A 121,896-nucleotide genomic window follows, 5' to 3' on the forward strand; every position below is an offset into this window, starting at 1 on the left:
GGCTGGGACTGTTTTCCCTGGAGGGCCGGAGGCTGAGGGGTGACCTTATACAGGTTTGCAAAATTATGAGGGGCATGGATAGGATAAATAGACAAAGTCTTTTCCCTGGGGTCGGGGAGTCCAGAAATAGAGGGCATAGGTTTAGGGTGAGAGGGGAAAGATATAAAAGAGACCTAAGGGGCAACCTTTTTTACGCAGAGGGTGGTACGTGTATGGAATGAGCTGCCAGAGGATGTGGTGGAGGCTGGTACAATTGCAACATTTAAGAGGCATTTGGATGGGTATATGAATAGGAAGGGTTTGGAGGGATATGGGCCGGGTGCTGGCAGGTGGGACTAGATTTGGTTGGGATATCTAGTCGGCATGGACAGGTTGGACTGAAGGGTCTGTTTCCATGCTGTACATCTCTATGACTCTATGACTCTATCTCATGATTCACCTATTTTAAGACCCTGAGATGGTCCCAAAGATTTGTCAGCCTATAGCTCAGTCAGTTTACCTAGTATGACTTTTCTTGTGATTATGATTTCACTGAATTCCTCTACCCTTACTATCTCCTGATTTATAGTTATTATGAAATGGGCTTTATATTCTCTATGGTTTAGACAAAAGCAAAATATTCAATTAACTGAATTTTGGATTTATTCAGTTCATCCAGTTACTAGTGGTGTACCGCAAGAGTCGGTGTTGGGTCCACTGCTGTTCGTCATTTTTATAAACGACCTGGATGAGGGCATAGAAGGGTGGGTTAGTAAATTTGCAGATGACACTCAGGTCGGTGGAGTTGTGGATAGTGATGAAGGAGTTACAGAGAGACATAGATAAGCTGTAGAGCTGGGCTGAGAGATGGCAAATGGAGTTTAATGTGGTGATTCACTTTGGGCAGAGTAACCAGAATGCAAACTACTGGCTAATGGTAAGATTCTTGGTAGTGTAGATGAGTAGAGAGATCTCAGTGTCCATGTACACAGATCCTTGAAAGTTGCCACCCAGGTTGACAGGGTTGTTAAGAAGGTATACAGTGTTTGAGCTTTTATTAATAGATGGATCGCATTCCAGAACCATGAGGTTATGCTGCAGCTGTACAAAACTCTGGTGCGGCCACAATTGGAGTATTGTGCACAGTTCTGGTCACAGCATTATAAGAAGGATGTGGAAGCTTTGGAAAGGGTGCAAAGGAGATTTACTAGGATGTTGCCTGGTATGGAGGGAAGGTCTTGCGAGGAAAGGCTGAGGGACTTGAGGCTGTTTTCATTAGAGAGAAGAAGGTTGAGAGGTGACTTAATAGAGACATTTAAGATAATCAGAGGGTTAGATAAGGTGGACAGGGAGAGTCTTTTTCCAAGTATGGTGACGGCGAGCACGAGGGGGCATAGCTTTAAATTGAGGGGTGATAGATATAGGACAGATGTCAGAGGTAGTTTCTTTACTCAGAGAGTAGTAAGGGTATGGAATGCTTTGCCTGCAACGGTAGTAGATTCGCCAACTTTAAGTACATTTAAGTCATCATTGGGCAAGCATATGGACGTACATGGAATAGCGTAGGTTAGATGGGCTTCAGATTGGTATGACAGGTCGGCGCAACATCGAGGGCCGAAGGGCCTGTACTGCACTGTATTGTTCTAAGTTCTATGTTCTATCCGTTCTACCTTAATACAAACTATCAATTTCCCGTTATCACTCTCTAAAGGACCAATACTTGCCTCAATTTCTCTTTCCTTATCAAATACTTGTAAAGTATCTTGTTATCCATCTATCCTAGCTAGCTTCTGCTCATATTCTAACCTCTTTTTTCCAATTAATCTTTTAGTCATTTCCTCTCGTACTTCATACTCTGACTTATCTATCATGTGATCTTCCACTCATCTTGCACAATTGTATGCCTTTCCCCTTAAGTTTGATGCTTGTTTTAATTTCCTTAGTTTACCACAGGTGGTGGACCCTCGCATTAGAATTGTTCTTTATCGTAGGGATATAATTATTCTGAGTATTCTGAAATATCCCTTGAGATATCGACTACTGTGTCTATATTAATCTATGCCCTAGTCTAGTATGCCAGTTAACTTCAACTAGCTCAGTTTTCATCCCTAAATCATTACCCATTTTTAGTATTAAAACACTGGTCTTAGATCCAATCTTCTCCCTTTCAAACTGAATGTAAAATTCAATAATGTTGTGGTCATTGGTACCTAGAGGTGGCTTAACTCTTAAATTGTTTATTAATCATGTCATGTTACACAATAGCACGTCTAATGTAATCTGTCTTCTGATCATGTTGTAAATTTCAAGCATATCTTACATTCCATGCTTAATTATTCCAACACACCCCCCTCCCATGCCACCATCACTCATTAGTCTATTCACAACCCCTTGTTCAAGCAGATAGAATATGATATATTTGTAAGGATATTTTAAGTCAACTCACTCAACATCTTGCTAACATAAGATGATAGAAGATAAATTCACCTAACACTGCTCACAATAGGAAGCTGTCCTTGGAGGACTCTGTAATATTCTGGTGTCTAATAACTTGTAGTTGGAGTGGAATATTACTATCCATCCTCTTTCCTATGCTGGCCTAAGGAGATGTTCAGTAGTCAGTGGTGGAAGCGGGATCATGAGTCAGAAGAGGAAATCTGCCTCAGGTTAGAAGAAATAGTTCATTATATGAAGTAACTATGCACAGGTTACATTAAGTCTTGGACATATTAACTATGACCAAAAAATTACAATCTCCAACTGATTCAGCACCTAGAGGCTATGTGGCATCATCAGAATTTGTGGAGTTCAACATTGCTCAAATATGACCTCTTCGCAAACCATTAAAGAGAATCAGTTATCTAGTTTGATAGCCCTATCTCCAACATGCACTTATCAAATGTGGCTGCAGGTCTTTTGGATCAATTTACTTTTTTATTTTTATAAGGGGTCAACCTAGGCTCAATGGTAACATTCTCAACACTGAGTAAAACACTCATGAATTGAAGTCACACTGCAGAGACTCAAACATTTAATCCACTTCCGTGCAGTACTACAATGGGTGCTGCAGCATTTGATGTGTTGCTTTTCAAATGAGATGTTAAATTATTGCACCATCTGCCCTCTTACTGTATGTAATAGGTCTATTTTGTACAGTCATTGCCTTGGTGTCCAAGCCATCATTTATCCTGTTACCAACAAATTAAGCAAGACTTCATTGCTGTTGAGTGAAGCATGCTGGACACAATTCGCGGTGTTTCCTACATTGCAAAACTTTAAAGGTACTTGATTGGGTGTAAAGTGCCTTGATATGTCATCACATCATGACAAGTGATATTTTTCCTTGATTGGTATGTCAAATTTTGAACAAAAGGGAATAGCTGTATTTCAACTATGTTCACCACTTGTTTTCTATCAATATAACAGTATACATGTGCAGCAAGTCCAATGTGAAGTGTTGCTTCTTGTCCCTTGCATTTTGTTATTACCGTAAAACAACCCAACTTGCCACCTGTTTGTAGTCATAGCATTCTTGCCCATGGCATCCTGGTAATGAAGCCCTATATGCACCAAGATTGCTTGTCAATTTTATCGGTTGAAATTGTGTGGATCCAGAGATTTGAAAATGCCTGCACCACACTCACAGTTTAATGTTTAATTAAGGGTTTGCATTACGTTCAGTATCAAGAACTTAAAATAAAACAAACTAGAGCACAGAACAAAATTAATCATGGTTTTGGGTACCAGATGGTAGGCACTTCTGCAGTCCATCCAGGTAAAGAATTCAATAATTGACCAGTTCTCACCTCTACCACCAATTTTTAATGTCAGATATAAGCTGAAATATGGTGTGTAGATTTGTAGCTCCTTGATGATATTAGTCTGATTATAAGTGGGAAAGGATGCCCATATAATACCTTTGACAGGAGATATATGTGAACTTGAAGAACAATGAATAGGTTTATTACATAGCAAGCTTTGAGAAGATTTGTAGCTCAGGTTGAGATTCTGGATGTAGGTTTGCTCGCTGAGCTTTGAGATTCATTTCCAGATGTTACTAGGTAACATCTTCGCCTCCAGGCGAAACACTACTGATGATTCCTGCTTTCTATTAATATGTTTGGGTTTCTTTGGGGTTGGTGATATCATTTCCTGTTGTAAAGTCATTTCCTGTTCTTTTTCTCAGAAAGTGGTAGCTGGGGTCTAACTCCATGTGTTTGTTGATAGAATTCTGGTTGGAATGTCATGCTTCCAGGAATTCTTGTGCATGTCTCTGTTTGACGTGTCCTAGGATGAATGTGTTGTCACAGTCGAAGTGGTGTCCTTCCTTGTCTGCATGTAAAGATACTAGTGAGGGAGGGTCATGTTGTTTTGTGGCTAGTTGATGGTCAAGTATCCTGGTGGCTAGTTTTCTGCCTGTTTGTCCAATGTAGTGTTTGTTACAGTTCTTGCACAGTATTTTGTAAATGACATTAGTTCTGCTCGCTGTCTGTATAGGGTTTTTCAAGTTCATTAGCTGATGTTTTGAGCTAAAAGAAACTCTATACAGACAACAAGCAAAACTAATGTTATTTACAAAATACCGTGCAAGAACTGTAACAAACACTGCATTGAGCAAACAGACAGAAAACTAGCCACCAGGATACATGTACATCAATTAGCCACAAAATGACATGACCCTCTCTCACTAGTATCCTTACATATAGGTAAGGAAGGATACCACTTCGACTGGGACAACACATTCATCCTAGGACAAGCGAAACAGAGACATGCACGAGAATTCCTAGAAGCATGGCATTCCAACTGGAACTCTATCAGCAACCACATCGAGTTAGACCCCATCTATCACCACCGGAGAAAAAGAACAGGAAATGACATCACCACAGGAAATGACATCACCAATCCAAAGAAACCCAAACATATAAATAGAAAGCAGGAATCATCAGTAGTGCTTCGCCAAGAGTTCCACTGAAGATATTACCTAGTAGGGTGATGAAACGTCTGGAAATGAACTTTCCAGCTCAGTGAACAAACCTACATCCAGGTTTATTACATATTACGTAATAGATTGTTAGAGATCTCAGAGCCTTATTTGTTGTTTATTCATGGAATTCAAATAACATATAATTGAGCTAAAACATAGTTACTTGTGAGACATCAGTTTCAACATTAAGGGTAAGTTCATATTATAGGTACTAAAACATTGCTACTCAGCATTTATAACAAGCAGGAGACCATGAGGTCCGCAGATTCTGGAGATCAGAGTTGAGAGTGTGTTGCTGGAAAAGCACAGCAGCACCTGAGGAGCAGGGGAATCGACATTTTGGGCTGGGAGCCTCGGGGATGGAGAGGTAAATAGGTGGGGTGGGGGGTGGGGGGTGGGCCTGGGGAGAAGGTAGTTGAGAGTGCAATGGGTAATAAGCACACAATCAGAAATAGGACTGGTTAGCTCCTCCCAAGATCAGTTCTTTATATTCCAATAGGTGAAGCTTCTCTTGTGATGCCAGATAGCACTTTCCGGTCCCAACTGCTTTATACAACAGAAAGCTCATCAGGGATATCACATTAATTTCAACCTATTGTGAACATTAAAGGGCAGTTTAACAGCACCCCTGCAGTTTCAGTTTAATTATGTTATTTGAATTCCAAAAATGAACAATAAGCAAGGATCAGGGTTCTGACAAAAACTGAAAGGAGAAAGAAGTGGTTTGCTTTTAACAAAAAATAATTCTACAAAGAGCAGATTAAATACTAGGGGAGCACAAACCTTTATCTAATTATCAAGCAGTGTTCTAATTAAAAGTCAAACCCAGAAATCTGTAGGTTCAACTTTGACCATGAGAAAAGAAGGTCATGATGAGGCAACTTATGGATCTTTAGGACATGACCCCAATCTTGAGATCATGGATTCCCAATCCTCAACCTGAAAAACCAAATAGCAGACAACAACTTAAAACCCAATGAACACATTAGGCCCAACTATAATTCTCAGCAAGTGGAAAGGTTTTGAATTCATTAAAATCTAAACCATTTTACATAATATTTTAAAATTCTGACCCACTACCATGTCCTTGTGGAAATGGTGCATGTGGGTACAATTACAATGTTTAAAAACCAACTGGATAAATACATGAATAGGAAAAGTTTGGAGGAATATAGACTGGGAGCAAGCAGGTGGGACTAGTCTTGTTTGAGATTATGTTTGGCAAGGACTGGTTGGACCAAAGCGTCTGTTTCCAAGCTGTATCACTCTATGACTCTATGTAACAGTATTCATGGAATTTAATTTTGTTTGTCATTGATAATTTTATGTACCTAAGACAAAAGTGCCACATAAGACCCATTTTAAGCCTTTGAGCTTTCACTGTAAGAAAATCTAAAATGACTGTAGTTGATAACGGCAAGAAAATTAAATTTATGCCACTTTTGCAAATACCATTATATGACCAAATGTTTATAAATTTCTACTCACATCTCAAATTGCAGGATATTCTCCAATAATATTTTTAAAATCTTTTTAACATGAAGTTGAAGTAGTTTAAGTACAGCATAGAGATAGAAAACGCCTTGAGCATTGTTTTCATTATGGTATTACAAATCAAATGTAATAATGATGTCATAGCAAATTTTTATCGTTTTTAAGTTTGGATTAAAATGATAAAGAGGAAGAAGAGATGGTGCTGCTGTACATCCTATGGGTGTACTTTGTAAACTATTTCTATTACTGTTATAAGTACAAACAGCCATTAATTCAGTTGCTTCCCTGTTAGGTTGGTCAGCATTTTAGGAAAATTAATAGTTAAATGCCTTCTTTTCTGTTATCCAACTGATATTTTTCTACTTTTTTAAAATTTTATTTCTGAGAATGTGATACAATATGACTCTGGCTCAAATTGAGCACTTTAAAAATATCTTACCAGCTAATTTTCTTTCAGGTTAAGAGTCAAATAAATCATTTATTTATAGGTATGCACATTAAATTACATACTTGGGTAGATCAATGAAGCACAACTATGTAGTCTATTCCTACATGAAATATAGTTAACTAAGCTACTGCCTTGCTATCGAATTAATATGCTAATTTTTCATATTACATTTCAACTAATCTAACTGCCATCATTTTAAAGTGTTTTATTAATTAACGCAACAATGTAAAACTGGCATTTTGTTTTTTTTAAGTTAATTCACAGGATGAGGGCATCATTAGGCCGGTATTTGTTGCCATCCCTAATTGCACAGAAGGCAGTTAAGAGTCAACCATATTGGGTCTGGAGTCACATATAGGCCAGACCAGGTAAGAATGGCAGTTTCCTTCCCTAAAGGACAGTAGTGAATCAGATGGGATTTCCCCCCAAAGATTGAGAATGGTTTCACGGTCAGCAGCGATGGGATTCAAACCCACGAGCCTAGAACATTATCTGGGTCTCTGAATTAACAGGCTAGGGACAATACCGACATTCCTGAAGAAGTGCTTATGCCCAAAACGTCGATTCTCCTGCTCCTCGGATGCTGCCTGGCCTGCTGTGTTTTTCCAGCACCACATTTTTCAACTCTGGTACTCCAGCATCTGCAGTCCTCACTTTTTCCTAGGGGCAATACCAGTATGCCATTACCTCCCATATGACATATAACTTACATTTTCCAGAATTGTCCATTTATTTCAAGTATTTTCGAAGTTAACTTGTTTACTTTTAACTGATTAATTCAGTGATCATAATTTTATTTTCACGATTCAGAATTTGTTTTAATATCAAGACTTTGTTTCTGGAAATTATTCCTGAGTTATCATCATTGCTCCCTCAGTGTATCTAATATATAGCTCTACACTATTACATACATGCTGTGTATGTGTGGTTGTAAACTCTACAGGGAGGTGTATTTCTGCTGTCTTCCTAAAAGTATGGTGTGACAAATAGTGCATTTGACCACTGCACCTAAGCCAATGGTTACAAAGTCTTTTGTAATCTTCTTTCGTATAATTATGAGACAAATTAATCTGTGCCATATGTCAGCTGACATGACCCTTGCACAGCTTTATAACATAACTGCTAATTGGTTTGTGGACATTGTAAATTGATTACCACCTTCAGAAAATGCATTTGAAAGTAAATTAAAATTTACTGTGAATCTCATTCTTAGAGGAAATCAATAAGAAGGATACACAAAAGGAAGCAGTTTGTGTTTGGGGTTAATCCTAACTTTGAGCAATTATGTAAAATGATCACTAATGAATCACCAATCTGTTTACAATCCTTGCTATCTTTATTTCCATTCACTTCCACAGAAATAATAGCCAGAACAGTAATAAGGCAAGCTAGAGATTTGCTAACATTCACATTCTATATTCATACAAAGTCTAAACCTACCCAATGACCGAAGACTGCTAGATGCAGCATTCTGAACAAGTCTCAGCGCAGTTACTCAGTAATAAGTCAACCACTGTGCAGATCCAAGACACAGGTTTGATGGAAAGGTTTTGCTTTCCAATTTCCCATACACTTAACAATGTGGTGTGTGCCTTAAACAACCTCTTAGTATATACCCATCACAATAAACATTTGATCCGTCACTACACTGTGGTGAAGTGGAAAGAACCTACTGTGATTACATTGTAAATAGTGGTGACTATGTTACTATTCCCTATTAATCTTGGACTAGTGATTCTAGTTTATCCTGAATCATATGGAAGGTTTCATTACTTTTGAAAACAAGTAGTTAGTAGCAAAAACTACTAACAATCTATACTTTCTACACTGCAAAAACAAAAGAAGGAAGAATCTCAGGACAAATTTATGAATATATGAGATAAAATGGATATAATACTTCTTTATTTGTGAGAAGTTGAGTTGGTTCAGCTATACATGCTTGTCTGATCGATATGTTTGTGGATGTGATTGTGCCAGATAACAGGCTTGAGCATAAGCAGTCTCACTTGGGTCCTCCTTAATGCAATGCCTTCACTGTCACAGTGATGGATGCTCTCGTTCGAATATGCTGATTCAATCTCGCCTCTGTGCCATTTTCACATAACCTAGGCCCTAATAATAGCTTCATCTTCTACTACCAATTAAAGCAGTTACAGTTATGAATTTCAAAATTCAGTTAAATATCCTCTGTTAATTCTGAGAAAATTACATTTGAAATGATAATGTGCTTCATTTTGAGAAACCCAGACATGACAAACAAAAACATGCTGCTAAACAGATTAATCAACTGTATCAAAGAAAGATTCAATTAACTAAGGCTGACCAACCGTTTAATCTCCCATGACAGAAGCTTCATAATGACAATATGGAGCAGCACTAAAATATATAAAAGATTTTAAATTTTAGAACATTACAGCAAAATGTTATTTATCTTTTTTATTTGTATCAAGGTTTATAGTTGAACTGTTGAGTTTCAGTTTAAATGGCTTCCTTTAACACTGAAGCCTTCTCGGCTCTGTCAAAAATAGCTGTCACAAGTTATTAATCTGTAATGTAATGCAATCCACACTGGAGGCCTGCAGAATGTGCTTAGAAATCAGATGAATGTGTGTGCATTAAAGTAACATCTGCCATTCAAAGTTGACAAGCTAAATATTCAAATAGTCCTAAACACATTCAGGGCTATTTTACATTCAATGGAAAGGGAAAACAAACAGCCCAGTAACTTTTCATGACACCTTAATAATTGCTTTTTGGAAATCCAAATACACTTCATTGACTGTTCCCCCGTGTCATTTTTTGTTTATAGAGTCATAAAGATGTACAGCATAGAAACAAACCCTTCAGTCCAACTTGTTCATGCCAATCAGATATTCTAAATTAATCTACTTCTTCTTTGCCCACCCTGCTTGATGCATCCTCAAAGAACTCTAAAATAATTATCAAATACAATTACAATTTAATTGTATACAGTATCTAATTTTCAAATTGATACCATCCTTAACCTTTTCAATTAGCGATAAACGGAGCATCCACCTCATATAGTCTTTTTTTCTCAATGAAATGTACTTTTACTGAAGGTTTGAAATATCTCCTTAAAGGTCTGCCACCGTGGGCGGCACGGTGGCACAGTGGTTAGCACTGCTGCCTCACAGCGCCTGAGACCCGGGTTCAATTCCTGCCTCAGGCGACTGACTGTGTGGAGTTTGCACGTTCTCCCCGTGTCTGCGTGGGTTTCCTCCGGGTGCTCCGGTTTCCTCCCACAGTCCAAAGATGTGCAGGTCAGGTGAATTGGCCATGCTAAATTGCCCGTAGTGTTAGGTAAGGAGTAAATGTAGGGGTATGGGTGGGTTGCGCTTCGGCGGGGCAGTGTGGACTTGTTGGGCCGAAGGGCCTGTTTCCACACTGTAATGTAATGTAATCTATTTGTCACCGGTCTTATCTTTTAACCACCATTTTCCAGTCCACTATAGTTAACAATTTCTGTACCTTTATACTTGACTTTATTTAAGTTTGAGCTCTGAATTTCAGATCCAGTTTCTCACTTCTCATTAAACTCCTTTCACCAACAATTTGCCAGAACAGACAAGCCAACACAGTTTAAGTGAAGGCTATCCCAAGAGTACAGAACAATACCGGTGCCAGTGTCCCATGAATGAAAGTCCATTTCTCCTACATTAATCTTTGAGCTCACATTCAACTCTCTGTACTTGTGTACTTTATGACAATTTGGCTTTGGTTCACACTGTAATCCAGAGATTATTATTTTTGCAGTTCTGATCTTTAATTTAGTTGCTGGCTGTACATACTGCCTTAGCAGAACCACTTTATTAGTTCTACTAATGTTGTTGATGCTTTGTGGACTATAATAACTGGATTTTTCTCCTCCCACTCTAAAGTTCCTCTTTAGTCATGAAGAGATAACCTTAACTCTGTCACCAGGCATCAACACAGCCTTGGAGATTCATGCTATCAACTATGGAGAACAATATCTATTGCCCTACTACTATCTCCTGCTATTGTAACATTCCTTTTTACTCTTACACTTGAATTATCCCTGTACCAAGGTGCTGTAGCTAATTTCTGCATTGCTGTGGGCAAGTCACCACAAGTTACCTTTAATTCAGTTATTTACAAAGAAATCTCGTAGAAAATCAAGTACTAAAACAATGTTTTAAACTTTACTGCATATAACAACCAAAATAAGACGCCTCAAGTAAGCAAATTAAGCCTCACAGTCCAATTTGGCTATCACCCGATTAATGGTGGAATCTGTCCAGAATTTCACCAACAGTGGTCTGTTTCTGGAAGTGTCCACGGTTCGATCCTTGTGCATTGTAATTCTTTGAAGTTCTGCTTCTGACTTGTTCCGGTTTGAGATTCCTTTACAATTTTCTCTCCTTCAAGCTTGTGGTATGACAGTATTGATGATTCAATAGATTCTTTCATCCAAATTACTACGTCTGAAGCTTGCTTTCTTATCAGAAGTAGCTTCTTTGTTCCTTGTTTCATTCGACCTTAACTGAGTGTTCGAAGACACAGCTTTCCTGTAGTTAACTCTTTAAATTCTTTTGTAGGGCAAACAGTTGTCCATCATGGCATAAAGCATCCAGGTTATCCTGCAGGCATCAAAGCAGTTTTGTCTATGTAATCCTGACTCCCACCTTTCCAAAACATGGCTAGTTGTTTTCATTTCCTACTTAAGTTTGTCCTTGTCCTTTAATAGTTGGTCCACATTATTATTATGAGTTATTATTCATTATTTCCACGTGGAACAGTTCATCTTTGTTGATTCACTCAATCCATGAACAGTTATTAAAGTTCTGAAGTCTACAATATCCCAGCATCTCCCCACAGTTCTGCTTTAATCTACACAATTCCTGGATGGTTACAGATGTTGGACAAGTGCACAACGTGAGTCACCTTCAGCGTTACTTTCTAAAGCCTCATGCCAGCCTCACCTGTGGTCACACCCTCATATCACTGACCATGGACCAAATCTGATATACTTAATCTAAAGGGTGTGACTACCCCGGAACAAAATGTTAGAGGGACTTCCTGCCCCCCCGATGCATTTCATGGTCCAAAGCTCAGATTACTGTTCATCAACTCTAAGCCAAAGTTCCTCAAATTGGAAACACTGATTGCAATTATGATTGCTATGGGTCACATTGGTAGATACCAGCTGTCATACGCTCCAGTTGCAATACCTCACCCGCTTGCCACCTTTGTTGTAATTTATTTAACTCATTAGGTTTCAAGCATAGAAATATCATTTTATAATTATTTGTAGTTTAGTCAATCACTGAACTAGTTAAAGTATAAGTTTAAATGAGTACCTATATCTTCCTGTACTTTTAAAAATTACTGCCCTTGTTCATTTAGAACATTTTTGCATCCCTTCCCTCATTGTTCCACTGTTGGCAGTAGTGTAGTTAGATGGTTAGCTTCCAGGCTTTGGAATTCCATCCCCAGACCCCTCTACATATCCATCAGTTTCTGAAAGTGCCTCTTTCAAACTTTCTCTTCAACTATGTCCTCCTGATCACTTTGTTTACTAAGTTTTAATTTGTATTAATTGTGTATTAGTAATGTACGGCATGGTGGCTCAGTAGTTAGGATTGCTGCCTCTCAGCGCCAGGGACCCAAGTTCGATTCCACCCTCAGGCAATTGTCAATGTGGAGTTTGCACAATGTCGCTGTGTCTGTGTCTGTGTGGGCTTCCTCCAGGTGCTCCAGTTTCCTCCTACAGTCCAAAGATGTGCAGGTTAGGTGGATTGGCCATGGTAAATGGAGGGTCACAGGGATAGGGTAGGGGTGGATCCATTTGGGATGCTGTTTGGAGGCTCAGTGCAGACTCGATCGGCTGAATGGCCTGCTTCCACACTGAAGGAATTCTATGAAGTCTCTGTGAAATAACTTTAGGATTCCTTTGTCATTAAAAGCACTGTATAAATGCAAGCTGTTCTTTATAAATAATTAGATACAAAGTGAAAGAGAAACAACTTAGCGTTCTAAGTAACATTAGTATTCACCACTTTCAGAAACAGTAGATGAAATTAGATCTTTCTGCAATCAAAATTTTAAGTACAAGATCCATTTAGGACTCAAGAAATAAATGTTTCAGAAACTATATGTGGGCAAAGTATTCTGTTCATTACAATGCTTGCAGAGAGGAATTTCTGAAATATAATACATTATTAAAATGGCTTCTTTCTTTTCACATTTCTGTTAAAATTGAATAGGAGATTGAGCAAAAACATTTTAGTTAAAGCTTTCCATAACATCCAAAATTTGATCAAGTGGCTTGAAACCTACTTTCAGTGCAAAGTTAGAATAATAATACATTTATCAAGAGCTATACTTTTGATAAACTGTAAAAGCATTATAATTATGAAGGAGAACTTAACACAGAGGAATGACTTGTCTTTATATCTCTAAACATTTCCTCATTTATTTTTGTTTTGTAAATTTGGAATTGAATACTTGGTTGCCTTTTTCCTTACCTTAATATTTTGTTAACATAAAATAATTTTCCTTCTAAGATAATTTTATGCAATGTACTGTTAAAACAATTTGTATTAATTGTGTATTAGTAATGTACGGCATGGTGGCTCAGTAGTTAGGATTGCTGCCTCTCAGCGCCAGGGACCCAAGTTCGATTCCACCCTCAGGCAATTGTCAATGTGGAGTTGGATTTAGAATGCTACTGAGTAAATTACTCTTCTGCATCCTGTTTGCATTGGTATCAGTTCAACTGTTCAGTAAGTAACAAGCTTACCGAGCAGTTAGAAGGTTGTGGCTTCATCTTCCATGCCAGAAACTTGAACAGAAAATCCAGGTTGACACAGCAAGACCATGCTAAGAAAGTGCTGCACTGATGATGGCATTGTCTGTCAGGTGAGAGATTAAAATGTGACCCCAGTTACCTTCACAGATAAAAAAAAAACAGTGGCTCCCTTCAAAGAAAGATAAAAGAGTTCTTTCTGGTATGATGGTTAAAATTTATCCCTCAAACTACATCAGTAAAACAGATTATCTTGGCTTTAACACTTTGATATTTCTGAGGCCTTGCTATGCACAAATTGACTGACACATTTCTAGCAATACAACAGTGCCTACGTTTCAAAAGTATTGCATTTGTTGCAAAAATGGTTAGATAACCAGAATGTTTTTATACAAATAATTTTTTTTTTATTTCTTGGGCTTACTTCAGAATGAAGAGTATGAAATTATTTTAAAGAAAACCAGATGGGGAATAATCCCACATCCAATTTGTTTAGTTAGTTTTAATTATGGTCCCTGCTGGAGTACTTAAATTGTCTAGGGTTCGGCATAGATTGGAAATCTCAATTAGAAAATTCATAAATATGGTGCAAAAAAATATAAAAATGTCCATAAGATCATAAGACACAGGAGCAGAAATTAGGCCATTCAGCCTATTGAGTCTGCTCCACTATTCAATCATGGCTAATAAGTTTCTCAACCCCATTCTCCTGCTTTCTCCCCATAACCCTTGATCCCCTTGATAATCAGGAATCTATCTAACTCTGTGTTAAATACACTCAATGACCTGGCCTCCACAGCCTTCTGTGGCAGTGAATTCCATAGATTCACCACTCTCTGGCTGAAGATGTTTCTCCTTATCTCCATTCTAAAACGTCTGCCCTTAATCCTAAGGCTGTGCCCTCGGGTCCTTGGGTCAATATTAAAATAGAGTGCATTTTTTTCAAAATCAACGTAGGTACAATTTGAGGAACAATTAAGAAGTCTTCCTTCTTTATTTGATCCTGCTATAACTGATTGCCATGTTTGATGCTAAGTTTGGCTACCAACATCAAATAGTGTTTTTTATATGGAATATTTAATACAGTAAGATATTTCATGATGCTTTATACAACAATTATTAAATATAGCCTGATAACAAGCCACATAAGATGATTTTAGGACCGGTGATCAAAAACCCTGTCAAAGAGGTAGTCTATAACAAGTGGCATTAAGGAGGGAAGAGAGGTAGATATGCAAAGAGGCTTAGGTAGAAGTCTTAGTCTTATCCATGATGGAATGAGTAAAATCGAGGATGCTCAAAAGGCCAGCTTCAGAAGAGTACAGATATCTTGAAAGGTCTTATGGCTGGAAGACTGATGGGTGAACATAGCTTCAGTTAGGACACAAAAAGAAATTGTGGAGGGTATAACCTAGGAGGCTCAGTAGAATTGGAAAAGTCAAACGCAAAGATAATAGAAGAAGATGAGGTGGCAAGGGTGGGGAGGAGATTTGCATGGGGGGGGGGGGGGGGGAATGCGGTGTGTGCAGAAGGAAAGAGGTGTGGGGTGGGGGGTTTGCTGGATCCAGAGATGTTATAGATCTGGAAAAAACCAGTCCAAGTAATAACGAAGATACATGTTTGAAAATTCTTCTCTGGTTCAAAGTCAGGTGTAGCCTCAGACAGTTATCAAGGAGAAGGATGGTGTTAGAGGTGAAGGAGCAGAACTTGTGGAGGCAAATAAAGACAATGGTTTCAGAATTTCCAATATTTCAATGTAGGAAATTTCTGCTCATCTGTCACTTGATGTCAGACAAGTAGTCTGACAATTTAGTGATTATGGGGGAATCAAAAGTGCTGGCGCTGAGGTGAAACTGTTTATCACAAACAAACCAGTGGAATCTGTTGTTATGCTCTTGTATGATGTCGGCTAAGGATATCATGGAGATGTGAAATAGCAGAGTGCTAAAGACAGACACTTAAGTAACATCAGAGTTACAACTGTGGGTTTGAGAAGAGATTATAGAGCTCTCAAATGCTGAGGCATCTATATGTTCTAAAACATAAATTGCAAATGGTTAGTGTGCCAATAGAGCAAACTGCAGGAAAGCTGCAGATACAGGAAAGCTAATGAATGTTATAATTTATTGTGAGAGGAATTGAAAAATAGAAAGGGTATGCTTCAGTTATACAGGGCATTGGTGAAACCAATAATTTAGATTAATGTGTACAGCTTTGGTCTCCTTATTTAAGGGAGAATGTATATGCATTAGAAGTTGTTCAGAAAAGATTAACGAGAATGATATATGATTTTTTTTCCTCTCCAGTGGTCATGATTCTTTGGAAATGTCTTTCTCAAAAGATGGTCGATTCAGAATCTTTAAATATTTTTAAGGCAGAGGTAGATAGATTCTTGATAAACAAGGGGTGGAAAGGTACTTTTGGGTAGTTGGGAATGTGGAGCTGTGGTTACAGTCAGACCAGCCATAACCTTATTGAACGGCACAGCAGGCTCAAGGGGCTGAGTGGCCCATTCCTGCTCCTAATTCACGTGTTCATTTCAATTTCAGGCATTTCTTTGACTAAACCTAAACAGAAAAGGATGGAACAGGGTGTTATCACCTCAATAGTAGTGGAGAGGCCTTAGAAGAGGATGATATGGTCAACTCTATCAAAAGGCTGCAGATAGATGGAGAAGGGCAATTTTACCTTTGTATTGAATGTCATTTGTAACAGACAAAGGTAAAATTGGGGTGAATTTAAATTACGACTGCAGTTTCCATTCTTAAGACTGAGACAGCAAGGTATTGTTCGATTTAATCCTGTTCTTTACTGAGGTAATGATGAAGGGCTTTTGCCTGAAACATCGATTTTCCTGCTCCTCAAATATTGCCTGACCTGCTGTGCTTTTCCAGCACCCACTCTGATCTAAATTCTGGTTTCCAGCATCTGCAGTCCTCACTTTTGCCTTACTGAGGTAGGCTGTTTCCAAACTTCCGTGTTCAGATTCTGATTTCTGAAATAAACCCACACATAAGCTCTGAGAAATTAAGGAAGTCAGAATGGGAAAGGAGATAGGTAATAAATTGCAGGTTTTTTAAATAAATTCAGAGGCATTAAAAATAGTTCAAGTGCATTTAAACTTCCTAATGTCCATGATAATTTCCTAGGTGAGGTAGATCCAATAGTTTTTTTTCTTCTTGCAATTAAAGTAGACTTGTCTTCAGCCAGAGATTTGAAAATAGAGATGGAGGGTCCGAGACTGACTGCTAACACAGTCTGGGGTCCTGCTTTCTCTCTGGAGGTCAAACAGCAATGTAGACTCCCAAAGTTGTGTGCTTAGCAAATCAATAAGCCCAGATTTGTCATAAGACAAGGACATATTTTAGGTGCTGAGGTCTCAAGACAGTGAGCTGGTTGGAAGGTTGCTCAGCTAAAAGAATGGCTTAACCTTTCCCATTCAGGTTTCCATTGTGAGGTGTCAGCTATCTGTAAAACCAATCACACTTGTTTTAGCACAATTTGTCTTGATGGTTTCTTCTATCAGGAGCTGGCTGGAACAGACAACTCATCGCCTTGTTAAAAAAACTGAAATAATTGCTGGTGCTGGATATCACCAACAAAAATATAAATTGTTGGAAAGCTGGGCAGCATCTATGGAGCGAAAGCAGAGTTCATGTTCCTCAGAACAGAAGGATCATTTGACCGGAAGTGTTCACTCTGACTTCTCTCCACAGTTGCTGCCAGCTTTTCCAGCAATTTCTGCTTTTGTTTCATCTCCATACCGTTCGGCTTTGTGTCTTTAGCTGGAATAGGAATATGATGCAGGGGATTCAAAAGCTTCTGGAAATATGATCATGTGATCAGCCTCAACCATTTTATGAATCTAGCAAGAGTGTCCTTTCTGTTAAGAAGAAAACGAATATAAATATAAAAATACAGAAGAAAATGTAGTTTTCTTTGGCATTTTTCTTCATGCCCTCAGGCCATGAGACACTTATGACCTTGAAGAGAGCCAATACAGTGCTGTGACAGGAGTGGAAATATAATTTGAGGAATTCAAACAGAGATCTCAGAAAAATGGACCCAGTTTGAGAGGTGACAACATGATTTAGCAAAACTAGCAAAGTACTCCGAACTTGACCATCGACATTTTTCGTCTTATTCATCATCAAGAACAACTTGCATTTACAGTATACAGTTCATTCAAGGTGGTAAACCATATCAAAAACATTTGATAAATTCTATCAAAAATATTTTCAGGTTTTTTTGACACCAAGGCACAGAAGGAAGACCATGACAGGTGACCAAGCATTTGATGAAAGAGCTAAATTTTAAGAAGCAATTTAAAAAAGTAGGAAGTGGCGCAGATATGGAGAAGGCAGCAATTCCACAGCTTAGGGTCAAGATAGTGAAAAGCATAGTGGTCAGTGGAGAAGTGATTAAAATCTGAGATGCGAAAAGGGCAGAATTGAAAGCAGATATTTCAAAGCTGTAGAGACTGATGGTGGCAACACAGATAGGAGGAGACACAGGCATAACAGGATTTGAAAGTGAAGGTTATGAAGAACCTTTCTTTTTGTTAAGCAGTCTTTGTACTGAAAGCAAGCATTCTGTTAAAAATAGCAATATTGTAAGTTTCAGGAGTACAGAGATTTCCTAGAGTAACTGGGTAGCAATAATCAATTCTGCTCTGTGATAGAAACATAGATTACTGCTAGAGTTTCAATAGGTCACTCAGAACAGCTGAGGACTAGTTGAAAAGTACTTCCAGAGTCACAGATAGTTGGAGAAGGAGATGGAGACAGGAGCAAACTCCATGTTAGGACAGCTAATTTTAAATGTTCTGCAGCAAAGAGATCAAGAGCTGTTGCATTGATCTGTCCCGTCAGAACAAACTGAGGGAGAGTTTCTGGGCATAAGTAAACAGCTAGGAGTTGGAGTCAGGACGCAGAAGCAGTTCTGTGGAGTTGAGAAAATGAGACGGTTTCTGTCTCTGATTTGGGATATTGAGGGGTTGGGAAGAAACGTGGGAGCACAAATTCTTTAGTGAAACTGAAGGTAAGGGTTGCAGGGCCATAAACACTGCTTGTTTCTGGCAACTGAGTAAGGGTAAGCCCATAGACATATTTAGCTTGGTGGAGCTGGATGTCAGCGAAAAGCTGAAGTTATTCTTTTCAGTGAGGGCGGATTTATTGTGGGAGGGAGTGTGGAAGTAGGTCAGCTGCATGATTGACCAGGACAGGAGCAACCTTAGAGTTGTGCTGGAAAAGCACAGTGGGTCAGGCAGCATCCTAGAAGCAGGAAAATCGACATTTAGGGCAAAAGACCATCATCAGGGACAATGAAGGGCGTTTGTCTGAAACATCAATTTTCCTGCTCCTTGGATGCTGCCTGACCTACTGTGCTTTTCCAGCATAACTCTAATATCAAACCTACAGCTCAGTGAGCAAACCTACACCCTAAACCTCAACCTGAGCTACAAACCTTCACAAACCTTGCAAAAACCTATGGGCGCAACACGCTACAACTTGCCCAAAGATGGGAAAGGAATGCCATCCGAGAGAGTTCCACCCGCGAACAACTGTATTTCCTGCATGAATGTTTGAGAAATCAGCTACTGCCAAAATGTCTTCAATACAAACCGCCAATTAAAACACCTCAAGCCAGAAGTTTAACAGAACGAAATGGCCGCAGAATGCTCCGAGAACTAATCAATGACGCCCACCACAGACTTCGAAAATACAACCAGGAAATTGCGCGCCAAAAACCGTTATTCAAACAAGCAACAAATCAAGAATGGACAGATGCGGTAGAACGAGTCATAAACACCAAACAACGACAAACACAGAAAAAGAAAAATCGGGACCTGAAGAAAAAACTTGACAAACTCCCAAACAAAGACAAAACCGATAACACAGGGGCATTGATAAAGAACTTCTCAGACCGAACCCTATCAGATACAGAAAAATTGGGAACTAGTTAAAGGACTAAATTTCAATTACCGAGACGCTGACAAGAAGGGTTTCCTAGCGGCATTAGAAACCACATTGAAGGACAACAACCTCACGGAAGAAACACAACAAACGATCAGATAGACAGTTGCACCTACTCTGAGCTGAAAGAGGGAAGGAAACAAACTGAACACACAAGAAAAGAAAGCCCTAGAAAACCTCAAAGACAAAAACATCGTTATATTACCTGCAGACAAAGGTCGGCTCACAGTCATCCTGAACAGAAGGGACTACATAGAGAAAGCCAATGCACTACTCGCATACACCAACACCTACCAACAGGTGACGCTAGACCTGACCCCACAACTAGGAAACAAAATTACATATCTCCTAAGAAAATTACACAATTCCGGACAATTAAATAAGACGGAATTCCAAAAAATGAAACCAGACGGGACCAACACCCCACGATTCTATGGATTACCAAAAATCCATAAACCAGGAGCCCCCCCTCAGACCCATAGTCTCACTACCCAGAACACCAACTTACAGACTGGCCAAAGAACTACACGCAAGACTGAAATACCGAGTAGAAAAGTCACAGCACTCCATCCACTCCACCCAAGAATTCCTAAAAATCATCAAAAACACCAAAATAGCGGAAGACGAAACAATGATCTCATTCAACGTAACAGCACTGTTCACCTCCATCAACATCGACCTGGCAAAGGAAACACTTACCACACGTTTAGAAGAGACCATCACACACACCCCAACCACCATCAATCACATTACCAACGAAAACATCATGAAGCTAGTGGACCTGTGCCTCACCACCCACTTCACCTTCAACAACATAATCTACAAACAAACCAACGGCACACCCATGGGATCTCCGCTATCAGGATTCATAGCAGAAGCAGTAATACAAAGACTAGAACAAACAGCCCTACCAACCATCAAACCAAAAATCTGGGTCCGCTACGTAGATGACACCTTTGTCATCACAAAACGAAACAAGATAGAAGAGACATTTAACATCATCAACAACACCCTCACAGGCAAAAAAGTTCCCCAAGAAGGAAGAAACCGACAACAAACTCGCATTCCTGGACGTCACAGTCGAAAAAACGGACTATGGAGAACTACAAACCTGCGTATAGAGAAAACCGACAAACACTGACCAAATACTTAACTACACCAGCAACCATCCCAACACACACAAACGAACTGTATCAGAACACTATTCCAACGAGCCACCTCACACTGCAGCACAGACGAACTTCGGAAAACCGAGGAGAACCACCTGTACAACGTATTCAAGAAGAATGGATACTCAAAAAATACAGTCCGCAGATTCCTCAAGAACAAATCACGACAAGCAGACCAAATACAGCCAGAAACCCTAACCACCTTACCATACATCAAAGGACTTTCAGAAATGACAGCCAGACTACTAAGATCCCTCGGAATCCTAGTAGCACACAAACCCACCAACACTCTCAAACAAAAACTAACAAACTTAAAAGACCCAGTACAACCCATGGACAAAACCAATGTCGCCTACAAAATTCCATGCAAGGACTGCCACAAACACTACGTAGGGCAAACAGGAAGAAAGTTAGCCACCAGAATACATGAACACCAGCTAGCCACAAAAAGACACGACCCTCTCTCCCTCGTAGCCCTACACACGGAGGGAAAAAAACAACTATTTCGACTGGGACAACACATCTATCCTAGGACAGGCTAAGCAAAGACATGCCAGAGAATTCCTAGAGGCCTGGCACTCCAACCACAATGCCATAAACAAACACATAGATCGAGATACCATCTATCAACCCCTCAGAAAACGAACAGGAAATGACATCACCACAAACCCCAGGAACCCCATCCAGGACAAACATATAAATAGAAAGCAGGAGACAACAGCTTCGCTTCACTTGGAGGTCGCCATTGATGATGTTACCTCGCCAGGCAATGAAATGTCTGGATATCAAACCTACAGCTCAGCGAGCAAACCTACACCCCTACAACTCTAATCTTGACTGCTCTCCAGCATCTGCAGTCCTCACTTTCACCTAGAACAGGAGCAGATATTGAGGTAATTCATGAGAGGATACCAATTGAGGGAGTTTCAAGGTCATAATTATAGGTCCGAAACGTTAACTCTGAATTCTCTCCACAGATGCTGCCAGACCTGCTGAGCTTTTCCAACAATTTCTGTTTTTGTTTCTTATTGCCAGCATCTACAGTTCTTTTGGTATTTACTTTCTAACATTAAAAACAGCTACTTTTAAACTGTGGCGAGGGCAGAAACCTAATTTAGAGGAATTCAAAAATGGCATTTGGGAAAGATGAACTCAGATTTCAAATATAAGAACTAGAAACAAGAGTATGCAATTCAGCCCATCTTGAGCCTGCTCTGCAATTTGATATGACAGTGGCTGATTTCACCTCAGCCTCAATTCCACTTTTCTGCTCACTCTCCATAACTCTTCAATCCATTACTAATTTAAAAACCATCTATCTCCTCCTTACAGTTACTCAGTGTTCTGGCATCCATTGCAGTCCAGTGTAGTAAATTCCCCAGATTCACAACCTTTTGAGAGAAGTAATCCCTCCTCATCTCTGTTTTAAATCTGCCACCTCTTAGCCTAAAACTATGACCTTTCATTCTAGATTGCCCCACAATGGGAAACATCCACACTATGTCTATTTTGTCAATCCCTTTTAATTTTTTATAAACCTCGTTTACAGCTTCTCCATTCTTCCCAACTCTAGGCAGTATAAGTGTAAACTGCTCAATCTATCTTCATCAGACAAATCCCTCATTGTGGAATCAATCTGATGAACCTCCTCTGAACTACCCCAATGCAAACAACCCTCCTCAAGTAAGGGGACCTAGCCTATATACAATGCTCCAGATGTGGGCTCACAAATGACTTGCATAGTTTTAGTAATATTCCTTTAGCCAGATTTTGCAAAGGACAATACATTCAAGGACTTCAGAGAGAAAAGAGAGTTTCAAAATAAGATGATAGTTTGCAGGTACAGAGGGGTATAGGAAAGGAACTGATTACATAAGATTTGAAAGGGAAGAGCAGAGAGAAAAAGTGGAGGGAAGCACTAACAATATAAGATAACAAGTTGGCCACTTAAAGAAAACTCTATCCTCTCAAAGAGATTCTGAATTAAATTATATTTTTTCTTCACTTAAATGCTTGGCTCGCAATCATTTTAAAATTTTGCCAAATAATGCTTACTTTAGGGAGTCAACATTCATGTGAGTGACAAGAATGCTAGCTTAAGACTCACATAACCTCAGCAAGTCAAGATGGTCTGGGCCTGGGGCTCCCAGCTCATCAAAATTATTAATTAGTGTGTCAGCTGCGGTCCCTGCTCTCACGGATGTTCTTAAATCTAGTTTGCTCAATTCTGGTTTGCCTAGAAGCTGAGAAAAATACAATTTACACCTTTCCATTAAATTCCCTCTGACACATACCAAACAACAATGAGCAGATTGTTTGCCTGATGTACAAACAAATCTCTCAAATTAATGGGGATTAAAATCTCTCCCAAGTGCATGCTTCCTTATGTAGATTCTGCTGCTCTCCTGGTAGATCTATATCCAATTTGTTTGACAGACTGGCCAATTCTTCCTCCTATTCACAGATAAAGCTGTTGGCTGATATATTTCAGTTACAAGTTCAGAACCTTTATTGAAAACAAGCAGCTAAAATGTTATTATGTTTTGTGACTGTACAAGCAGGTAAGAAAGATCACATTATACGTCATTAAAAAGCCAGTATTCTGTTTAATTTGCCATTTTTAAACACACTAAGGTAGCCAAGTTAGTGGCACTGATTTAAATCAGTTTCTAGTTTCTTTTCCATTAAAGTAAGACAAATGAAAACACCAAGCCAGAAACATGAAGACCACATTTCGAGAGTTAAAAAGAAAGGTTTAATAAAAACCTCAGCAAGCATGGAGGAGATATGCACAACACTTGTGTTTCACCCTGAGAATTCTGAAGGACTAAGAGAGACCAGAAAACATAAACAGTGAAAACGTACTGTACAGGACAGAATGACAGCTAATAGGGAATTGGACCTAGTATGTGTATTATATAAAGTAAAAGAGTTTTACTCAACCTTTGTAACCATATACTCAACATACAACGTGAAGATTATACACTGGGAAAATTTTCACAAAAGGAAATGGATGAATTTAGTGTCATAGAGAGTTGAGGGGGAGATAAAATAAAAATAGAGAGGAGGGGCTAAATTGGTTGGTGTCACTCAATGTTAACCAGACACCCAGACCAAATTGGATGCATCTCTCGTTGCTGAAGGAAGCAAGGGTGGAGATAGCAGAAGCTCTGGTCACAATCTTTAAATCTTTCTTAGATATGAGAGCAGTGCCAAAGCATTGGAGAACTGCAAATGTAACACCCCTGTTCAGTAAAAGGGTGAGGAATATACATAGTAACTTCATACCCATCAGTTAATGCCAGTGGTGGAAAATAAACAGAAATCATTGTCAAGAACAAAATTAGTTCTTACTGAGGGAAATATAAGATAACACTCAACAGTCAACAAAAATTTGTTAAGGGCAAACCATCTGACTATCCTGATTGAGTTATTTGATGCACTAACTGTACATGGACTTTCAAAGTGTACATATCTTACAGCAGACTTACTGGTAAACAGAAGCACATGATATTAAAGGGATATGGTATATTAAGGTATATGGTTAGTTAGTGAATGGGAAACAGAAAATAGTGGTATAAATAGCTTATTCTTTGTCAGGTTAAAAGTAGGCAATGCGATTCCCAGGAGTCCATGTTAGGACTATTGCTTATTTTATCAGCATACGACTTGGCAATGTCGTAAACAGTGAGCAGCATAATAACAGATTTTGGAGGAATTAGACTGCCTGCTGAAATGGACAGATGCAACTGAATGTTGATAAGGATAGAGTGATACATTTTAGAAACAATATGAAAAGGACAAAAAAAGGGACCTTTTCAAGGGGTGCAAATACCAAATTACCTGATGGTACATATTCACATATCCTCGTAATGGAAGGACAAGTTGATAAGACAGTTAAGTAAGCATAAGGATTTATGGGTAGGTTTGGCTTTTTAGATAGCGTTTGCTTTTTGTTGTGATGGTTCATGTGCTTTGGGGAGAAACATTTATTTTATGTTGAAGTAGTGGGTCATTTTAGAACTAGGTTTCCCTCAGATATGATTAATTGTCAAACGAAACGCTTACATCCAATAACTGATTCTGCAAACAACTTGTCAGGGAGATAAACATTAGTTCAGAAAATGTTAAGCAAGAAATTAATTACTGGGGGACATTGATCTCTGCAGGTGGTTTTATTTTCAAGCAATTCAGTTTTGAACAAGCTGGGCACAATATGGCTGTTCCAAATAATCCAGGTGAAAATCTGTATTGGGTAAAAGGGTTTTAAATTCCTTGATAGCTGCAGGACTTTTTTTTTATAGACATTTTTATTAGAAATTTAACATTTTTACAAGTTTACAAAAATAAACAAAACTCTCAGATATAAACATTGATGTACAATTAGCTCAAATATACAATAGCCAAAATTTGACAAAAAAAAACAAAACAACAACAAAAAAAAACCGAAAAGAAAAAAAAAACAAACAAACAAAACTCAACTATCTACTAATCTAACCTACAACTAACCAGGGTGTATATTTAAGTCTCTTACATGCTCGGGATGTGTTAACATCAGATATGATAAAACCCGTATTCGTGCGGGATTCCTCCCCCGAGGGGCCGCGGACCAGCCAGGTCTGTAGTCTCAATTAAATAAAAGCCCTTGTTAGGATAGCCGAAATATCTGTATTTATGTAATTCAAAAAGGGCTGCCATATTTCATAAAATAATTTCGGTGCACCATATTTGTAAGGAAGTCAAGGGGAATACATTCCATAATTAGTCTGTGCCAATTTGAAAGTCCAGGGGGGCCCTCCGCCACCCAGTTCATCAAAATATTTTTCCTTGCACAGAAAGAAAGAATAGAAAATAGTCTCTTCCCGTACGTGTCCAGGGAGGGAAAGTTCGAAAAGCCCAAGAGGAGAGATACGGGGTCCACTTTTATTTCCGTTCCTAAAATTTCTGTCAGGGTACTTGCTACTTTAGTCCAATATCTACGGATCTTATGACAGGTCCATAAGCAATGTACAAGAGTGCCCACCTCTATTTTGCATTTAGGACACATTGGAGATGCTCCTGCCTTAAATTTTGCCAATCGAACCGGTGCTATATGGGCCCTATGAAGTATCTTCAGCTGGATAGCCTGGGTTCTGTTACAAATAGTAATTCTTCTAGCATTTTCCCAGATATCATTCCACGTTTCTGTGGAGATTTCTAGTCCCAGATCCTGATCCCATGTTTTAAGCAGATTATCCATATCTCCCGATACTTCATCATGTAGCAAATGATAAATATTACTGACGGAAGATACCCCCACTGGTCGTAGGACACTACATTCTCTATCGGATTTATAAAGACTATCTAATAACGTAGTCTTCTTCTGTATAAAATCTCGAATTTGGAAGTATCGAAAGAGGTCTCCATTGGGTAATCCGAATTTCTGACGCAGCTGTCCGAAAGACATCAGGACCCCATCTTTAAATAAATCCCCGAGACATGAGATACCCCTGGATCTCCAGAGTTTAAAAGTGGCATCTGTTAACCCCGGTTGGAATCCCCATGCTCCCACTATCGGTGCATAGGGGGATGTTTTATGTGAATTACCCTCATTTTGCCGCATTATATTCCAAGCCTTGATTGTATTCAGTATGATAGGGTTTTTACAGTGATCTGTAATGATTTTCCTCTTGTCTGAGAATAAAAGGTTAATAAGTGGGTATTTTACTTGAGAAGCCTCGATGTCCAACCAGATTGATTGTGGATCAGACAGGACCCAATCAGCTATATAACTTAATAGGGAACTTAATTGATATTTCCTAAAATCTGGGAAGTCCAATCCACCCCTTGCCTGTGGAAGCTGTAGCTTCTTCAGCTTAATGAGGGGCCGCCTATGGTTCCAGATAAAGGAACTCAGCCAGCCGTATAATTTACATAAAGCTGTCCTCGGCAGCATCACCGGAAGCATTCTCATAGGATATAGGAGACGGGGCAGGATATTCATTTTGATTAATGCTATTCTACACAACCAGGAAATTGGCAGGTCTCCCCATCGCTGGAGGTCCTGCCTTATCCTTTCCAATAAATACACAAAATTAGTCTTATACAACTGACCAAATACTGGAGTAATAAAAATGCCTAAATATAAGAAACCCTCCAGGGACCAGCGAAAGGGAAAAAGGGAACCGTCCGCTAAGCGGGGTATCACAGCAAGGCCACCCATTGGCATAGTCTCCGATTTTGAAAAATTAATTTTATAGCCTGAGAATGCACTAAATGTATTAATAACTTGGATTAAGCGAGGTATGGACATCAAAGGGTTACTGAGGAATAGAAGAACATCATCTGCATAAAGGGTAATTTTATGTTTACCTGTACCAATCCTTGGGGCCACTATATTAGGATCAGCTCGTATAGCTTCTGCTAGTGGTTCAATTATTAGCGTGAATAACAATGGCGAGAGGGGACATCCCTGACGGCAGCCCCTACCCACACTGAAGTTATCCGAGCCTAATCCATTGGTAACCACAACTGCTTTGGGATCACAATACAATGTTGAGATCCATTTGGTAAACACCTGTCCAACACCAAACCTCTCCAATGTGTAAGACAAATATGACCATTCGACCCTATCAAATGCCTTTTCCGCGTCTAATGAAACCACTACACCTGGTATCTTTCCCTGATGACAAGCTTGAATCATATTCAGAGCCCTTCTAACATTATTGGATGATCTACGGCCCTTAATAAACCCCGTCTGATCCTCCTTTATAATATGTGGCAGTATCCTTTCTAGTCTCAGTGCTAACGTTTTAGAGAGGATTTTAAAATCTACATTTAGCAAGGATATTGGTCTGTATGATGTACAATCTTCTGGGTCCTTTCCTTTTTTAAGGATAAGAGAGATATTTGCCTCTCTTTCAGCGAAGGCGGGAGACAGCCCTGACTATATGCATAGTTATACATGTCCATAAGTGGACCAACCAGTATTTCTGTAAATTCTTTATAGAATTCAGCTTGAAAGCCATCTGGGCCCGGCGCCTTACCATTTTGAAGGTGCCTAATTGCATCAACTATTTCTTGGGGTGTAAGAGGAGCATTTAGGACCGATACTTGTTCCGGAGTTAGGTCTGGAAAAGTCAAATTTTTAAAAAATGACTGCATCCTCTTCGTCCTATCTTCACAATCCTGTGATTTATATAACTCAGAATAGAATTTTCTAAAGGTCGCATTAATCTTTTTATAATCATGAGTCAAAATACCCGTACTTTCCTTGATAGACATAATAGTCTGAGGGGCCTTTTTTTTCTTTGCAAGAAATGCTAAGTATCTACCCGGTTTGTCGCCATATTCATATAACCTTTGCTTTGCAAATAATATTTCCCTCTTAGCCGTTTGAGTAAGTGTAGTATTTAGAGCTGTCCTAAGAGCTGTAATCCTTTGCAATTTAATAATAGAGGGTCTATCAGTGTATGCTGTTTCAGCCGCTTTTAAGCGGGCTTCAAGCAGACGCTGTTGTTCTCCCTTTAATTTCTTCTGGGTCGCTGAGTAGGAGATGATCAAGCCTCGCGTGTAAGCTTTGATGGTCTCCCACATCATTGACGGGTTGCTAGCTGTACCTGAATTAATTTCTAAAAAAGTTTTAAATTCTTGAGAGAAGTACTTTACAAATTTACTATCTTTCATTAAGAAGGGGTCCATACGCCAATGCCGAGGGGATGTCCCACTGTTCCTCGCCTTAGTTTCCATATATACAGCAGCGTGGTCAGAAATTGCTATATTACCTATTTTACAGGATGATATGGAATTTAAAAAAATTGAGGGGGCAAAAAACATATCAATTCTGGTATGACATTTATGTGGATTAGAGTAGAAAGAAAAATCTCTACCCTGTGGATGAAGACATCTCCATACATCTACTAATCCTAATTCTTTGTTCAGATCCATCAATTGTCTAGATCTGGGAGATACTCCTGCAGTACTCTTGGGAATCCTGTCTATTTCCGGATCCATAATACAATTAAAGTCTCCCCCTATAATTATATGACGGGCATCAAAAGCCATCAATTTTGAAAAGGCTTCCGTTATAAATTTAAAGGGGTGTGCCGGGGGGCAGTACAAATTTAAAATCCCATATTCCTCTCCATTTATGAGAGCTTTAATCAAGATATATCGTCCAGATTCGTCTTTTATCTGCTTTAGGATTTTGAAAGGGAAATTCTTCCGAACAAGAATAACAACTCCCCTGCTTTTTGAGCTAAAAGAAGAAAAAAAGGCCTGATCAAATCCGCCCTGTCGTAATTTCAAGTGTTCTTTATCTGACAGGTGTGTCTCCTGTAGGAGAGCTATATCAACTCTTTCCTTCTTAAGATTTGATAATATTTTCTTCCTTTTAAGTGGCGAATTACTCCCCTTGACATTCCAGGTGCACCACTTAACCGATTGATCAACCATAATCCTCTGGGCCAATCCGAGACCCCTCGGGAGGGGGAACCCTATCCAGAACATCCCGAGCATGGAACATGTAAAATTTACAAAAATAAACCCTCTTTAATACACCCACAACAATACAGTAAAAAACTATTTCTAAATAAAAAAAATATAAAACGTATCTAAGTGGAGACTTTCCCCCTTGTTCCCAGGGGGCATCACTTCCTCTCCAAAAATCCCTCATATCCTCTCCCAACCAATGCCCCACCCTTGACCCAGGCACTCCTCAATAAAATGAGGAAAATTCAAATATAATACAAAGCTAGAGTTAACAGTGAGCACCCCACCCCCACCCCTACCAACACCTGGGTATATTTGGTAATGTTAATACCATATATAAACATATAACTATAAAATTACCAGTTCAACAAATAATAATTAAATATGATAATACAAAATAACGAAGGGAAAAACAACCCCGCTCCTAAAGACAGAGGTAAAATCGAATAAGGTAACCACCTCCCCCCACCAACATTAACCAAATCCCCCAGCTTATATATACATATATATACATACACATACATATATATATATATACATACATACACACACACACATATACATACACCCCTCATATATACATAAAATAATAACAGAAAACAACTCCAAGGGGGGGGGGGGGAGAAAATCAAATCCCTCTCCCCACCCCCCATAATAATATTAAGCAATAAGGTAAGAAAAAAAAAGGGAGGGGACATAAACCAAAACGGGGGGGGGGGGAAGGCAGACCAACATCCATTATGTCCTACAGTTTATCTAAGAGAGTCCAAGAATTCCTTAGCCTTTTCTGGTGATCCAAAGTTATATACAGATCCTTCATGGTTAAAGCGTAACATCGCTGGGTAGCGTAAGGAGTACTGTACATTTAAGTCCCTCAAACGCTTCTTCGCCTCGTCGAATGCCTTCCTCTTTCGAACCAGAGCCGGGGAAAAGTCCTGAAATAGCATGTTCTTGGATCCTTTGTAGATCATAGCTTGGGGGTCTTTTCCGAGATTTCTAGAGGCTTCTAGGAGTATCTGCCTCTCCTTGTAGCTCTGCAGCCGGAACAGGACCGGGCGTGGGCGCTGGTTCGAGCCGGGCCCACGTATTGCTACCCGGTAGGCCCATTCCACCCTTACCTGGCCTGATCCAGCTTGCAGATTTAAAAGTTGTGGCAGCCACTGCTCCAGGAATGCTGTAAGCTGGCCTTCCTCTTCCTGTTCGGGAAGGCCCAGCAAACGAATATTTTTTCGACGACCTTGATTATCGAGGTCGTCAATATGATTTTCCAAGGTCCGGACTCGCTGCTCGAGAGTCCGGACCTGATCCACGGCCGATTGAGCGGTTATCTCCGAGGTCGCGGCCTTTAGCTCCGCCCCTCCGACTCGGCGTTGAATTTCTTCAATTTCACGGTCGTGCTTCTGCAGCGCGGCCGAGAGCGACTCCCAGCGATTCCTGGATTCAACGATAAAGGCATTGATCTTCGAGTCAAGCTTGGAAAGCATTTCTGCAAGACTTGCTACTGTTGGTAAGTCCCCCGGGGCGGCTGTGGACGCCTCTGCTGCAGCTGGAGAGTGTGGGGGAGGGGTTCCTGCTTGCTGAGAGCTGCGGGCTCCCTTCCCTTTAGTCATTTTAACTTAGGATAAAGTTGCTTAAATGTAATATTACACAACTAATTGAGTTACTAAACTATTATAAATGATTTATAAATGATTTGGTGAGCTTGGTAGGAGGTAGGTGACCCACTGTGCCCAAGTCTTGGGAGGAGCACTATAGACTCAGTCTTACTGGGTCGCCGCCATCTTGGATCCCCCCGCTGCAGGACTTTTCTAACAATGAGTTGAACTTCTGGGATAGCCAAGCTAAGAAGAAAGACAGTTCCTAAATGTGAGGCATCAGAGTTGCAGAACATTAAAACCAGAAGAGTTCGATGACTACACTTAAAAAAACCAGCAATACAAAGATTGAATTGGGAATCAACAATCATGGGGTTGTTAGATATCAAAGGCTCAAGAAATCTCAACCCTAATATAAATTTTTGGCACAGTATTCAGACCAATGGTTCACCTTCCTACTTCTGTTAATTATGTGACTTAAGGTTTTGGGTGAAGTAAGTCAAATGGTGTAGATGAAAATTTGAGATAAGAAATTTGATTTAGCTGTGTTCCTTGTACTGTAAAATAACTATTAGAGTGCAGTTAGTAATATTCATTTTGATTGAATTTTGTTGAGTAAAGTTCTTTTATTTTAAACAGTGAACTTTGTGGTTTCAATCTGTTGGTAAATTCTTGGATTTTCACACTTTCAAATAAAAAAGAAAATTGCTGGTCTCCACTAAGATCATAACATCAAAGGTATTCTTTCTGCATATGGACAGGTCCAATTGTCTTGAGTTAGATTGTCAGTGATCAAGAGGGATGAATGTCTAATACAAAGACAAAACAGAAATTGCTGGAAAAACTCAGCAGGTCTGTCTGTAACTGTGGAGAGAGCAGTTTAACATTTTTGTTCAGCGACCCTTCTTCAGAATGATGGCTGTTTGGGTGTACAAAACATTCCCTCCACTGTAACTTCAGAAGTGAGAATGATTGCTGATGATTTCACAATATTCAACACCATTCATGATACCTCAGATACTGAAGGAGTCCATGCACAAATGCAGCAAAACCTGGAATATATTGAGTATTCAAATGATAAATGCTAAGTAATGTTTGGCACCACACAAGTGCCAGGCAATGACTATTTCCAAGAAGAAAGTCTAGCCATTGGTCCTTGACATTCAATGGAATATTATTGCTGGATCTCCCAAAAACAAAATCTTGGCGGTTACCATTGACCAGAAACCAAACTAGATTAGCAATACATATACTATGGCTACAACAGTAGGTCAGAGGCTGGGAATTCTGCAGAATAATCTGAGTCACTGATCTTCTGACTCCTCAAAGCCAGTCCTCCATTTACAAGGCACAAGTCAGGAATGTGATAGAATGCTTCCTACTTGCAGCTTTGGAAACACCCAAGAAGTTCCTCACTATCCAGGACAAAGTAGCCCACTTGATTGGCATCACATCCACATAGTTCATTCATTTCACTATTACAGTACAGCAGCAGCAGTGTGTACCATCTATTAGATGTACTGCAATCACTCACTAAGGCTCCTTAGACAGCAACATTCAAATTCATAAACACACCCATCGAAGATGACAGGGCAAAAGATACATGGGATGACAATCTACAATCTACTCACTATCCTTCACTGTCACTGGTTCAAAATCCTGAAACTCTGTCCCTATACTCTGGCCCAACAGTGAAGTCCACATCTTGTAAATGAATATATTTTTTTAAAATGGTTCAATTAATGTTTATCCTCTGCAAGAATTACTTATTGATTGATAGCATTATCTAGAGCACAGCTGAAAGAATTGCAAACAGTAAAAATATCATGAGTACCATGAGGAACATTTGCGAACAAATCGCTTCCATTCCATGTGACTCCAACATGATACCACATCAAACAATATTTGTCTCTTCGCAATACATTTAGGCACAAAACCTAGGAATACTCACAAATGCAACCTCCAGCCATGTTTCATTAACTTCAGAATTTCTTTATTAGTTGCAAAATGATCACCTCCTTTCAGTGCAATGGAAGATCTGACATAGGACATCAAATAGCATTCTAGTTCTAGAATTATCAATGACATTTATAATCCAATCTTTCTGTTGTGACTTATTCCAGGTTGTCATTTAGTGGACTTTGAGAAAACAGGAGTTCAGCTAGTTTTATGTGGTACTGGGAAATATCTGGCTGTATTCTCATTGAGGGTGGGTTGTTGTGTCAAGTGCCTGTGAATGGTGAGAAATTTTCCCAGCAGAAAAGCTACAAATCAATCTTAAAGTTTCATGTCACAGACATATTTTAGATTGGTATGAAAACAGAATAGGCCTTCATCTAACTAGTTTATCCTATGATGAATGCCTTAAATATTGGAAAAGAAAAACTTATCAACATTAAATCTCGCTTTCAGCTGAGAAGACTATAGACAGTAAATTCTACTTTACTCGAGAACTTTTATTAGATTGGAGTGGTTGTTACAATCCCTAGGTTCTTACAATTGTAAATGCTTCTGCTACTGAGCTGCTGGTAAGCTGATTCAGCTGTTTCTCCCTTAGCTTCATTTATGTATTTTAACAGTATTATATTGTGGAACGAGCCTGTGGGCAGAGTCTGTTCAAGCTTCATCTATGGCACTCTTCAGTAAGTTACTGAAAGTTCAATCTTGCAGTACCACTGCAGTTGTATTCGTGCTTAGAATGTGTCAGATAAATATTAATTACAGTGCAAGTAATGGATTTAGGAAATAATTAATGACAAGTTTAGAAAATACAGAATGTTTCATTTGGTACATATAGATATACACTTGCGATGCCAAGGCATACAAGGCTATGGGCCAAGTGCTGGAAAATGGGTTTAGAACAGTGATGTGGTTATTTTTAACTGGTATAGATACAATGGAACAAATGGCTTTTTCTGTGATTTAGATCTCTATGACACTATGAGATAGGAAATATTTCATGTTGATTTTATTTAATAAGTTGTATTTCACTTACCAACAATTTATTTGATCTCTGACTGTGTAAGCAAATGTTAAAATAGGTGCATTCATTTTTATGAATGCCTTTTATTGCGCAGTATCATCAATGTTAGCATGTGCTAATCAGCGGTTGAAGATTGGATAGAGGACACAGTGAATTATAAAAATGTCTTTTCCTTCAATAGAAAGTGAAATCAGGTGGAGTGTCTAAGTTGTCACCCTTCTGGAGTTGAATTCCATCCAAAAAGGTTAAATTTTAATTCGAATTGCTTGGAATAATCAGGACAATAGCAATCCAAAAATAGCCATAAGTTTCCCCATCACCATATTCTCTCATTAGAGAGAGACAACAAGTGGTGACTTAACCTGCAAGCTAAGTTGAAGGGAGAGATGAGGAGAGAGATTGAGAAGGAGAGTCTCTCTCAGGCAGCAGAGGGATTGAATCCATGCTATTGGTATCATGCTACTTTGTAAGCCAACCATTCAGCCAATTGAGCTAAGATTGGTTGACTAAATCACTCATCTGTTTAAAGTATGAAGCACCTTGTTTCTAATGGAGATAGTATGTCATACAACAGAGAGTTTATTTTACCATTATAAGACATATCTGTGCTCATTCCATTAAGTTTTTTTTCTTGGAGATCAAGTTAGAGAGACCATCAAAGTAAATTACTGATTGATTTCGTGCTGTCAGGAGATCAGGAGTGCTTCCCTTCTGAGAAGAATTTGGAAAGGTGATATTCAGAGATGCTAATCCAGAGGGAGCAGAAATGGAGTTTTAAGAATAAAAATTGGGAACATTATCATCGAGCTACACAGTAAATTAAGGAGCTGTTTTATTTTTGAAAACAATTACAAAACAGGCAAGAATGTAAGTAGATACATTACTTTAATTAGGTAAATATATGCAATACGCTGTGGATCCTAAACTGGGCAATCCAAATGAATAATTTAGAATTAAAAGTGAATGTTGAAGATTGCACCTTACAAACCTGTGATTTTCCTTCAACGGTACCTTCCAAGCCTTATCTCCTTTGACAGCATATTCCAAATTCATTTACTACCTTAAAGAACAAAGGCAGCAAATGTATGGGAACACCAACACCTTCGTATTGCCCTCCAAGCGACTCACTAGCCTGATTTAAAACTATATCTGTATTTCTTCATAGTGTTACGAAGATGTGGGTGTAGTGTACCTTTAAGAGAGTTCAAACCTAGCAGAACTACCTGACACAGCAAGAAGCATTCTGAATAAGGTAACATTTGGTTGAACAGCTAGATTAGCTGGGTTGCCTGGAAATGACAAAACAAATTCAAATTTGGCCAATCAGTTTAAATTATACCCCAAAAATACCAAACTCCAATCAAGTTTGAATTTAATATATTGACAACGTTAAAAGCCAATGACACAATCCAATGCTTTGGGGGTATAAGACCAGAAAAACCTGAACAGTTGAGAGAGAACTGCCAAGCCACCAGCATGTACAGACTGCCCAAAACAAAGTTCTCTTAAAGATATATTTATCTATCAGCAACCTGTGAAAGAGAAGTCCTAAGAAGACAACTTGCAGACGAAGATACAAAGAGAAGATTCGACTGCTGCCTAGTTTTGAAATTTGAATTTTTGGTAAATCTTAATTGAGGGTTTCATCGGACTCATATCATAGAAGGGAAAGTAGAAGATAGGTTAGAGGAAGGAGTTGTAAATAGCTGTTAGTTAATTATTCTCTGTTATACTTTAAGAAATAAAGTTGTTACTTTTTACTTTAATTAGATCTTGGACTCTTGAATTTTCACAGATTACTGTACGGGATAAATCTTTTCTGTGTTACTGGTTTAAAATTAACAGAGGGTGTTTACCCCATATCATAACAATTGTCATGGTGGGAAAATCCTGGAATTCCTTTCCTAATAGCAAACCAACAAATGCAGCAGCTCAAGAAGGTGTTCACCACAACAATTTCAAGGACAATTTAGGGATGGGCAATAAAGGCACACACCTCTTGAAAGAATAAAAGTTACATATATTAAACATCGTAACAATGTAACATTTTCCATGATGCTTCATCAGAGCAATACAAAGCAAATTTTGACTTTGATTACTCAAGACACTATTAAGAGCATATGGCCAAAATTACAGACGTAGTGACGGACAAGGCCATGGAGGGATTTTGAAATAAGGATCATAATTTTAAAAGTAAGACATTACTTGTCTGGGAGGCAATTTAAGTCAGCAAGCACCGGAGTGATTGATGAATTTCAGTAAGGAAATGTACAAAATAAATTTAGATATCATCAGGTTTGTACAGGGTAAAATGTAGGTAACTGTCTGGGACTACATTGTTACCTCAAGAATTGATTATTCCAAAGGCAAACATGAAGACTTCAGCAGCAGATGAGCTGAAGCAGGAATTAGGTTGAGTGATATTACAGAGTTGGAAATTGATGCTCTTGATGCAGATGTGTGTTTAGAAGTTCATTACTGGTTCAAATATGCTTCCTGGATTGATTTGGTGGCTAGGAAAAGGACTTACAGCAGAGAACAAAGTTTTACGATATTTAATTGGAAGAAGTCTGTTATTGTTCCTGGTCTTGCTCTGGTTTGGTGAGCTGGGTGATGAGTTATCGATATTCTTACATATAACAAAGGGGAACAAATGTTTGGTTACTTTATTCCAGAATCCAAGCACATCATATTTAGGGGAGGCAATGATTTATTGGTATTAACCCAGAAACTCAGCTAATGTTTTGGGAATCCAGGTTCAAATCTTGCCATCACAGATGGTGGAATTGTCGATTATTGGAAAAAGAAAACTCATCTGGTTCACTAATTGCCCTTTGTAGAAGGATATCTGTCTTCCTTCCATGGTCTGGCCTACATGTGACTCCAGACCCACAGCAATGTAGTTCACTCTTAACTCCCTTCTGGGCAATTAGGGATGAGTAATAAATGCTGGCCTAGTCATAGCTGTCCACATCTCATAATTGAATTTTAAAAAAAAAGGAGAAACAGTATACAAGCTATAAACAACATAGAGGGAAGCATTGAAGGAGAGTGAGAATGACATCATAGCAGCCAGTATACAAACAAGGAGTTTCATTGCTACAATTCATGGGTCACACAATCACATTTCCCAGTTACTAAATTGTTAGTCGTTAAAGACTGTCATTATTAGGGGGTGTGCTGTTTTTATAAATTCAAAATGTCTACAGCATTAAGCTGCTGGATTTGACACCACTTTTCTCCTAATGGAGTTTCACATGCATTAGAACTAGGAATACTTTTACAACCCAATATCAAATTAAAAATGATCATAATGGATTCCCCAAAGGGCATACAATTTTGCATATTGCTACTTGAATTCTGTCCTTTTAGGTTGACTGAAAAGTATCCTCATGAACAAGTCTGACTCTGAAAAAACAAACTGGTATATTTCAAATGAAATATGAATGAATTGAATAATGTCACAGCACCTACATCTTCTGTCCAACTAAGCCCCTGCCAGGTGTAATGAAAACCCATTGCCAGCATCAAGATGCAAATTACTCTTTGATGTGCTCATCGACTTCACATTGTCTCAAAGCTGATGCATTATTCAGATGTAAGCTGTTTATGATGGCTGAAATGGCTGGCCCATTCGGTATTCCATCCTGTAGCCAATTTAAGCATTTTAAAAAGCTTCTGTATCCCTAGTTGTTAACCCTTCGTAAGTTGAAATCTAACCAAATAGTGTAAATTTTAGTTAAGTTGCTCTGATATTGCTAAATTAAGCAGGTAACATGCAGACAGTTACAGTAAGTTAGTAGTCACTTTTTGTCCACTTCATTTCCAGATACTCCTGCCTCTTGAAGGCAGGTTTGGAAATGGGCAGTCAGGAAAATAGCAGAAAACTTCATTCTGACACTTTCCTGCCTCCAGGAAAGACTGTTTCCCAGGCACAGACTGTTGTACGGGAGGGCTAAATGATGTCCAGTACACGTCTACCATATTGTATAAGCCATTAAACTAAGTGTGCACCTCACAGTGGGGTAGATATGCTTCTACAGTTGGGGTCTATTTGGTCTAGTATGTAGAGGAAAATTTGTCCAACAAGAAGAAACGTCTGTATTGGACAGTTTATCACTTGTTAGCAACTAATCACAAGCTACTTGTTCCAGAGACTAGATGAAGGATTGCATGTTAGGCTTTACTCTTTCAAGATTCTAAGCTGTTCGCCCATACTTATCTAATGTCATGAGGTACTCCTCTATAAAACCTTTTGATACCCTTGTACCCTTATAACGTACAAGCTGCCATACAATTTGGCATTTATCATCATGGAAACAGGCAGCTAATCACCACAATTAGGACTTCTCTTAAAGCATCTCATTGTTGGAGCTTTCCAGTCATCGGATGCCACCCTCCCATATCTTGGTTACAGAAACTTCTGTAGCCTTTACAGAATGATTATTTTGAGGAGCCCTCACCTTGTGTCTCAGCAATGCTCATCTCTCCTTTTAGAAGGTAGTTTGGCCCTTAGGTCCTGCTGGTTTTCTTGCATCCTATTCCTTTGGCCATCCCACACAGATCACACTATGGAAACTGCCAATTTCAAGTCAGACATGATAGATATACTGCTAAGGTTCACTGGCTCCAGAGCCACAAATGACTGTAGGAAAAATCAGCTCCACATTTTTCAGTTCACAACTTAAAATCTGCTAGCACCGAGTTTCGATTTTAACTAATCAAATTTACGCTAATATATTCCCAATATTTTACATTTGTTACTGTATTCAAATGATTTGAACAAATTTCCAAGCATTAAACTCCTACTTTGCTTAATTCAAATTATTATATAGCTCAGATTTTAGAAATTAAAAGATGAACTTGGTGAATGCAAACAATAGCTTCAAAATAAGAAAAATCCTTAAAATAAATAAATTTCATTATTGCTAAAAGTTCTTCCTAAATTGTTATTTTGAATGTTTGTTTGAATACAGATTAGCAACTGAAATTATAATTAATCTCAGCCTAGCAGTAGACAGCAGAGGATACGGCCATGAGATATAACATTTAATATCGATTTCACATTGTGTGGTAATTTTATTCCTGATTTCAGCAGCCTCTTGTGGTTGTACTCAGACTGTTCTTGGCATGTAAATCTAGAAAGTGGGGCTGTTGGACCGTCAGGGAGCTTTTCAACCCAGTGGACTACAATTAACATGTTTATAAAGCAGGGATACTAGCATTGTTGGATGATTGCCCAATACAAAGAGAACTCTCTTCGGCAGCAAAGTTAATGTTCTAACCAAGAGGAACTCAGCAACACAAACATTATTCTGTCTGGCTGAAATCTGAACTGCAGCTGAAGTTCTGAAGAAGGTTGATTGTATCCGAAACGGTAACTTTGTTTCCACAGATGTTGCCAGACTGCTCAGTTTTTCCAGCAACTTCTGTTTGTGTTTCAGAACTGCAACTGCCTTTGTCAAACCAACAGCTATACTAAAAAGGTGCACCCTCACACTTGCCATGCTAATAAGATATTTATGCAGCCTGCAAACTACACAGGGGTGGCAGAGAGATAAATAAATGGTCATAGAATAAGAAGTCTCATTGAGAGTTAACATTAAAAATATTATCTGTTACATTGTTCTTTATTAGGACATCAAGAAAAGTTACATTTACACAGTCTCCATACACAAATTAAGTTAGCTTACATTAAGTTAATAGCGCCTCAAATATAAAACAAAAACACATGATTTATTCTTTACCCCTTAGGAAGATGCTCTCTGCAGTACAAGTTGTCTTTAATATACAACTATATGGAACAACAAGCACAAACAATGCTGTTTCATATTTTAATGACAATATTTTACTTCTGGCTTATTTGCCTAGAGACTCTTTCAAATGAAAGAAAATAATGCGCGACAATCACCTTTCAACCTCTGGCATTCACTAAAGGATTGATTTTTTTACAATTAAAAGCTGAGGCTCTATCACAGCTTTTTATGAAACTTACTGACTTTCAGTACCATTGCCTTATTCAAAAGATAATTAGGAAACAAACATGCTTTCTTTCCTCTTTTGTTCGGAATTGCATCTTATTGCAAGAAATGCTCCTATCAATTTTTGCCTCCTCTTTCCTGAAGTAACCTATTTTTTTGGAAACTTCAGCCATAGCATATCACTTTAGTTTTTATTTGGTATAGCTCAGATAAACAGCTACATCTTTACTGAAGAAATGAATGCAACATTAAGGCCAAAACACAATAATTATCATTTAGAAATGGAGTGGAGATAACCTAATATAAGCACACTCGAATGTTCACAGCCTATACTTAAGTAAAACAATTCAATCTTGCTGCACAAAATATCACGGTTCACTGATGTTCAAAACATAAAAGATTTCAATGTAATTCCATCCATCATATGATCATATTGCTTTATGAATAGCAAGCAGAAAAGTCTGAACTGCTCATAAATCAAGAGTTGTATACATCTTAATTTTGATAAACACATGCATATATTTACATATCTTGTTCAAATTAATTTCCAAATATGCAAATAAACTGTAATTAGTGTAGCTGATGATTCTTTAGTTGCTGCCAGTTGTCTGCTCAGGTTGCAATATTGAGCAAAGCACTAATTACACATTTTGGAGGAGTATTGTTTTGCATTTGGTCGCCTTGATTGCTGCCATTAAGACAGTTCAAAAGTTGAAACTAAATAAATATTAAATAATAATGTAGAAAAAAATGTAATTTCCTCGTTTTAGCAAAATCTCTGCAATCCTTCCACACAGTCAGGTTGATATAAAGTTTGGTTATGACAGCTGTTTTAACAACATTGATTAAAGTGGAAGGAGCTCTGGCAGATCTTCTCCATAACAATATTTTGCAGCAGGATCTCTGTAGTTATTCTCATGTTGAACACTCTGTAGAGAGGGAAGAAAATGCACAACAGTTGGGAAAATATACTCAAAGAGGAATGCCTGAAACAGGATATCATCAAGGTGTCTACTTAAGCAATAATGTTTGGAAACATTAATCTTGTGACACTAAGTAGTGTTGCTTCAGATACCTCCATAAAAATGAACTGATTCTTTGAATCTGTTAATAGCTTCAAAGTAAAACATAAATGAACAGCTTCTACATTCTCAAATGGCATTGTCACATTCATTCAACCAGGAAGAGAATGCTGCTGAAACTCAGTAAGTCTGACAGCATCTATGGAGAGAGAAACAGTGTTTATGCTTCAAGTCTCGTGTGAACAATGATATTCAGCCAGGTTGAGTTTGGGTATGTTACTATAGAAAACCATCCAATACAAATAACTGAGTCACAAAAGATTCAAGAGTCCAGAAGTCACTTTTTCAATACAAATCTTTCTACAAAAGAAACCTCTATCAATGGATAATCAAGAAAATTAGAAATTACTTGGCATATTTGATTTCTTAAAATTGAACACAACTTTTGTAAAAGATAATTAGATAACAACGTCAAAGTGCACCTGGCTTTTCAAACATTAGATATGATAAAGTAGAACTGTCGTAAGTCTAGAAAGGTTGTAAAATAAATTGCTCAAATAATGGCTTTATTCTGACTAACTCTGCAGTCATTTGAAATTACTTCAATACAAACCTGAGATGATGTTCTGCATTTTGCCAGGCAAAGCTCAAAGTGATCTTCGATTGCTGTAAACAGATTCTGGAAGGCTTCTGCAGCCCTGTTTAGGAAACGCTCCAATAGAGGTTGCTGAAAAGTAGGAATCACAGATTTTAAAAGCAACCAGCAATGCAATATTTTAAATATTATCCAAAATAAAGTCAATTTATTTCTTCAAAACATTACCCTTTGGTGGGACATTGGTGTGCACATTTTGGCTGTCCTCTTTCATTACCATAGTGATTATCTTCAAAAAGTACTTAATTGAATGTACAGCACTTTGGGTCATGTGAAATGCTCTGTAAATGCAAATCTTTTTTTTCAATGTTAATTTAATCTTGAGAAATTATTTGGTGGTATTAGGCTTTGCAAAGAGTAACGTTCAGGTCAATTGTTGCAAAGCAATATGAATCTCTTCCTGGATTAAGTATTAACTGTTCAGCTGGAAGCAAGATGCATAATTTATCATGTTTGAGCACTACTGATATTTTTTAATCCACCTGCTAAGAGATATTCTTCCACACCTCTGGAGCAGGTGGGACCTGAACACAGATCTTCTGACATTTTTTTCTTTGGTTTCTTTCTATCTAGAGATGCTCTTATATACTTCTTCACATTTTTTAACCACCACCAAATCACCCTTGTTTCTAATTGAATGAACAATTTAGAAGCACAGCCATCAAGTGAGTACAATGACAATAAGTGAGGAAAAAGGTAGGGAGGGGCTTAAACTGGAGTCAGAGAGTCACAGGTGGAAAATAAGGTACTCCACCCACTGCAGTGTCCACCTCTCTCTAAAGCCATGGAGTTTGTGGTCAACATCATGTGGTCTCTCGCCAAGCACACCCATGTGTGAATGTAGCTGCAGAAGAGAAGAAGGGAATCAAAATCTCTGCCCCCAACAGTGTACCAGATGTCCAGAGATCAGCAGCGTGGGGTTGAAGCGCAACCAAAAGAACAAAACACTTCTTAAAATAATCAAGTAGGGGGTGCAACCAACTAAAACCAACACATACGTGGTCCACAAACTCCAAAGCACTACAAAATAAACAGTTGGGCTGAGAGTCTGTGATACAACACAACCCATTGTTGCACAGGACAGCTACATGCAACACCCCATGTCCCCAATGGCAAATAGGATTCTCACTGCCTGATGGTAAAACAGGTTTGTCTGGACAGCAGATAAAGGAGTAGAAGTGAATGGAATGCAGTCGCAGCACAGACAGGAAACTCTTCTCTGACAGATGAGCAACATAACCATTAGATGGCTCGGGTGCGGGGCCTTAAGGTGGTTCTGGAACAGACGGCCGACGTAGAATTCCATATAAGCAGAGATACACCCAGACAGAGACACCACATGCTTGCACACACTCCCACTGGTATACCACATTTCAGGTGATGGATGTCATCTGGACATGTAAGATCGACATTCTTGCAGAAATATCCAGCCCAGTCTTCAATCTGTCAGCATGTCCCTGCATCTGGCCATGGGCCTGACTTCTGCAAAACACTCAAACTCAAGATGAAGGTGGTGCAGATTTCTGAGCAGCGGCTATCTAACAATAGCCACTACTCTGCAAGATACAGCAGGAATCACCTGCATTCATGACATTGATGGGTCCTAGTAAAAGAGAGGGAGCATCCTGAGGAATTCCCCATGCTATATAAACATGAACTGTGTGTAGTAATTGAGGTCACGTACCCAGTGAAATAAATATGTCGCCAAGGCACATCATCAGATTCTATTTATCAGTTTAGACTTAGTCAAAAGATTCTGGGTAATCCAAGACAGAGGACTGCAAAACATTGTGGCTGGAAGAGCTGCTCCTTTTTTAAGGTATTGTAGATATTGGAGGCGATTTCTTCGAATTCCAGGAGCATTAATTACTATTTTTCAGCTGTTGCATTGTTTTGGAACTTTGGGGGAAAACAGATCAAAACAATGGCACTTTAAAAAGGAGGAAGAGAACAAAGGCAGAAACAGAGGAGAAAGAAACCGACACTGCTGTCTGACATAGTGAATCTGCACACCTACTGCCTTTGCTGTTTGCGTTCAAGTATTTCAGGACACTGGAGGGCGTCTAAGAAAAATGAACAAACAGCGAAATTCACAGCTGACCTTGGAGGAACCTGTGTGGGGGAGCTCACAGTACAGGAGCAGATAAGTGCATGTTTTTTAAGTGTAACCTTGCTGTCTTTTTTTGCTTAAAAATGAATAGAGAGGGATTTTTTTGGTTATATGTTTTATTGAAATCTGTCTCTTGATTAAAATTCAAAAATATAAAAACATCGGTATTAAGTTAGCCTGGAGCAGTGCTTTTTTAAGAGATGTAGGACGATGCTATTTTCTGCAGATTGTTAAGGTGCAAATATGGCCTTTAGTAGAATGAGGTGCTCTTCCTGTTGGATGTGTGAGATTAGGGAGAATTCCCACATTACTGATAATTATGTCTGCTCTAAGTGTGTTTGGTTGCAAACCCTATCAGATTGTATGGATCAGTTGGAGCAGCAGTTAGAGGCAACGAGGGATTTATAGGAGCTAGGGGGTGTGATGGATGAGTTACAGGAAGGGAGAAAAACAGCACATACAGTCAGGTAGATGGGTTACCGCCAAGAAAAGTAAGACAGGGAAGCAGGTAGTGCAGGAGTCTCCTGTTACTATCTTCATTTAAAACAAGTCGTTTTGGAAAATGTAAGAGGTAATGGACTCTGAAAGGAATGTAGCACCAATAGCCAAGTTTCAGGTTCTTAGACTGGCTCTAAAGTAATGAGGGGTACATCAGATTCCAAGCGATCAAATGTGATAGGGGATTCTCTAGTCAGATGCACACTGACATTCCTGCAGCCAACAGCAAGAAATCAGAATGACGTGTTACCTCCCAGGTGCCAGGATCAAGGATATCTCAGTGAGTGCAGAATTTATCAAAGGGGAGTGGGACAAGCAGGAGGTCATTGTACACTAATGACATAGGAAGGAAAAAGGATATGATTCTGATGGGAAAATATAGGAAGTTAGGTGAAATTTAAAAAGGGAGGTCCGAGGATAGTAATATCTGGCTTACTCCCGGTGCTACAAGCGAGTGAAAGTAGGAATAGGAGAATAGAGCAGATGAATGCGTGACTAAGGAGCTAGTGTAGGGCAGAGGGTTCACATTTTTGGATCATTGGAATCTGCTCTGGAATAGAATTGACCTGTATAAGAAGGATAATTGCACCTAAATTGGTAGGGGACTAATATACTGGCAGGAAGATTTGCTACAGCTGCTTGGGAGGACTTAAGCTCGTAAGGTTGGCGGGGGGGTGGAAGATGCAAGTGAGATAGTGAGGAAAGAGATCAGTCTGAGACTGGTACAGTTAGGGAAAGGAGCAAGTCAAACAGTCAGGACAGGCAGGAAAAAAAAAGAGAGAATGAGGTAAATTAAACTGCATTTATTTCATTGCAAGAGGCCTAACAGGGAAGGCAGATGAACTCAAGGCATGGTTAGGAACATGGGACTGAAATAGTTACAGAGACGTGGCTCAGAGACGGACAGGACTGGCAGCTTAATGTTCCAGGATACAAATGCTACAGGAAGGATGGAAAGGGGAACTAGAAAGGAGGGGGAGTAGTGTTTTTAACAAGGGATAACATTACAGCTGTATTTAGGGAGGATATTTCTGGGAATTCAACCAGGGAAGTTATTTGGGCGAAACTAAGAAATAAGAAAGGGATGATCACCTTATTGGGATTGTACAATAGATGCGCCCAACAGTTAGTGTGAAGTTGAGAAACAAATTTGTAAGGAGATTTCAGTTATCTGTAAGAATAATAATGTGGTCATGGTAGGGGGATATTAACTTTCCAACACAGACTGGGACTGCCATAGTGTTAAGGGTTTAAATGGACAGGAATTTGTTAAGTGTGTACAAAAAAAAATTCTGACTCAGAATGTGGATGTACCTACTAGAGGAGATGCAAAACCTGACTTACTTTTGGGAAATAAGGCAGGGCAACTGACTAAGGTATCAGTGGGGGAGCACTTTGGGGTCAGCAATGATAAATCTATTAGTTTTTAAATAGAGATGGAAAAGGATAGACAGCACCTAAACGTTAAAGTTCTAAATTGGAGAAAGGCCAATTTAACTGTATTAGACAAAAACTTTCAAAAGTTGTTTGGGTGCAGATGTTTGCAGGTAAAGGGACGGTTACAAAATGGGAAGCCGTCAAAGATGAGATAACGAGAGTCCAGAGACTCTCCAGTTAGAGTTCCAGTTAGGGTGAAAGGCAAGACTTGTAGGTGTCGGGAATGCTGGACGATTAGAGAAATTGAGGTTTTGGTCAAGAAAAAAAAGGAAGCATATGTCAGGTATAGAGGGTAGAGATGGAGTGAATCATTAGAAGAGTACAAAGGCTGTAGGAGTATACTTAAGAGAGAAATCAGGAAAGCAAAAAGGGGACATGAGATAGCTTTAGCAAATAGGGTTAAGGAGAATCCAAAGGGATTTTATAAATACATAAAGGACAAGAGGATAACTCGCAAGAGAATAGGATTCCTCAAAGGTCAGCAAGGCAGCCTATGTATGAACAGTAGGAGATGGGGGAGAGACTAAACGAGTATTTTGCATCAGTGGAGAAAGATGTGGAAGATACAGAACATGGGGGAATGGATGGTGACATGTTGAAAATTGCCCATATTACAGGGGGTCATGGTGCCGGATGTCTTGAATTGCATAAAAGGTGGATAAATCTCCAGGACCTGATAGGTGTACCCTAGAACTCTGTGGGAAGCTAGGGAAATGGATGCTGGGCCTCTTGCTGACATATTGGGATCATCGATAGTTGCAGGTGAGGTGCTGGAAGACTGGAGGTTGGCTATCCTGGTGCCACTATTTAAGAAAAGGGCTAAGGAAAAGCCAGGGAACTACAGACCGGTGAGCCGGACATCGGTGGTGGGCAAGTTGTCGGAGGAAATCCTGAAGGACAATCATCCCAACACCCACAAACGGAGTTGCATCAGGACATTTAAATGGGCCACAACACACTGCAGCACCCAGGAACTACATGCAGAAGAAAAATAGCTATATAGCGTATTCAAGAAGTACGCGATAAACACAGTCCACCGATTCTTAAACAACATACCCAAACAAGCAGACACAATACACACAGAAACTCTAGCCATGTTACCATACATCAAAGACATCTCGGAGATGCCTACTGGACTACTCCGATCCCTTGGCATCATATAGCCCTAGCAACAAATTTAATCAGCTACTGGTGAACCTAAAGGATCCTACACTAATAACCAGCAAATTGAATGTTATTTTCAAAATACCATGCAAGGATTGTAACAAACACTACATCGGTCAGACAGGCAGAAAATTAGCCACCAGGATACATGAGCACCAACTAGCCACCATAATGCACTATCACTAGTATCCTTACATTCGGACAAAGGAGGATACCACTTCGACTGGGACAACACATCCATCCTAGGACAGGATGAACAGATACTCACAGGAATTCTTAGAGGCCTGACATTCAAATTGGAACTCCATCAATAAACACATTAATTTGGACCCCATGTACCAACCTCTGGGAAAAAGAACTGGAAATGATATTACCCACCTAACAGACCTAGACACAAGTAGAAAGCTGGTCAGAACACCAGCACCTCACTGGAGGCTCACCAATGATGTTACCTAGCATGGTGATGAATCACCTGAAAACAAACCTGCCAGCTCAGCGAGCAAACTTACAAGCTTAGAGGGATATGGACCAAGTGCTGGCAAATGGGATTAGATTAATTTAGGATATCTGGTCAGCATGGACAAGTTGGACCAAAGAGTCTATATCCGTGCTGTACATCTTTATGACCCACTGCCTCTAAAAGCAGTTTTAAATGACTAGCTCTCCTGGTTCAGACATAGGGACATTACTGCTGCAATATGTAATAATTTAAAAATAATTGTTCATAGCTGACCAAAATATTACTTAGTTAATAAGCCAGGAGACGAGGCTTCAAGTCCCATCTGGTCCAGAGGTGTATAATAACACCTTGGCATAGTTTGATTAGAAAACATTTTATATCACATTACTGGGGCTGTTGTGGTACAGTGATAGTGTCCCTGCCACTGGTGTGTAATAACATCTCTGAACAGGATGGCATAGAAAATATCAATATCATATTACCACCACAGAACAGCCATTCAACCCAACAAGTCTATACCAGTGTTTGTGTTGTACACTAGCCTCCTCCCACTCTGCTATATTTAAGACTTAAAGTTGAATTGGTTGCATTATTAATTTTGAATCCTGACATACCATAAGGTTTGCTCTCGTTTTGAATTGCTAGACACAATAAACTGTATTAACAACTAGATTTTTTGTAATCCACACCTCATTCAGTCAAAACCCAAATGCTTATATCATGCAAAATAGGATGCAATTTCTCACCTTGTTTGGCTGTAGGCAACAGGAGACACAGTATTCATACACAGTGCAGCAGTCATTGGGCAAACAAGTATCACATGCATACAACTTTGTGCTAGGTGTATTTACACTGCAGCAGCCATTCACAAGCAGGTCTTTCCTTTCACATACATAGCCTGCAATAAAATAGAAGAGAAAGAGATGCCATCACAAAATAGAAGAGAAAGAGATGCCATGCAAGTCTTGCACACATTGTAAGAGTTGTGTATATTATTTCAAATGGGAAAAAAGGTCTTTATGACAAAGAATAAAAGTTATTTAGAAGAAAATTGACTCATTAAAAACACAAGTCCAACAATAAATAACAGCCTGGTGCAAGACAATGAGAAAGTGGAAATGCTAAGCAGATGGAAACTAGGTAATGTCATATTCCTCACCCTGTTCATCTGTAATGAGCAGTTTACCCTGGATGGAGTTTCGACACTGTGTATATGGCCTGCTGCTGTTACCAAGGTTGAAACGCACCTTTAACACAATTCGTCTCTCGGAACCTCGAAGTTGCATCAAGTTTCTGTCAAGTACAGTTTTTTCCTCCTGAATGTAACCAGGAAAAGGAAAATTGCTTAGTTGATACAAAAATTTTGTGGGAGTAAGTATCATTATCAGTAACTGAGATTAAAATAATCTAAGGCACAAGAGTTAAGCATTCGATACAAGTAAAGTTGCACCTGAACTGAAATGCTTTAAAAATAATGTTAATTTATACAGTACCTTTCAAACACTCAAGATGCACTGAGTCATTGAGAGATACTATATAAACGGATTCAGAGAGCACTTCAAAGCTAATGAAACATTGTAATTTTGAAGGGTGGCCACTATGTCAATGGCAATAGGTGTAGCAACTAACTGGCTTGTGGCAAAGTTTACCAAACAACAAGAGAAAAACTGTGAAGCTGTTTTAGTGATGCTATTTGAGGAACAAATGTTGACCAGAACACTGGGAGAACTAATCTTGTATTCTCCAAATAGTATCCAGTTGGAAGTTTAATCTAAAACAATGTAGCTCTGATAGTACAGCACTGAGATGTCAGTGAAATTACATGTTTAAGGGCTGAAGACATCCTGACTCAGAGGCAACAGTTTCACAATTGAGTCAAGGCTGACATGTTTAACAATTTGATCTGAGGATTGTATATCCTTATACTATGGTCACAGATTATACTTCATCCCACTGTTATCCAGCTCTGAATTATCGCTCTAAAATAATTAAGATGTGGAAGGCCAAAATCTGTAATCACTTAAGAGTATATTATCTTAACGATGAGAGTTTGTCGAGGTCTGACATATAGCAGCGATCAGTGTCCTACTACATGAACTGTAAAATGTCAGTGTGCAGGTACAGCAAGTAATTAGACCATAAGACATAGGAGCAGAAGAAAGTAATTCAGCCTATCGCGTCTGTACCATCATTCAATGAGATCATCACTGATCTATGATACGGTAAAACTGTCTCTCCATGGCTGGTATCAGTCTAATATACCTTCTATGGACTGCTTTGAATGTCAGTATGTCTTTCCTTAGATTAAGGGTCCAAAACTGTTCAGAGTATTCCAAATGAGGTCTGACTAGTGACTTGTATAGTTTTATCAAACTCCCCCTACTCTTCTACTCCATTTTGAAATAACAGCCAACATTTAATTTGCCTTCCTTGCTACCCAATGAACTTGCATGCTACCTTTTTTTGGGATTTATGGACAAGAACTCCAAGTTTCTCTGTTCTGTAGTTTTCTGCCATCTTTTTCCATTTCAACAATATTCAGCTCTTCTATTCTTCCTGCCGAAGTGCATAACCTCATGTTTCCTCACATTACATTCCATCAATCAAGTTTTTGCCCACTCGCTTAATCTGTCTATATCCCTCTGCAGACTTCTTGTGTCACCCTATCACTTGCTTTCCCACCTGTTTTTGTGTCATCTGCAAACTTGACTATTCTACATTCACAATCCTCACCCCAGTTCTTAACATATTGTAAATAACTGTGGCTCAAGCACTAACTCCTGTGGGATTCCACTACTTATAAAGAAACATAAAAAACAGGAGAGCTGGAGTAGGCCCTTCAGCTCTTTGAGAATGACCCACCATTTGCTATGATCAAACAACTCAACAGCCAGTTTCTGCTTTCCACCCCGCTCCCACAACCGCCCCTTATCCTTTGATTCCTTTATCCCCGAGTGCTACATCTAATTCCTTCTTGAAATCATACAATGTTTTGACATCGACTGCTTTCTAGTCGTAAATTCCACACCACTCTCTCTGGATGATGGAATTCCCCCACATGTCAGTGCTGAATGGTTTGCAGTGTATCCTTAGGCTATAATTCCGGATTCTGGACTCCACCATCATCAGGCACACCCTTCCTCATTTAACCTTTTCAGGATTCTAATTCTGATAGAATTCTATAGGTTTCTTTGAGATTACCCCCTTATTTTTCAGAACTCCAACAAATATAATCCTAACCTATTCAACCTTGCCTCATAAGTCAGTCCTGTCATCTTAGGCATCAATCTGGTAAACCTTTGCTGCATTCCCTCCATGTTTTCTTATGAGGAATGGTTGGACAAGCTAGGCTTGTATCAGTTGGAGCTGGAAAAGTAAGAGGCAACTTGATTTAAACATAGATTTTAAAGGGACGAAGCTAGAATTAAGGGTCAAAAGAAAGGGACGGTCCATTTAAAACAGTGAAGATAAGAATCATTTTCTCACAAAGGGTCACGAGTCTTTGAAACTCCTTTCCACAAAGGCTGCTTTTGCTGACACCTACCAATGTGGGCTATGTGCCACTTCAAATTTATGCATGGAAATTTAACGAGGTCCAGGTAGATTGGGTCAGATACCCAAGATGAAGGGAGAGCAATGGGGTGCAATACCACAGAGCCTAATGCTAATCCAGGAAACAAGAGTGGGAACAGTGTGATAATCAGAAAGCTGGGAGAGCAGGCTTTGCTTATGATGTCACGTGTACAATTGTTTGCGATGAAGTATTGGTCTCGAATTGTGTGCACAAGCATTAATGAATTAGTACACATATGCAGTTCTCCACATTGTGGGTGTCAGCAAATACTGCCTTCATCAAAAAGCAGTGGAATATTTATAAAGCAGAGGTGAATGACTCGAGGTAGGCAATATGGTGAAAGATTACTTTGGGTAGTTGTGGGGGCGGGGGGGGGGTGGCGGGGAATGAATGTGGAGTCATCAGTTCAGCAATACCCTTACAGAATGGTGGAGCAAGCTCACGAATGGCCTCCTCTTGCTCCAATGCAAATCTTTCTTTGATTGTATCCCTGGATTCTTACATAATGCCACTATCACACCTAGGCATAATCTTAGTCATAAAATTTTAATTATAATAAATCAAAGCTAAGTTGAAATATTTTGTCTAATTTAGTACTATTTTACTTTAACAATGAAATGTGCTGCATAAACAGAAAACAACGTAGCATTTAAACAAGAAAGTTAAGTGGTTCTATGATAGCACAGTGATGGTGGTGTATCAAGTCAACTAATTTTTTGGACAGAATGTAAAATTTTACATATACAACAGATTATAAAAATGCCAGTATGAATAAATGACAATTTTAATTAAAAATCTTTCTTAAATACTACAGATGATTAGAAGACTCATTAACAGCTTTCGATATTACCGTGATTCATGTTTTCCACATGTTTGGGCATTCGACACATTATTTTTTGCAAGCAATTGTAATGAAAATACAAACGCAGTGGGCAGATATTCTCAGTTTTATTGCCAGAATCTGGACTTCCATATTGTCTTTATTTTAGTTAAGGTAAAATCATTGGCATGGACTAGATACTGCATTTAAAGTATACATTTGCAAATACGCTATTCACTTTAAAAAGGAAGGAACACTCATTGTGTTAGTTTTGCATTCAAATTAGGTGCAAAAAATCAGTTAAGGCTAAACGACTGAAATTGATTACATTCCTTCTGTTAGTGTCTGCTCAAGAACAAATATAAGTAAAGGATTTAACTTTTAAGTACATTTAATTGGGTGCAACATGCAGGATGATGGAGGTAAAGGCCATGATCTTAAAACAAGTGCTATGATTAGTCACTTTTACATCATGTTTGGGTAAAGCAAGGCTTTTCAGCGTTCTAATCCCAGCTGCAGCTTCCAAGTAATCTCATGGGCAAATTACTTGAAATAATTCATGGGCTTAAGTTGAAATGGATTTGGCTGCAGTATCCTCCCATCCACCTGCAGCCTATCCTATTTCACTGGCAGATGTCACACATAACAGATGCCATAGTCCCATTATCAACATCTGTATGTCCATTTTTATCTCCAATGATAACTCAGTTTGGCTGGAATATATTGTACTAAGTTACAGCTTTTCTTTTTAAATTTACCAAAACTAATGACCTCAACAGATTAAAACTGTTTTTGCAATGCATATGTATTAGCCACTAAACTGTCTCCAAACGTTAATTAACATAACTTCAAGGTGAATGAATTAATTCTCCAGAAATTGTCAATATCTACGCATTAATATAACTTACTGAGAACAAAACCTTAATACATTTGCCCCCAAGACAAAAGCCAAATACTCCAAATACTGGAAATCAAATACAAACAGAAAATGCTAAAAGTACACATCAGCAACTGTAGAGAAACAAAGTCAATATTTCAGATTGAGTATCTTACATCAAAAAAGGAAGAAATTAGCGATTTGATGAAAGGTCATCCAACTTGAAATGTAATTGTTTCTCTGCATAGAGATATTTCTATGACATGCAGGTATTTCCTATCATTTTCTGATTTTATCTCACAATCCTTCTAAGAGCTCTTTGGAAAGATCTGCTTGATACAATATGCATTGCATTTGGAGAAAGAACTTTTGAATTAAAAGCATATCCTCATTTCTAAGTTAGATCACTATTTTGCAAACTTTGCAAGCAAATAGAATCCATGCAGTCAACCTGTCTATTTTGAATCACATCTCCTTTTTACTCTGGAACGTTTTCAATATAAAAATGGAAATCGCTTTTGGATCAATAGTAGCAATCTGAACTCTAACTGAGATTGTACGTTTCGGTCCACATTTGAGAGTTGTTCATGTAAACCAGATTGACACATGGTACTGACGGAAGTCTGCTTTCTTAGGTCGATATTTAAGATTTCACTGCACTATTTGCTAAAGATTGAGAACCCAGCACAAATATTTAGCCCTCAATCAACGTAATTAAAAATAGAATAAATAGCCATGTTTCTCATTGACAATCATAGAAGCTTACTATTCTCTTTTCCACCATACTATCAACAGCTGTTGTTTCTTTTTGTTCAAATCTGGACTGTCATGCACTGGACTACATTCTTTTACAACGAGCAAAACAGTTCAAATCCAGCACAGCCCATCTGAATAGGTAAACTCCTGATACAGAATTACACTATACCTATTGAACTGACTCACTTCCATTAAGAATATATAAATCAGACTGTAACAAAACTATTTATTCTCATGAGTAAAGTCCTGCAGAAACACTGCTCAATCCCCACAGGTAACCAAATCAAATTCCACATCATTTCAAACATAACTGCAACTATCCACAGGCAAATTATTGTCCTATTCTTGCAGCAAGGGCACCTCTTCTTTAAAAATCCTGCTGCATAGTTAACAATCAAGATGTCCCTAACCAAATAATCATTTATTTCCTTCTGAAGGAATTGATTGACATCGGCTACTGTCAGTGGTACTCTGATTTGATTAGATTAGATTAATTACTTACAGTGTGGAAACAGGCCCTTCGGCCCAACAAGTCCACACCGACTCACTGAAGCGCAACCCACCCATACCCCTACATTTACCCCTTCACCTAATACTACAGGCAATTTACCGTGGCCAATTCACCTGACCTGCACATCTTTGGACTGTGGGAGGAAACCGGAGCACCCGGAGGAAACCCACGCAGACACGGGGTGAGTGTGCAAACTCCACACAGTCAGTTCCTGAGGCGGGGATTGAACCCGGGTCTCTGGCGCTGTTCTGCATCTCTACTTCTGAAATATTGCTTCTCATCTCAAAATTTTGCTTATGGCTCATGAATTTTGAACCAAAATTCTCCATTTCAAAACACACAAGTCAGAATTCTAAAGTTCTGAATCATGGTTTCTGATTCATTTGTTCCCATTTATCCACAGTCTCTCCTCAAAAGTCTGCCAGTAGAGTGTAAAATATTTCTAAAACTCATTGCAAGTTCTCAGTTGCCTGTTATGTTCTATTAGTATCCCATAATACACTTTCAAACATATTCACCCATGTAGAGATCATGCTCCGCAGCATAATTTACAAATTCATGTACAATCTCTTTCTTTTGATGCCAGAAATGAATTTTGTTATGATTGGATTGAGTGTCTCTGTTGGTATTTTAGAAAAAATCTTGATGGACCTATTTCTAGTTACATGCACCTTGAAAACATTTCAAGTTTCTTTTCTTTTGCACTCCTTTACCAAATCTGAAACTTGGCTAGTTGGCTATATTATTAATTGAACAGATCACTTAGAATCACAGAGTCCCTACAATGCAGATAGAAGCTGTTCAGCCCATTAAATCTACACTGACCCTCTGAGGAGCATCCCATCCAAACCCACAACCTCAAACTCTGTTCTATCCCTGTAACCACACATTTACCGAGCTGGACACTACCATGGCCAAACCAATAAACTTGCACATCTCTGGACTGTGGGAAGAAACCAGAGCACCCAGAGGAAACCCATACAGATATGGGGAAAATGTGTCACCCAAGGTTGGAATCAAACTTGGGTCCCTAGTGCTTTGAGACAACAGTGCTAACTGCTGTGCCACCACCTTTTTTCCCCTCTCTCAGAAACGTCCCTGAACAACAAAAACCTGTATTTATGTAGAGATGCTTGGCATCAAAAGATGTCCAAAGGTGCTTCAGAAAAGAATAATGAGATAAAAATTGATGCCATGCTAAATGGTGATATTAGGAAGGTGACCAAAATCTGATCGGTGTGTTTTAAGGTGGCTCTTAAAGGAGAGAAAGAGAGCGAAAAGTAATGTAGATTAATGTTTTACAAAGCACACGTACAGCTGAAGGCACAATTCGCTTCTGTGGTGCACCAGAGACCAAAGTCAATTTTTCATATTAGGAGAAACTCAATTATCCGAAGGACACAGGTGGGGAGTGTTTCGTTCAGTTAATCGAGTGCCGGATAACATTGTTAGTCAAGCATTGGGACCTTGCAATCTTGTTCAGCTAATCCGAAATTCGGTTAATAGAATACCGATAATCAAGGTTCCTCTGTACCAAATAAGTCTGAAGTACCGTTACTGTTTTTTAGCTGAATGTACTAAATACATTGCATATAGTAAGAGATCACCAGTGCAGTTCAAAGAAGAATATTTATTAGGTTATCAGAAAAATTCCCATGTGTGTATCATATACTCTAATATTCACTTTCCTAATGGAACAGTGTGAGACTTGAGAAAGTTAAGATTTATTGAGTGTCCACCCAGGACCAAATAGCAAGCATCAAGCTGGAAGGAGAACAATCAGACATGTTTCAAGGTGAAGAGGAGCTCAACAAATCTAGGTACAACTAACAAGATTATTTGATTTGCACACTGAACAAACATTCAGAAAGCTAGATATATTTCTCAGGTAAAAATTGAAGGCAAGCATTATTTTGAACGAAAAAAAAACAGAAAGAGACCCTATAAAATATTATAACTTTAGAATGTGATTTGAGTATGTGCATCAAAAAGACAAAACACAGTAGATCGAAAGAACACGTTATGGCAAATTGAATGAGGACTGAACTCAGTGGTGTCACACTACAAAGTAGATAAATTTCTCTATTTAGGACAAATTGTCACAGAAGATGGCAGATGGGTTACTGAAATTAGAAAATGGATAGAGATAGCCAGAAATAATTTTGTGAAAGTGAAGGATGTGCTAACAACAGAAAAACTCAAAAAATTGCAACAAGGAAAAACTGATAAGATGCTAATTTTATCCACTATTCTGTATGCATCAGAAACCTTGACATCAAGTAATCTGTGGAAGAATATGCTGGTCTTCAAAATGCAGATGCTATGACATGGTGAAATGCCACATACAGACAAGTAGAGAAGGACAAAAGAACTCAAAAGGTAATTTAAAAAAAAATCAGTATTTCAGTCATTTGATCAGTTCTCTTCTAGAGTGTAAAGTTGACAGCATGGATGGAACCTCCAGAGACTGGTCCCTGCTCAATAGCCTGGTTCCTGGACAATGACCGGGCCCCCGGACAGTGGCCTGACCTCCCAGACAGTGGCCTGACCTCCCAGACAGTGGCCTGACTCCCGGATAGTGGCCTGACCCCTGGACAGTGGCCTGACCTCCCGGACAGTGGCTTAACCCCTGGACAGTGGCCAGGCACCCTGGACAGTGGCCTGACCCCTGGACAGTGGCCAGGCACCCTGGACAGTGGCTTAATCCCTGGACAATGGCCAGGCACCCTGGACAGTGGCCTGACTCCCGGACGGTGGCCTGACTCCTGACTCCCGGACGGTGGCCTGACCCCCGGACAGTGGGTCTCGTCCCCGGACACTGACCTGCCTCAAGGTGCTGCTCAGGAAGTAGATGAGTGAGAGGCCGAACACCACGGCGAGGACCCAACGCTTCCTCAGCACTTTGCGCCACACCATAGAGATACACTGCACCATTGAGACCACGCCGATCCGCGCTACCGACCCCGACTCATCGCGAAAACGACCCCTCTCCCCGAGAGGCCGTGCCTCCCGTTCTCCGCCTCGAGATCGATTTCCCTCTCCCTGCCAGGGCGACGCCGCTCGGTAAACAACGGGGAACCGGAGATCCCGCCCACCAGTCGGGACCGTGTTATGATTGGTCCATCTGCTAGGCCGCGGTGCAGATCCGCTACATCCATTGGATAATCAGACCGTCAATCCAGCCGGCGACGTGCCCTTGGCGTGATACGTCATGGGTGTCAACGGTCAGAGAAGTCAAAACAAAGGAGCGTCTGTCAGTCATGGTGAATGTGGCTGGGGGAGAATGATTGGGGGTGAGCTTTAAATTACAACTCCAATAACAGAATAACGCAAGCGGAGAATTGTTATAAACCCAAGCCGAATATAACATTAAACCGTGTGTTTGCCGCCTTGTTTTGAAAATGCAGTAAAGAAAAGAAATTGAGGACTGCAGATGCTGGAGAGAGTCAGGTTATTTAGGGCTGTAGATGCTGCAGCCGAATAGGCCTTGGGACCAACAAACAGCCCATCAGCAACAGGAGATGGGTCAAATACAGAAATTGCTGGAGAATCTCAGCAGGTCCGGCAGTGTTTGTGGGAAGAAAGCAGCGCTCACGATTTGAGTATGGAGGGTCTTCATCAGAACTCCATGAATTTCTGAAATATCACACAGATACTGCCAGATCTGCTGAGATTCTCCAGCAATTTCTGATTTTGATCCCATTTCCTACTGCTCTCCTGCTGCTGTTGGGCTGTTTGTTGGTCTCAAGGCCCAGATCTGAAACAAAAAAATACACAAATTGCAGAAGAAACTCTGCGGGTCTGGCAGTGTTTGCTGGAAGAAAGCAGAGCTGACGTTTTGAGTCCGGTGGCTCTTCATCAGAACTCGATGAATTTCTGAAATGTCCCACAGATACTGCCAGGCCTGCAGAGTCTCTTCTGCAATTTCTGTGCTTTTTGTTTGTGGGAAGAAAGCAGAGCTGACGTTTCAAGTCAAGTGGCTCTTCATCAGACCTTGATGAATTTCTGAAACGTCCCACAGATACTGCCTGAACTAGAGAATTTCTTCTGCAATTTCTTTTTTTTTGTGTTTCACATCTCCATTATCCGTAGTTTATTGTTTTATTTCAGTGGGGCATGGTCGCTTCTGGTTCAGTCGGCCTGGGTTCAAGTCCCATCTGCTGCAGAGATGTGTAACAATATTTCTATTGTGCCACTTGATTTCTGAAACTGCTCAATTCGACCAATAATAAGTGCCAGTCTTATGCTGTCGTTTTTAACATTTTACATGTTAGTAAAAAAAACTTTTCATTGCATTTAGATTTTTTTTTCCAATTTAAGAGGGATTGGAAGAAGATGCAAAGAAGGCATAGTAGCAATGCTGACAACATTCCATCAGAAAGGCAAGTGTCTGCATTTTGTGAAATCTGTGGTTTGCAATGGATGGGAGGGGGCAAGTATCAATGTTATTAGTGTCATCATTGAAAATATTTGGCAAAATCAAACAATTGTTTTATTCTGAAACTTACTTTTTAATTACTTTGGCTATGTTTAGAAATTTCATTTAAAAATGAAAAGCTGAAAAAGATGTATTAAAATGTAAATGTTTTTGAACCAGTGTTGGGTTGGCTTGGCTAGGCTAATGATGTTAACAGCTTGGAAACTCAGTAATATAGAAGTCCTGTCAAATTTAATGGTAAGACTTCACTTTAAGTTTTTTCCCATTTCCTGGTCTCGGCACTTTGTAGACTGTCTAGTGGTCAGAATGGAAACCCAGCCCTGACAGGCGACAACGGAGTAATGCAGAAGTAGGGAGGAGGGTGAGATCCTTGACAGAGATTCTTTGTTGGCAGAATTAAGTCATTGGATAGTAATGGGTCTAATCACAAGGAGGGAGCAAGTTATCACTGAGAGACTGGGGAACAAAAATCACTTTTTCTTTGGCCCACAAGCAGCGTAGAAAATACCCTTGCCTCTTAGAATGCACTGCTATCATTATAAGATATTCAGCTATTAATATAAGATAATAATTTAGAAACACAATTGGCAATGTAGAAAAACTCCTCTACCCAAAGAGTAGTGAGAATGTGGAACTAAATGTAATGAAGAATGATTTGAAGTAAATAGAATAGATGCATTTTAAGAGAGTCTTAGTCAAGCATATAAGGAAATAATAGATTTAAATGAGAAAGGATGAAAAAGGTTCGACTCCAGATAGGCCTGAGGATAAAAAAATGACAAATAATGACACAGGTCACAGGCTGAAGAATTTTTTTTCAAAGAAAAACAAAAATTCTAGAAATGCATGCAAACCTTCAGAACAAAATATCTAAAACAATTATCATTTCTAGCACATCTGTTTTTTTCTTTGTTTTTGTTTCAAGCTTCCAGCATCTTTCTTTTGGCTATTACATGATAGTATGCTGTTCAACAATGCATGCCTTAGCAAAAACCTTTGGCTTTTGCCTTCTCTAGCAGTCTGAATTTATCCATTTTCCTCACCAATTATCCAGTAGTGTCAGAGAGTCATAGAAATGTACAGCATGGAAACAAACCCTTCGGTCCAACCTGTCCACGCCGACCAGATATTCCAACCCAATCTACTCCCATCTGCCAGTACCCGGCCCATATCCCTCCAAACCCTTCCTATTCATATATCCATCCAAATGCCTCTTAAATGTTGCAATTGTACCAGCCTCCACCACATCCTCTGGTAGCTCATTCCATACATGTACCACCCTCTGCGTGAAAAGGTTGCCCCTTAGGTCTCTTTTTTATCTTTTCCCTCTCACCCTAAACCCATGCCCTCTAGTTCTGGACTCCCCAATGCCATGCCATCCTATCCATGCCTCTCATGATTTTATAAATCTCTATAAGGTCACCCCTCAGCCTCCGACACTCCAGGAAAACAGTCCCAGCCGATTCAATCTCTCCGTATAGCTCAAATCCTCCAACGCTGGCAACATGTAAATCTTCTCTGAACCATTTCAAGTTTCACAACATCCTTCCTATAGGAGGGAGACCAGAATTGCACACAATATTTCAAAAGTGGCCTAACCAATGTCTTGTACAGCCGCAACATGACTTCGCAACCCCCTGTACTCAATACTCTGATCAATTAAGGAAAGCATACCAACCGCCTTCTTCACTGTCCTATCTACCTGCGACTGCAATTTCAAAGAGCTATGAACCTCACTCCAAGGTCTCTTTGTTCAGCAACACTCCCTAGGACCTTACAATGAAGTGTATAAATCCTGCTAAGATTTGCTTTCTCAAAATGCAGCACCTCACATTTATCTGAATTCAACTCCATCTGCCACTTCTCAGCCCATTGGCCCATCTGATCAAGATTCCGTTGTAATCTGAGGTAAATGTCTTCGCTGTCCACTAAGCCTCCAAATTTGGTGTCATCTGCAAACTTACTAACTGTACCTCTTATGCTCGCATCCAAATCATTTATGTAAATGACAAAAAGTAGAGGGCCCAGCACCGATCCTTGTGGCACTCCACTGGTCACAGGCCTCCAGTCTGAAAAACAACCCTCTACCACCACCCTCTGTCTTTTACCTTTCAGCCAGTTCTGTATCCAAATGGCTAGTTCTCCCTGTATTCCATGAGATCTAACCTTGCTAATCAGTCTCCCATGGGGAACCTTGTCGAACACCTTACTGAAGTCCATATAGATCACATCTACTGCTCTGCCCTCATCAATCCTCTTTGTTACTTCTTCACAAAACTCAATCAAGTTTGTGAGACATGATTTCTCACGCATAAAGCCATGTTGACTATCCGTAATCAGTCTTGCCTTTCCAAATACATGTACATCCTGTCCCTCAGGATTCCCTCAAACAACTTGCCCACCATTGACGTCAGCTCATTAGTCTGTAGTTTCCTCATTAGTCTGTAGTTTCCTGGCTAATCCTTACCACCTTTCTTAAACAGTGTAACATGGTAGCCAGCTCCAGTCTTCCGGCACCTCACCTGTGACTATCGATGATACAAATATCTCAGTAAGAGGTCCAGCAATCACTTCCCTAGTTTCCCACAGAGTTCTATGGTACACCTGATCAGGTCCAGTATTTAACCACTTTTATGCCTTTCAAGACATCCAACACTGCCTCCTCTGTAATATTAGATTAGATTAGATTACATTACAGCGTGGAAACAGGCCCTTCGGCCCAACAAGTCCACACCGACCCGCCGAAGCGCAACCCACCCATGCCCCTACATTTACCCCTTACCTAACACTACGGGCAATTTAGCATGGCCAATTCACCTGACCTGCACATCTTTGGACTGTGGGAGGAAACCAGAGTACCCGGAGGAAACCCACGCAGACACGGGGAGAACGTGCAAACTCCACACAGTCAGTCGCCTGAGGCGGGAATTGAACCCGGGTCTCAGGCGCTGTGAGGCAGCAGTGCTAACCACTGTGCCACCGTGCTGCCCACGGAATGGATATTTTTCATGGATATTTTTCAAGATGTCACCGTCTGTTTCCCTATATTCTATTTTTTCCATGTGCTTTTCCACATAAATACTGATGCAAAATACTTGTTTAGTATCTGCCCCACCTCCTGCGGCTCCACACAAAGGCTTCCTTGCTGATCTTTGAGGGGCCCTATTCTCTCCCTAGTTACCCTTTTGTCCTTAATGTATTTGTACTTGGATGTATTTGGATTCTCCTTAACTCTATTTGCCAAAGCTATCTCATGTCCCCTTTTTGCCCTCCTGATTTCCCTCTTAAGTATACTCCTACTGCCTTCTAAGGATTCACTCAATCTCGATCTTCTAAGGATTCACTCAATCTATACCTTACATATGATCCTTCTTTTTCTTAACTAAACCCTTAATTTCTTTAGTCATCCAGCATTCCCTACACCTATCAGCCTCTCCTTGCACCCTAACAGGAATATTCTGGCTCTGAATTCTCGTTGCTTCATTCCTGAAAGCTTCCCTTTTTCCAGCCATCCCCTTTCCTGCTAACATCTGTGCCCAATCAACTTTTGAAAGTTCTTGCCTAATACCGTCAAAATTGGCCTTTCTCCAATTTAGAACTTCAACTTTTAGATCTGGTCTATCCTTTTCCATCACTATTTTAAAACTAATAGAATTATGGTTGCTGGCCCTAAAGTGCTTCCCCATTGACCCCTTAGTCACCTGCGCTGCCTTATTTCCCAAGAGTACGTCAAGTTTTGCACCTTCTCTAGTAGGTACGTCCACATACTGAATCAGAAAGTTTTCTTGTACACACTTAACAAATTCCTCTCTATCTAAACTCTTAACACTATGGCAGTCCCAGTCTATGTTTGGAAAGTTGAATCACCTACCATAACCACCCTATTATTCTTACAGATAGCTGAGATCTCTTTACAAATTTGTTTCTCAATTTCCCTATTAGTGGGTCTAATATTAGTGGGTCTATAATACAATCCTAATAAGGTGATCATCCCTTTCTTATTTCTCAGTTCCACCCAAATAACTTCCTTTGATGTATTTCCAGGAATATCTTCCCCCACTATAGCTGTAATGCTATCCCTTATCAAAAATGCCACTAGTCCTCCTCACTTGCCTCCCTTTCTGTCCTTCCTGTAACATTTGTATACTGGAACATTAAGCTGCCAGTCCTGTCCATCCCTGAGCCACATTTCTGTAGTTGCTATGCTATTCCAGTCCCATGTTTCTAACCATGCCCTGAGTTCATCTGCCTTCCCTGTTCGGCCTCTTGCACTGAAATAAATGTAGTTTAATTTATTTGTCTCACCTTGTCCTCTGCTTTATCCCTGTCTGCCCTGACTGTCTGACTCGCTTCTGTTCTCAACTGTAGCAGTCTCAGATTGATCCCAAACCCCCACCCTGCCACCCCACCCGAATGTTTAAATGCTTCTGAGCAGCTTTAGCAAATCTCCCTGCCAATATAGTATTTCCCTTCCAATTTAGATGTAATCCGTCCTTCTTGTACAGGCCACTTCTACCTGAGAAGAGATTCCAATGAACCAAACATGTGAAACCTTCTCCCATACACCAGCTCCTCAGCCATGCATTCATCTGCTCTATCCTCCTTTTCCTGCCCTCACTAGCTCATAGCAATGGGAGTAATCCAGATATTACTACTCTCGAGGATCTCTTTTTTAAATTCCTGCCTAACTCTCTGTAATCTCCCTTCAGAATCTCAACCTTTTCCCTTTCTGTGTTGTTGGTTCCAATGTGGACAATGACCTCCTGCTAGCCCCTCTCCCCCGTGAGAACATTCTGCACCCTCTCTGAGACAACCTTGATCCTGGCACCAGAGAAGCAACACACCATTCTAATTTTTCACTGCTGGTCACAGAAACGTCTGTCTGTATCTCGGACTATAGAGCCCCCTAACACAATTGGTCTCTTGGAACCTAACGTACCCCTCATTGCATTAGAGCCACTCTCAATACCAGAAACTTGGCTGTTCATGCCATCACCCCTACATTTTCCAAAACAGTATACTTGTTTGAAATGGGGATAGCCACAGAAGACTCCTGCAGTACCTGCCTACCTCTCTTACCTTTCCTGGAGTTAACCAACCTATGTGACTGTATCAGTAACTTTTCCCCCTTACTGTGATTGCCATCCATCACATTCCCTTGCTCTTGTAAATTCCTCATTGCCTCTAACTGAATCTCCAACCAAACCATTCAACCTGATAGGATCGCAACCAATGGCATTTATTGCAGATATAATCCTTAGTAACACGTAAACTCTTTCTAAACTCCCACATCCGACAAGAAGAGCATATCACTCTACTAAAGGCCATTTTTGCTTCTTTCAATCCAAAGACCCAGAAAATAGCCCTGTTTTATTCTTCTACAAAACACTGCTCCAAGTTAAATTAATATTTATGGCTTATATTTTTAAGTTTAATCAAGAGACCTATCTCAATATAACATACAATCAAGAAATAACCCATTCTACTTACTACTGCAGACTTACTGTAAGGCCACGCTTAAAATATTCACTTATCTGTTTTGGCATTGTGACCTCTCCCAAACAGGTTCTTCCAAGATTAATTGTGAATTAGTGCTAGAAAAGCTAATAGGTCTAAAAATTGATAAATCCCCTGGCCCAGATGGGCTGCATCCTCGAGTTCTGAAGGGGGTGGCTGAAGAAATAGTGAATGTGTTGGTTGTAGTCTTTCAAAAATCACTGGAATCTGGGAACGTCCCAGATAATTGGAAATTGCTGTTGTAACCCCCTTGTTCAAGAAGGGATGAAGACAAAAGATGGAAAATTACAGGCCAATTGGCTTAACCTCGGTTGTAGGTAAAATTCTCGAATCCATCGTTAAGGATAGATTTCTAAATTCTTGGAAGTGCAGGGTGAGATTAGAACAGGTCAGCATGGATTTAGTAAAGAGAGGTCGTGCCTGACAAACCTGTTAGAATTCTTTGAAGAGGTAACAAGTATATTAGATCAGGGAAACCCTGTGGATATTATCTACCTAGACTTTCAAAAGGCCTTTGATAAGGTGCCTCATGGGAGGCTGCTGAGTAAGGTGAGGGCCCATGGTGTTTGAGGTGAGCTACTGGTATGGATTGAGGATTGAATGTCTGACAGAAAGCAGAGATTTGGGATAAAAGGTTCTTTTTTCGTGACAAGTGGTGTCCTGCAGGATTCAGCGTTTGGGGCTGCAGCTGTTCACTTTATATATTAATGATCTGGATGAAGGGATTGGGGGCATTCTGGCAAAGTTCGCCAATAATAGGAAGTTAGGCGGATAGGCAGGGAGCTCTGAGGAGGTGGGGAGGCTACAGAAAGATTTAGACAGTTCAGGAGACTGGTCCAAGAAATGGCTGATGAAATTCAATGTGAGCAAATGCAAGGTTTTGCACTTTGGAAAAAAGAATACAGGCATGGATTATTTTCTAAAGGGTGAGAAAATTCATAAAGCCAAAGTACAGAGGAATCTAGGAGTGCTAGTCCAGGATTCTCTAAAGGTTGACTTGCGGGTTGAGTCCATTGTTTAGAAAGCAAATGTAATGTTGTCATTTATGTCCAGAGGGTTGGAATGTAAAAGCAGCGATGTGCTACTGAGACTTTATAAAACTCTGGTTAGACCCTATTTAGAATACTTTGTCCAGTTTTGGGCCCCACACCTCAGGAAGGACTTACTGGCACTGGAGTGTGTCCAGCGGAGATTCACAAGGATGATCCCTGGAATGGTAGGCCTAACATACAACGAATGGCTGAGGATCCTGGGATTATATTCAAAAGAGTTTAGAAAGAAAGAAACTTGCAAGATAGTGCATGGCTTAGAAAGTGTGGATGCTGGGAATTTGTTTCCGTCAGGCGGGGATACCATGTCTCATGGGCACAGCCTTAGAATTAGAGGGGGTTAATTTAGAACGGAAATGAGGAGACATTTCTTAAGCCAGAGAGTCATGGGCCTGTGGAATTCATTGCCACAGAGCACAGTGGAGGCCAGGACATTAAATGTCTTCAAGGCAGAGATTGATAAATTCTTGATGTCGCAGGGAACTAAGGGTTACAGGGAGAGTGCAGTGAAGTGGCGTTGAAATACCCATCAGCCGTGATTGAATGGCGGAGTGGACTTGATGGGCTGAATAGCCTTACTTCACTCCTATGTCTAATGGCCTTAAAAGAGGAGCAGCTCTTACAGGCACAATTTTTTCTCTGTCCTCCATCTTGGATTACCCAGAATCCTTTATAAATTCACCCATTCATATCTCTTGCCCAGAATAATAATTATCGAGTACCACAATATATTTAAGTGCATCATTATAGACCAGAACAAACTGCCTCAAAATATTCAGAAGATAGTCTGGACCCCAACCTTTTCTTACTTTAAAGCTAAATATAAAGAGTTGCTTTCCAGATGCAATTTGATTGGTCAAATTACCAAATTTAAAGCAAAATACGCCTTATTTACCTACTATAATTAAAATACAACACAAGAAAGAAGGAATTGGAATAACAACTCTATTGAAAACTTTAACAGAATAATAGATACATTACCAATTACTAATTAACCGTTCCAGTATAGTAACATCCCAAAAACACACACTTGGCACAATGCAAATTCAGAAAACAGATTATCTGCCACGGGAGTTGCATGTGAGATAGAGAACTCTCAGCTTTTGGCTCTAATGAAGAGAGGAAAAAAAAAGCTTCCACTTCTTCAAGACCCTGGTTCTGTGGGAGTTTGACCAGGCCTATTCAGGCTTTTTCTACTCTTACAACCTTATTTTAAAAAGAAACCCAAGGCCTCAGAAGCTGTTCACTGTACTGGTTCTAGTAGACTGCATCATCCTCTCTGCCTTAAACCCTCTCTTCAAAAAAAGAACCAAGACAAAATAACCTCTTAAAGTTACAGCATTGACATAGAATGTAAGTATGTATTATATATGTGATACTAGTATTGTCACATTTTTAGACAAAAACTTCTTATTGTAGTATAGTTTTCAAACTTGATTATTCTTCTCTTTTTTAGGACAAGGAGTCAGACAGTTGGTTCAGAGACCAGTGTGGATGAAAATGGTGTTTTTGAAGGACTCAAACCTGAAAACCCATCAGCTCAGCAGATGTTTTCTGGTTTGACAAGTCTACAATCGGGCCCAATACCTGCTGCTTCCTTCCAGTCTAGTCTGGTCTTGGGATCTTCACTCACTGCTTCAGTTGGAAGTGGAGATGTGTTCATTCAGATGACACCACAAGAGGAGGGAGCCATTCGCACAGAGAATATGCAGTACCATCATCGCCATCGGCATCATCATTATCACCACAGCCATCATCGTTCATCTCTGTTGCACGTTTCTGGTGATCGTCATGGCAACACAGAAGATGTCAGTGATGATCCTGGAACTCCTGCCCCAGCACTTTCAGAGCTCAAGGCTGCAGTCAACTGGCTTCAGAAGGGCCTTCCGTTTATCTTAATATTGCTGGCTAAAGTTTGCTTTCAACATAAGCTTGGTAGGGACATCCATCTTTTAAATTATGTTTGCTAGTAACAATTTGACTGAGATGCATATTCTTTAACAGTTACTGCATTATATAAGGCACCATGATAATCTTCTTCAGCATCCCAGGACAAATGTTTTGGACCATCTGTGTTCACAGCAGCCAATACAATCTTTCTAGACATTTGTTCCACTGAGCATTGTCTACAGATACACTCCATTACAGCAGCTGCTGAACAAACAATATCTTTAAGAGCATCAGGCTATCTGTTTAAAGTCCACAAAGTACATAAGCTCATTTTTTATTTAAACCTGCTTCATGGTAATCTGAGAACTCATAATTTGATAAATTATTCAGTTGAGGTGCTTATGCATAAATCCTACCACCCTTGAAAATAGTAGGAATATGCATGTGCAGTGATCCTCAAACCATTTGCAATGAAATTACGATCTTGCAACAGTTCTTTTTTAAAATCTCTATCCCATGTGGTCCATCTTTGCCAGCCATACACTACCTATTCCTTTCATTTGTTTCATATCATCTTAAATCGCAAATTTTTGATCAGGCATGATCATGTTAAATGCTGAAGCAATCAGTACAGGCTGGATAGCCTACTCCTGTTCCTGTGTTCCTATCCCATCCCAGTTATTTTTCTAAAGACATCTCCATCACACAACTCTAGGGCTAATTTGCTTCCATGCTATATCCTCTGCCAAAATATTTTTGTTGGACTTAACTACTGCTCTTTTTGTCCTCCACAAAACCATCCCCACCCTGCTATTGCTTGTCACTGTTAACATTTGGCCCTCCTATACTAGTCTCTTCCTCACTTCCCTACCAATCCCTCCAGCTAGGGTAAATTTGTTGTGAGGCTATCCTTGCCTTTTGCTGTTCTCAAACAGCCTCCCACCACTGCCATCAGCAACAACTGGCATGCTGCACGCTTTCCAGTTAACATCACATCAGAACAGTTACACCTCAACGCAGCACCCACTCACTAAAGCTCACAGTAAAGTAAACTTTTTTGAGGAGGAGTGGTGTGTGAAAGAATGTATGGGCAATTTTGATCTCTGTTACTCATACTTCCTCGTTTTTCAGTCTGTATTCTTAGGGGAGAAAGTGGAAATGATTCCAATTTGTAGACATATTGAGGTGGAACATGGAAAAAGAGAGAGAAAAAAAAATTACGAAGATTATTCAGAGTAAATTAAAATATAATAATAGTGTTTTGTGCTGACTGAATTTAGTTCTGTGACTTCCTGATTATATACAGTCAGTATTTCACATACTTCATTCTTTTGTTGCAGTGGACTCTGCACATGGAATCAACCAGCTGGCCCCAGGAAATTTCAGGTAGACAAAAACCGTCAGCTGAAGTTTTCCAAAATTTGGCCAAATGTCGATTTCAGGGAGTTTTTTGGAAGGGGGAGTGGGGTGCGGTTCTCACGCAGGTTTATGGTGCTTACCTTATTACATATGCGCTATGTCTCCAAACTACCCACTCTTGTATTATCATGAAACTCAGCAGCAGCGTATCTGTTTACTGCTGCCAAAGCATCCTAGTGTTCACTGTGCTGGCACTATATTTCAGGCCCATGTGCATCTGTTTAAATGCTGCAATCCACAAGAAGCTCTTCACAGTTGCAGTCTGGGAAGAATTGTCCTCGAGTTGGTTGATAGAAGCAAGTTGACACTCCAGTTTGCTGACAGGGGCTGAGAGGTCCTGTGAATGGAGTGTTGGAGAGGAGGGTTGTTCTCTTTCCTTTAAATTGCCAGAAGGCCTCCCTCCGGATCATCCGCTCCACGCTTGCAGCTATGCGCCACTACCTACATTCCCTGCAGTCAGCCCGACCCCAGCTCAGGACAACACTCTCACAGACCTGCAAAGGACCTCTACTGTTCTTCATCCTCAGAAGAATCCATACACTAAACAAACAGTTCTTCCTAGCCATATCAGAAATTAAAGACAGTAAGTACCAAAAACTTTCATGTACTTACTCCCACACTCCGGATTCCTCAACCGTTCCAGTATCTTCCATCGCCCTCCGGAACCACTCGGGCGCCATACCCCGCTGCCGCTGCAGCAACCGCCGCCGCGAACCATGATGTCACTTCCGCCCCCACCGGCCATGCAGCCTCCGTGATCGCTGCCCAGACAACCGCCTCCACGATCACTAGGAAGACCATCGCTGACAGATTCGTGGCCTCCGGGGGGTCCACAGCCACCAGGAACAACACCGTTTCTGCCGTCGCCGCAACCACTTCCGCCCCCGGAGTTGCCGTTGCCGCATCTACTTCCGCCCCCAGTGACGTCACTCACCTACACAACGACCACGCCGATCTCTGCCCCCACGCCCAACCCCGCCCCCACCAATGCCACCCACATGCCTAACTCCGCCCCATGCCGAATCCCACCCCCACCCCCACTCCCTGCTCCAGCCCCACACCAGGTCCTAGCTCCCAGCCCTGCCGTATTTTCACCATCCCTCCAGACCTCCCCCTCTCTGAGGATGAAAGATCAGTCCTCAGCAGATGCACACCTTCATCCCCCTACGCTCCCGGATTAACGAGTTCAACACGCGGCGAGACATCGAACAATTCTTCCGCCGCCTTCGCCTCTGCACCTACTTCTTCAACCAGGATTCTCGCCCACCCTCTGACGACCCCTTCTCCCGCCTCCAACACACCCCATCCACCTGGACACCCCGTGCTGGCCTCTTACCCACCCTCGATCTCTTCATAGCCAACTGCCGCCGCGACATTAACCGCCTCAACCTGTCCACCCCTCTTACCCACTCCAACCTCTTACCCTCGCAACGTGCAGCCCTCGACTCCCTCCGCTCCAACCCCAACCTCACTATCAAACCGACAGACAAGGTAGGCGAGGTGGTAGTTTGGCGCACCGATCTTTATATTGCTGAGGCTAAACGCCAGCTTGTGGACACCTCCTCCTACTGCTCCCTTGACCATGACCCCACCTTCCACCACCAAACCATCATCTCCCAGACCATCCATAACCTCATCACCTCAGGGGATCTCCCATCCACCGCCTCTAACCTCATAGTCCCACAACGCTGCACCGCCCGTTTCTACCTCCTGCCCAAAATCCACAAACCTGACTGCACCGGCCGACCCATTGTCTCAGCCTGCTCCTGCCCCACTGAACTCATCTCTGCATACCTCGACACGGTCCTGTCCCCCTTAGTCCAAGAACTACCCACCTACGTTCGGGACACCACCCACGCCCTCCACCTCCTCCATGATTTTCGCTTCCCCGGGCCCCAACGCCTTGGCTTCACCATGGACATCCAGTCCCTATACACCTCCAACCCCCATCACGAAGGCCTCAAAGCCCTCCGCTTCCTCCTTTCCCGCCGACCCAACCTGTACCCTTCCACTAACACCCTCCTTCGACTGACTGAACTGGTCCTCACTCTGAACAACTTCTCTTTCCAATCCTCCCACTTCCTCCAAACCAAAGGAGTAACCATGGGCACCCGCATGGGCCCCAGCTATGCCTGCCTCTTTGTAGGATATGTGGAACAGTCCATCTTCTGCAGCTACACTGGCACCACCCCCCACCTTTTCCTCCGCTACATCGATGACTGTATCGGCGCTACCTCGTGCTTCCACGAGGCGGTTGAACAGTTCATCCACTTTACTAACACCTTCCACCCCGACCTCAAATTTACCTGGACCGTCTCAGACTCCTCCCTCCCCTTCCTAGACCTCTCCATTTCTATCTCGGGCGACTGACTCAACACAGACATTTACTATAAACCGACTGACTCCCACAGCTACCTAGATTACACCTCCTCCCACCCTGCCCCCTGTAAAAATGCCATCCCATATTCCCAATTCCTTCGCCTCCGCCGCATCTGCTCCCAGGAGGACCAATTCCAATACCAAACAACCCAGATGGCCTCCTTCTTCAAAGACCGCAATTTCCCCTCAGACATGGTTGACGATGCTCTCCACTGCATCTCCTCCACTTTCCGTCCTCTGCCCTTGAACCCCGCCCCTCCAATCGCCACCAGGACAGAACCCCACTGGTCCTCATCTACCACCCCACCAACCTCCAGATATATCGTATCATCCTTTGTCATTTCCACCACCTCCAAACAGACCCCACTACCAAGTATATATTTCCCTCCCCTCCCCTATCAGCGTTCCGGAAAGACCACTCCATCCGCGACTCCCTCGTCAGGTCCACATCCCCCACCAACCCAATCTCCACTCCCGGCACCTTCCCCTGCAACCGCAAGAAATGCAAAACTTGCGCCCACACCTCCCCTCCTCACTTCCCTCCAAGGCCCCAAGGGATCCTTTCATATCTGTCATAAATTCACCTGCACCTCCACACACATCATTTACTGCATCTGCTGCACCCGATGTGGCCTCCTCTACATTGGGGAGACAGGCCGCCTACTTGCGGAACGTTTCAGAGAACACCTCTGGGACACCCACACCAACCAACCCAACCGCCCGTGGCTGAACACTTTAACAACCCCTCCCACTCCTCCAAGGACATGCAGGTCCTTGGCCTCCTCCATTGCCAGACCATGGCAATACGACGCCTGGAGGAAGAGCGCCTCATCTTCCGCCTAGGAACCCTCCAACCACAAGGGATGAATGCAGATTTCTCCAGCTTCCTCATTTCCCCTCCCCCAACCTTATCTCAGTCCCAACCCTCGGACTCAGCACCGCCTTCTTGACCTGCAGTCTTCTTCCCGACCTCTCCACCCCCACCCCCTCTCCGGCCTATCACCCTCACCTTAACCTCCTTCCACCTATCGCATTCCCAACGCCCCTTCCCCAAGTCCCTCCTCCCTACCTTTTATCTTAGCCTGCTTGGCACACCTTCCTCATTCCTAAAGAAGGGCTTATGCCCGAAATGTCGATTCTCCTGCTCCTTGGATGCTGCCTGACCTGCTGTACTTTTCCAGCAACACATTTTTCAGAAGAAACAAAGGCACTGGACTCTGCCAGCTTGGCCTGAAGTGCGGTGTGCATACTCTGGAAGAACAGCAGCAATGCTGCAACAAGGTTAAGGATCTTCTTTGCTCTGCAAGGCTAAGTGTCACCATCTTTTCCCTCCCCTGCTATTTCAGACTTGCTATAACTCTGCTACTGTGACATCTCTGACCAAGGCTCATGGTCTTACTGTTGCATGCAGCATATTTCCTCAACTGCTCTCACCCATCTCATCACCCAGTATACTAACCCTGCACTTACTTTCCACTTCGTACTCATTCGTCCGGGACACTGCACCACCTTTCCAGCACTTGTCCCATCACTAGCAGATTTGCTGCTTGCCTCTCATTTAATCCCTGCCTTTGTCTCATTCCAGGAAGTAATAGCCCACAACAGGATAGAGAGCCAAAGACAGATGGTAAGGTGTCTAATAATCATCTGCTTATCCCCCCTTACAATGAGAGAATCCTTGTCTTAGCAGGAAAGGATTGCTAATGTGATGATGCCAAGACTGTCGTCTCATGGGCACCAAACAAGATTCATTGTCAAATGCCATGCTGCTCTTCTTTAACCACCACAATTAATGTAGCGTTAACATGCCCAAGTTCCTATCCCTAGTTTGCATCTTATTCCCTCTTTTGTCTTCAGTAGTCATGAGCAGCATCCACACAGCTTCCACACTGAAGAGACCATCCCTTCCAGTCTTTTCCACTATCTCTTAGGAAGAAGCCACAAGTGCACAGCTGTTTTCTATATCGGCCACCAGCTCAGACACCTCGGTGGGTATTTTAGCGAAATTTGAATCAGGAGCACGTTCTGGTAAGCACATTACTACCATGTATCTGCAGCTGGCCAAGGAAGAAACACCCAGGACTCTGGTACTCAGAGGACTGCTGGAGATCAGGCACCTGCTCAGTCCCAGGCAGGAGAGGAGTTTATGGTGTCAGCCAGGAATAGTGTCATTAAAGCTGTCACAGGGACTATGAATAATGTCATTAAAGCTGTCACAGGAGTAGCAGATAGGTTTGTCAAAAGCACTCGGTTACCTGGATCAGAGGTTAGAGGAATTCACCAAAACCGTCTGCACAACTAGGCTCCAGTGTGGAACCTCTGGCTGTCTCCATGGACGGGTTGCCAGCTGTCATGAAGAGCCAGGTCCAACACACTGAATGTCTGCCAGACATGCACACCGACCATCACCCTATCTCTCTTGCCTTGGTGCTCAGCATCAATGGCAAAGAAGCAAGATTATGAGGGACCTCAACTTCACTTTGGGTGTGTCATCATCACATGGAGACAGTCTGGGCCAGTGAACACTCAACTAAAGCAGGAAGCATGAACCGGGCCTCCAGGAGTTTCCTCTCAGGGCAATCCAAAGGTATCTGGCCTCTCCACTTCATCCTGACTGTGACATTTAATCCAGCCTGTGTCTAGCCATGACTTTATGTATGTCTGGACCCTCTAGACACCTGAAGGCCATCTACTGAAACTCCAAGACCAACAGGCTCCACTATAAAGCAGGCTCTCTTCACTCCAGCTGCAGATCCTGAGACTGCACCTAGATTTATTGGGAGGGAAAGGTTAAAAAAAATTTTATGAGGGTACATATAGTCACAAGTGACACCACATTATAATTAGAATTTCAGAATTGTAAATATACATTCACTTGTCATCAGCTGTGTGGCTGACTCTCATTTTAGCTGCAGCTATAAGAAAGATAGTAACATCACATTATTTTCTAACCTCTTCTGAAGGATACCTATTCTGTCTGTCTCTAGTAACATAAAACGTCATCATTATTGAATGAGGGAGCATCAGATATTGCGAAGGCTTCAGTCAGTTTACAACATTAACCTTTATTAAACAAGAGAAAACATTAAGAAGAAACATACTGAAAAGCTGCATTTACATTTGGGATTAAACAGATAATGTTTGCCTTTGCAGCATCAATACATTTACAGTCAGTGAATGATGGCCTTACCCAACTCTGTTTAGTTGAAAGCGGTTACCAGAGAAGTCTTACATGGGTTGCTGCAGCCAATGATGTTGCACTGTAGGATGGTGAAGTTGATGTTCCTTCAGATGAACATACTCATTTTCCTGCTCAGAATAATTGTGTTGTTCTCTCTGATCTTCATTATCCATCACATCCCTTTATTGGATCATGAGTTGTCCAGCGCAAAGTATGCAAGGATTATGTGGCACTCTGTACTGTACTGCAACGAATCCTAGATCATATTAAGAATGGGAACCTCAAGTTGAGGACACATTTTATAACTGTCAATGGCACCAGTGGAAGAAAATGTTATGCTGTATTTATGACATGGTTTTCTAACCACTGCGGATTTGCAGGATCTTGCACAGGCAATGTCGGTTGTACTGCTCCAGTGCCTTGAGGTGGCTACTGTAGACAGTTCATGTTTCAGAGTTATGTAGGAGGGCAGAAACCGCCACAGCTCTGTAGACTGTGACTTGGTGTCAGATCTGATGTTGCACTGGCACATTCTCACCTGGAAGACATGCAGAAGAATGACTCTGTGCCCTGCACCTTGATTGCTGCTGCAGCTGACACAATTTTGTCAAGGCATACAGGGACATTCTCCTTCTGCAATGCTATTGGCATACTGTCATCTAGAAGACATCACTGGTGGTCCCTCATGATAAGGATGATTCTCGTCCACTCTCAGCGTGAGTCCATAAGTGGCTGAACAGTCTGTTGCGGCTTCCGCAGGCTCTGCTATACTTGGGGCAGAAGGTGGTCATGGGAAGGGGTGGGTGGGGCATTGGTGTGGCAGCTTGCTTCTTATGCTGTTTTGCTTGGCTTCCGCTTTTTCCTTATAGCATGTCTTGACATGCTCAACGCCTTCCCGGATGCTCCTCCTCCTCTTCGGATAGTGCAGGACCATTGATTCAAAGGTGTCTGTGGGAATGCAGCACTTCACCAATGAGGCCTTGAATATATCCCTGAAGTGCTTCCTCTGTCCACCTGGGGCTCACCTGCCGTTTCGGAACTGGGAGTAGAGCGTCTGCTTGGGGAGTCTTGTGTCGGTCATGTGGACAGCTTGCCCAGACAATTGTAACTGATCAAGAGTGGTCAGTGTCTCGATGCTGGGGATGTTGGCCTGGCCAAGGACTTTGGTGCTGGTGCATCTTTCTTTCCTGCGGATTTGCAGGATCTTGCACAGGCAATGTCGGTTGTACTGCTCCAGTGCCTTGAGGTGGCTACTGTAGACAGTTCATGTTTCAGAGTTATGTAGGAGGGCAGAAACCGCCACAGCTCTGTAGACTGTGACTTGGTGTCAGATCTGATGTTGCACTGGCACATTCTCACCTGGAAGACATGCAGAAGAATGACTGACTGTGGGTCTCCTGCATTTTCTCTGTGTTATGGCGATTGTACAAGAATCTCTCTTGTACTGGAGATTGAAGCTGGTCCTGGAATTCCAATCACATGTTCTTCATTAATTTCTGTGGATATTTATAGTGCAACCCATAGAGATAACAACAGGTTCTGTACCTGGATCCATTGATAAAGGTTCCAATGAGCTGATGTGGGCAGTATCCGAAACCAAGCAGTTCCTAAGTAATGTGATCAGTCAACAGTCTTAGCGCAAACAAATGATATTTAATCATTGTCCTTCAAACACTGGAACTGTCTGACAAGGAGGGCAATGGGATGCCTCGCATGGACTTTTCATGCTGTGGACCTAATCCAGATGTTTTATGTACAAGCCACATGACACACGACCAAAGGAGATTGTAAATGTGATTGGAAGAATAAGACCTTTGCCCCACATTACCCCAAGAAAGGCAGCATTAGATATAAGACAATGGTGTCGATAGTTTATACTGCAGGATGCGAGGTAAGCAATCCCTGGACCTTGTGCAAGCTATTACATCTCAGAACGTGTTTATGTGGATGTCATTAATAGAAGTTTGAACATGCAACCAGTGGAATGCCACCAGCATTGGTTTTGGGACAAATGTTATTTCCAATATAAATTAATTGGCTGATGAAAGTGAAGGAAGCATCACCAGGTTTATTGATGATGCAAAAACCGGTGGGAAGGCAAATAGTGAGAATGGCACAAAGTCTCCAGAGGGATATAGACAGGTTAAGCGAGGGGCAAAAACTTGACAGATAGAATATAATGTGAGATTATGCACTTTGGCATGAGAATAGAGGAGTTGAATGTTTTAAGTGGAGAAAGACTGCAGAGAGCTGCATTACACAGGGATTTGGGAGACCCTGTCAATGAATCTCAAAAAGCTAGCATTCAAGTTTAGCAGGTCACAAGGAAAGTCAAATGGATTGTTAGCCTTTATTTCAAGGGGACTGGAATATTAAAGTAGAGAAATGCTGAAATTATACAAGGTACTAGTTGGACCACACCTACATTACTGTGAACAGTTTTGATACCCTTATCTGAAGAAAGATATGCTGGTATTGACCCAGTCCAGATAATGTTCTCTAGGTTTATCCTAGGTATGGAGGCGAAGTCGAGTGGGTTGGTCCTTTTTTTCACTGGAGCTTAGAAGAAGAGAGGTGATATATTAAAATGTAAAGTTTCATTGGGGGTTTGACAGGATAGATGCTGTGAGATTGTCTACCTTTACGAGAGATTCTAGAACCTGCATAATCTTCGAGTAAGGATGGGGATATGAATAGGAAGGGTTTGGAGGGATATGGGCTGGGTGCTGGCAGGTGGGACTAGATTGGGTTGGGATAGCTGGTCGGCATAGACGGGTTGGACCGAAGGGTCTGTTTCCATGCTGTACATCTCTCTGACTCTAATGGGAGAGAGATCAGGAGGAATTTCTTCTCTGAGAAGAGTGTATCAGGAATTCTTTATCAAAGAGGGATGTGGATGCTGGTTCATTAACTATATTCACAGTTCAAATGGACATATTTTTTAAAGGGAAGTCATGAGTTACAGGGAAGACAGAGGAAAGTGGAGTTCAGGATAATCTTGATTATTCATACTCTCGTTGATTGGTGGAACAGACTCAATCAGCTGAAGGTGCAACTTCTATTCCTACATTTTATGGTGAATTGTGAAACATCGGTGAATCTTTATAGCTCACCTGACATTAATCACAGTTATCATAGAATCCCTACAGTGCGGAAGCAGACCATTCGGCCCATCGAGTCCACACTGATCCTTCAAAGACCCAACCCCGACCTTATAACCTTGCATTTCCCATGATTAATTCACTAGCCTGCACATCCCTGGACACTTTAGTATAGCCAGTCTACCTACCTGCACATTTTTGGACTGTGGGAGGCCAGGCAGACATGAGAAGAATGTGCAAACTCTCCACAGACTGTAACCTAAAGGTGGAATTGAACCTGGGTTCCTGGTGCTGTGAGGCAGCAGTGCTCACCACTGAGCTGTCATACTGCTCTGTAGGCTGTGAAACAGAAATAATTTGTCTTGATCAGTGACATAGTCAAGATTGCTTGAGGCCAGGATTTTTTGTTGGTCACTGTGTGATGTTCACATCCAGAATCCTGTGTTTACAGATGTCTTTAACCTATATGTGTGCCTCATCAATGCAATTGGTGCTTGAAGGTCTTCACATTCATAAAAGCAGAGCCAACTAACACAGGAAAAAAAAATCACTTTTTTCTGCCCACTCCAGATGTGATTTTTAATGCCGCAACATGACCTCCCAACTCCTATACTCACTGCACTGACAAATAAAGGAAAGCATACCAAATGCCTTCTTCACTATATACCTACCTGCAACTCCACTTTCAAGGGACTATGAACCTTTCTCCAAGGTCTCATTGTTCAGCAACACTCCCCAGGATCTTACCATTAAATGTATATATCCTGCCCTGATTTGTCTTTCCAAAATGCAAAATCTCACATTTATCTAAATTAAACTCCATCTTCCAATTCTCAGCCCATTGGCCCATCTAATCAAGATCCTACTGTACTCTGAGATTACCTCCGCTGTCCAGTACACCTCCAAATTTGGTGTCATCTGCAAACTTACTAACTATACCTCCATTTTTAATTTCAGTTGTACATTTATGATGCAAACGAAATTAGAAGACAACAGAGAGTGAATCTCAGGTGCCGCCTGTCAAAATATGTGACCCTCCTAAACTTCAATGTTCCCTACCGTCTTCCACATCCCATTATTTCTGAGCCTCTTCACGTTCCCATTCATTTCTTTTGTTTAAATCTTTATCTCTCCACTTTACATCGAACCCATACTTACAGCGTAGTTATAGAGTCATAGAGGTGTGCAGCACAGAAACAGACCCTTCAGTCTAACTCGCCATGCCAACCAGATATCCTACATTAATCCAGTCACATTTGTCAGCACTTAACCCATATCTCTCTAAACTCTTTCTGTTCATATACCCATACAGATGCCTTGTAACTGTTGTAATTATATCATCTCCACCACTTCCTCTGGCAGATCATTCCATACACACACCACCCTCTGTGTGAAAGAAATAGCCTCTTAGATCCCTTTTAAATCTTTCCCCTCTCACCTTAAACATATGCCCTCTAGTTCTGGACTCCCCCTCCCCAGGGAAAAGACCTTGTCTATTTTCCCTATCCATGCTCCTCCTGATTTTATAAATCTTTATAAGGTCACCCCACACCTTTAGTGTTTCAGGGAAAACAGCCTCAGCCTATTCAGCCTCTCCTTCTAGCTCAAACCTTCCAATCCTGGCAACATTCTTGTAAATCTTTTCTGAACCTTTTCAAGTTTCACAACATCCTTCCTATTGGAGAGAGACCCAGAATTACTCTGTATTCCAAAAATGGCCTAACCAATGTCCTGCACAGCTGCAAAATGACCTCCCAATTCCTATACTCAATACACTGACCAATGAAGGAAAGCATACCAAACTCCTTCTTCACTATCCTATCTACCTGCAACTCCACTTTCAAGGAACTATGAACTTCCACTCCAAGGTCTCTTTGTTCAGCTACACTCCCCAGGACCTTACCATTAAGTGTATACATCCTGCCCTGATTTGTCTTTCCAAAATGCAGAACCTCGTAGTTATCTAAATTAAACTCCATTCGCCACTCCTCGGCCCTTTGGCCCATCTGATCAAGCTCCCGTTGTACTCTGAGGTAACCTCCACTATTCAGTACACCTCCAAATTTGGCGGTGTCTGCAAACTTACTAACTATGTCTCCAATGTTCACATCTGAAGCATTTATATATTTGACAAACAGCAGTGGACCCAGCACCAATCCTTATGGCACACCATTGGTCATAGGCTTCCAGTTTGAAAAGCTACCCTCCATTACTACCCACTGTCTTTTTCCTTCTAGCGAGTTCTGTACTCAAATGGCTAGTTCTCACTGTATTCCCTGTGACTCTAATCTTGCTAACCAGTCAACCATGAAGAATCTTGTTGAACGCCTTACTGAAGTCCATATTGATCACATTTATCGCTCTGCCCTCATCAATCTTCTTTGTTATTTCTTCAAAAAACTCAATCAAGTTAGTGAAACACGATTTCCCACGCGCAAAGACATGTTGACCATCCCTAATCCTGAAGAAGGGCTTATGCCCGAAACATCAATTCTCCTGTTCCTTGGATGCTGCCTGACCTGCTGCGCTTTTCCAGCAACACATTTTCAGCTCTGATCGCCAGCATCTGCAGTCCTCACTTTCTCCTCCATCCCTAATCAGTCCCTGCCTTTCCAAATACATGTAAATCCTGTCCCTCAGGATTCCCTCCAACTTGCCCATCCCCAATGTCAGGCTTACTGGTCTTACTGGCTTTTCCTTACCATCTTTCTTAAATAGTGGTACCATGTTCGCCAACCCCCAATCTTCCAGACCTCGCCTGTGGCTATCAATGATACAAATATCTCAGCAAAGCGCCCAGCAATCACTTCTCTAACTTCCCACAGATTTCTAGGGTACACATGCTCAAGTCCTGGGGATTGATTCACCTTTCTGCATTTTAAGACATCCAGCACATCCTCCTTTGTAATATGGACATTTTTCAAGATGTCACCATCTATTTCCCCACATTCTATATATTCCATGTCCTTCTCCACAGTAAACACTGATGCAAAATACTCGTTTAGTATCTCCCCCATCTCCTGCGGTTCCACACATAGGCTCCCTTGCTGATCTTTGAGAGGCCCTATTCTCTACTCTTTTGTCCTTAATGTATTTATAAAAATCCTTTGGATTCTCCTTAACTCTGTTTGCCAAAGCTATCTCATGTCCCCTTATTGCCCTCCTGATTTCCCTCTTAAGTACAGTTGGTTTTGATATAACGTGATAATTCTCTTTCCATGTGATCTCGCATTATAAAAAAAATCTTGCAATAGCCACGCCATTTAAACTAATGGGGCCGAATCGCATTGTCGCTAATGCACGTAGGGAAAGTTTGCGTTCTACAGATATTGGTCTAAATTCTTCAATCATATTGAAGCCAATTCACGTTGAAGAAACTCTCGTTGTAGCAGAACCGACTGTATTTCCAATCATCATGATGCACTGCCAGCCCCCAACAAAATCAAGGTGGTGATGACCATCGATGACTCACTACCTCTTGCCCTCCCATGCGCTGTTGACTGCCTTATTTGTTGTTTTGAGGAAAGGTCACTGGACCTGAAATGTTAACTCTGATTTCTTCCACAGATGCTGCCAGACTTCCTGAGCTTTCTCAGTAATTTCTGATTTCCAGCATCTGCAGTCATTTCAGTTTTTAAATGTTGATTTGCGCCTTTCACAATTATTGACCTCTGTCCAAATATTGTTCTCAATTATTCCAGCATGCTGCCTCTATTCCCAATAATTGATCTCTCCAGTTTCCCCATCAAAGCAGTGATTCCTGCTTGACTTTCACTGAACAGACACCCAGAGCTAACTGTGGGTTATCCCCTAACTGACTTGGAACAATAATCCCAACTGATGACTATCTAGATTACTGACAGCTCCTGGAGTGATTTAATGACTTTCCCTGGACTGGTTGCATTGGACCCACAGGATTGATTATGGCCTATCTCCGGATTGTCGTGATACTGCACCCCCAACCCTGAACATCCCGATTGGCCAATTGACTGTGTTTCAGCCCCTTGCATAAAACCTTTGACTTAGTGTACTGTTACCCACGGTTGACAACAGTCTTTGTGGACTTCACTGAGGATTGTTCCCCCTTAAAGTTTGAATGATGACGATTTGTTTGAAGCGCGTTCAGTGTATTTGCTGTATAAGCTGCTGGGACATTGTAGAAGTATGACATTGACATAACACAGTGCCACTATAATCAACATATTTGCTCCTTTGACTTGCATTGATGACAAACATTACAGGCTACCTGACTTTGTGTCTGCACTAAAAGGCAAGATGGGAGTATTTAGTCTTTGATTAGATTAGATTCCCTACAGTATGGAAACAGGCCCTTCGGCCCAGCAAGTCCACACCAACTCTCCGAAGAGTAATCCACCCACACCCATTCCCCTACCCATGACTAATGCATCTAACACCATGGGCAATTTAGCATGGCCAATTCAGCTGGCCGGCACATCTTTGGATTGTGGGAGGAAACCAGAGCACCTGGAGGAAACCCATGCAGACACGGGGAGAATGTACAAACTCCACAGATATTCGCTCGAGGCAGGAATCAAGCTCGGGTCCCTGGCTCTGTGAGGCAGCAATGCTAACCAGTGAGCCACTATGCTGCCCTTCCTTTAGATCCTGATTGAGGTGACAATGAGCAAAAGGGCAAGGCAAGACAGAAATGCTGTAAGCATCCAAGTAGGTGCAAAGTGAGTGAATACTGAGAAAGCAAGCTAACAATCCTGAGTTACAGCCTGTGCCAATGCATGAGGTTGGAGCCTTCCACTGTGTGCAAAGCAGTTTGGCAACAGAATTGGAAAGTTAATTGTCCTTGAGTTCTGAGGTATAGTACTGAAATGATTGAGTCTGAGTTATACCACGATGATGTACTGAGGCTTGAGCTTGGCTGATGCCAACCTCGGTTGTGCAGTGTCCTAGTAGTAACATCGAACAATTCTTCCGCCGCCTTCGCCTCCGCGCCTACTTCTTTAACCAAGACTCCCGCCCACCCTCTGACGACCCCTTCTCCCGCCTCCAACACACCCCATCCACCTGGACACCCCGTGCTGGCCTCCTACCTGCCCTCGACCTCTGCATAGCCAACTGCCGCCACGATATTAACCGCCACCTGAACTCCCCCACCCCTCTCACCCACTCCAACCTCTCACCCTCGGAAGGCGCAGCCCTCCACTCACTCCGTTGCAACCCCAACCTCACTATCAAACCAGCAGACAAGGGAGGCACGGTAGTAGTTTGGCGCACAGACCTCTACACCACTGAGGCCAAACGCCAGCTCGCAGATACCTCCTCCTACTGCCCCCTTGACCATGACCCCACCCCCCACCACCAAACCATCATCTCCCAGACCGTCCATAACCTCATCACCTCGGGGGATCTCCCATCCACCGCCTCCAACCTCATAGTCCCACAACCCCGCACCTCCCGCTTCTACCTCCTGCCCAAAATCCACAAACGTGACTGCCCCGGCCGACCCATTGTCTCCGCCTGCTCCTGCCCCACCGAACTCATCTCCGCATACCTTGACACCGTCCTGTCCCCCTTAGTCCAAGAACTCACCACCTACGTTCGGGACACCACCCATGCCCTCCACCTGCTCCATGATTTTCGCTTCCCCGGTCCCCAACGCCTTATTTTCACCATGGACATCCAGTCCCTGTACACCTCCATCCCCCATCACGAAGGACTCAAAGCCCTCCGCTTCTTTCTTTCCCGCCGTACCGACCAGTACCCTTCCACTGACACCCTCCTTCGACTGACTGAACTGGTCCTCACCCTGAACAACTTCTCTTTCCAATCCTCCCACTTCCTCCAAACGAAAGGAGTAGCCATGGGCACCCGCATGGGCCCCAGCTATGCCTGCCTCTTCGTAGGATATGTGGAACAATCCATCTTCCGCAACTACACTGGCCCCACCCCCCACCTTTTCCTCCGCTACATCGATGACTGTATCGGCGCCGCCTCGTGCTCCCACGAGGAGGTTGAACAGTTCATCCACTTCACCAACACCTTCCACCCCGACCTCAAATTCACCTGGACAGTCTCAGATTCCTCCCTCCCCTTCCTCGACCTTTCTATTTCTATCTCAGGCGACCGAATCAACACGGACATCTACTACAAACCAACCGACTCCCACAGCTACCTGGACTACACCTCCTCCCATCCTGCCCCCTGTAAAAACGCCATCCCATTCTCCCAATTCCTTCGACTCCGCCGCATCTGCTCCCAGGAGGACCAGTTCCAAAAACGCACATCCCAGATGGCCTCCTTCTTCAAAGACCGCAATTTCCCCCCCGACGTGGTCGACGATGCCCTCCACCGCATCTCTTCCACTTCCCGATCCTCCGCCCTTGAACCCTGCCCCTCCAACCGCCACCAGGACAGAACCCCACTGGTCCTCACTTACCACCCCACTAACCTCCATGTACAGCACATCATCCGCCGCCATTTCCGCCACCTCCAAACGGACCCCACCACCAAGGATATATTTCCCTCCCCTCCCCTATCAGCATTCCGTAAAGACCACTCCCTCCGTGACTCCCTCGTCAGATCCACACCCCCCACCAACCCAACCTCCACTCCCGGCACCTTCCCCTGCAACCGCAGGAGGTGCAAGACTTGCGCCCACACCTCCCCCCTCACCTCCCTCCACGGCCCCAAAGGAAACTTCCATATCCGCCACAGATTCACCTGTACCTCCACACATATCATCTATTGCATCCTTTGCGCCTGATGTGGCCTCCTCTATATTGGGGAGACAGGCTGCCTACTTGCGGAGAGTTTCAGAGAACACCTCTGGGACACCCGGACCAACCAACCCAACCACCCTGTAGCTCAACATTTCAATTCCCCCTCCCACTCCACCAAGGATATGCAGGTCTTTGGACTCCTCCATCGTCAGACCACAGCGAAACGACGGTTGGAGGAAGAACGCCTCATCTTCCGGCTAGGAACCCTCCAACCACAAGGGATGAACTCGGATTTCACCAGTTTCCTCATTTCCCCTCCCCCCAGCCTGTCTCAGTCAAATCCATCAAATTCAGCTCCGCTTTCCTAACCTGCAATCTTCTTCCCGACCTCTCCGCCCCCACCCCAGTCTGACCTATCACCCTCACCTCGACCTCTTTCCACCTATCACATTTCCGACGCCCCTCCCCCAAGTCCCTCCTCCCTATCTTTTATCTTGGCCTGCTGGACCAACTTCCCTCATTCCTGAAGAAGGGCTAATGCCCGAAACGTCGATTCTCCTGTTCCCTAGATGCTGCCTGACCTGCTGCGCTTTTCCAGCAACACATTTCCATCTCTGATCTCCAGCATCTGCAGACCTCACTTTCTCCTAGTAGTAACTGCCCATGGAAGTGTTGTGGAATGCTGGCCAAGATAGAAGCCTGGAGAAGCTACCAGCAAGTTGTAGCTGCTAGGTATTCTTTAATGTTAAGATTTGGTATCGTCTCGTTTCTCTCCACTGCTAGGGAAAATAACAATCTGCATGTAAATTAGGGAAACTTAGATAACAATGATGAGATATTAATGCATGCATTTGGTCCCTCAAAACTCACCAAGTAAAATTCTCACCTAGCCATTGAAACTTCATGCACTAAGTCGGACATTTTTGTCACCTGGCATCAAAAATCACATATTTTCCAGTCTCATCATACTTTTCCAGATATCTCACCATTGCCCACATTGTTCAGGGCAAAGGAGAATTCAGCCCTGTATCTCTTGAGCTTTTTAACACAAGCTGAGCATATTCCATCAGCAGGTCAGGCAGCATCTGTGGAGAGAAGTAGAGTTAAGATTTCAAGTCTGCTGAATATGACCTTTTTTTGTTGTTTTGATCTCAGATTTCCAATTTCTGCAATATTTTGCTTTGATATAGTGATATCGTTTTTTTGGCTGTATGCATATATGTTAAGCCCTCAATAAAAGACACCTAAAGAATATATAATTGAATTTTGAATTTAAGCTTGATTCTAAATATTGTGATTGTAGATATCTATTGTAGATAGTTATTTGTGTGCTATTTTCCAGTTTTAATGTACCTGCATAAAAGTCAAAAGGAGACATTATAACTGTGTAAATGTGACAGTTTCACTAAGACCACTCCAGTGACATGAGGCGTATAGTGAACAGCATTTCTCATTTATACCACTAGAACTTTAGCATCATGTTTCATTCCTGGCTGTAAGCAATTAGCAGTTTAAAAAAAACAAAGACAAGATACTTTTTCTTCTTCCTCTATTCAGCATTCAGCTTATATGAGTTTAAAAGTTACAGTTAAGAAACCAGCAAGGTTAACTATGCTCTCGAAAATGTAGGTATAGTCACAGCATTTAAAAGACATTTGGACAGGTACATGAATAGGAAAGATTTAGAGGGAAATGAGCCAAATGTGGACAAGTGAGATTAGTTCAATTTGAGAAACTTGGTCACCATGGACGTTTTGGATGGAAAGGTCTGTTTCGTGATGTATGACTCTATGACTTGAAATGTTAAGTTCCTTTCTCCAAGATGTTTTCTGACCTATGAGTATATCCAACATTCCTTGCATTTATATTCAACTGACTGGTGCTAATTTTGTATGTGATTTATTTACACAGGAGCTGTGCCTTTAGATGCTGGCTTTACTTAGATCTTGTTTGTCAAACCTGCATGAATACACAGGACATGTGTTAAAATTGTAGTGATATTACTTGATTTACCAGAGGTCCTGTTCAAATTTAAAAAAAAACTTTTTGTTACTCTAAGTTTGGTTAGTAAAAACAGTAATCATTTGAGGAACTATCGCCTTGAAAACTTGTTATAGCAAGATTGATATCTGTAACTCATCGCAACTATGTTTGGGAGTTTTCCCAATGGTGCTAGTTAGAGATTACCCATAATTATTCAGAACAAGAAAAGAAATGTGATCATCCCAATGTAAAGGAATGAATACAATTTGTCATTCTAAAGATAATGTCAAGTGAGTCACCAGGGGCTGAGTATGTCTCAGAGTGCCTTGAATATAATTGATATCTACTTAATCCCAATACTGTACAAAAATTTGTGCAAACACTAGATCCAGCCATTACTTATTTGTTCAGCTGCCGTGTGAAGTGTGTTGCTCTGAACCATTGATTTTTATCTTGTAAGATCTTTAAATTTATTCTTCAGTCAACATCAGAAAAAAACAGAATATCTGTATGTTATCATATTGTAGTATGGGGTTTTGGTGCATCTATATTGGCTGCCACAGTTACTGTGTTATGACAGTGAATACAATTGACTGTAAACTATCTTGAGACATCCGATGGCTGTGAAAGGGACAATATAAATGTAATTTTTTTTGCAAGAGGTAATCCTCGTGATTCTACATATTATGTGAACAAAAGAAGTGTTTCCTTTCTTAATACAGGTATTGCTGTGTGTATTGGAATGGCAAGTACCTTTGCATACGCAAACTTAACAGTTAAACACCAAGTTTCTTTAAGAGTAAGTATTTTACTTAAGCAATTTTCTGTTATCTTCAACATGTATTGAATTTTTAAAATTTCTCTCTTTTTCATATGTCATATCCTGTTCTGCAGTTGAAGAGCAGAATAATGTGGGTTGATATCATTAATTTTTTCAAGTGCTTACAAAATTTGTGTTTGATGTACTTCAGATTATCGACATCCTTGCCTTCACCATGCTTGGTTAATGTTAGTAGAACATCATCGGCATCTGTCTTGAGATTTTAAACCTTAGGATGCCTCATTTATATTCATTATGTGGGTTAGGTTTATTAAAATCATTATAATAATAATAAATATTGGGATGATCTGAATGTCTAATGACTAACCACTGTTTAATGTTGGGAAATAAGTGAATCTCAAAGATAGTATCAGGTTCAACTTCTCTCATTTTCATAATTTAATGCCATTTTGTTTATTTCTAGCCTGTAGCTAAGATTTTATATTTTGTTTTTCTGAGGTTTGCTTTCATGAGTGTTGACTTTTTTAGTAGCTCATCCAAATTGCCATTCTAGTATGAGCTCAGATACTGAGTCCTCACAAGCTGTTCAACTATCAGAGAATGTTACAGCTAAGACCTTCTGTCCTCAATCAACATTAGTGCAAGCAGTTTGCTGTTGGACTTGCTGGATAGCTGTCAGGATTGGGAAACTTGCCTGATTTCTCCTCTCAGTTGTTGCTTCCTCTTGCCATCCTGTCAGAGATCAACTAACTTGGCACAAAAAAAATATGTTCCTAATTACACTATTCATTGTTCTGTCCACTGTTCCTGCTTTTGACATTTTCAGGGGTTAAAAATATTGTTTGACAGTGTTATTTTCTATCATTTAGTTGCTGATTTATCAATGAACAACTCTTCAGTGATTCTATCATAGAGTTATATCCTTTAACATTGACATTGTGGCAGAGTGTGATCTGGAACGTGATCCTGGCAGTTGAGATTCCCTTAATATCTTTCCTAGCAAAAATAGCAAAGCACAGTAAAATTGCTTCACATTGTGTTATAAAAACATAACAAATTGCAGTGGAGTAATCTCATCTCTGAAGTTGAGATCACTATTATAAATCATCTGGGCATTTCTTTTTTTTCTTGCCATTTGGACTTCTGAGTGAGCTCACTACCTTGTAATTTTTCTTAAGTAGGTTCCTGTGTATAAAATGGAGAGTGTCATTCAGCGCTCTTGTAACATGTTGCACTCATCATTTCATGTGCTTTCCAATTAATCTAAAGAGCTAACTAATGATGTTGAAGAGATTGCTTGGTGTTTAACTGCTGCTTTTCATTTTGGCCTACTATCTTAAAAGAAGTCTTTTTTTTAAAACCTATAGATTCATTTATTTTTCCTCACTCCTATATTATTGCCTCCAAAGGTCATGAGAATGTGTCCTTGGCTCCTCCTTTCTGCCTTTCAATAATATTTTCAATAGGCATGGGATCAATTCTGCATAATAACAGTTCTACTTACCTGTCCATTGCCTTTTTCAATCCTTCAGCTGTAAGACTGCATTTCAATAGCTAGGTTTGGACAAATTTCTATTTCCTGTAGGTAAATATCAGGAAGCTGAAGTCAATGTCTTTGAGCTGTACTACAAAATCCATATGCTTGCTACTGATTCCATCAGCCCACCTGCTACTGCCTCAATATTTGATATAATTCCATGTTCTGTTGTCGATCTCCCCTGTTTCTCTCCTGCCATATTAGAGGTTACACTATTTTATATGGATAGAAGCTTTACGTATGGAAAATTTCTACATTAATCTTCAAAATTTTTAATGTGATGTTGCTTGGTTGTGTTTTTTTTATGAACAGGAGAAACGATCAGTGCTTGTATGCCTGTGGATATTGGTATTTCTCACTGGGAACACGTTGTTTTTATATTATACTTTTAGTGCCCAGGAGCTCTATAAGAGGTAAGATGTTTGAGTATAGTTGATTGGGTGTTTATAAAATAATATTTTAAAAAATATATTACCTTGCTGCTTATTGGAAATTGAGACTTTTTCAGTTCATCTTTGGAATATATACATCACTAGCAAGTCCAGCATTTATTTCCCATCCCTTGTTCCCCTGAGGACATGATGGTGACTTTGTGTCTTGCAAGGCTATTTTAGAAGACAGTTAAGAGCTAACCATGATGGTTACCTTCCCACACGCTATTAGCCCTAAACTGCTTCTCCAGCTTAAAAAAAAGCTATTGGACTTGGTAGTAACAAAAATATTGAAATTAATCAAAGGTGCTGTTATATTAGCTTTATGATATTTTTTCCAGACACAACCATGAGTAATAATTCATGTTTGTTTACTGTTTATCCATGGCTCAGTTTGAGCATTTGTAATTTATTTGAGATTCAAACCCATATCCTCAGAACATCAGCCTGAGGTCTTGGACAATTAGACCAGATGCAGTACCACTACACTACCACCACCTTTTTAGTTGGGAGGATATAAACTGAGTAGTACAATTTTATAGGGGTTTCAGGACCAGAGAAAGCTTGGTGTATATGTATATAAGCCTGGTAAGCTTGGAGGACAATAAAAACATTTTGGATCCTTTGCTATATAAATGGAGAAATGTGCCTGGATTTTGTGGTCAACAGTAAAATAATTGACCTTGAAAGTTGCCCACAAAGGGAGAACTATCTCAGTGGTTTAAATTTCACCTGTCCTCAATTCACTTTGAACATTGTGCCAGGCTACTACACTATGTGGGATTGAGGTTCATAAGGAGGAGGTGTTAGCAATTCTGCAAAGTGTGAAAATAGGTAAGTCCCCTGTGCTGGATTGGATTTATCCTAGGATTCTCTGGGAAGCTAGGGAAGAGATTGCCGAACTTTTGGCTTTGATCTTTATGTCGTCATTGTCTACAGAAATAGTGCCAGAAGACTGGAGGATAGCAAGTGTTGTCCCCTTGTTCAAGAAGGGGAGTAGAGACAACCCCAGTAATTACAGACCAATGAATCCTACTTCAGTTGTGGGTAAAGTATTGGAAAGGATTATAATAGATAGGATTTATAATCATCTAGAAAGGAATAATTTGATTAGGAATAGTCAACACGGTTTTGTGAAGGGTAGATCGTGCCTCACAAACTTTATTGAATTCTTTTAGGTGGTGACCAAACAAGTGGGTGAGGGTAAAGCAGTTGATATGGTGTATATAGATTTCAGTAAAGCGTTTGATAAGGTTCTTCATGGTCGGCTATTGCAGAAAATACAGAGGCACGGGATTGAGGATGATTTAGCAGTTTGGATCAGAAATTGGCAAGCTGAAAGATATCAGACAGTGTTGGTTGATGGGAAATGTTCATCCTTGAATTCATTTACTAGTGGTGTACCGCAAGGATCTGTTTTCGGAACCCCGCTGTTTGTTATTTTTATAAATGACCTGGATGAGAGTGTAGAATGATGAGTTAGTAAATTTGTGGGTGACACTAAGGTCGGTGCAGTTGTGGATAGTGCAGAAGGATGTTGCAGGTTACAGAGGAACATAGATAAGCTGTAGGGCTGGGCTGAGAGATGGTAAATAAATATTAATGTGGAAAAGTGTGAGGTGATTCACTTTGGAAGAAGTAACAGAAACACAAGAGTACTGGGCTAGGATTCTTGATAGAGTGGATGAGCAGAGAGATCTTGGTCTCTACGTACATGGATCTCCGAAAGTCGCCATCCAGGTTGACAGGGTTGTTAAGAAAGTGTATGGTGTGTTAGCTTTTTTTGGTAGAAGGATTGAGTTTCAGAGCCATGAGTTATGTTGCAGCTGTACCAAAATCTGGTGCAACTGTACTTAGAGTATTGCGGACAATTCTGGTCACTGCATTGTAGGAAGGATGTAGAAACATTGGAAAGGGTGCAGAGAAGATTTACCGGGATTTTGCCTGGTATGGAGGGAAGTTCTTATGAGGAAAGGCTGAGGACATTGAGGCTGTTTTCGTTCGAGAGTAGAAGGCTGAGAGGTGACTTAATAGAGATGTACAAGATGGTCAGAGAATTAGATAGGGTGGACAGTGAGAGCCTTTGTTCTCAGATGGTTATGGCTAGCACGAGGGGACAAAGCTTTAAATTGAAGGGTATTAGGTATAGGACAGATGTTTTTGAAGAAGTAACAAAGAGTATTGATGAGGGCAGAGTGGTGGATGTGATCTGTATGGACTTCAGTAAGGCATTCGTCAAGGTTCCCCAAGGGAGACTGGTTAGCAAGATTAGATCGCATGGAATACAGGCAGAACTAGCCATTTGGATGCAGAACTGGTTCAAAGGTAGAAGACAGGGTGGTGGTGGAAGGTTTTCAGACTGGAGGCCTGTGACCAGTGGAGTGCCACAAGGATCGGTGCTGGATCCATTACTTTTTGTCATTTAGGCTCACATCCAAATCATTTATATAAGAGGTATAGTTAGTAAGTTTGCAGATGACACCAAGTTTGGAGATATAGTGGACAGTGAAGCAGGTTACCGCGGATTACAACAGGATCTTGATCAGCTGGGCCAATAGGCTGAGAAGTGGCAGATGGAGTTTAATTTAGATAAATGCGAAGTGCTATCTTTTGGGAAAGCAAATCTTAGCAGGACTTATACACTTAATGGTAAAGTCCTAGGGAGTGTTGCTGATCAAAGAGACCTTGGAGTGCAGGTTTATAGCTCTTTGAAAGTGGAGTCGCAGGTAGATAGGATAGTGAAGAAGGCGTTTGGTATGTTTTCCTTATTGGCCAGAGTATTGAGTACAGGAGTTGGGAGGTCATATTGCGGCTATACAGGACATTGGTTACGCCACTTGGAATATTGCAGTTTAATGTGGATAAATGTATGGTTATCCACTTTGGTGGCAAGAACAGGAAGGCAGATTACTACCTCAATGGAATCAATTTAGGTAAAGGGGCAGTACAGAGAGATCTGGGTGTTCTTGTACACCAGTCAATGAAGGCAAGCATGCCGCTACAGCAGGTAGTGAAGAAGGCTAATAGCATACTAGCCTTCATAACAAGAGGAATTGAGTATAGAAACAAATAGGTGCTTCTGCAGCTGTACAGAGCCCTGGTGACACCACACCTGGAGTACTGTGTGCAGTTCTGGTCTCCAAATTTGAGGAAAGACATTCTGGCTATTGAGGGAGTGCAGCGTAGGTTCACGAGGTCAATTCCTGGAATGGCGGGACTACCTTACACGGAAAGACTGAAGTGACTGGGCTTGTATACCTTTGAGTTTAGAAGACTGAGAGGGGATCTGATTGAGACATATAAGATTATGAAAGGATTGGACACTCTGGCAGCAGGAAACATATTTCCGCTGATGGGTGAGTACCAAACCAGAGGACACAGCTTAAAAATACGGGTAGACCATTTAGGACAGAGATGAGGAGAAACTTCTTCACCCAGAGAGTGGTGGCTGTGTAGAATGCTCTGCCCCAGAGGGCAGTGGAGGCCCAGTCTCTGGATTCATTTAAGAAAGAGTTGGATAGAGCTCTCAAGGATAGTGGAATCAAGGGTTATGGAGACAAGGCAAGAAGAGGATACTGATTAGGAATGATAAGCCATGATCATATTGAATGGCGGTGCAGGCTCGAAGGGCAGAATGGCCTACTCCTGCACCTATTGTCTATTGTCTATTGCGTGCAATTCTGGTCTCCTTCCTATCGGAAAGATGTTGTGAAACTTGAAAGTGTTCAGAAAAGATTCACAAGAATGCTGCCAGGGGTGGAGGATTTGAGCTATAGGGAGAGTTTGAATAGGCTAGGGCTGTTTTCCCTGGAGCATCGGAGGCTGAGAGTTGACTTATAGAGGTTTATAAAATCGTGAGGGGCATGGATAGGATAAAAAGACAAAGTTTCTTCCCTGGGTTGGGGGAGTCCAGAACTAGAGGGCAAAGGTTTAAGGTGAGAGAGGAAAGATATAAAAGAGACTTAAGGGGCAACTTTTTCACGCAGAGGGTGGTATGTGTATGGAATGAGCTGCCAGAGGAAGTGGTGGAGGCTGGTACAATTGCAACATCTAGAAGGCATCTGGATGATATATGAATAGGAAGGGTTTGGAGGGATATGGGACAGGTGCTGGCAGATGGGACATGATTGGGTTGGGATATATGGTCAGCATAGACAAGTTGGACCGAAGGGTCTGTTTCTGTGCTGTACATCTCTAGGACTCTGTGACTCTATGTCAGAAGTAGGTTCTTTACTCACAGCGTGCTAAGGGCGTGGAATGCCCTGCCTGCAATAGTAGTAGAATCGCCAATTTTATGGGAATTTAAATGGTCATTGGATAAACCTATGGATGATAATGGAATAGTGTAATTTAAACAGGCTTCAGATTGGTTTCATAAGTCAGCGCAACATCGAGGGCCAAAGGGTCTGTTCTGCGCTGTAATGTTCATTGCTCTAAGTTATGAGGAATACCAGGGTTCTGTGGTGGCGATGTTATCAAATAAGTTATGCAGCCACAGGGCAGTAAGCCAAAATTACCTGTTTTTTTTAATGAAAAAATTTACTGGGAGTAAAATAAAGGGTTGGAACACACTCATGGGATGAGTTTAGAAGCTAAATATATATTTTTTTAGTGGAGAAATTTGACCTTCTACAAATATAAAATTAATTCTTCTATGAAAGTGAGGCTATTCAGCAGTAAATATGAACTCCAAAAAACAGGCACATCATATTCAACAAGGTTTTTCAGTTTTTTGCATTGGGACCAATAGCATAACAAGGCAGGTTTTAGTCAGACTACGTATTTCTACTTGCAGTTTGTTGAAGAGTTCTCCTTAAAGCAGAGAAGGTTAAGGAGTGTTTAATAGACTTGTTCGATTCATGGACAATTTTGACAAAGCAAATCAGGAAAAACTGTTTCACTAGGCAGCAAACATAGATTTGAGATGATTGGCAGATGAAGCAGAGACAACATGGGGGACAAAGATTTCCAGAGCTTGTTATATCCAGGAATAAAATGAAGTACAGTAAGAGCAATTAAATAATTTAGTAATTGTCTTCAAAAAGAAATTTGATCAATAGTTAATATGAAAGAATTGTTAAACTATAAGGAAAGAATAGCGAAATGGGACTAATTGGAATGCTCTTTCAAAGAGCTGACACGAACACAGTGGGAAGAGTGACTGCCTTCTGTACTGTATCATTCCTGTGCTGTTATCATGTGCATTAATGACCAATTTTATTTTCTGCTTTTCATTTTACAAAGCATTTTTACATTTTTTTTGCTATATCTGTTATCCCTAAAAGGCTTTATTCCTTATCAAACCAAAATTGTAGTGTAAGCATGGAATCAGTGCTCAACCTAATTTTGGTGTGAAATAAAATGAAACTCCCTGGAGGAGGAACTCTTACTTCTTTTGCTCCTGTGGGACTCAAAGTTACACAACAATGTTGTATTGTAAGTGCAAATTTAGGGCTCTTATGTAGCTAAGCAGTCTCAATTAAGGTGAGACCATTACAAAAAAAACTTGCCATCATTTGTAATTTATACTTTAATGATTGCTGTTAGAGAAGAAAAGTGTTCGTAGTTGTTAAGGGTGCTTTTTGTTTTAAATGTTTACAACATTTTTGGAGCTTTCTATGTGTTGTTCTGAGCTCTGGATTTCTCATGGTAAATCTAAGCAGCGAATGTTTGCTGCTAGTGTATACAAAGAGGAAAAAAAGCATTTGATACCCTATTATGTATATTCCATGCTTTAATAAGGATAGTGCCAAAGTTGTACAAATTATTTATTTTAAAAATGTTTAAAGTGAGATATATTAGCAGTGTCTACTATTGTAGATGTTACATTTCTGTTGAACCATAAGCAGGTGTTGATTAGAACCCACTGTTTTGCTGCATCCTCATTTTTTTAAAATTATGTTTCCTGCAAATATATATTTTTATTTTGCCCTGCATGGTCTGCAAGGTACCAACTTTTTTCACATTCATTTCTTTATAGGTTTCATTTGTACATTCAGATTTTTGAACTTTAGTTGAGACATCTGTTGTTATGTAATCTCTCATTCAATGTGAGTATTTGATTTTGTTTTTATTATTTGATTTCAAATTGAAATCTTTTGGTTAATTTTGTTGCTTTATATAATATCTGAGGGCACACCTAATATATTTAAAGATTTTGAGCATCCTAATAGTGTAAGAGACCTAACATTTCTCATATCCCACTGCTTTTTGTATAGACTTCAGGTATTGTCTTTGTTTTGTAATTCTAGCTTTAATGCAGAATCATCCAACCCCAAATCCTGCCAAAATGGCAATCTAACTTTTGAAGCCCAGATTACAAAACCTAATTTGCTAATTTTTTAAATTTGTTGCTGTGTTCTATACCTGAACCTTGCAGATTAAAGAGAGCTGTCTTTCATGCCAAACTTCAGGTAGTATCTGTAACAACCACTTGTGGTTTCTAAACTATTTAACAAAAACAAATGCATTGTTATTTCATACATGGAAACATAAGGCCCAGTCAGAAGAGTTGAGCAAAATCATGGTAGAAAAATAGATATTCAAAATGATTTAATAAATTGAGAATCATGAGGCATTCCAGAGAATTAGGGTTATGTCAACTTGTTACTTTATATATTGTGAAGGGATATGCGGTTTATTTTTCGTTCTTGCATAGTTATTGTAGTGGATGTTCGTGGTTACGAAGAAATTAAAAGCTGGAGAGGTTGCAGAAATACCTTGATGACGAGCACAAACATCCCAAAATTCATTTGTGTCAAAGGGGAAAAAGCTAGTGTATATCTGTAAAGAGTAGAGTAATTGCTTAGCCACACATTGAACAATAAAATCAAAATACAGCAGATGCAAAATAAAATCAGAAAATGCTGGAGAACCTTAGCAGGTCTGACAGAATCTATGTGGAGAGAAATAGAGTTGGAATGATGAACCCCATAAGAGAATTATATCTAAATAACGAAAGTGCTACCAGTTTTTGAGTTTGGGTCAAAATGAAAAGAAATGAAAGTAAAAATGTTGTGGAGGAGTTGATGTTGGACTGGGGTGGACAAAGTTAAAAATCACGCAACACCAGGTTATAGTCCAATAGGTTTACTTGGAAGCACTAGTTTTCGGAGTGTTGCTCCTTCATCAGGTGGTCGTGAGCATAAGATCATAAGATACAGAGTTTATTGCAAAACATTACAATGTTGTGCAACTGAAATTATATATTAATGCATTGTCTGAGCTGAGATGACATCTTTTGTAATAAAACCTTCAGTTATCTCAAGAAGTGCCTCAAAAGAAGTTCTGGGATTTACGTATTAATGAACCGAAACTTGCAACCCATTCTAAAAGATGAAAGACTTAACAATCCAGGTTTGTTCAATATATCATTTCAGTTGCATGACACTGTAATCTTTTGCTATAAATTCTGTGTCTTATGATCTCATAGTCCACAACCACCTGATGAAGGAGCAGGGCTCCAAAAGCTATTGCTTCCAAATAAACTTGGACTATAACCTGGTGTTGTGTGATTTTTAACTTTGAATGTAGAAAGTCACTTGCAGGAGTAGCTCCCAGACAGTGCATGACGGTAGAATGTGGTATACAGCAAGAGATGATTGGAGCCTTGTGAGAAAGGTATAGCATAATCATAGATAAATTTAAACCACAGAGACTGGATGAATCATATTGGTAAAAGTTGTCTGGATGAGGAGTTCATGGAATATTTTTAGAAACACTTTCCTGGAGCAGCACAGTCTAGAGCCAGTTAGCAATCAGGCCAAACCAGATCTGATCATATGCAGTGAGCCAAGACTAATTAATGACCTCATCGTGAAGGTACCCCTAGGTATCAATGATTATAACATGATAGAGTTTTACATTCAGTTTGAAGGAGAGATGAATGGATCTAAGACCAACATTTTAAATTTAAATAAGGGTAATTATGGGGGCATGGGTTTCACATTTCCTGACTTTAATGAGTCTAGCACCAAGTGAAAAGAGCTTTTAGCTGTCGTCAAGCAAAGGAAGTAGGCAGTCACGTTAAAAAATACTCCCAGACAACAAATCAGCAAATAAAAGACTGATTGCCCTCTTCTTTTCCCAGATATTGGATAACAAAATAAAGATTGCAACATATATTCTAAGCTGAAATGCCATATACTGTTGTTTAAAAAATGCATTTATTATATTATGCTTGGGAATTTCTATTATAATGGAAAATAGTTGCCAGTGCAGAAATATTAAAATTGTTTCCCAATGCCAGAGAGGTTTCTTAGCAATAGTGATGACTAATATATTGTTAAAAGCTCAGTTGCATCTCATTAACAAGGTGTAATACTTCATGGGTTTTTAGCATGTTACAAACTGTTTTAGTAAAACCATTCCAGTAAAACTTCTTGTCAAACTGTTTTGTGTAATAAGAGAGGTTCTCATCCCTTTAGGGACTTCTAATTTGTCATCTGCAGAGACATCAACTAAATACCCTGCGGAGGAGCAAGGAATCACAGCAATGGCAACTTCTGGAATTCCACATTTAACTAATTGTGTGTAGATTGCAGACTTTTCTATCACTTTCATGGTTGCAATTGCATGAATGCTGACTATTTGCCATCATTAAAACTGCAAGATCTGGCCTTTGTGTTTTCAATACATCAGTCTGTTAGACATATAATACATGGTGTAGTTTTACTTGCTGCTTTGTCTTTATGCTCCCTGCCTTTTTGCTGCTATGTTACCCAGATGATTAAATTCAATAATCATTGCAGTGCATCAGTCAAATATTTTACTTGTACTTTTGTTTATCCTTTTTCCTCAGCTTGATATTTATGAAGACTAGTGTGGAAAGCCAGGATTTCTTTGATTTGCTTTGGATTGCAGGAATTACAGATTTTGTGCTGAAATACATTACAATTGGTTTCAAGTGCTTGATCCTTATTCTGCCTAGAATAATATTAGCTTTCAAGTCAAGGGTAAGTTGGTCGAATGTTCCTGAATTTGTTTCAATGCTACTGATTAATGTTTTAACAGTAGCACTTCCATTAACTCTATAAAGATTGAACACACTTATAGTACAATTGTACATCATTTTCCAAACAATGATCCAAAGAGGTATGTATTATATTGACTAAGCAGAAGAGCTTGCCACTATTTTCCAATATTATATTAGTGACAGCAGTTAGAACTATTTCATTGGCTGTAAACATCATTGAGATGTTTGTTTGATGTTTATAAACGCAAGTATTGCTGAATAAAGAGGCATGCTGACTCAGAGAAGGCTCCCTCAACAAGTTTCTGGAAATAAGCATTGTCTTGTGAGGAAAGCTTGGTTATCTTACCGAAATATCTAAGATTCTGAGGGGATTCGAGCTAGGGATACAGAAGAATAAGTGTCTTTCATTTAAATTGAAAACTCGGGGAATCTATTTTCTCTCAGAGGATCATTAGCCTGTGGAATTCTCACCAAAGAGCAGTGGAGGCAATGTCATTGAATGTTTTTAATGCTGAGTTAAACAGATTTATGAGTCAAACAGTTGTTGGGGGATTTGAGAGTGTGGTGCTGGAAAAGCACAGCAGGTCAGGCAGCATCCCAGGAGCAGGAGAATCGACGTTTCGGGCATAAACCCTTCATCAGGAATCTGTCAGGGGGAGACAGGAACTTTGATTGTGGTCTCAATTCTGATTAGCCATGAGCTTATCAAATGGCACAGCAGGCTTGAGAAACTGAATGGAAGTCTGTTGCTGCTCTTCGTATATTAACTTCAGAAGAAATCCAACATAGATTTACTAAAATGATAATTTGCAGGTCATGTATGAAGAGAGGCTAAAGAAACAATAGTTTTGTTACTTGGAATGTAGAAGCTTGAATGTGATTTAACTAAAGTTTTTGTCACAGACACAATTGGATTAGATTACTTACAGTGTGGAAACAGGCCCTTCGGCCAACAAGTCCACACCGACCTGCCGAAGCGCAACCCACGCATACCCCTATATTTACCCCTTCACCTAACACTACGGGCAATTTAACATGGTCAATTCACCTGGCCTGCATACCTTTGGACTGTGGGAGGAAACCCATGCAGACACGGGGAGAATGTGCAAACTCCACACAGTCAGTCACCTGAGGTGGGAATTGAACCCGGATCTCTGGCGCTGTGAGGCAGCAGTGCTAACCACCGTGCCGCCCACAATGCATGGATTGTTTTCTTACCACCTGTAATCAGTGTCTTTTTATGGAAAGAGGTGTGTGTTTAGTTGTTCTTGCGGTCTTCCAATTAAATAATTTAGAAGGCAGGCTTTCAAGAGATTAAAAGTAATGCAGGTTTTAATTCTGATACATCTGCCCTGAATTAATGCAATGTCATATCTCAATCTCAAGCGTGTGCACACAATCAAAGCGGTGCTAAAGATTGGGCATTGGTTAATTTGGTCTCTGATGTACAATCTCCAGTCTTCTATGTTATGGGCCTGTGGTTTTTTGAATGGTCTTGATGAGTTAAAGTTGAAATGTAAGTCTTGGAAGAGTTCACAATAGATTATGAGGTCAGTTACTTATTGTCTAGTCTCTGGGAGGTTGGTTCTCAAATGAACATGAATAGGTTAAGGGAGACCTTTTCCAGTTGGAATCTCCCACTTTCAGGGCATTGATGTTAACTACCTTGGTTGCTTGATGCTTTTCAATTAGAACGTGATCTAGCTCTCTGAGCAATTAATGACTAACTGCTAACAGCTCTTTGCTGATTTTTAAAAATATTCAAAATCATGGCAGGCATCCCACCTGGCTTTCCACAAGTTCAAGTCATGACCAAGTCAGATGTTGTGGTCATGTTGATTCCAAGACCTGTGGTAGTATGTGTAGACATTCATTCATGGGGTTTGAAGCACCCTTTCTCTTAATTTTAGAATGACCTACCTTTTGATTGGTTTCCTGGAAGGGCATGGACTATCATCAGTCTATGTGTTCATTTGTTCCCTCTGAGTCAAAGAAGTGGTTCTCATCTACAATACAAGTCAAGTAACCTTGGGAGGATACTTTTGCTAGCTGTTTGTGTCTAGATTTTATAATCTAAAATTATTTGGAATGGAATGTCTTTACTGAACAATAACAATTGCAGAATTTTACTTCATAATTATTTTAATATTTTGTTTTTCCTCTTGCAGTTATTCGTGAGAATATTTATGACTGTGTATTGAAGGTGTAGAATTAGATTTGGGAAGCAGCAAGCCAAACTCTGAGTGCAGAGTAGGTATAGATCTAGACTGTACTTGGAATGTTTTGAGCAGTTTGGGCCCCACGTCTAAGGAAGGATGCCTTGGCCTTGGATGGAGGCCTGAGAAGGTTCACAAGAATAATCCTGTGAATGAAGGACTTGTCATTTGAGGAGTGTTTGAGGATTCTGTACTTAATGGAGTTGAGAAAGATGGGGGGAGGTGATCTCATCGAAACTTAGAGAATATTCAGATGCCTCGAAAGACTCGGAGAAGGTATTTTCACTCGCAGGGGAGGCTAAGACTTGAGGGCACAGTCTCTGAATGAAGGGGTGATCCTTTAGACCTGAGATAAGGATGAATTTCTTCAGCTAGAGGTAGCCAATCTGTGGAACTCTTTGCTTCAGAAGTCTGTGTAAGCCAAGTTATTGAGTCTTTAAGACAGCGATTAATAGGTTCTTGATCAGTAAGGGGATCAAGGGTTATGAGGAAAATGCAGGAGTTTAGGGGTTGAGAAACATATTAATCATGATCAATTGGTGGTACATTCTCAATGGACCAAATGACCTAAATCTGTTCCTATATCTTATGGTAATTTACACCCATTTTACATCTCTCTTTGCCTTTCACCACCATTGCCTTTGTCTTTTGCACTGGCCTCTGCACCATCTGTTTCTTTTGCCCTTTCCTTTGCCTCTGTCAAAAGAATTAAAACAAAATTCTAATCCTTTTCAGTTGTGAAGGCAAGTCATAAGAACATAACGTAAGAAGTAGAAGCAGGAAAAGGCAACAGGGCTCAAAATATTAACTCTGTTTCTTTCTTTACCATTACAACCAGACCTGCTGAGTTTCTCTGCCATTCTTGCTGTTAGTGCAGATCCTGGAAATCTGAAACAACTTTGCTTTTATTAATCAAGGAGGAGTAACCTTGCACATGCGAGAGACATCAAAGCTCGGTTTTGGAAAGTTCAATGAAATTTTATGCTGGAATTGAAGTACAAAGCAATTTAGCAAGAAAGGTGTGATTGTCATAAATTGGAAGTAGACCAGGATTAGCTGATCTGTAGCTTTTGAAATTTCACCCCCTCTCCCCACACCAAATTTTTGATAATTTGAATTATCCTTATTATCAAAATATACTGTACATTTAATTTCTTAACATACAACGGTCATATAGACAATTTTATGAAAACTTCCTGTTGTGCAGTACAATGATGATGACTAAGTGTGGGATGTTCTTTTTTTTATTAACACATGCAAGACAAATCTCAGCTGGATTTGCAACAAACCGTACACAGTATATGCGATCGCAGTAAATGAATACAGCAGCTTTTCATTACGAAGATAAATCTGCTATTTTACATGTGAAAAGGAATGAGTTCTGGATGGATTCCATGGTTTTCTTAACCTTTTCTGTATTAAACAGATTAAAGTACAAGGAGAAAGCATCAGATAGATGAACAATTTAACCACTGCTAAAGATAAATGGTGCTCCTTTCACAGTTCATGCACTTGTCGAATTGTCTGAATGACTGTTTAAATTGCAATAAATTTCTCCCAGATGTCACCCTTAAATTTAGGTCACTTGACATTCCACCCCTGCCACCAACTCCCATTTTCCTAGCATTTAGTGAAACCACATTAGAAGGACAGTGTAGGTTTCTGCATTTCAGTCCATGAAGTATGATGTCATTCTTTGGATTGAAAGACCTTTCATGTCTAATTAACATAAACTGCTGTTGGGTCATAACTTTGTTCTTCCTGCTTTTGTATGCTCTGATTTTGGTTATCTTCAAAGATTTTGTTCCATGACTACACAAGTTAATGCTATTTTAAATAGTGAGAGGGGAAGAATCAAAAATGTGTGGGATGAAGGGTGATTACGAAAGATATATAGATACACTAAACTTAATAAATGATATACTGAAAATAGGTGAAATAGGCAGCTATTGGATCATCTAGGACTACACAGATTGGTATGTTAAATAGTGAGATATTCTAGAGGAGATTACTTTGCAGTTTGTTCTGATTTTGCTTTTGCACATATTTATACTTGGATATTTTTTGATTCATTGCTGATTAGAAACATTAGCTTCCATACCATTTTTATTGTGATCAGTCCTTAGGACCCAAGAACAGTATTGCCAGTGAAAGAGGCTTGTACTGAATAAGCAAAGCAAATAGGAATATCTTCTTACCTTCATGGACTAAAACTCATCTGGTGCCCATATTCTAAATTGCACCAAGTTTCATTCACTCAGCAGTCCTTCAATGACTCAATTTTAAGATGATCATCCTTGTTTTTAAATCCTTCTATGTCTTGCCCTTCCCTATTTCTGATACCTCTTCTCGTTCAGGAACCCTCCAAGTCTTTATGCTCCACCAGTCTGGCATCACGATGTTGCTCAATTTTAATAAATTTTACATTGGTGACAGCTACTGAAAGCATATATCTAGAATTAGACCCCTTAAACCGCTCTTTCATCCTTGGTGATGCTCTTTAAACTTGCAGCTTTGGTCATCCACTTTAACATTTCCAACTCGAATCTTGTGAAGACTCTTGAAATTCTTTGTTACATTAAAGCTGCCATATAAACACAGTTTGGTTTTGCTGAGCAATGCTATAAACTTGTGATGGCAAAGAGTTAGCGATGTTGAAGATCACAGAGGATGAGGCGCAAAGATGAAGACTGCTGATATGGGGATATTCTAACTAACAGGAATTCACATGAAGAGTGATCAATACTAGGAATAGGACTTCCAATTGGATGTATAATAAAATATTAAAATAATTTAAGAAAGTGTTGGATGCTATCATGCGGGAATGTAATTTTCTTTCTGTAGATGGATTAGCTGCATATTTGTCCACCCCTGTATCAATCTCCACTGCACATTTACTTCTGTCAGTGCCAAGGTGAAACTTGAAAATCTTACCCTTATTATCTTCTTCTCCCCGTGAAATAATGCAGAAGTTTCTCTTAATTCTACAACAATGTCTTTTTTTTTGTAATTTTAGCATGGAAACAGATTCAAAATAGCAGTAAACTAAGAGAAACTCTGTGTCCGGTTTGTATCAGTCTTGCTTGTCTGTTTACACATATTTTAATACTAATTAAAGCTGAAATATTTAGCACTGTGCCATTACACGAAGGACTTCTCTCAACCTTTGATAGTTTGAAGTCATGTACTAGGTCTTTCAATCAGAACAATTTAATAACAGCTTGTATTTATGTAGCACCTTTAAGGCATTGAAACCACTCCAAAGCACTCCCCAGGAGTGACATCAAATAAATGTTTGCAACTAACCACATATAGAAATATTGGGATAGGAAATTGGTGAAACAAGCAAGTAGGGTTACAGAGAATGTAGGGAGGATATTCCAGAACTTAGGCCTGAGCAGTTACAAATTCTGTTGTAGATATGAGAAATAATCTCCTTCAATTTCTTTTCTAGCACTTTCTTTCACAGTATGTTTAATCTTAATAATTGTGTTTTAAGTAGAACAAATGAAATTTTTTTTATTGCAACAGAAAATGTTCCAAAATATATTAAAAAGGTACTTTTTTATTTACAGGGCTATTTCAAGAACAGATACCAGAATGGCCTCACTGTTGAGATTTTTACCAAAATATTTCACCCTCAGTATTTCATGTTTTAGAACTAATTCTGAGCAAAACAATTCATTTCAAGGTTGCCTTCTAAGTTACTGTACATGTGAATAAATGTTGGTCACGTAAGGTGGGGAGGAAAGTGAAGGGTTTTTGCTGGAAACAGAAGATTAAAGAATTGTTTTTCAAAAGCATTATTATAAACACTTCTTTCTTTTAGTATTAGTTTCAGGGAGGGACTGGTTCATTACTAAAAACATTGACATGTAATTACTTTGTAATAGAGAAAATGCAGCAGCCAGTTTGAGTGTGACAGTGTTCTAAAGACAAAAATGCAATTATGACTACATTTTGTGTTTAGCGATATCGGTTGAAGGATTGGGAAATCAAGTGATTCCCCTGTTTTGTTCATTTAGTATCTTTGTCTCTTTTACACCTACTTGAGAGGGCATTTGGGTTTTGACTTAATATTTTAATTAAAAAGTGACACCACTGACAATGCAGATCTCCCTTATTTTTGTGATGGATTTCAGAAAGTGATAGCAGCAGAGCCAGTTTTAAGAGTCAAAAAGGAAATTGTAGAAACGTACAGCACAGAACAAGGTCATTTGGCCTGTCATATCTCTGCTGGCTGAGAAGGAGCTGATAAGTTCAATCCCAGTTTCCAGTTCTTGATCTGTAGTCTTGCAGGTTATGGCATTTCAGGTTTGTGTTGAAATACTTTTTAAATGTAGAGGAAGTCTCTGCCTCTAAGATCCTTTTTGAAGCAGTGAGTTCTCAACCCCTGCCACTGATCAAAACCTTTTGTCATAACTCCTTTTAGCAATTACTTTAAAACTGTACTGCCCAATTTGCCTGTTCTTGGTCTCCTGCCAAGTGAAATAGATCTTTCTACATGCTCTTTCAAAACTCCTCAATGCAATATATTTCAATTAAATCTTCTCTTGAACTCCTATGTTTCAATGTATAAAAGGGCATATATCAGATTATTTCATTATCACTTTCGTTGTAAGTTTTTTATTACTTTCTTATCTGAAATAATTTATCAGAAATTTTGCAAGTCTGATTTTGTCTATATCATCTAATTTTATTGACAAGAATGTTTTCTGTATAATTCTATTACAGAAATTGCTTGAAATAAACTTAAAAATAGAAGAACAAAAATCATGCAGCTACAATGGAACACCCACAGTACACAGAGATTTTGCAGTACAGTCTTCATTCATTTCACATCTTGTATTATTTTTATTTTGTTTTCTGTAAAATCATTCTCATGCCTAGGATATGTGTAAGGCAAAAACTTAGAATGTCACAATTTCCGTCATCCACATCTGATGGATTACAGGTTTCTTTGTACTTTAACATACTATAAAACATGTTTCTAGTACTGGCTATGCTATGCTGTATAATATTTGGCTCTGCATCACTGCAACTTTTGTTCCTCATTTTACCATACTGCCTTCCTTTATTGGCAAGCTGATTCAAAACTATAAGTTTAAAATGCACATATATCTATAAATAATAATTACCCATGAATTTAAATCCTAATCCCAAACAATTTTGCATATATTGATAAAAGTTGAAGCTGCATTGTTCTGAATTATTGCGGAGGAAGTAAAAATCTGGAGCAAAGTAAACCAGACTTAGGATTTATTATCACCCATTTTTTGTTAACATTTAGTCAAAATATATTCCAATGCATGGCATTTAAGGAATTTTGCACTGAACATTAGGTCACAGAAAAATTGTGTTCACTTCATTTGAAAGCCTCATAACCTTCTAAGATTGGTTTTGAAGACAATTGTGGTATGGAATGAAAACCTACAACATAAACAATCCAGTTCCATTGTTATAGATGCCATCCACTCTCATACTTCATCCTCCAGTAAGTTGATCACTCTTGCTCCAAAATTGCTGCTGACACACAAACAGTTTTGCAACTGAGTCCACAGTTTTGATTTTGTCCAAGACAACATTCTTTTAATATCTCTCAGTCGATGTAACATTTAAGTAGTATTTAGATATTCACTTGTTTTCCCATAGTCTCAAGGCAACAGGCCAAGAGCTGGAAAATTAGATCAGTCAGTCAGGTGAGTGGTATGCACATATGGACCAAATGGACACATCCTGTGCTGTAAGTGTCCAAGAACCTAAGAATAAGAAACAAAACTGAGCTTGTGGAAAGCTCAGGAAGTTTGGCAGCCCTTGTAGGTAGCAAAGCAGAGTTAATGTCTTAAGTTCACCACAATTCATCAGAATGCAAAAGCAACTTTACAATAATTATAAGAAACTCCAGTGAGTGCACACATATTAAGGCATTTGGATCATTTCACTTTAACTAAATGTACCATATTATATAAATCAGGAGAATCCAGCACTGTTGCTATGTTGTTGTCATCATAGTCTTAGCAGCCCATAGGAGCTGCCCTCTTATTAGAGAGAAGCAACTGGCCATGACTTAATCTGAGGGCCACCAGACCTCAGGCGAGGGAAGACGTTGAGAAGGAGAGTCCTTCAAAGTAACCTCAAACTGGTGATGGGAATTGAACCCACACTGTTGGCATCATATTGCTCTGCAAACCAATGATCCAGCTAACTGAGCTAAACAAATTCCCTGAAGCTATACAGAACCTTTTCTACTGGAAATAAAGGCATAAACTCAGATTTTGGTGCAAAAGAAATCCATTAACTAGATCAATTGCACAGAAGTTGTATGTCTGGAGAGTGAATATTATTATCTGAAACTTTTTTTCAAAAATGGATTGTTAATAACAGTTCAACTTAAGCATTTGTTTATTATTTTCACGTGTATACACTTGTTTTAACTGTAGCTGGTGATTACATCATTGAGGGACTTTTGCTTGGAAGAGCTAGAGACATTGGAGATTGAACCATTAATCAGGAGAACCCTGGTTTTAATTGTATGGTCTAGGTTAATTTTAGCTCCCTTAAGCCACTGGACCCCAACACTGCTCCAACTCAATTTGTCTTCACGATGTCATCACTCTGTACTTTAAGCAAAAAATGTTTATGTTTAATTTTAACAAGTCATTTACGAGAAAATTAGGTAAGTGCATGAGGGAGAAAGCAATTGAACGATATGATGTGCTCATTAAATACAATGAACAAGGCTCATGTGGCCCATTAAAACTTACATTGATCATTTGGGCCGAATGGTCTAATTTTTCTGTTCGAAATTCTATGTAATAAGTTAGAGTACTGTTCAGCAAAAGCATTGTTTTATTTCAAATTTCTTTGTCCAGCCTCCTCTTTGATTTAGCCTTCCACTCCAAGGACAGTTAATTATATTGGAATATGGATCCAGGGGTGCTGGCAAGTATCCCATTCTTTGCCCAAGTGGTCGTTCTTTATGTTTGAGGTTGGACGGTGATTGCCAGCAAGCTCGACTGTCAGACCCATCACAGCCAAAGCAGATCCTGTCTGCACCTGTCATCCACACACACTATCCAGCAGGGGTCACTGGATAGTAATCAGGAGTGGGGAATCCAGGCCAGCTTTTTATCCCTCACTCTCCAAGCTCAGGGATGCGGAGATTAATTGTAGCAACAACCTTATTTTTAAACAAAACTACTGTGGTTGTTTTTCCTAGCATTTGTCAATTCTGAATTAAGCATCTCATCTGGAAATAGAATGAGTCATTTGAGTCATGTCAACAAAACCTAGTGTTATGTAACTAGCTAGTTTTTTTGCTTCAGTCCTGCTTTCTGTAAGGTTTAGGCTATTTGTGAGAAGAAGAAATACTTCTAATACTCCATTCTTTGAGCTGAAAGTCTCACAGCACAAATTCTTTGCCAGATTAATGGGCCTGTAGATGAGTAGAGATCTTAGGACTAAAACGATTGCTGTTATATATTTGTCCTAAGCTGTCAGCTGCACAAACCAGAAACACAAACTGTACTGGCTGCCTGCTGCAGAATTGACATCACTCAGTTCCCTAGGGATATGAGATCACAAGAATGCCAAGGTCTGAATGATTATAATTGTTCAAAGCACAAAAGATTAGAGTGACAGCTTGTTATATGATCTCATCTCCAAGACCCATGAGATATCTGTGCTGTTTTATTGGGTGTTCCAGCATGGAGCCTATCCTACAGCACCAGACGTGGGGGAAAAGGATGACACGTGAATGTGGCTATGTTAACTTGACTCATGGTCTTTGGAAGGAAAGCAGGTGACTTTTTATTCCTGTTGCAGTGACATCATGCTATCTTCACGAGGAGCCATGGTTTCCATGTCAACTGTTGTGATGCAGCTGTCCTTGGTGTAATTTGTGTTTATACCTGTAAATATTTCACTTGCAGCATTCAAGCAGTCAGTTTAAGAAAACTTAATTCCTTGTTTTAGATTTGTGGGATAAAAACAGTTGTTAAGAATCAAGACATTAACTGGAATATAAGCAAAAACGTTGCTGGGCTGTACAAGCCAATCTGTCAGCATTTGAAAGAGCAAGGACAAAAACAGCTTGCATTCTGACTCTGAAGTACATCTGAGTACTTTATCAAGGGTTGTTGACTGCAGGTGGGAATAATTAAAGATGAGGGAGAATAAAATGCAGTCAAACAAATAGGTCTTTAAAGAGACTTTAGGAAGAAGGGTAAAAGGTAGCAATGCTAAATAGCTTGCAGAGTATCTTCCAAAGAGAGTGGAAATAGAACAATCCATTTACTATACTGCTGGTCAGAGAAGGGAGGATAGTGAGGTACATGTATGGGAACTTAATTATTGTGTTAAAACAGTATTTCAGGCAAAAAATGGGAAAACTAGGGACACAATTGAAACTTTGTTGCTCCGATTTTGCACCCAAGACTTTGCACTAAATGGACACTTGGGTAATGTCACTAATCTTGCTGCATCTGTTGGTTGCCTGGGAACACTTAATTTTGACTTTGCTGCATATATGTGGTAACTGATTCTGGGATGGTGGGGTGTAGTGTGCAGGAAAGATAAGATGTTGATAAATATGGGATCAAGGATGGAGCACAGGTTTCAAATAATTAGGAAACTATTTGTGGAAATGTCATTTCTACAAAGTTAGATAAGAAGAAATTTAAGTGCTGGTGATGTGAGCAAGTCTGACATGTCTTAAAGGAACATTCTCTGAGTAGAATATTGTAGCTTCAAACTCCATTTTAGAGACTTAAGCACATCATCTGAGCTGGATCTTTATTGTAGTACTTAGGGAAAACTGCATTATTAGAAGTACCAATTTGTTGGGTACGATGTCAAATTAATGCTTCACCTGCCCTCTTCCAAAAAATAGGAGTGTTCTCCCAATGTTCTTGGCAATATTTATTCCTCAAACAATATTACTGTATAAAGGATTATCTTGCTGTTTAACTCTGTTATTTGTGGGATCTTGCTATGTGTAATTGGCTTATCCAATAGAGACTGCATATCAAAGGTATTTTATTACATACAGAATAATTTGGGTCATCATAAGAATCTGAAAGATGCTATGTAAATGCAAATAGTCAATTCGCTCAAGATGGAGCATGAAAAATAGACAATAGGAGGAATTAAATGCTCCAAAGTTTTGATAATCAAGTATTTAAAGGAACAATCCAAATCACTGTGGTGTAAGATGGTGTTTGTAGCATTTGCAAAGTGCTATGAAAAGACAGAACAATTAGCATAAAGCACTCCCAGGTCAGGTACATATGGTGACTAGAGGTAGAATAAAAGTTCCTCTTTGTACTACCTCAGCAAGAAACTTTGGTGCACCTGTATGTTTCCAATATTTTCTCCCAGATCTTCAACATTTGTAGTTTTTTTTATTGGTGGTGCTGGTCTCCAGAGCCAATTTGTTACATTTCTATTTCTACAGATTTTCACTTTAGAGAAACAAGATTATTTTTATGTTCTCATTATGAGCTATAAAATGGAACTTAAATTAACTATAAATTACATTTACGAATTAAATAATATGGAGCTTGTTACTTTATTGAAGAAAGCAACCCCTCAATTTTAAACCCTAAGATCCTATATTTATATTAGCAGTGCTGGCTAAAGTGAATAACAACCAGGTTTACTTAAAGTTTTGCTGCCATAAACATGTTATTATATCATTTTAAAATTAAAAGTATATTTGTTTTACTTCCATTTCTTTAAATCACTATCTCAATAATGCAAAATATCACAGGCACTGTCCATTGACAAGAACAAAAATAGTCAAAGGCTATCTTTTTCTAAATGGGAAAGAAGTTTGAACTCAGACCAACTTATAAAAATGTATAAAGCAAAAGTTCTCACTGTCCTAGTTGTAAGGGTTCTAATTGAAGTGAGTTTGGGCACTCAATGAATTCCCAGTGTCTTCAATTCGAGATCTTTGAATGATGAGCATTGAACAATTCTTCATTAATTGGCACTCAATGGGAAATGCACAGAGAAGAATGCCTGATTTGAAATACAAATTGTCATATTGATGCAGTAGGGGGCATACTTCTGATGTTGGATGAAAGTTTCTTGTTGAGGTAGTACAAAGAGGAACTTTTATTCTACCTCTAGTCACCATATGTACCTGACCGGGGAGTGCTTTATGCTAAAAATGGATAGAAACTGTCCATTTTCTTACCTTGCTATTCTTCAACTTGAAAAACTGTATTAATGAGGAGAATTGTTTAAAATGAAATAAAATGTTTAATTATTTATTAGATGCATCAGTTAATTGTAAAATATTATTTAAATTAAAGCAGTATTGCTTTTGACTGCTTTAAGGGATATTACTCATGTTCCCCGCCCACTTTTAATAGTAAATAAATGTCTTGGGTAGAGTTTTTCCTATTATTGTGTAATAATCAGTTAAATGTTTGTGTAAAAGGAGAGGTATACAAATACCATAAGTTGTCCATTATGCCCAGCAGCAACATTTTGACAATTAGATAATTTAAATGTACTACCTTTTTAAAATGCATTAATTCATCCTGTTGTTAATGACACTATGAATGTCAAAACACCATGTGGTGTGGTAAAATGCTGAACCATACTGATCAGGGATCTCTAGTTTTATTTGTAGTTCTTGTTCTGTTAGCTCACTCACCTTAGCCAGGATAACATTAGAGATGCAACGACACATTTGCTGTTCCTTCATTAGAAGGAATATGGTAAAGGATCCTTTATCCTGATTGTTCTTTAGTAACTGCCTGGAAAATGTATATGTATGGATGAAGGAAAAGACATAGTTCAGAGTTCTGACCTCACATGAGGTATGTCCACTTGGACAAAGTACCTCGATGGTTGTAGTGGAACTGTACTCCAATGTAAATTGTGTCCTTTAAAGTGAAAGGGGGCAAATTGGATTTTAAAAAACGGCAGAGTAGCTTTCCTGATAAATTCCTAGGATGGTGTTTTACATATTAGTGGGGTGAACTGAATGATCCATACCCATAGACAGCCTGGAGGAATTCCAAAATAGAACATTAGACAGACCTAACAGACTATCCTTCAAGCTGAAATTAAGGAGTCTGGGTTAAGCATTTACAAAGGAAATGTTTAAAAATCATATATATGGAGTGTTTTTAATATCAAGAATAATCCTCCATTTCCTTCTTGTGTTCCATTTTAAACGTATGGATTGAATAAAACTTGCACAGCATTTCTGTAAACATTGACATTGGAATATAAATATATGGTTGGTTCAGAAGCAAACATAAAATTTGTGGCGAATTAAAATCTGCTAAAATTGTTTTTACAGGGAACACTTTACCTCCTAATAGAAGAGACGAGTCAGTTATTGAGATCCTTGTTGCCTGTACAGCTGTGGTACAAATGCATAATGGGAGAAGACTCCATCAATAGTTACTTGTTGGAAGGCACCCTGATTGTTCTGTACAGTCTTTGCAAGGTGAATATTCAGAAAGATTTTCTTGCTTTCTTCTTTCATGTCGGTTCCAAAGGATGCATTTTCAATTTGCGTTCAGTCAATGAACAACTGTGGCACGTGATATGAGATTAAAAATAAATTTATTGTGTATTGGCCATTGAGACTACTCCAGATTTTTCCCCAAATAGCTTTTCTGCAGAAGTAATCTTCTTAAAGGAGCAAATGGTTTCACTAAATAAATATAAAATCAAGACTGGTAGGTGTAATTTGGAACAGTTGTAACTTGGGCACATTTATAGAATCACAGAACTCTTATAGCGCATAAGAGAGCTATTCAGCTCATCATATGAGCATTGGTCTCTAACTGAGCATTATGACCTAATGCCAATCTTCTGTCTTTTTCTCCATACCCCTGCAAATTGTTTCTATTAAAATAATAATCTAATACTCTTGTAAAAGTCTCAATAGAACCTAACTTCACCATTCTTTCAGGCAATGCATTCCAGGCCCCAACTAATTAATATGAATGTTTTTTTCCACAGCACTTGGTCCTTTTGAAAAACGTTTTAAATCCGTGATTTCTTGTTCCAAACCATTTTACAAGGATGAATGGTTTCTCCCAATCTACTCTGTCCAGAGCCCTCGTGACTTTAAAAATTTCAATCCGATTTCGTCTTAGCCTTCTCCACTCCAAAGAAAATAGTCCCCACATCCACAATCCACCTTCATTGTTGAAGTTTCTCATCACTGGAACTATTCTCATAAGTCTCTTTGGCACTTTTTTTCAAGGTGTTTGCATTCTTCCTGAAGTGTGATTTGCACATTGTGCACAGTACTTCAACTGAGGCCTAACTACTATTTTGTCCTCATTTACTGTAACCTCACTGTTCTTATAGTTTATGTTCCCCATTAATAAAGATAAGAATACTATTGTTTTATGAACTGCTGACCTCATCTGACCTGTTACCATTAATGATTTGAGTACATATACACTCAGATCTTGCTGCTCCTACACAATCTTTAGAGTATTACCTTGTTCTTTAATTTTATTCTATCTGTCTATGTTCTTTCTACCAAAATATCTCACCTCACATTTCTCTTTTTTAAATTTCATTTGCGACGTGTCTGTCCTCTCCGTCAATTTGTCAATGTCCTTTTGTAGTACTGCACTGTCTTTCTCACACTTTACTGTTTTTCCAAGATTTGTCTTCTCTGTAAAAATTGAAATGGGCCCTTCCAAACTAAGGTCCCAGTAGCCATCCCTGGGAAGGTCCATTTATCCATGTGACAATTAATTCTATTTATTCTCAAAGTTCCATCACAAGCAAGGTTAAACTGACTGGTTTGTAATTGCTGCCTTATCCTTGCACGTTTTTTTTGAACAAGTGCTTAACATTTGCAATTCTTGCACTATTCCTAAGTCTAAGGAAGACTGAAAAGATTTAGCCAGTGTCTCCACAGTTTCCACATTCATGCCACTCAATATTCTTGCATGCATTTCATCTGATCCTGGTGCCTTGTCCATTTTAAGTGCAGAAGTTTATCCAATGCCAGCTCCTTATCAATTTTGAATCCTTCCAGTGACTGAATTTCATTCTCTGTTAATCTGGTCTAGGTAGCATCTGTTCCTTTGATCAAGCAGATACAGAATTAGCATTTAATACCTCAGCCATGCTTCCTGCTTCCATTGTCAAATTCCTCTTTCATCCCAACTGCCTTGCTTTTCTTTTTACCATCCTTTTACTATTTGTAACAAAAAGAGACTTTGGAATTCCCTTTTATGTTAGCTGCCGTTCCCCTTCATAACCCCTCTTCTTTAATTTGCTTTTACACCTCTCGTCTGAGCATTCTATATTCAGCTTGGTTATCAATTGTTTTTCTGCCTGACATCTATCATAACTACTGCTTTCGTTATTTTAATTTTTATCTCTTTTTTATTATCTAGAGATCTCTGGATATGTTTGCCCTACCTTTCCATTTTGAGTGTGTATAGCTTGGTTAGGAATCAATGACCCAAGGCAAGGATTTAAGATAACAGGTAGAAGATTTAGAGAGAATGTGAGTAAAGTGGCATTCTGAACCTCACTGTCTGTCAGGGTGATATAGGCAGAAAACCTTCATGAATTATTTAGATGTACACTTGTGATGCTAAGGCATACGAGGCTATGGGTCAAGTATTGGGAAATAGGATTAGAATAGGTAGATTTTTTTTGACAAGCGCAAACTTGATGGGTTGAAGAGCTTTTTCTGTGTTTTAGATCTCTTGAAATACGTCAAAACTGCACCATCTTTGAAGACAGCCCATTGTTCAGCTACACTTTGTCCTTGCTACATTGAAATGAGCTCTCCCACAGTTAATTATTCTTAGTCCAGATTGTTTATTGTTCTTTTCTACTATCATCCAAACCTTATGACAAAATTATCTTTGTCCCCTAAATGTTCCCCATAGACACTGCTGTATTTGGCCCACATCATTCCAAAAACCCAAGTCAAGTGTTGTCACTTTCTGATTGGACTGAACATATTCTGCTGTAGAAAATTTTCCTGATCACAATTTAAGACTGCTTGCCCCTTTTATTCTTGAATTTCTGGGATATTCTTATTCTGGAGGACTGCAGCACTCTTCTTAACAAATACTACCACCCCTCCTTTTCTTCCTTTCCTCTCCTTTCTGAATACCAGTATCAGGAATATTTAATACCCAATAGGCTTTTTCTTGAACCAGGTCTCTGGAATAACCATATACCATAATACACCACATGGCAATCTGCATCTGTAACTCAACTGAGTTATTTAATATACTCCTTGCATTTGGGAGTCAGTTAGCTTAGTTGGCTGGACAGCAGTTCACAATGCAGTGTGATGCCAACAGCATGGGTTCAATTCAAACACCAGCTGAAGGTACCACGAAGGACTTGTTTTCTTAACTTCTCCCCTCACCTGAGACAATGGTGACCCTCAGATTAAGCCACCACTCGCAACAGTACCTCACGCTAATGAGACGGCTTGGTAGGATCATAGTGAATTTGCCTCTTTAATCCTTGCATTCACATACATGCATTATAACCCAGAATTACAATGGTTTATTTCTCAATGATCCCTTATTTTGCCTCTACCTGTTCATTTCCTGCTCTCTATTCTAGTGTTAACTGGCTCTGCCAGTATTCTATGTATCCTAGTAGCCATTTCTGATATTCTGTCTTGTTTCCCACAGCTCTGTTGATTTGGTTCAATTTCTCCCCAAGAACACTAGCTAAGTTCCCAAAGAAGACATTTTGGAGATATGTTTGCAGTTTGAAGTTTGTTGTAAGATCATATGTATCTCCTTTTATAATAAAATCCACAATCTTGTTACAAATCACAAACAACCAAAACGTTTCAAATCACAGTGGTATGGGGGATCTTAGTGTTTTATTGCATACTGCTTGTTTTTGATAATTTATCCAATTTTCTTTCTTTTGATTGACTGCATATTGTCTGTGTGCAAATTGCTGCAGCTCTTGGATGTTTGTGGTCGAATAGGGGGTTTGCGAAAGGCCTTGAAGATCCTGTGTAAATCGCAGGTAAATCATGCTTCATATCACCTATACTTGTAACTATAAAAGTATTAAATGGAAACCAGGTATTTCCTTATGGGGAGGAAAGGAACATTGGAGAGCACTTCACCTGTTGCTGCTGCTACATCCCTGGAAGCCATATGAGAGCACTAGCAGAACATGGCAGCAAGTGGTCTGACCTAAACCTCTTACCAAAATTACAGTGGTGCCAAACAATAATGGAAATAAAAGTGAAACAGAAAGAGTATTTTAAATTTGCTTTTTGAGTTCTGAACTCAGATATATGTTTCATTAACATTATTTAATGTTACCATAAAACCTGAGATCTGACGTTGATCAGAGTACATGCATTCAGAATTCCAAAGGAGGGAACAATTCCATAGAAGCATGTTTGTCAATGTATCCTGACTTCATGCAAGTGCTCTCATTCTGTACAGAAATCTGCCAGAAGTTGTAAGTTTGTCTCATTATTTATTATTAAATGTTAGTTAGAGTCTTGAGCTGTACAGCATGGAAACAGACCCTCTGATCGAACTCGTCCATGCCGATCAGAGATCTTAAATAAATCTTGTCCCATTTGCCAGCATTTGGCCCTCTAAACCTTTCCTATTTATATACCTATTCAGATGCCTTTTAAGTGTTGTAATTGTACCAACCTCCAGCGCTTCCTCTGGCAGCTCATTCTAGTTGTTAGAAAGTATTTACAAATATGCTTTTTGTCATGTTTCAGTGTTAGTAAGATTTACAGAATTTAGTCTTACAATGAAGTTGTGAACAATTGTTTTTCAGACTAGAAAAAGTAATAAAGTGAGGTTTCCCACTGCTATATTTGATATATGCTATAATTTAGACTAGGGGTACAGAGCAGAACTTCAAAATTTGCAAATGACACAAAACTTGGAAGTATTGCAGAGGATGGTGATAGACTTCAGGGTAACATTGGTTGGTAGAATAGACAGACGGGTGGCAAATGAAATTCAAATCAGTGAAATGTAAAGTAATATTTTTTGGTAGTAAGAATGAGGAAAGATGGTTTAAATAAAGGTGCAATTCTAAAGATTTTGCAGGAACAAAAAGATAGTTTTTTTTTGCACAAATCATTGATAAAAGCAGGGCAAGTAAAGAAAATTATTAAAAAAGTATATGGGATTTTAGGTTTTATAAATAGAGGCATAGAGTGCAAATACAAGCAAGTAATAGTTGTAATTAATCTTCTTTAGCACAATAATTCGATCTCAACTGAGCAATCCTGGGCATTGCAGTTAGGGACGTTGTGAAGATTTATCAGACGATGCAGAAAAGATTCAATAGAATGAAGTTCCTCATCCATGGAACCAATGACGTGAACTTGGGGTTGTTCTCTTCAGAGAACAAATCATTGAATGGAAATTTAATACAAAACGAGGGTCTAGATCAAGTACATAGAGCGAAACTACTGCCATTAATGGAAGAGTTGAAAACCAGACTTCATGGATTTAATTTGACTGACAGTAGAACCAGAGGGAATATAAGGAAAAGCTGTTTTGTACAGGTTAAGATCTGGGATTCACTGTCTGAGGGTATGAGAGGCAAATTCAGTCGTGGCTTTCAAAGTGAATAGAATAAACACCTGAAGGAAGAAGAATTGTAGGGTTTTGGGGAAATGGCAGAAGAGTGGGACTAGTTGAATTTCTCTTGCAGACAACCAAAGTGAACTTGATGGGCTGAATGGTCTCCTTGTTTGTTGTAATTATTCAATGATTCCAAGTATTCCTAAGTAAGGATAGAGTGCAAAAATTGAAGGGAGTCTACTTCTTTATTACTCCAAGTTGAAACAGTTTATGTGTGGGCGGCATTCAATATTTATGATACCAGTTATGATTTATTAAGTCATGAACACACTGTTTATGCTGAAAAGTGCAATATATCTAAATGAACAATGTAGCAGAGACCTCATTAATGCTAGTGCAGTTATACCTAGCATGACTTATTGCCTTCAGGAAAAAATGGTTAGAGGTCAGGTCGGAAGACCAAGAAATATCTGTCTTATAGCTGTGCAAACATGACAGTACCACTCCCGAATTGGATCCCTACCTGATTTCAAAGCAATGAGATCTATTCAGACAATTTAACAATTTTGGGGTTGACACCCATGATCATAACTCCAGTTATATGTAATATGTTTCTTTAAAAGTATCTACAGGTTCCTTTGCTCTCTTTGGTACATTTTATAAATTCTCAAGCGCTGCTTTGAACTTGCAGAAATTCCAGCCCTGCTGGGGAAAGAATTCTGAGCAAAAGCCAGAGGTACAAGCATGATTCCAGTTGAGATTACAGGAATCACATGCTTTAAGGATGAAATCATGGGCAAGTGAATGCAAGTACAGTAGTGTACCATGTCAAGGATTGAAAAAAGCATTATAGAACCGAAATCTCATTATGAAATTGAATTCAGCAAATCTGATAATTTGTGGAACTGGCAGCATAATAATGATTGGAAAAGCTGCCAGATTGTGGTTAAAAACCCAGATGGTGCACGAATGTCCTTCAGGAAAGGAAATTTGTTCCCCCTGCGTGGTTTGCCTGGTGTGAGATCCCAATCTCTCACTAAGTGGTTAACTCTTGTTGCCCTCTGAAGTGGATGAGCAAGTCGCTTGTGCAAAACAACCAATACTATCTTCTCAGAACAACAGAGGGAGATGATAAATGGCATTGGCAAAATGCCTGGGAGCAGGTCAACATTCTATCTTTGCAAGAGAGGGAGTATGGTAGAGCAATGGAGAAGGTAAGGTAATATTGAAGTAGAAAATACATTTTTTAATGGGGGCATAAGCAAAATCTGTACCAAGTCAAGATAGCCATCCCTGCAAAAAAAAAGGATTCTGGAATTTTACAGTATAATTGATGTCTGAGACAAAATGCTGTGTTAATTTTACAGCTACTGATGATGTAATCAATTCAAGAGGAGCATTTATGTTACGAGTTGGATATAAAGTCTATTCTAATTAGGTTATATGGCTCTGACTTAAGAACTATGAAAGGGTTTTGTTGGTGTTAGATCAGCACAATTAACATTATGTCAGCTGTACTTCTGTTACACAAAGTGAAACTTTCATATTGGTTTTTAGGCGTAATTTCTTATTGGGAACAATGACTTATTTCACGTCTATCATCAGTCGTCTGAAATAAATCTGCTGTTTTCCAAAGATTGCCTTAATACTGGAAAATATATTTTTAAAATCCCCAAACTCTCAGCCGTTCTTCAACAGAAGCCTTAATATTGACAATGATCTGCATCTCATTTTTGTTGGAAAACATCAATATAAAAGCTGTGCTTCTCATTGCAATTGCCTTCTGTTTTGGCAGAGCTGTGGTGTACCAGCTACCAGCCAGCAGTGCACTGAAGCTGGAGATATCTGTCCAATCTGCCAGGCAGAATTTCGAGAACCTGTGGTGTTGATTTGCCAGGTAGGGGGAAAGAGGAATAAACAAGACAGACCTTGGATTGTTTTTAGTTGATATGGAAAGGATAATTGTTCTGTATTCAAATCAATTATGTCCTTGATGATTTGTTAAATCTGGCATTGTCGGCATTGACTGAAATCTTGCTCAGGGAAACTTTCATGATTTTAATTACCTGATCCACAGATGCAATATTAGCAATAATTTTTGTTACAAACATAGGAGGTCAGTCATTACCAGACAACAACCCTGATGATGCATGAATAAGTAGCATTTATCATTGTTGCTTTGGGAAGCATGACAAAAATATAATTGTGGAAATATATAAAGAAACCAGTGGAGAAAAAGATTATAGGGTGATTATTGTGCAGTGAACTGTGCAATCCAAAGCACGACTCACAGTGTATTAAGAAAATAAACATGTTGGAAATACTCAACAGAATCAGGCAGTATCTATGGAGAGTGAAACAGTTAACATTGCATGTTGATGATAACCTTTAAGATCTCTTTAATCTTAGACATTAATTCTTTTCCATAGAGGTCACCCAACCTGAGTATTCCCAACATTTTCTGTCTTTTGTGGGGATTTCCAGCATTTAAAAAACTCTTATTGATTGTAGTCATATTGAGCTTTGCAACTTGATGTATTGTAATAAGAAATAGGAGGAGAAGGGAATAGACTCTTGAGAGATATCAGGAGTATCAATGTAGGAGTGGCAAAAGAAGCCATTGTATTTAATTCCCTATCAACAACTGGATAGATGAGAATGAAATCATGGGTTGATAAGTGGCAAGTAACATTTGCAACATTATTTGTTAACAATGACCATCTCAATAAGAGAGAATTTAACCATATCCCCTTGATGTTCAATGCCATTACTATTCCTGAATCACCCATTATCAACATTCGTAGTATTATTATTGACCAAAACCTGAACTGAACTATTCAAAGAAATGCCCTGGGTACAAAAGCTGGTTAGAGATTGGAATTCTCTTGGGAGTAACTCTCATACAGATTCCCCAAAGCCTATTCATTATCTGCAAAATGCAGGCTTGGAGTGTAATGGACTACTCTCCACTTGCCAGCCTGAGTGCACTCAAATAACACTCAAGAAGCTCAGCGTTATCCAGGACAAAGCAGCCTGCTTGACTGGCATCCCATCCACCACCTACGACATTTATTGTCTTTACCACTGATGTGAAAGCGATAGCAGTGCTCCCCATCTCCAAGATGCACGCCAATTCACCAAGGCTGCTTAGACGGCACTTCCCATACCCATGAATCTCTACCACCTAGAAGAACAAGAGCAACAGATATATGGGAATTCTGCCACCTGCTAGTTTCCCCCTAAGCCTCGTACCATCTTCACTTGCAACTGCATTGCCGTTCTTTCAGTGTGACTGGGTCAAAATCCTGGAACACCCTAACAGCACCAAATGGACTGGATCGGCTCAAGAATATGCCTCACCATTACCTTTTCAAGGGTAATTAAGATATGCAATAAAAGTGTAGCCTAGCCAGCAACACCCACATTCCAAGAGGGTTTTTTTAATATAAAAATTCTGAATGTAGTTCCTGCACAGTTGGTGGACAATGGAGCAGGTTTGGAGCAGAATTTTGTGGTCAGTCTTGTCCAGAGGCTGCAGCCAGGTCAAGAAGGAAGTCATTTGTGACTTTCATAACGGTTATTTCAGTATGGTGTCAGTGGCAAAAACCTGACTGGAGAGCTTCACAATGATGTTCTGGACATGGTGTACAGAGAGTTAGGAGGCAACAAGACATGCAAGGATTTTGGAGAAGAAAGTGAATTTGGAGATCGGGCAGAAGTTTACAAGGATGGGGATCAAGAGTTTTATTGTTAGAGAGAGGTGATGGCACCATCTTCTGACAGAGAAGGTGACAGTACCAAAGGATAAAGAACTGTTAATAACATCAAATAACACATGAGCCAGAAGTAATGTTGTATCGTCATCAGTTTAAAAGGAATAGAATCTCGAGAAGTTGGTTCCTTGTTAACCAATGCATCGATTTTAAAATCCTCATCCTTGTTTTCAGATCCTGCCCTATCTCTGAAATCTCTTCCATTCCCAAAAGACCTGGCTCTTTCCAGATCTTAACATTTCTATCTGGTCTGTTGAACATTCCCAATTTTAATTTATCGGCATCGACAACCATGCCTTTAACTGTCAAATTGCGAAGTGCAGGATGCCCTCTGGTTCTCATCCACTCTACCCCACTTAAAGATGTCACTCAAAACCTACTCCTTTGACGAAGCTTCTGGTCATCTGATGTAAGAGCTCCTTTTGTAATTCCTTGTCAATTTTTATTTACTAGCTGTCCTCTAAGGCACTTTGAGGTGTTATCACATTGGAAGATGCCACACAAATGCATGCTATTGTTAGAGAAAAGAAAATTCTGTGAACTCTAGAAAAGAATATTTTTAACAAATACTCGGCTTCAGTGGAGAGGTAACCAAACTGAAAGATTAACTCATGTTTCCTTTCCCCACATAAGCCGACAGATTTGCTAAAGATCTCCAGTACTTTCTGTCTGACTTTATATTGATGACAAGTTAGAATAAGTTATTTTCACCAATGAGCTTCAGTATTGGGTCCACCTGTGATTACCAACTCAGCGCCATGTATAGAAAGGGCAGCGTAAACTGTTCACATGCAGCCTTACAATTAAAAGCTGCTTTTAAGGTAACGGGCGGCGCGGTGACTCGGTGGTTAGCACTGTTGCCTCACAGAGCCAGGGAATGTGAAGTTTGCAAGTTCTGCCCACGTCTGTTTCTTCTGGGTGCTCCAGTTTCTTCCCACAGCCGTGGTTAGCCGTGGGAAATACAGGCTTACAGGGATAGGTAGGGGGCCGGATGCTCTTCGGAGGGTCGGTGTGGACTCACTGGGTCGAATGGCCTGCTTCCACACTGTAGAGATTCTATGATATGATCATTCACCATTCGGTTGAGCTCGTATTTGTAATTGTTTGCGGGCGAGTTGGGAGATCTAATGAAAATGTGAATGTTTTTAGAATATGGAATTGCAGTAAATAAGGCCTATATCCTATCACACACACGCGCGCACACAGGTGAAAGGACTGAATGCTTTCTGTTCGAGTGCAGAGAGCTGAACTGCGCGGGCACACAGCCGACGTGACTTTTACCTTCACTGACTGGTGCATTTCTCGCAGCTTTTCACATGCACGGATCTGCCTGGGTTTTTTTTAAAGTGCGCGCTTTGTTCTTTTCTCTCGTCGTTTCTCCAGCACGTCTTCTGCGACGAGTGCGCTTGCCTGTGGTTTGACCGAGAGAGGAGCTGTCCAATGTGCCGAACCGCTGTCAGTGAAAGCCTGCGGTACTGGAAGGACGGAAGCACCTCGGCGCACTTCCAGGTGTACTGACGGCCAGCCGTGGCGTGGAGACCAGCCCTCGGGGAGGTGAGGAAATTCAGCTGTGCAACAGCTGGGATCAAGCTGCCTGTTATTTATCGCGAAGAAAGTATACAGACTCCACGTGGAACAATAATCATAACAATGTTTCAAAATCAGCGCCTATTCGGTAAAGGTATTCCACTCTTAATGATAGATAAAACACCTTACCAAACAAAGTAAATGTATTCGCGTGTGTTTTTTTCAGCAACAATGTACATTGTGCGAGCAATATTCAGTGAATGATGTTCTTTTTCTCTCTTGATTGCTGTGATCTGTAATCTTCATTAAATATTTGTTTTCACTCACTGGATTTGCAATGTCATTTAAGTGAGGGTACAGAGGCTATTCTGGTTGTGAAGCATTTATTCAGAATGTTCACGTTAACTTTCAACAATTCTATGAAACAATTGACTAAAAAAAATCGCCATAAATATATTTACATAAAGAAACGAAGACTTTTTTTAAAAAAATCATATGCTTGTAATTACATGCAGTAACGTCAACTGGTATAAAATTGTGGTAACAAATGTTACATCGCAAATTTTCAAAGCATGCATTTTTTTTCTCTCTATTTTGTTCCCATGTTTTGTAAAATGTAACCAGTGCAATTTTCCAATCCAACTCCTTCACATTCCGGTGGTTTGTTCAGCCCAAGTTTGGGACTGAGTTGCACTCTCAAG

The 121,896-nt window shown here is 40.1% G+C and overlaps 2 protein-coding genes across 3 annotated transcripts; one reads left to right on the top strand and one right to left on the bottom strand.

The window, feature by feature from the left end:
• Positions 1-39,479: 39,479 nt before the first annotated feature.
• On the bottom strand, positions 39,480-56,800 carry spring1 (SREBF pathway regulator in golgi 1). Its single transcript, XM_043715863.2, has 5 exons — positions 56,572-56,800; positions 48,370-48,526; positions 47,957-48,108; positions 41,500-41,613; positions 39,480-40,793 (listed from the first exon to the last, which is right to left on the bottom strand). The coding sequence occupies exons 1-5, from the start codon at positions 56,680-56,682 to the stop codon at positions 40,710-40,712; spliced, it is 618 nt and encodes a 205-aa protein (XP_043571798.1). The 5' UTR covers positions 56,683-56,800; the 3' UTR covers positions 39,480-40,709.
• Positions 56,801-57,000: 200 nt separating this feature from the next.
• rnft2 (ring finger protein, transmembrane 2) lies at positions 57,001-121,521 on the top strand. 2 transcript variants are annotated; one of them, XM_043715861.2, is made up of 10 exons: positions 57,001-57,041; positions 58,049-58,130; positions 66,209-66,687; positions 86,123-86,199; positions 88,031-88,131; positions 96,950-97,103; positions 110,660-110,809; positions 114,286-114,351; positions 117,691-117,792; positions 121,052-121,521. In XM_043715861.2, the coding sequence occupies exons 1-10, from the start codon at positions 57,032-57,034 to the stop codon at positions 121,184-121,186; spliced, it is 1,356 nt and encodes a 451-aa protein (XP_043571796.1). In that variant the 5' UTR covers positions 57,001-57,031; the 3' UTR covers positions 121,187-121,521. The 2 variants fall into 2 exon arrangements, with proteins under 2 accessions (XP_043571796.1, XP_043571797.1); XM_043715862.2 differs by lacking the exon at positions 117,691-117,792.
• The last annotated feature ends 375 nt before the right edge of the window (positions 121,522-121,896 follow it).

Source organism: Chiloscyllium plagiosum, unplaced genomic scaffold, assembly GCF_037043375.1.
Source record: "Chiloscyllium plagiosum isolate Xiang-an unplaced genomic scaffold, Cpla_swu_hap1 HiC_scaffold_24, whole genome shotgun sequence".
Classification (NCBI taxonomy): domain Eukaryota; kingdom Metazoa; phylum Chordata; class Chondrichthyes; order Orectolobiformes; family Hemiscylliidae; genus Chiloscyllium; species Chiloscyllium plagiosum.

Excerpts from the sequence above, each read along its gene's own strand:
- spring1 (XM_043715863.2), bottom strand. The coding sequence starts at position 56,682 with ATGGTGCAGTGTATCTCTATGGTGTGGCGCAAAGTGCTGAGGAAGCGT. Across the intron at positions 41,614-47,956 it reads GTTGCCTACAGCCAAACAAG|CAACCTCTATTGGAGCGTTT; the intron begins GTGAGAAATTGC and ends CCTACTTTTCAG. Across the intron at positions 40,794-41,499 it reads AATGCAGAACATCATCTCAG|AGTGTTCAACATGAGAATAA; the intron begins GTTTGTATTGAA and ends CCCTCTCTACAG.
- rnft2 (XM_043715861.2), top strand. Across the intron at positions 86,200-88,030 it reads AACACCAAGTTTCTTTAAGA|GAGAAACGATCAGTGCTTGT; the intron begins GTAAGTATTTTA and ends TTTTATGAACAG. Across the intron at positions 88,132-96,949 it reads GCCCAGGAGCTCTATAAGAG|CTTGATATTTATGAAGACTA; the intron begins GTAAGATGTTTG and ends CTTTTTCCTCAG.